Genomic DNA, 143,208 nt, shown 5'->3' with positions numbered 1-143,208 from the left:
TGGAGACGAAGCTCAGCAGAGCAAACAGTCAACAACTGACTGATGGATATACATCCAATATTTAAAAAAAGATATCATGATGAATACTTAAAAACAGTCAGTTTGTTTCTATTAAGCAGTGTTTGTCAGATGACATTATTGTGTATTGTAGTAAATCCTTGTAAAAATCAATTTAAGCTCTCAGGAAAGAAAACAGGTGCAGCTTAATTAGGCCACAAAGGTTATATTGACAAAGATGTGGGACAAAAGTGTTATAAAATTAAAATCAATATTATTAAGCAAAGGAGACAATCAAAGGTGATTATTTAAAAAGGGATTAAGCCTCAGACAATAGTGAGGGCTACAGCTCAATCATTTTGCAACTAAGCACAACGTGAGAAAACAGGTGTATCAGCACTACACTATATGTGCATTTTCCTACAGAGGGATGTCTACACAATAATGAAATCACTCTTTCTTCATGTTTGTTCTATTTAATTCTACAGTCGATGTAAAAAAATAAAGCTAACTGGGCATGACCAACCCAAAGCAGGGGTCAATCTGGCCTGTGTTCTCTGACACTGAAGCAGCCATGTTGTTGTTCAATGTTGAACATACAGTTGGTTAAATCAAAATATGGCTATAGCTTAAACAAGCCAACGCAGTGTTTCCAGAAGAGTCTGGGAGCTGGCGTGGAATAGACCACTCTTTGTTCCCTCTGAGCCTCACACAGGCCCATCGCTGCTCTTTGTGCTGTGCCTCTTTCACTGACAGACACACATCAATAAGAGGGGAATTAGGCCAGAGAGTTCTGTCAGTGACATTTGTGTTTGAGTGCATGCACAAATATGTGTGCGTTTATATCAGACAGACAGGAAAGGAAAGGAAAATGACCAGAAATTATATCTTGTGGAAATGTGCATTTGCGTACATATGTATGTGTGTGTTTGTGTGCGTTGTCGTGCATGAATGGAAACTGGACCGTATCTCATTCAGCAGCTGCATAATGACAGCATGGCCAGGAAACAGGAACAATCGTTATTGTATTTATGTGTGTATGTGTGTGTATGTGTGACTGGGAGGCAGAGAACAGCACAGTCGTGTCAGCTGTGACAGTGAAGGAGATGACTTCAGCATACTGCGCCAAGTGTGATAAGAGACACAACTCTTTGTATCAGATGGGAGAGTGACTAAGGGAGACACAGGGTCACACAGAGAGTGAAAGAGGACCAGACTGGATCAAAGGCCTCCAACGGTCCACGGCGTGGTTCGCCTGGCCGTGTCAGGTTCAACCATGGCGCTCAGCACACTGAGTTTGAATGGGAAGGTGTACAGCAGGTAGTTCCCTGAAAGAGGGAGGCACAACGCCCTATTGTGCAAGATGAAACCCACAGGGAGGCCCTGATGCCAAAGTTGCGCTCAACTTTCCAAGAACAGGACAAACCAGAAGATACACAATCATTCACTTCTACACATACAGGCATCGAAAACAATTACTGGAGTCTGATTTATACTTTGTGCCTGTATATAACTGGTATATATTTCCTTAAAAATGTTTAACCTTAAAAGTTAAATAAGGCAAACTAGTTAAATGTGGATGTAAAAGCCTGCCTTCATAAGTGTAATATTTCAGATTTTATGTCTGAGACAACAAGAGACCAGTCTGTTTGCAAGGTCAGTATTTTTAAAATGAAAAAAAAATAAACATGTTAAATAAAAACACACACAAACAGTCACACAGTCTCAAAGGGAACAAGATACACAACAGGTGGCATATTGGGTGTGAAGCAAGTCTGAGTCATCCAAGAGTACCTAAGACATTTAGTGAGGTGGGAAGCTACAACTACAAAGTAACAAAGAATAACTGTTATGTTGATCGTTTGTGGTTGTACATGGCTGTAAATATATCACATACATCTGAAGTATAGGTTGTACAGAGGTGTAAGCCAGTGAATAAATCTAGGCAGCAAAGCAGTGGTGTGACACATGACTGACAACTGGCTGTGACCCATCATCAGGTTGCATGTTAAACATTAGGGTGGACAAGACTGTACGTTAACTAGGGAAGCTTTGTTTAAAGGAAATCTCCGCATCTGTTCTCAACACCACAGCAAGAACCCCAATGAATAATTCACAACATGCAAGGCACTGATACTGATCCATGTTGACTACAACTACAACAACGCTCAGTGTACACTGAACATGTACAACCAGTGAAGGTTCTGAGGACGTCATTTCCTTGTTGTTTCCCAGTAGGACTGATGTTCTCATCAGGGAGTTTGCACTGGACAGGAAGACAAATGAGCAGAATATGTAAAAATATTTCAAGGCTTTGAAAGTGTCCTTCACTTACTAACCTGATGGGTGTTTAACAGTAGTCAGGCCTCCAACTTGGCCAACATGGCTCATATTCCACCAGCTCTGGCAGAGCATCATCAACTGTCAACAGGCTGGAAACCACCTACTCACCAGCTGTAATCTCAGACCAGAGGCTGTGTTAAAGATGCACAGCCATGAGCAATGAGGAGGGGAATGCGTGTCAGGGTCATTGCAAACTTTGTCCAACTGAAGAGAGCAACCTGCCAGGTCACCAGGCCATAGGGCATCTGACTCATTTTGGTGCCAGCAGGTGAGAACAACTTTACGCAGTCAGATATAAATCATGCACATCGTCACTTATTTAAATAACTCAGGTAACCAGACACCCCTCTAGCTCACTAGTGGGGTTAGTGGAGGATCAGCACATCCAAGCTCTGCTCTTGGAGCTTTTACTCTGAGCATGATACTCGCCTGAGCATGCCTGTTGTGGGTCAGTAATATCAGACTACACTCAGGTAGTAGATTTAATTTAAAAGCTAATATTTCTCCTGACCTCCAAGCTTCAACATGTACTCTTCTAGTGTGTGCCATCCAACACAAGTGGATGCAAACAAAAATTTGGCAGTTGCCTGCAGAAAGCAATGTCTATAAAGCATAATGCTGGTCCGAATCATGCAGCAATGAATTCAAAAGTTTATCTAAAGCTAAAATGAGAAGTACGTAATCCAGTTCAGACAAATCAAATGGGTACCATCTAAAGCAATAACATTTTTTGGATGAAATTTCTCTCATTTTGCTACTGTTACTGCACTGCTGCTTAACAGGGAAACAGTGTGTAAGGCACTCTGAGAAAAATTAATACTAAAAAGCCTAACTTTGCAACATGTACACTTGATTTGTCAACTCAGAGTGCACAAGCCTCATCCCCATGGGCACTGTGGATTTTGTTCTCCATCAGTTACACCGAAAGCACATTAGGAAAGGATCTCTGAATAGCCAGTATGAACAGGAGAAACAATTACAGCAAGCCAACCTTTTGTCAATGTTTATATGGACACTTCACTAATGTTTTAAGACAGATTTAAAATATAAGAACCTATCCTTGAACGCTAAAACAAGAACCTCAGCCCTGTTTTAAAGTGCAAACTCTTGTGACGCTGTGTGACCTCTGCCTCTTTTCTCGCTCTGTCTTCAAACAGGAAGGGACCAGAGGGAAGCAGGCAGCTCGTTGCCACTAGAAACCACAGCCTTTATAAAGGAATTTCACCTTCACTCTGGAAGTGTGGGAGTTAGTCCTACTGGAGAGAATAAACCCAGTCTGTCCATAGTTAAAGCATTAATGGTGCACTATGACACCTCTGCTACCCGGTGGGTTTTCAAAGAGAAAGTCTGTGATGGTGGAGGAGAAAGAGGGTGAAAGTGGAGGAGTGTGTTTGTGTGTGAAAGAGAGAAAGAGGAAAAAACAATGTTTCCTCTCTGAGATGCAACACTCAACACAGGCTGGACCTGTGGTTGAGAGAATAGAGCCAAATCACTACCCAAATGATGCTGAGATTGTTTAGACTCCACAGGCCTGAAAAAGGGGATTATCTGAATCCTTTTGAATCCCTTACTAATCATTTTTGCTGCATCTGTTTAGGAAAAAGGACAAAGAAACTTAGAGCCGCAAAACACAACTTTACAAAATGGACATGAGAGGATGGGGCATCTATTGTCATGAAGTTTCATCACACCGATACTGACCGCGGTTACATAAAGCCAATAAACATTATTCAGTAGAGTATTAGTGTTCCAACAGACAAATGCAGTGAAGAAGCAATGATGACTTGATCAGTTTTATGAGTCGGCATAAAATAAATCACCAAGTTCAACAGTTAATCATTTTTGCTCTTTAGGAAAAATAATCTCCTCATTGTTGTTGATTTACGTCACTGTAAGCAAAATATCCGGGTGTTGTAGACAGTTTCTTCAACAAAACAAGACATATGAAGACTTCATTTTGGGCTCCCAATAATTTTAATAACCAGCTTCCTATTTTTGAGGATTTTATAATGAAAACAATTGACTGCCTAATCAAGAAACTAATCAGCAGTTTAAAGGATGACAATAATGACTTAGTTGCAGCGCTGCTATACTGCCTCTTGTAATACACTCACCAACCAGAATGATGCTTCAACAAAGACATTATCACTCACCACCTTTCTGCTGGCACATATTGCTGGAGGTGTTGTATCGCTGCCAGTAATTGAACCTTTGGAGCATGTCTCTGTCTCTACCAAACATATCCTGTTTTCATCTGCAGCAGAGGGCGGAAACCAACCATTAGGCACTGAAGCAGGGGTTCCCAAAATTTTCAGCTCTCGACCCCCAAAATAACCAGAGACTCCCATTATCCCTGGAGGTGGCTGAGGCATACAAACATTGTGCACAGCCACGCACACGCACCAGCAGGCCTATCCAAACACATGCATAACTACACCACAACAGAAAACAGCAGTCTAAGAACCATAATGTTATTTTATGATCATTTGAATATAGGCTAGTAGCATACTATATCTGTCAAACTCCCTTTGTAAACTGTAGCACTAAACATAAAGTACAGTATGTAGGAGAAATCTCTCTTATAGCAATTCTAACTACAATATACTCTTTTTTAATTAAATCTAAATGTTATTTAATTTCTGGAAATCATCTCGTCACTCCACATTCAGTCTTGCAACCAAGCACTGACTTTTAAAAAAATCTCACAATTAGTTTCATGAATTTTAAATGCAGCCAAAATATTCTGCAACACCATGTAAATCATCCATCAATCTAAACTATCACCCTTATCCTTGAAGCCTTTGCATGGCTCATTGTTGCCGCACATACAGGGTGAGATGTTGGAATTAACCTGAACACAGAGCCAGTTTATCACAGGGATAACACATCCCTACAGACTGTTCAATTCATGGACAATTTAGAGTCCGATTTAAGGCCTAATATGCTTGATGTTGGATTACGGAAAAAATTAAAACAACCAGAAGGACTGAAACTTATTTAAACAAGCTCACCATAAAAATTGTTTCAGGGTGAGTTTCACACTGATTGTAGACAGAAATGGCACTGATGTAACCAACAGCAATGGTTTGGATGCGTTAACTGCATGCAGAAAAATCACTTTTTGCTCGACAGGAAGTTATTTCACTAAAGCACATCACTGTGTTAGTGATAAGACCGAATTTGAAATTGCAGATATCCAAAAAGAAACATACCCTGTTCCATTTACAGGGGAAGAAAAAATAACGCAATCGAAGTCTGTATACAAGAGACATGATGTCATTCACAAGTAACCAACAATATTTCTGGCAGTTTCAAGAAAAGCTTTTTGATACACAGCCCTTTGCCTCCTTTTCCTATCAAAACATCTCAAGTCTTTTCAACAGCCGTCTCTACTAAAATGGTGAGTAAATAAAAACTATCATATGCATAACTTTATGACAGTCAAGTTCATGTCATGCCAATGTCTGCAGCTTTGCTGTAAGAAATTCAAGCTTTCTGTACACAACTAATCAAACCCACCATCAGTCAGACAACTCCACAGCATGCTATGACAGTATTGAGATCTGATCTAGCATAAGCACATCTTCGCCACATCCTATGCTTAAGTGTTACGTGAAGCTGAGCGCAAACCAGAGGAGGAGGCAACTCCATCTTTAGAAGCCATAGTGTTCTATTGTGTGGGTATCATGCGCACGAATACATACACAAAAACACGTTACACTCGTACAGTGAGTCTCAGTTCTAAGCTCAGCTCCCAACAGGGAAGACACAACGTGAGTGCAGCAGGAACAGGAGGAGGAGGAGGAGGAGGAGGAGGAGGAGGAGGAGGAGGGCAGCGTCATCATGGTGGTCTGACCATCAGAGTGAGACATGAATGGCTGTGTTAGCAGTGCCCTGAAGGGGCAGCCAAGCTCTCAGCCACTTAGCAGAGTATGCTGAACAGATAGTGGGATACAGCATGTCATAGCGGACCCTTCTCTCCGCAGAGATGGAAACAGTTATCAGAATGGATGAGTAGAGTAAGTGGATGAAAACAAACCTTCAGTCCATTGTAGTGAAGCTGGAGTGGACTTGCTTCGTCGCAGAGGAGGTGACAACCTGCTACATCAGGCCCTCAGGTCTTTGAAAAAAAAAAAACAACTGAAAAAGTGAGATGGAAACTGTAATCGACTAAATGCATCCTTGGCACATTGTAGCCTCTGCCTGCCTGTCTGACTAGCCTGTTTGGGGTGTGTGTGTGTGTGTGTGTGTGTGTGTGTGTGTGTGTGTGTGTGTGTGTGTGTGTGTGTGTGTGTGCGTGTGCGTGTGCGTGTGCGTGTGTGTGTCTCAGTCAGTCAGTCTCCTAGACACTGATAATAATAGGCTGCAGAAAAAATGCCCCACTGTGAAGAATTCTAGGCTTCAGATGTAATGAGGCTTCCAATATCCATCCTTATCAGGCCCTGAAATATCTTTAGCTTGTCAGTCTGCATTAGCCAGCTGAGGGTAAAATAAACCCTGCTGTGGGTTTATTAAAACTTATGCAACTGACAGCTAATGATGAGGCACATGAACATCAGTGTTACAGTAGATAAAAAGTTTCACGAATAAACCTGAAATAGAATGCTACTCACCACTTCTACTTGGTTCCAAAACCCACAAGCAAATTTCCAGCATTTAAAAAGCTTTTGTTGTTCATTCCTTACTTAACAAGCAATATAATAAACTTGCTGTACATAACCACAAAATACAACATTTTAATTACGTTCTTATTAAAGTGCCTCATCAAAACGCCCGCAAATCAACACTGACAGGACACCACAGGACATGAAATAGAACGACCGTTACGAAAGATGAGTCCAAAAATTCCCATTTGAGTAACACAAAACGTACTTTACGCCCTGTAGAAATAAAGTATTATCACACTTGCTAGTGTATATGTGGTGAAATGACACGAAACAAAATGAAAATAGCTTAAAAATATCGTAAAAATGTTAGTTCGGTGGCTGTCAGTGTCAGTGAGCAGCAGCAGTGTGTTAACGGACTCATGTTGACAGTCCCGTTAGTGTGTCATTGTACAGAGCTGCTAATACGATGAAATATCCACACCGACACTCCGACAGAGACTCAAAACACACCGCACACACGCACAAACTGACGGGAAAACAACCGCAAAAAACTAAACTACAAATATATTTCACACTTACACGGGTGATAGCAAACTGTTGGAGCTGACACAGACGTTCAGCGAGCAACACCCCTCCTCCGAGTGCCGTCCACCCCGCGGTGCGCCCTCCCTCCCCGCTCTGACGTCAAGACGCACAACGTAAGCTAGCGGGAAGCAAAGTAAAGATTGTGTTGCGGTAAGATGATTCACTCCGCTGCTTAAAAACCACAGACATTAAAAATGGACGTAGTGCCTGGCTGAAAAATGAAACCTACACGGAGATGTCAAAAACTTGCAATATCACACCGTCCTCAAGGGGCTGGCTCCAAAAAGCTCTGGCTCCATAGACTCCAGTTCTACACAAGAAAAACTAAAATTCGATACACTGATTTTCTATGGCTCAGGATTTTTTTTTCGTTAGTTTTCATGGTGAAAATGAGAGATCAGGTGGCTGTTCTTAAAAATAAATTAATACTGAATTTTATATAGAGCGCTAAGGTTTTGCGAAGTCATGGGGCATGGTTACTTGACTGACAGCCTGGTCTGGAGTGATTGACAGGTCAGGCAGCCTAGATGCTCATTCACCTTAAACTGTGTTCTCCTCGTTTGGATTAATTTTGATATAACTGTTGATTTAATTATCGGGGAAGTAGAAGAACGTTTTCCACAGACAGTTTCTCTGCCTTTTAACCAGTTTTCTACCTTTGGCTGATTCTACCAGCAGACACTGAAAGGACTCTGATAGTTCAGTAAGTTAATGTTTATTTTCTTATTGTTGCCAGTTTTAATGCACTTTATATGCAACTTTAGTGTCAGATATCATGTGTGCCATGCACTCCAGATGTTGATGGAGTTTATTTCTGTGTGTATTGACCAGAGAACAGAGTTAGCATCCAGTAAATATTAGCTTTAATGTCAAATAGCGATGCTAACCGAGCTAGCTGCTCAGTTGGAGCCTGATTAAAGCTAACATAGCATTAAGCTAATGATGTTTGTGTTGTTTCATGTAAACAGCTGAAGTGTGTTGTGTTACTGTAATGTGGTACATTTAGTTAATAAAACTGTCAGTGGAGATGCTGATTCACATTAATGTGATGTTTAGAAAACCTAAATGTGATTAAAACAGTAAAGTTAAGGTTCTGTGTTGTTCCGAGTCGCTGAAGTTAAACTGGAGAAAACAGTAAATCTACTCTCTAATCGTCAACGTGCTGCTGTACAGCCAGATGTTTAATGACTAATTCACAAGTTGAAGTACTTCTTACTGCAGTGTAGATTGGAAAAGTAAACTCCCAGAACATGACAAAAGTAATGATTAACACTGTGGTTATTACATTTAAATTACAGCACAGATAAGCTGAAAAAATAAAATCCTCTCCCCTAAAGCTAAAGTGACTACAGGCCTTTTTGTCCTTCAGTGCTTGGAAAACTATATGACAGAAATCTTACCAGGGTCACTTTAAAATGAACCTCTGCTCCTTGTCTTGACTTCCACTCTGCCTCTCAGAGTTCCGCTCTTCTTCTTCTTCTTCTTCTCCTTGTCCCGGTTTCCGAGTTAATTTTTGAAAAATATTTATCTGCATACAGCATTGTAGGATTAAAGAATTAGATCAGTTATTCACATTTTAAAGTAAATGCTATATGTGTTAAACCTTTCCTTTAGGATAGTATTGAAGTTTAAATTTCTACTTCCACACCAGTAATTAACAAAAAACTCAGCTAGTCAAAACTATCAACGGTTTTGATCACTGTTCCCTCTAAGCTGCGCGCGTGCGCAATTGCGCACTGCTGACACAGTCTCCGCACACAGAAAATCTGCCCTGCGCACAAAAAAAAAATCCAAACTAAATTGTAAATAAAATAAACACGTAACAATTCATTCTGTGCTATTTTTCAATGTGAGTCAGTGAGTGACCAGTGACTGGCTGCTGCAGCCAATGATGCGATTCACATAAGTATTTATCATAGACTGTATATAATGGTATTTAAGCAAATCAGACTCATCAGATTCTGAATTTTAAAAGCTGCTGAATTTCTTACTTTGAATTTTTTTTGCATCAAAATTACGTATGTGGGCTGCACAGTGTCGTAGTGGTTAGCACTATCGCCTTGCAGCAAGAAGGTCCCTGGTTCGCGTCCCGGCTTTCCCGGGATCTTTCTGCATGGAGTTTGCATGTTCTCCCTGTGCATGCGTGGGTTTTCTCCGGGTACTCCGGCTTCCTCCCACAGTCCAAAAATATGCTGAGGTTCATTGATTATTCTAAATTGCCCGTAGGTGTGAATGTGTGAGTGCTTGTTTGTCTTTGTATGTGGCCCTGCGACAGACTGGCGACCTGTCTAGGGTGTCCCCTGCCTACGCCCGAGTCAGCTGGGATAGGCTCCAGCCCCCCCCCGCGACCCTAGTGAGGATTAAGCGGTGTATAGATAATGGATGGAATTACGTATGTGAATTTTTTATGCCTGAATTTAGCTCATCAAAATTCTAAAAACCAGTTAAAAATTCAATGTCTTCAAAATTCACCATCAAAAAACTCAATGTTCAAAATTCGCCATCAAAAAATTCAATGTTCAAAATTCGCCGTCAAAAAATTCAATGTTAAAAAATTCGCTGTCAAAAAATTCGCTGTTCACATCCGGGGGACTCAGGCTAAACAATCGATCCTGGCCAAAATCGAACCAACGCCCACCCATTCACGTGGCGCTCCTCCGGTCATGTGACGCAGACGGTTCACCTCACAAGACCGGGGTCAACCACGGCTACCAGCATGAGCCACGGTGCTTCAGTGAGTGTATTAATCCTTTTTGTCCTGTATGTGGTTTGTTTTTGTGAGAGTCAGTAAGCTGTAATGCATGCCGTTAGCTGCGCTAGCACAGCGTTGGCCGCGCTTACAACGCTAGCACAGCGATAGCCGCGCTTACAACGCTAGCACAGCGCTAGCACAGCGTTAGCCGCGCTAATACAGCGCTAGCCGCGCTAGCACAGTAATAAGGTCACACTGACAGCACGTTTTGCAGCTGGGTAGTTGAGTAACAATTTTATAAACGCACAAATGGGTGGAAGTGTGATTTATGCGCCCGAAAATGCAGTTAAGTCACAGAACAGTGTCAAGAAACTGGTCACCTAGCAAACTGAATTAGTCTAGGTAACACTTTGTTTATTATGTGTGTTTTCTGCTCAAGTTAATGTCCTGGTTTGTTTAATTTTAAATTACTCCTGATCTTGAAAGGTTTTAAACTGTGCAGTCAAAGTAGTTACAACTGTGAGCGAATAGCTTGAAATGAACTGCCCTAGACTGCTCTGTTCATAGCCGACCATTCTTTCACAGCATGCTATATCAAGAGTTTTTGTGCAATGATAGTGATAAATGCAGCCCATTTTTTCAACTGTTTCCTGTTTAGTATGTGTACCCTCCTTTAATTTGTTCGAAAAGAAATGTCTAATGAGGCAGTCTAGTCTTTCAGTCAGGTTAAGTCATTTATCCCGTTGGTGGTTTGCATTATATAACTTTGTTTATCTCTGTTCTAGGAACTATTGTTAAATCATCTTTATGTGAGACTTCGTTCTCGTTTGGAGCATATTCTCGGACGCATGCCTCTGGATCTGGACTTCTTAGAGTTCACTTGCACACAAGAACTTCTGTTTTTAAATGATTTATCTAACCAAGTAGAAGTTTGCCCAGCTATTTTAAATGCACTGACACAGCTACACCATCTTATCAGCTCAGAAAAAGAAAAGAATCAGTACATTGCAACTGTGCACTCAGAGAGGAGCAGCTGGGCGGCAAAGAATGGTCACATCCCCAGAGCACCTGTACAACTTACTGGAACTTAATATGTCTGTCCCATGTATAGATAATGGTGTCTGTGAAATGTTAGCTGAGTATGTCAAATACTTTTAGATTTTTTTAAGTGGACCATAGACCTAGCTTCAGTATTTTTTTTCTCACATTGAAATTTGAGGATATATATATATATAATATCAAGAATAATTCAAGATAAAAGCCTGAAATTTTCATTTATTTGTCTTGCTAACATAAGCATATCAGACTGCTATTAAATACAGCGGTGGAAAAAAAGTTTTTAGACACCTCATACATTTGTGAAATATTGCATTAAGAATCCCTCTGAGGTCTTCAAATGCAATTTCTCTTAGTTCAGTCACAGCCATAATACGAAACAAATCCTAAAAAAGCCAATAAAAACTTTAAATTGATTGGTTCCTTAAAAATAGGAAATTTTAAGTATTGGGTCATTTTGGTAGAATTTAGTTTTATTCATGTAAAAAAATTTGTGTCTGTCTAATGCAGTCACACCCTTTGAAACCCAAAGATTTTCCAACAAATATTTCACGATAATATTTGAGATTGTGGAAAATTTTAAAGGTGCCTGAAAACTTTTTTCCACCACTGTATCTGTCAAAGCATGAAAATTTGCCATTGGAAAAATGCCACTATCTCCAGAGCGATATATGTAGTCAAGGTTCCATTCTGCCAATGTCATGGTAATGACTGGATGCAGGGCTAATTTACAAAGAAATTACACAAAACAACATGTCAGGTTTCAAAGACTGGACTTTTCATAGACCACTTCATTTTTTTCATATTTCAACTCGCCCATAATCTGAGATTACTTGATCTACTTGTTCAGTATTATAGATTCTTCATCATTGTTCTGAGATAGTGTCATTCAAACAACCTCAAATTTCAATGTGCAAAAAAATGCCTGTTGAAGTAGGTTGACAGTGACGGGCAATTTAAAAAAACTTTTTGCTCTGACAGTATTTGGCATACAGTATAAAGTGTGTGTGTATTTATTTATTTATTGATTTATTGATTGATTGATTGGCTGCTGTTTTGTAATATTGCAACAGATTTTCATTCCATTCACCAGTGAGAAAATGAAGTCAGTACAGTCCAGTTCATTTTTAACTCCTGCTTTAATGCCGTGATTGCATGTATTGTTCACCAGAAATATTCTTAACTTCAGATACTTTAAATGTATGGCAGAAACACGCATACTTGAGCCAGATAACCTGTCAGGTGAGTTGGAAGAACAGGTCGGGGAGGGAATCCAAAAGTGCACTTAGTTTTGTCAGTCAAGTAAAACTAACTAGAGAACAACACATAACATATCTTGACTGGCAAGTGCAAATACAGGCCAGGATGTCAGTCTTAAATCATGTGTAGTCCTTGTAACGTCCTGGGAATGTAAGGTCTCATATCAGGTGGTGGCTGTGGGGTATCTGCCATTCACTACTTCAGCGGAGAGAGTTCTTGGTAGAGTCTCCCATCCAGTCCAGAATTTCACCAGACTGGTCAGTTCAGACAGTGTTGCTATGGAGTGGATTAAAATTGATTAAATAAATGGCTACAACAAATTATCGAAACAATCTAGGGTACGCATACTAAACAGGAAACAGTTGAGAAAATGGGCCGCATTTATCACTATCATTGCACAATAACTCGATATAGCATGCTGTGAAAGAATGGTCGGCTATGAACAGAGCAGTCTAGGGCAGTTCATTTCAAGCTATTCGCTCACATTTGTAACTACTTTGACTGCACAGTTTAAAACCTTTCAAGATCAGGAGTAATTTAAAATTAAACAAACCAGGACATTAACTTGAGCAGAAAATACACATAATAAACAGTGTTACCTCGACTAATTCAGTTTGCTAGGTAACCAGTTTCTTGACACTGCTCTGTGACTTAACTGCATTTTCGGGGGCATAAATCACACTTCCACCCATTTGTGCGTTTATAAAATTGTTACTCAACTACCCAGCTGCAAAACGTGCTGTCAGTGTGACCTTACTACTGTGCTAGCGCGGCTAGCGCTGTATTAGCGCGGTTAGCGCGGCTAGCGCTGTATTAGCGCGGCTAACGCTGTGCTAGTGCTGTGCTAGCGTTGTAAGCGCGGCCAACGCTGTGCTAGCGCAGCTAACGGCATGCATTACAGCTTACTGACTCTCACAAAAACAATCCACATACAGGACAAAAAGGATTAATACACTCACTGAAGCACCGTGGTTCATGCTGGTAGCCGTGGTTGACGAATTTTTTGACAGCAAATTTTTTAACATTGAATTTTTTGATGGCGAATTTTGAACATTGAATTTTTTGATGGTGAATTTTGAACACATCGAATTTTTTTGATGGCGAATTTTGAAGACATTGAATTTTTTTGATGGCGAATTTTGAAGACATTGAATTTTTAACTGGTTTTTAGAATTTTGATGAGCTAAATTCAGGCATAAAAAAATTCACATACGTAATTTTGATGCAAAAAAATTCAAAGTAAGAAATTCAGCAGCTTTTGAAATTCAGAATCTGATGAGTGATTTGCTTCCATATTTACGCAGCTAATCAAGGTCAGACGTCCTTATGTGCAGCCACTGTTGTTCTCATAGATATGAATCAGTGGATAGGACACGCCCCTTTGAGCTGCGTGCTACGGCGAGGCTAAGCTAGTGGGGGCAGAGTTTCAGTGCATTCCGTTGATGTAGACAGCGTGAAAACGGGAACAAGTATGCTGGCTCACTGTGCTGCATACAATTGCACACTGCATCGTACGATTGAGACAAGGAAACTTGGAATGACTTTTCATAGGTAAGAATAGTTTTTGGCTCTTTTTTCATTATGAAATCTTATTGAGAGCTTCCAGTCTATGAGAGCTAACTAGTTAGCCACTAGCAAAACGCTAAGGCGAGCTAGCAGCTTGACAACCAAATACCAGACGATTAATAGTAGCTGTAGTATAGTTGTACAAGCAGTAATAGTAATACTAAAAGTACAAGCAACAGTAGTAGTATAAACAGCTGTTAGAGTCGTAGAAGTAGTATCAGCATTTGTAATAGTATTACAAGTTGTAGTAGCAGTGCCAGTATCAGCAGCAGTAATGTACTACCACTACTACTAGTAGTAGTCACATTGCTATTACTACCACCAATACTACCAATAGTAGTTATAAAGCTTAACTCATGTATATCCAGATTACCATCTATGTTCTTCCTCCAAACCCATTTTATGATTGGGATTACAGGCAGTTCTTTAGGACTGCTCTCAAATAATTGAAATGTTACTAAACACGGTTATACTTATCAAATTAAATAGCTCTGGTCTCCAGTATATTGGCGAATTCGGTTCTTTGTACTTAATTTATTAGCATGATTTCTTTTTAATATGTTGTGTACAGACTTAATTACTTCTCTGTCTACTTTTCTTACTCCATGTAGGTTTCCCAGAGACTATGGGTTGAGGAGGAATTGGAAGTTTGTCGGCTTAGACCTGTGTCATTCCATCAGTGTTAAACTTCCCGGCTCATCTTGGCAGAGTACGTGCCAGAAAGACCACGACCAAGCAGCCTTGAGATCTTAGGCAGCGTCTCCCTCAGGTGGGTGTCGACAGTGTTCACGGTCAGGTCTGTGGTAATCCTGTCAAAAAACAAAACAGAAAAAAATCTAGATTATAAATCAACATGTAACCAAAGCACTCTGTGTATAACGCCAAAGTATAGGATGTAGTTCAGAAAATGTCAAAGTATAGTATGCTTTACTCAAGAATAACATAGTATGGCCTGTAGTTCATAGTACAGCATGTTGGCAAGAAAAAAAACAAAACATAGATTATTATGTGGTTCAAAAAGCGCAAAATGATAGGATGTTGCCTAAAATTGTCATGTATATGTGGTTCAAAAAATGTCATAGTGCAGTATATTTTCAAAATAGTATGTAATTCAAGAAAACATCAGAGTATAATATGTCATCTAAAAAATGCCATAGAATAATAATTTCATTGCACAAGTAAAAGTATAGTAACTTTTAAAACTGTTCAAATTCTTATGTTGCTAAAAAAACAAACTAAAACAAAAAAAAAGTCACAGTAATATGTCAATTAAAAAAGCCTATAGTATAGCATGTCGCCCAACAAACGTCATAGTATAGCATGTCGCTCTAAAAACGTCAGAGTATAGCCTTTAGTCCACAGCTGTCAGTAGGTGAGGAGCAACACAAAAACAGTCCAAACGCTGGTTTCCAGAGGGTTAGACGAGAATTTATTTGAAAGAGTAAGTTTACAACAACACAACATGTGAGGGGGTTAAAAACAAATGGGTGTTAGTAAAATAAAAATAAATAAACAGAACTAAAAGTGAACTTCATGTTGACATTGATGGGCATTCCAACCAGGAACAAAGTAAAAGATAATCAATACAAAAAAAAAAACTCTTCCTGTTCACCTCTTAAAACCCAAAAACACACCGCAGTAGCACCCTAAACTAAAACTACCAATGGGTTCCCTGTTTTCCTTTCTGAACAAGTCAAAGGTCCCTCTCTATCTCCCCACACATCCACCAACCACTGGAACACATCTCCAAAGTTCTGCCGGGCCAGCTTAGCTTCCCCTCAGAAGAAGTGCTGCCACCTGCCAGATGAAGGAGCCTTTTGAGAGGCAGCTGGCATCGTGATTGGACTGTACTTTGGTCTGTTCCAGTCCAGCTTCAGCTCCAGAGACGGCAGGCGGGACGAGTCAACGGAGGCCGGGTGGACGAAGGCATGCAGCTGAGTACAATCCAGAAAACAACAGAGGAGGGGTGCAGGGGCCCAGGGCCAGAACAACCAGAGTAGCATCGTATGTCTCTTAGAAAACATCATAGTATAGCCTTTGATATGAAAAAACGCCATCATATACATCGTATATTGTACATATAACAAGTCAAAGGAAAGAGACATACATTGTAGAATTGCAGTAATTGTGGGCTGACTGATTTACTGATTATCAGTATTTTATTTTTTACTGATTTACGGTAATAAATACATTTAAAAATGGCGCTACTTTGGCTCTGAACCTTTATCTACCTGTGGTCGCTCTGTCTTCTGGAGTGATTTGATTGGTTATACATCACGAATAAAACTCTTTTAACTTAACATCTGTAAACAAAACAAAAACTTATCAACGTTTTCTGTTAAAGTTTGTGTTCTTGTAAGTTTAACTCCAAGATTTTAAATACTTTCATTTACTGCAAATGAATATCTACTCCAAATGTCTCACTAATAATCATTATCAGCCTTAAAAACCCATAAAACACCCCTCTATACTCCACCACACTTAGTACAGTCCGGTTCCCCCTTCTATAAATCTGCTTGGAATCTTCCACTTCCTGTTTGTCAAAGTGGCCTTCTACCTGGACAGGTTTTGTTGGAGTTCATGCAACAAACATTTTGGGTAACTGCACTTTAATATGGATGGATGACACTGAATTAGAGTCTGTTTTAATGAGACTGAGTTAAGATGTGCAGCTCTGTCATTAAATAGTAAATTATTTCTGAATTCACAGAGAAAAGTCTGAAATGTTTGCTAGGTTAGCGTCCCACATGTTCTTTGGCTAAGCTAAAGCTAACTCTCTCCAACTTCTGGATCTCTTGAGTTGCTTGTTAAAATATCTTGCTAGAGGTGCTGAAGCTCAGAAAGTCTGAGATGTTTGTTAGAAAATAAGCTCATTCTCACGTCTTATCTGAACTGTCCTCATTTGTTTGAACTTTCCCTAAACTTAGGAGTTAATGACAGAGCAGCACATCCAGACTCAGTCTCATTTATGTAGAGATTAAACTTCAGTGTCATTCATTGATGGTAAAGTGCAGTTTTTCAAATGTTTGTTGCACATGCTCCCGACCAAACCAGTCCAGGTGGAAGACGATGTGAAGAGAAAGCTCCAGAGGATGAATATCACACATTTACATTGGAAATAAATGTCCTTTAATTTGACATTATCGTGCAAATGATGTTCAAATCTTTGAGTACTTTGCTGATGTTTGTTTCTAAGGATTTTTTGACACTTGGCCCCAAAGATTAAAACTTTCTACAGCTCACAAGCTGCAACAATTCACACATTATCAACTATCTTTCTGACTAAACTAAGATAAAAAGTGAAAAACTGCCTGATTCCTGCATCATGAATGTAAATCTTTTTGGTTTTTATGACAGTAAACTGAATATATTTGGGTTTGACATTTTATAAACCAAAACAAGAAATGAATTAGTGGAGAAAACAATCAGCAGATTAATGGACAAAGAAAATGTGTTTTCCAACATACATGGCTGAATTACTACACCATTACAAGATACATACAGTTTGAATTCAATTTTATTTATATAACGCCAATTACAGGTCAAATTGTCTCAAGACGCTTTATTTTTATATTTTTTTGTCATATTTAAAATATGACAAAGAAATTTAAAGCTCTTGACTAATCCAATTTATTATTTAGTTTTTAAGAGACTAATGGACAATTAAAATAAGTTTCTCCACTAAAACTAATAAACATGAGGTCAAATAGAAGGAAGAGTTTTAAATACTGCAGTCCCACGACGACAAGAATAAAGTTTGTCAACAAAAACTAAATTTGCTGGTGGATTCCATTAAAGTCCTAATAAATGATAATAAAGTGTGATACTAAAGGTTTGTGGTGCTAAAAATGTCAAAGTAAAGATATCAAGTTGAACATCTGGATGGAGGTTGATAAAAGTTGACCTCCCTTCATTTCTCTGGAGCGACTCCATGGATTTTATGGATGGTGGTTAAAGACCTGCTCTTCTAGTCGTCTTCCTTCTAGTCGCTGTAAAAAGTCAGTCCATCCTGGCCGACTTCAACATCTCTTCATGACAACTTGTTCTGCCTCTGACCTGGTGGAAACTCCAGAAACTCGGGAAAACCCATGGAGCCTCGAAGAACTCGTGGAGACTCGAAGAACTCGTCGGGCGGGGGAAGGTGTGGTGGGTGGTGGGGGGGAGGTGGGGGAGTAGAGGGGGGAGGCCGCCACCCACCTCCCTGCCTACTCTCCGCCCTGACTCCACCCAGACTCCGCCTTGGCTCCACCCATGTGGTCACTTCGCCAACTACGATGTCAAAGGGACGACGAATTTATTTCTTTTTATCTGATCTGTAGCTCAGTGAGTTAAGGATTTGCCTGTGGAGCTGCAGGTCGCTGGTTCAAGACCAGACACTGCTTAAATTTTATCAAAATCCTGACAAAGACAAAGAAAGAAAACTGCCGGTGGCGGGTCTTGAACCTGCGACCCTCCACTTGGTAGTCTGTCTACTTTTCCCCTGAGCTATTCGCTCAGATACTAATTCTTCTTTTTTTTGCGCATTTATCATCTATTTTTTGTCGTTTTCGAGTTTTTTTTTAACTTGAGTCTCGACTCGACCGTTTTTTTCAGGAGGTTGGACTTCGGCCTTTGTGCTGGAGGGTTGAACCCTCAGTTCCAAGACTTTCCAAGCCTCCAGACCTCCCAAGTCCTCAGGACCTGAGCTTTCACACAGTCTGAGGGCTGAAATTTTCTAAGTCCCACAGTAGTTCTCTGTTTGATTGAACTTCCAGACAGTCCAAGGACTGATATCTTCTAAGTTCCTGAGTAGTTCTCTGTTAGTTTGAACCTTTCCACAGTCTGAGGACTGAAATCTTAAAAGTTCTTGAGTAGTTCCCTGTTAGTTTGAACCTTCAGACAGCCTGAGGACTGAAATTTTAAAAGTTTCTCAGTATTTCTCTGTTAGTTTGAACTTTCTGGTTAACAGAAGCCTTAAAACTTGTGACCATGAGTCTTGATTTCACATTTAGACCATCCATCTGAGTTCTACTCAGAACTTCACCTGTGGGTTTTTTAGAAATCCTGAACAAACTTTGATTCTCTTCACTGAACAGTAAAGTTTGTGGAGATCAGAAGGTAACATTAGTTTGATAAATGCCTTCAACTACTAGTAGACTTTATCCGGAAAGCAGTTTTCTGAAATGAGTTCTTAGTAAATCTGTCCACAATCAAACCAAGAACATAGAAAGAGGAAATGTTTGAAGAAACAACTTGATGTTTTCATTTCAGACTAGAAAACGCTTTAAGACCTTTTTCTTTTTTTGCTCTTTTTCATCGTTTTATTGTCTCTTCTGTTTAATTTGATCTTCTAAAGTGTCTTTTCAAATGTTTTGTCTTTAGTTTGATTCTTCTTAAATGTTTAGTTTTGCTCTTTTCTCACCTTTTATTCTTTTCTAATGTCTGATTTGATTTTCAAATGTTTTGTCTTTTTAATGTTTGTTTTTTCAAATGTTTTATCTTATCTATTTTTTTTTTCTTTCCCAATATTTAATTTTTCGATCAAATCTTTAAGGTTTTTATTTTTAAATGTTTTACCACCTTTTAATGTTTAATTTTCTTTTTAAAGGCTTCATTGTATTTTCTGTTTAATTCCTATTTGAAGTTTTATTGTCTTTAAGATGTAATTTTCTAATTACAATGTTTTGTCTGTTTAATATAATTTAATTGTATTTAATGTTTAACTCTATTAAACAGAAAACATTGAATGAGATAATTCAACAAGATACAATACATGTCATTATGAAATTAAACAAAATTTTTAAAATACAAATATTAAAAATTACAGATAAAATATTTTCCATAATTAAACACTTAAAAAATACAATTAAATAAGAATATTAAACATTTTTAAAAATGCAAAACATTTAATTAGATTATTAAACCTTTAAAAAGACAAAACATTTAATTAAAACATTAAACGTTTAATTAGAAAATTACATCTTAAATTTCTTAAATCTTTTTAATAAAACTTTTGAAAAGTTTTATTCTATTATTTTTTTTTCCTTTGATTTAATTGCTTTTTGTTATTTAGTTTATTTCTTTAATCTTCTTTTTCTGTCAAGATTTTAACCCCAACCTTAAAAATGAAATAAACCCTTAAATCACAATGAAAATACTTCTGTTGTCACAATCATGAGTTAGTCAATTATTCAGTTTATCAATTCAACTTTATTTGTTTAGCACCTTTTACACAGATGACAAAACTAAACAAGCAAAGAGAAAAAAAACTATGCTAAAACTATGATTAAAACTCAAAAACATTTAAAAAAAAAAAAAAAAGATTTAACATGGTAATAAAATATGCCCAGGGGATGGAGGGAGTTTATTGTAGTCTTCTTGGGCTCACATGGTAAATCATTTAAAATATAAACTTGATATTTAGTCTAAGGAAACTGCAGAGCGACAGAAGAATCAACAATATCTTCTGTTTTCTCCTTTAATGAGTCGACTCTTCTTGTGCTTTCAGACCAAAGAACTACAGACTCTTCACAACCTGCTCAAACTCTTGGTACAGGACCTCACCACACGGGTCAAGAAGGTTTCCGTCTCATTTCTATTCTGAAGCTCACCTTCTCCTGCTCAAACTGCTGACAAACGTTTCTGCTGCTCTAAAGTCTGGTCTCCAGAACTTCCTAAAAACTCTCAAAGGCTCTTCTGCTGCAGGTTGCTTTGTAGAACTGTTGCAGAAAACCTCACTAAACCACATGGAGGGGCCTCAAGATAGTCGTCCAAATGAAACCATACAAAAACCAAACTAGTACAACCCAAACGCTAAAGTCTCCTGCAGCCTACCAGAGAACCTCTGAGAACAGAGAATCAGGACAGGAATTCTTACCTTCTGGACAACCAACCTTGGTTCACAAACAAGAATACAGAATGTGTCTGACCAAAAACCTCTAAAGACTCACTACAGCCAAGATAAAGACACAACTCAGCTGCACCAAATCCACTAATCACTGCACACATTAGCACCATGTGCTAACTGTGGCTAAAGAACCACATTTACCAAGACAACTATCCAGTACAAAGCCCTAAAACACACCAAGAAACACATTAAAGACAATTTTACTGCTGGAAGCTGCAAGCCAACGCCTAAAGAACAAGCTAAAGCAATGGAGCCAAACCCGGTTCACTGGTGAAGCAGAGGAAATGTTTGGCTGCAGCCAAATAAAGCAGGAAGACACTGAGCTGCTCAGGTGTTCCTGATAACACCAAGCAGCCACCTGGACAGCCAATAGGAACACAGCTTACTGGAAGTCCAGAGGGCTGGGTTAGTCAAGGAAATTTAGTTTAAAGTTGAGGCAGAAAGTTAACAAAGAAAGTTGAAAACCACCTTCTGATACCTGAAATCTCTGAGTTTTCACACAAAGAACGCCTGAACATGTCAAACTGGTTCCATAGTAGAACCATCATTGTAAAAACGTCATAGTATGGTGTGTTGCTCAAAAAACATTAGGACCCGGCTGTCAGGGGACAAACATGTAAGAAACATGAGAACAGAGAGAACCCAACCAGTAGGTCACAGTTTATCATCCCCCAGTCATCTCCTGAAGTCCATATGGTGAGAGACATCAGTATCTGGTTGTTAATTTACCAGAGGATGCTTATAATCATGCTGATGTGGTCTGTACTCTACAGTATTTTAGTGACTCAATAAATGCCTAAGTTGTTTTTTTTTTTTTTTTTTTTAAATGTTTTTTAGTTTTTAATAAACATTTAACAGCCTATATGTAATCAATAAATGGCCTTTGCCTATCTTAAGAAAAATTCACTCAGAACTCTGATATGTTAACAGTACTAAATAAATCAATAAATACATGCATACTCACAAAAATAAGTTAATACATTAACTGTGTTAAGATAAGATTTAGATTTTTAAAAAGTTGTTTATGTTTTTACAGAATCCAGTATTGCTCACTGGTTGGTCATTACATTTTGTTAGTTTGATTTCACTGTTTAAAATGATGCCACCTCTTTTCAGACAGAACCTGTGATAATAAAACAATACAAAATTTTTAGTTCCGTGTTAATAAAGCACTTAAAGCTTTAAGTATGGCTAAATGCTTTTTTCAAAATTAAATATATCACTCCTTAGGTGGTAGTGACCCCAAGTTCAGTAAAGTTGGAAAGATATTCACAGATTCAGACTTCCAGCATCAATAACTTGTTAGATATAGGTTGTCAAAACATAAACGGTGCCTCTTTCCCATTGTTGCAAGGCAGGCAATGTGCTACAAGCCCAGTTTTATCAAAAGTAGCTGTCTTTCAAGCTACAGGAATAACATTGGTGTCTATGGAGTGAACAGGGTCCATCTGCAATTTGCAAAACCGCTGCAACAGTAAAGAGAGACAAATATTCAATAACTTCACTCTTATACATTGTAGTGTCACTAAAATCACTGCAACCTTCAACTGGCTCCTGCTGACAAAGTGTTTTAACAGAAATGTAAATGCTGTAATTTGATTCTTTTAATGAACCATGTAACTTGAATGGATGTGATGCTGGTGTGACCACAGTGCACACGTCTGATGTTGCTCACAGTGGTCCAAGGGACGCTCAGGGAGTTTGTGTGTTTGCTCACACTCATGAAAAATTAGAGGGAACATTGGTTTTGATCAGCTTGTCTATTTATCAAACAAAACTGCTAAATAGACTAACATCTTAACTCTGACCATTTGTTGTTTTTTGCTATTTGTTTAGGATAAACAAAGGTGTAGCCATTAGATGTTTTTTAATTATTTGTGATTTTAATTTTATTTTTTAATATTTTTCTATATGTTTTATCCCAAAACAACAAAAGAGTCAAAAATGGCAGATTATTGTATATATTTTTAGCTCTGTTTTCTATCATTTTAAAATATGCCTGTCACAAATAGCTGTAATTTAAAGAAGTAACCATGCTGCTACAACGATGCTGTGGTTCAGTCATTTTGCCATGTAAAGTCAATTATAAATTCAAAAGTAGCGCGCCTGAAATAAGAGACAGTCATTATGACTTGCAAAATGTGTGTGAAAACATTGTCAGGACATTTGTAAAAGCAAAATGTTCTCAGAGATTCTGTATTTAAGTAAATTAGGAAAAGAATACTTTTCTAGTTTGTTATCCATTTTTGGTTGTGGGGATTAAAGAGAGGGCCACAAAGGATGATTTCATGTGTATTGTGTTGTATTCATTTTTACTGGCTACTGTACTGACAACAAAAAATGCAACCAAAAAAACCTGAGAGAGAATAAACTTTTTGAGCCTTTCTTTGCTTTTGGTCCAGCATTACATGACACAGCAGCCCTATTTTATACCATTTTTCAAAGTTAGACTTTACGTGCCTTTAAAATAACCCATTTTGACTGTAAGCCAGGGACAAACTCAAATGTAGTGGCTTTATTGCCAAAATTAAATCATACTGTGCCATGCATCCATCCATCCATCCATTATCTATACACCGCTTAATCCTCACTAGGGTCACGGGGTGGGGGGGGGGGGCTGGAGCCTATCCCAGCTGACTCAGGTGAAGGCAGGGGACACCCTAGACAGGTCGCCAGTCTGTCGCAGGGCCACATACAAAGACAAACAATCACTCTCACATTCACACCTACGGGCAATTTAGAATAATCAATTAACCTCAGCATATTTTTGGACTGTGGGAGGAAGCCGGAGTACCCGGAGAGAACCCACGCATGCACAGGGAGAACATGCAAACTCCATGCAGAAAGATCCCGGGAAAGCCGGGACGCGAACCAGGGATCTTCTCGCTGCAAGGCGAAAGTGCTAACCACTACGCCACTGTGCAGCCCCCTGTGCCATGCATGATTAAAATAAAGAATTTTTCTTCGCTCTTGTAAACAAACCTTTAAATATTGTCTCTCTCACCAGCAACATGTTTTTGTTAATATCTGCTGAGGAGCAACGACAAACTAAACTGGCAGATTGTTTTACCAAATCAGCTGCTGCCTACCCAGCAAGACTTTTAGCAATGCAAACATATAAATCAATATAGTTTATCTCACACCAAAACTGAATGCTAAGTTAAATTTTTCCAATAAAGTTCCTATGGGATACTCAGTTTTAAGATCTGTTAGCTCAAGTGCTTATGCAACTTCATGAGTAAAATCTCTAGTAAAAAGAGACAGTATATAGATTGAATATATTTGACAGCGTAATGATCTTGTGAGAGGATATCAGTAAAGTGGCTTTAATAAAGACTGATCCTGCCAAGATCAAGGACATCTTACCTTGATCTGGACTCCTCTTTACTGATCCAGCGATCAGCAGTGATGGTGGCAGGATGGATCTCTGGGAAAAAATGCGTTCAGGTGACACAAAGCATGTTAAGGATGACTGATATCTGTCAAATACCGCTCTAACTATACGCTCATCTTCACCTCTCAGTGGTTAACATCAGTGGTGATGTGCTGGTAGGAGCATTTCATTTCTGGGAAATAAGTGTGAGGTCTCTTTTTCGTAGCCCTGGTAGCTATGGAAACATGAAATGCATCTTCAGCATCGAGACTGTGAAGTGTTCTTTTCAAGGCTGAATTTGTTTTTCAGGCGGAATAGGTGTTCGTGGTTTAAATGTTTAGTAAATAGAAAAGGTCTTTCTTGAGTTTTGCTGCATACAAGCTTACCGTATCAGTGGTGAAGAGCAGAATCTAAAGACATGTACCATATATACACTGTCAGCATGTTTGAAGTCTAGTGCTATCATTCATTCAAGTAATCTATGAATGAATCATACATTTGTACTATATACGTAAACCAAACTACTGCCAGTGCAGGTGGGTGACAAATTCATGGAATAGCCAACATAAAGTGTCCTAATAAGGCGTTGGGCTACAATGTGCTGCGAGAACAGCTTTAATGTGCCTTAGCATTGATTTTAAGAGTCTCTGGAGCTCTACTGGAAGGATGAACATTATTCTCCCAGAAGACATTCCCTTAATCTGTGTTTTAATGAAGATAGTAGAATGCACTGCCTAACACATCTGTCTAATATCTCTCAGAGGAGAGATGGCTTGAGATCTGGTAACTGTGAACAGCACATCCTATGAATCACATTCGGTGATGCCTCATGTCCTATGGATGGGGACACTGTCCTCCTGAGAGAGACAATAAAGATGAAGGTGATCATTGAGAACAACTCTGGACTGATTTGCAGTGACCTTGCCCTTTAAGTGGAGAAGTGCAGCCAAACCAATGCAGGAAAAATGTCATAAACATTACAATAGAGCCACCGGGTACCCTCACTGCTGGGGGCAAGGGTTCTGGCTTGTCTTTAATGTGTCACTCATCTCTATATCTATATTTTCTTATTTGTCTAAATCAGGGGTGTCAAACTCATTCTAGTTCAGGGGCCACATTCAGCTCAATTTGATCTGAAGTGGGCCGGACCAGTAAAATCAGAGCATAATGAGCAATAAATAACCACGACTCCAAATGTTTCCTTTGTTTAGTGCAAAAAAGTACATTCTGAATGTGTTCACATTTAAGGAATTACCTTTTTACAAAAATGTCTTAAGAGAAATAAATTCAATTTCAGCAACATTATGCCTCAGTTTTTCATTTACACATTATAACTTCCAGATCACAGAGTGTCTACAAAGGAACAAAACATTTAGTCACAGGTATTTGGAACTGAATAATGTAGTATTTTATTTTATGATCAACAGACAAAAAAACAACAAAAACAGGACAAAATATTTTAAAAATGAGACCCACAAAATGACAAAAATGAGAAACAAAATGACAAAAAAATTAGACACAAAACAAAATGACGAGACAAAAAATTAGACAAAAAAGTTACAAAATGACAAAAAAATGGACAACACAAGTGAGATTTAAAAAAAAACGACAAAAACGACACAAAAAAAGTGAATAAAGCAAAACACAAAATGACAAAAATAAGACAAAAAACACAAGCGAGACAAAAAGGAAACACAGAACAAAGACAAGAAATAAAATGACAAATATGAGACAAACAAAAGTCAGACAAAAATAAAAAAAAACAAGACAAAATATAACAACAATATGACACAAAAAAAGAATGAACAATCAAATTTTTTACTTTATGATCAAAACAACTTACCATGGTTTGGAAATTATTTTAAATTTATAGTTTTACAAAGTTACAATCTGCAGTTAAAGTCTTCTCCGTAATTTTTACACTTTTACAAAGTCATCCCATGGGCCGGATTGGACCCTCTGGAGGGTTGGTTTTGGCCCGTGGGCCGCATGTTTGACACCCCTGGTCTAAATGAATATAATGCAAGAGATCTTTCATGCAGCTGGGGACATAACGTTCATTTCTCACGGACAACATCTATTAAACGCGTCTGTGGCATGATGGTATTTGTTGTAGTGCTCGTGTTCTAATTTTGCTCCACTAGATGGCAACATTGATGCAGACATCCTGGTTAGATCAGCTACTTCTGTCCACATCGAGTTGTTGCTTGTACAGTAATTTCTTGTCAGTTTTTTTTTTAAACTTTAGTCTTGACTTTTGCTTAATGTAGTTTATAATATAAACTGTCTCTGTGTGGCTTGTAGATGGAGAGTCATTGGGCTCCTTGTGGTGTTGAGCAGAGGCAACTGAGGAGGGAGGAAAAAAAAAAACACCTCGTGTTTAAACTTGCTGTTACATTACAAGCACCCTGCTGCTTATTAGAGGCTAATTGGCTCAAATTCAGGAAGAGAATAAAGAAGCAGAATGTTTTCACTTCTGTTCATTTCTTAGAGAAGAGGAGGCATGCAATTTATTTGAAGAGAGCAGCCGTATTATGTTGTGTCTTGTGTTTTTTCTGATTGATTCACATCTTTAAGGTCATCCTTGAGTTTGTACAGATTAAAAAAAAAAAAACAACAAGTAGAGGTCAGAGTGTGAGTCATTGAAGGTTATGGCACTCAAGTTGACAAGGAGAAATAAATAAATAGAGAAAATTCAATTAGGGGAAGGACACAGTTGATTTAATTAAATGTAACAAATAAGGAAAGAGAAAGTACTAAAAGAAAAAAGCTATTTTTAATTCTATGTGTAAACAATCTCAAATGACTGTATTTATGTCCAACAATATTAACCATGACTGAAAATTACTTTGATTTCTCTTTCATCTATAGAACTGCAAAACTGATCTGTTCAACAATGTTTTACAAACACAAAAAATAGCTCTATCTATACAGTGACTCTCCAGTCTTCAGTGTAGGAAATGTATTCCACCATCCGGTAAATCAGTATCATGAGTTGCACTTCCACTTCGAATTAGACTGTGCCGGAGGCCATAATTCATTCACTGAAAAATTTCACACACTTGAGCTTCAGGGGATCTGTGAAGTTCTTTGGTCATTGTGGGAGAAAAGTCATCATCATCTTAGCTGCAAAGTGACCTTTTTAAATGACAGATTGTATTGTTTGACTTTATAAAGAATTATGACAATGCTTGAAGGACAGGTTAGTAGTGTATAATCTGTCTGTTCTTCCACCATTTTGGTTCAATTAAACCTTGTGACATTTGTAGTTCAGACTTTCTTTTAAAGAACTATCAATGACTGGGTTGATTGACATGAAATTTCTCACAGACATCAAAGTTTCCATCAAGATGATGATTGATAATTAGATAATCTAGTGCCAACATCTGGTCAAAATGTAATTCTGTTCATAGCACTCCTGTCAGCCCCAACTGTTCTTTGCATTTAGTGCTAAATGTCCTGCTAGCACTGCCACTGTAAGCATGTTAGCTCAGAAATTACTGTAGCGAGGAGCAGTTACGCAAACCTGCTAACTTGGCTAAGAAGACCTGTCGGAGAATCCAATGTGTTTGCACATCTAAACACCTACTAAAAAAAGGGAAGCATCTGTCTTAGTTTTAAGAAACTGAACTATGCTGCTACAAGTGGTCACTTTTTCTACATGTCTGATAACTCTCTGCTCACTTGCGTGTCTCTGATTTGATTGAAATAGCTTCTTTTTTTTCAGGAAAGACAAACATTTTGATGAAGATGAAGATTAAATACATATATACGAGTATCAGAAAGAGTCCTAACACCACCACTGGATGAAGAGGTGTCTCAGTGGGCCAGAAAAGGCTGTAAGTGACCCTGCAAATTATCATTGCCATGCTGTTAATTGCTTTAATTCCTAAAATGAAATGTTCAATCATAACAATTAAGGACTGAAATTAGACCTGAGGGGTATGAATCACCACAGGACCAGTGAATGAAACTTAATCTAATGAGCTAAGCCCAAACTTATTCATACTCCTGCAACTTTTTATCTATAGTGAATTTTTATTTCACTAAGATTTCCCCTGTCATGTCCAAAATTATTCATACCCCTTGAAACTGTTACAAATGTTTGGAAAAAATGCATGTTTCAATACAAATTCAAATAGTCCTGGTCATTTCTACCATGTTCTAGAGCGTTCTAACACACTTGAAATGGTTAACAGCTGATGCTGCAGTTGTCTCGTCCATTACTAGTTAATCAGAAGTGATGGCTAAAACTAAAATGCTTAGTGAGGACCTCCACATGTGCACTGTGGCTGCTCACAAGACAGAGGAAAACATTATTACTGTCACTGGCCACAGCACAAAGCATAATTACAAAGCACAAGGAGCGGCACACTGTCAAAATCCCAAAGGGCAATGTCAAGAATGGTATTGTTTAAGAAGAATCCAAAGACCATCACAAAGGCCGTCCTGATGAATCTGAGCAATTCTGGTGCCAATATGTAAAGGATGACAGTCCAGCAGCCACTGCATAAAGCCTCTCCAAGACGCTAGGTGTGCAAGAGTTCATATAGATATAGCATTTGCAAAACCTCACCTTGACAAAGAAGAAAGCTTTGGTCATCAGTTCTGTGGTTGGATGACATAAAAATTGAGTTGTTTGGACAATGGGACATCTCTTTTGTTTGATAGAGAAAGGAGAAGCATTCCACCCCAAGAACACCATCATCATAGTTAAACGTTATAATGTGATGGCCAGTGAGCAAAACAAACTTGTCAAAGTAAATGGCATCGTTAGAAAGCAGGAACTACATTCAGGAAGAAAACTTGAAGCAGTTTGCAGAAAAACCTGGCCTTGAGCAACACTGGACCTTCCAATAAGACAGCAATCTGAAACGTGTAGCCAAGGTGGTGAAGAGGTGGTGAACAGACAAGAGGAGAGGTCCCATAATCCCAGCGGAGACATGCAGAAAGCTTGTTAACTATTAGAAGAACCATTTGATTGCTGTCAGGGCAGATAAAGGCTTCTTGATTGATTCCTGGTAAAAGATTTCTATTTTTACATTCAAAAAAATCTCCATAAATCAGTATTTGGTACAAGTATGAATAATTTTAGGCTTATCTATAGCTATAGTTTTCACATGTCACAGCTACAGAAGCTCTTAATGATGACATCAGAGTTGTTGTTCACAAAACAGGAAGTGCTGTAGTGCCCAGCAAAGAAAATTCGTATAAAAAACACCACACAGAAGAGAAAAAATAGCTCAGATTTTTCTCACAACAATGTCCTCAAAGAGGACAAGCTGTCAACAAATGTCGTAGATAACGATGTTCTGTTTTTCACATGATCTAATCAGACCTGTGCTCCCATTAGCTACAGAACCCCAACAAAGCTTACAGTCATACACAAACAGAAACACGTTTAAATGTAACATCCACACGAACCGCAGGCAGGCTGCTTTTCCTGCTCCCACAGTAGAGCAGGGGGATAATGGGAAAGATTAGAGAGAGCGGCTGATGCCTGGCGACCCTTTTTCTGAGAGCGCGGCAGACGAGGATGCTGGCTCTCAGTGGCCCTTGTCAATTAGAGCATCCACTCCTGCAGGCCGGGCCTAATGAAGAGTCCGGAGCATGGGAGTGGAGTCGAGCAGACAGGGATTGATCCCTAGCCTGGTGAGTGCACAGCTGGGGAGGAGGGCACCATGGGAAAGCCTGGGGACCGAGAGAACGCATCTTGTTCTTCTAGGCCTGTATCACCCTCTGGGAGACGTGGCTCCCTCTTCGTCTGTTTGACCTCTCCACATCATTATACCTGTTCCTTATACTGTCTTTTTCATATGTTACAAAGTGTTCTCCCTCTTGATCTCCAAACTTCTTTTGCTGATTTGCGTCATCAGTGCAAAGCCTGAGTTAGACGCTGATGTGTGTTGTTATAAGTCCTTTGTGGCTAAAGCTTTGTTATGTTCAAACTAAGCTTCGGGGAAACTGAGTTCATCAAGCCTCACATTTTTAGAATAAGCTTGCCAGAGCAGTAATTGTTCATCTGCAGTAGAAGTAAGAGTGAAAATTAATGAGGTCTCTCCTATGACTGACAGGTTGTCCATAACATATAGTGCCAGTTATAAGCATATAGGCACATGAGAGACTTGAGCATCTGGGGACTTGGAGGGACTTAGGTGATAAAGCTGAAGATACCTATTAGCCACACTGGTGATATGACACGACATTAGGATGGTAATGTCTGTTGGTCCACAAGTGATCAAGACAGAGTCATCTCAACAAATACTGCACAGCATCGATTTTACAGTCAGTTATGGTCCCCAGAGAGTCAGTTATTCAAAAACTTTGACCTGGATCAGAGTGATCCAGCGGTTAAAATCCCATATCTTGCATTCCAGCATCAGAAAACCCATCTTACTTTGGTGCTTGTTTTTCAAAGCAACTGGACTGGATCTTCCGATAAAAGGAACTCTAAATAGGAATATTGATCATAATGACAGCTACGGGCCATGTAAAGGACAGGTAGAACAGTCACTAGAAGTGTTCTATAAAGAGAATGAAAACAACATAGTAACACAATACAGACATTCCTTTCTATTTTCAGTTTCTTTTAAACAATCAGACCCCTCATTTTAGATTAGAATCAACTTTATTGTCTTTACACAGAGTACAAAGACAACAAAATGCAGTTTAACATCTAATCAAAAGAGCAAAAATCACAGTGAAGTGCATTATATTCAGAAAGCAAATATACAGTGTACAGTTAAACAGTAGGAACACAGTTATATGGACACATCAAGTATATAAATAAAAAGCTGTAGATAACGATATAAAGATAGACAAATGTACATGTACAGGTAGGGATAAATTGTGATATTAACTGTGAAAACAGCATGAGATATATGCAGTATATACACATTATGATTCATATCAACAATATGAGCAGGGAATATGAGATGAGGTGGAATCTGTCCCACAAAAAAAAAATAAACAAAAATATATACATTATTCACAAATGTATTGTGGATATTTTGAACAGCATTCATTATCAGGTGTGGAGGGTCTGTGTCTGTTATTCTGTAATTGGTTCTTTATATGCAGCTCTGTATACCTACCTGTTCATTTAGTATGCATGGATACAGTATAGTATGTATAGAACAGTTAAAGAAGTCAAGTGCAGAATACAAATTAACATACACACCGATCAGCCACATTAGAACAACTGGGATTGCATCCACCCACACAACATCCAAACTACCCAGACCCAAATCTGATCAAGGATCTGTTGGATGTGCTGCAACAAGCCAAATCTAAGGAGGCCTGACCTGCAACCTACAAGTACCAATGGTAGCATTTAAGTGCCAGACACCTCCAGAAGTCCTGTGCCAATGACATGACAGGTCAAAGGGGACCTACATTTTATTGAGCTGGGGGTTTTAATATTGAGTCTGATTGGAGTATGTACCACACGATGCAAATATTGCATTATTTTAAAGTTTTATCGCATTTTGTTTCTGAAATCCACCCTTCTGTTGGGATCAGGATAATCTATACTTTTTCAAATCATTGGTGTTAGAATCCTGGATGAACAACATAATGAATGTTTGATCTGAATCAAAACCTTCAAAACTGGATCAAATGTAATTTTAGAATCTTTTTTGACTTGTTTTAAACAACCCATATTTGTGACTTGATGCAACTGCCAAAATCTGATCGGATCCTTCCTGACTAACTAGGCCCAGAGGATAAATTCTATTGACTTTGGTGATCCTCTGAGATTTCTTCTGGAACCGTCTACAAAAATTGCAGACTTTCTGAACAAACTGTTCACTTTGATGAACAATAAAGACACAATCACTCTATATTCTGAGCATGCCCACTGCTGCTCAGTCTTTGATAAGGTCAGGACCCCTCTGCCTCATCCTCTGTTCCTGCATCTCAATAGTGATCAGCATGCTAATAGGGCTAATTGCCATTTCTTGTTTTGGATTAGCATTCAGAGGGAAGGGCTAGCCAGCAGGGCTGACAGCTGTTATACCATCAGGTGTACGATGTGGACTGCAGCAGCTCATATTGGTCACTGCCAGACCTATTTCACCAGACAGCCAATGCTAGGGCTTAATTATTGCCAAAATTACCCCCAGAAACACCTGTCACTGCGGAGACTGACAAAATGGTAAATGATAGCATGGATCCCCATGAACATCTGAACAGACAGTGTTCTCCAGCAAAAGAAGGTTACGAACTGTAGTGTTTTTTCCTGTAGTGCCTCCAGCTGGTCATTGTTGTTTAGCAAATTGTACTCTAAAGCCACCATGGTATTCACACTTGTGCTTTTGAGTGAAATGTCTCAAAAAGTATTAGATAGATAATTGTGACATTTGGCAACTATAAAAGATCGTAGTGACACCTTCACCTTTCACCAAATGCAATTGTCAAGTCAAAATTTGAATTTGTCCAAACAAAATCACATTTGCATTCACATTTGTTCATTGGCAAATATAGTACACCAACATGCTAAAGATCATCAATGTGATCATGCTGGCATGTAGCTCAAAGTGCAGCTGTACTGAAAAATAGTCTAGAGAGGGAGCTGCTATAGCATACTCTCTGTAGACTTTTTGATTTTATAGTTAAAGATGAATCAAATCGATTAAATAAAGTATTGAAGACCTTTGAAAGAAACACGTGTTACTTCTTGTTAATCTGTAATGACAAGAAGCCTGTGTGATTCGCAGCTCTGCATACCTACCTGTTCATGCTGTGTGTATAGACAGTTTCTTATAAATTCACTGTACACATGATCATGAATATGTCTCTATGCAGGGAAAATTCTGCTTGTGTTAGAGCCTTGGGGGAAAAAACATCAAACCACGTAAAATTTTATTGACACCAGCAAAGACAGCTTAGATCGAAAATGAATTCCCTGCAGAGCAAGAAATGCATCTGACCCATCAAGAGCTTTTCTAAATGATCAATTTCAACTCAAGAATTTTGACCAGACACTAAATGAAGCTAAATATTCTCAAGCTAGATGTAAAGTCATTGATAGTCATGGAACAGAAGAGAAGGGGCTTGTGAATATTTTGAGAAACCCTGTGAAGATGAGGTCTAATTGCTTTTCTTTGAATCTGATTTACTGCCACCGGCTCTTCTGGGTTTCTTAACCATCGTGGGAATAGAGGTGGGTTGTGATACAAATACTTCTTGCTACAGTGTGAGTCATAGTATGAGTTATATCACATCTAAAGTTAGACAAGAGGGATGTCCATTAATGAGTCCCCTTTAGTCCCTATGAGTATTTGGCTGCAATGAGACAAGAGAGGAACCAAAACAGTCCCTTTAAACCGAGGATAATGTAGGACTGTTGAAGCTATTGAACCAGAAAAAAATGTATGAATCTGTTTTCTCTGTGCATTGCAACATATTTTCAGTTGGCTTTTAACCTTTAAGTGCAAGAAGAGAAACAGAATTTGGTTACAATGGCCACTGGTGTGCTTTATTGATCTAAGATAATGTAATAATAATAATAATAATGTAATAAGAGTGGAAGCACTCCATATGGCATCAAACCAATAGAATGAAATGAACTCGTGTCAATGCAAATGGACAATTCAAAGTGAAGTGGGATCCTAATTGTTGCCAAGTTGGAGTCACTACATTAAATTAAGTTTCTGTTTGAATGGATTATTCAATCAATGCAGTTACGTTAAGAAATGGACAGGAAAAGAAAAACAGCAGGCATAAATGGACATGTATGAGATTCCAACCATTTGTTATCTGCCTGTTTTCTTTTCAAAAAAAGTAGAAGATGGGATTAAAAAAGTAAACGAGAAACTTTACCATATTTTTGCCTCTATTAATTTGATAACAAATGCAAAGACAGTTTGAGCTCCTCATTACCTGATATCAAAACACAAATCGGACTGGGATTTTACTCAAAAGTGTATTAGGGGCAACAGAGACTTAACTATGGGGGTGCAATCTGAAAACCAGTGTCAGGGATTAAGTGGTTGAATAGTGAAACTAAATATGTAAATTGGCATAAATTTGCAAAAATGTTTACATTTTCTTTAATGAAGAAGGTGACTTTTTTTAATCCTAAGTGTTTGTTAGTTAATAACAAATGTAGTTTAATTTAATAAAGTCAGTATTTTTGCAGAATGATGTGTTTTCATAAGACAGTATTTACAGATTTTGGGAAATATGCAATTGTTTGTTTTTTTTTTGCCAAGACAGCAACACCGCAAAGTAAGGAAGCTTATAATCCAAATAGAACAAACTATTCCTTTTAAAATATCTGCTATTATTTTATTATTATTCCTCAAAAACAGCAGGTGAACACTTTGAGGAAGTGAAGTCAAGCTAGAATTTTGTTGATTTAAATGATCTCCTGATACAATTAAATGTAAATGTATCACTCAACCACTGAGAAAACGAGTAGAAAGGAGGATAATACCTGCTCTACGTCCCCCTTACAGTTTTCAATGACTGCCTCAGTGACAGGATGACTTACTTAATACGCTTCAGTCTGTGCCAATGACACACTGAGATTTCCCATTCTCTTTACTCTGTGCTAATAGGACATGCCACTTTGGGTTTCAGCCACATTCTGTCTTATTAAAGTTCACTGCTGAAATCTCGCAAGTCCTTTCAGGACATAATGGTGAGAGCAATTAAAAGCAACATTCACAGTTAGTTAGAGGAAAAGTCTTTCCTGAGGACATACTTAGAGTATCTTACAGCTTTATTCTAATATTTATCAATTCTGATGACCAAAACAAACTGCTCGTACTTAGCCCTGCTACGCTATTTCAAGCAGAGTATCTGAACTGACAATACGATGCAAATTGGTCTGCAAATACATCACAAAAAATGCAGAATTCATGTTCACATATGAATAGATGTTATTATAATATTATGTTCACAGTCTGTCTCTGAACAAAGGCTCCAAACGAGGTGAAAATTTTTAAATTAGAGCCTCAGAGTATTTCTTGCATATACATAAGCACACCCCAGCAGTTCATTTACTGTATATGTGTCTGTATGTACAGAAACAAACGATTGCCAACACACACAAGACAGCACTGACCTTCCAATTGACAGCATCGCAGCACCGGCCTTATTAGTTGGTCAGTTAGAGGGAGAGAGAGAGTGGGTGGTTCCATCGGTATACAGCTGTGTGTTTGCATGTGTGTGCTTTGTGTGTTTCAGTGTGTGTACGTTTAATGACATGCAGATCGATCGCAGTCTTTTTACAGTCTTGGTTTTGGTTCTCACGGCACATAAAATGCACTGACAGAACTTTCAATGCCAGTCCTGATTGATGCAGATGGTTATCAATTTACTCTCGGCATTCTGGGATTCACATTAAAGAGCAGAGGTTTGCATCAAGAAGAAAGCTAACTTTTACAACCATGAAGCAGCACATTTAGCAAAGATTAAAAATATGTATACACTACCATTCTAAGAATGAAAAAGACAGAACTAAAGTCAGAGTCACAACTGCTACTGTGCCATGTGAGATGACTGCAGGAGCAAAGGAACAGCAGCCTGGATCATACAGTGAGGAGTTTGCAAAACTGCTTATAGGGTCTCATCTCTCAGCCTTTCTCTCTTCGATTGGCTGCTCGTTGAAATAAGCTGTCCTCCCTTACTGAGCCATCTTCTAGCTGCTCCGAGTACAACTAAACCTTATTAGAGCGCATTTAGCATGCTGATGGCAGCACTAAGCTTGTTTATCTGCCATTTTAGAACACTGTGGCATTGCGGCCAAAATAGGGGTAAAGCAGAGTTGGTCAGTTCACATCATTGGTCCAGATTAAAACATTTCAGCAGCTACTGGATCTATTACTACAAAATGCTTCCCAGAGGATGAATTCTATTGACTTTGGTTATCTTCTGACTTTTCATCTGTCATCTCCCCAACACCATACACTCATGAAGCCCCATATCATCAAGCTCTCAAGACAGTCCTGACAGACTGTGCATTGACTGTGGTGATTTTAAGCAGATTCAGTCTCATTTGAGTAAAAACCTGCTGCCATTATTCATCAGGCTTCCTTTTGTGTGCTTTTGCAAAGTTTCATCTTGTGGTTTTGTTGGGAAGCAGTGGTATTTTTCTTGGTTAGCATCCATAGAGGCTGATGTCATGCACTGTTCTTCACACTGTCTGAGGAGTCACAGAAGCACAGCTAGGTTCTGCAAGTAGTGCACTGTCTGTGGCGTTCTTTTAGGACGACCACTCCAGTTTTGATAAGTGGTACTATGACTTGTTTTAGACTTCCCGATTACCACTGCAACTGTGTTTGCACTGATTTTCAGTTGGTTAAAAATCATCTCGTATCCGTGTCCACTTTGTGGAAAATTACAGTGACATTTTTACATTTCTCTGGCAATTATTTTTCCATGTGAAGCCATGATATAAACATATAGACGGACACAGCACACAGGTCCAAAGTTAATAAAATTCTGGCATTCACAGGTCATTTTTTTAATCATGTTTACACAGCAAGGTTGGCTGGAAATCACAGGTGTACTCAAGGTTGTTTCAGTGATCAAAGGTTTTCTAACTTGTGTCAGTGATCACAAATATGTTCACTTTTGTCACCTTGAGTTTCTACTTGGGGGCTAATATTTTTAATGCTGTCTTTGGAAAATATTTGCTTTCATATGAGGAAATATTTTACTTGCCAACTTAAAGTTATGTAATTACAGAGGAGTGATGCAAATTTGAATCATTTAACATTTAAATGATATTGCAGAGGGATATGACAAACTATACTAATACTAAACAGCAAATGGTAGTTGCAGTAAACTGAGATGGTAAATATGATAAGCATACCTGCTCTATGGGATGTTAGTCTTAACACTGTTACCTTATCAGTATTATTATGTTAAAACTGAGCTTTAAGTTTGTCCTTTGTTTAGAGTTTTTTTTTCTTGTTCTTTATTCCATGAGAGAGCTATCATTAAGTCTTTCACCCCTAGCTGCATGTATCTCTCATTTCATTTTCTGTAAGTCACTATACTATAAGTAGTCCTGTGAACATGGTGTAAAAGGTTAATCATTTTAAATAATCTGGGGAAACCTGATAGCCAAGTGGTTTGGCACCATCTGACCTGCACTGCATGTAATTCACCTGCTCACTTTCTCTACATCTCCTGTCTATGCCTAGTGAGACTATTTAATAAAGGTAGCAAACGCACAAAAACAATCTTACATTAAAAGAAATCCACCTGGCTGGTCTATGGAGAGCAAAGTAGCTGCAGGTACGTGGAAATGGTGAGGTTAAGTATGCAACGGGGACACACATAAGTGGCATTATTTGCATAAATTGGACATTGAGATTGGAAAGAAAATCCTCATAAAAAACAACTGAGAAAACATACATCCCATTGTATTTGTAAATCATCAGTTAGCTCACTTAGTTCAGACTTAAGAAGTTCCTTTGACAGAAAATTGCAAAACCATATTTTGGAGGTAGTTCTAGTGAGTACAGCTGAGGTAATTGGGGTCTCTTTTTGCCATTGACACACACAGACACGGGAACGCACACATGCACAGTGACGTGCAATGAAATGAGCAATCTTGTTATAATTTGCCAGTTCTATTCATTTATTCATGAATTGGCTACTTAAGGGGGCTGGGGAATGACCATCGGCACGAAGATGAATTCTCTAATACAGAAAACTCTACTGAGACCAGTGGACGGATGGAGAGATGGGAGGAGACGAGGAGGGCTGGAAGCAGGTGATATTACTAAGGGCCATTTTTGGTTATATAAGACTCCGCAACGGGGAAGAATTAGATGAGAAGAAGAGGTGGGATGGGAAGAGTGGAGAGGAGTTTAGACTCATCAGGCTTGTTGCTAATTGTAAAGAACGGCGTTTGAGTCACTTTCGAACGATGCCACAGCAGACAGATGTGTGCATCTGAAGAGGCACGAGTCATTCCTATTTGCAACAAGCTTAAAGGACTTTAATTCTATGATGAACTGTCACTTCTTTTTATAGCTACTTAAACTGGCTTTACAATGAAGAATTTCCTCGTACATTCGTTTGCACCTGTTATTTGTCACTGTAATGTATCTACTTTAATGCTAAGCACACTGTAATAAACTGCTACTTAAATAAAAGTATTTTGCCTTCAACTGTACATGTACAGTCATGGAAAAAATTATTAGACCACCCTTGTTTTCTTCATTTTCTTGTTCATTTTAATGCCTGGTACAACTAAAGGTACACTTGTTTGGACAAATATAATGATAACAACAAAAATAGCTCATAAGAGTTTAAGAGCTGATATCTAGACATTTTCCTTCGTTTTCTAAATAATAACCAAAATCACTTAAGTTCTAACATCAATAGCTATTGCATTGTACTGCCAAAAACAGTGCTTTTAGACATTCCATGTTTTCTTTTCTGTCTGTTTTAGTCACATGATACACACAGGAGTTAGTACTTGATTGTATAACCATTGTTTTTGATGACTGCAGCCATGTGTCTTGGCTGCTCTCCACCAGCTTCTGACATTGTTCTGCTGTCACAGCAGCCCATTCCTGTTGCACAAATTCTAACTAATTTGCTTTGCGGATTTTCCACAGGTTTTCAACTGGATTTAGATCTGGTGATTGAGCAGGCCAAAGCATGGTTCCAATGTTCTGGTTCTCCATCCAGGCTTTAACTGACTTTGCCGTGTGGTAAGGGGCATTGTCTTGTTGGAAAATCTAGTTATTGGAGGCAGGAAAGAGTTTTCCAGCTGATGGAAGAAGACTGTTTTCAAGAGTAGCCCTGTACATGACCTGATTCATTCACACAATTGCATTTGCTCTGTTCTACCCATACTGAAACAAGCCCAGATCATCACTGATCCACCCTCATGTTTTAATGTAGGGACAAGACAGTCTGGTTTGTAGCTTCTCCAGGCTTCTTCTGAACCAGTAAGTTGGCTGGAGTGGGCATCAACTGAAAATTGGATTAATCACTGAGGAAAACCTTAGCCCAATCCTTGTGATCCCTAACAAAGAGTAACCCGGCTTTCCTCTGCCTTTCCTTGATGAAGGGCTTCTTCCTGCCCTGTGTGACTTCAGACCAGCTTCAAGAAGTCGGTTTCGAACTGTCCTTGCCGAATAAGTCACATTTCTCCACAGTGTTCACTCATTTTTAAGGTCCCTGGAGGTCTGATGACGATTCCTGACACAGGAACGGATGAGTGATGGTCATCTGGTGGGTAGAAAGACATTTCCTGCCGCGACCAGCTAGCAATTTGGTAGTACCATGTTGGGCTTGTTTTTTCTTGGTGTAATGAACAGCTGTCTTGGAGATCTTCAGTTTTTTCACTACCTGTCTCTCACTCCACATGTCACTTTCCAGCAGTGCCAAGATGGCTGCCTTTGCGGCTTCACATAATTCTTTTGTTTCATTTTGTGAGAGCTGACAACTTCCGAGTTGTGCTATGGCTGGAATGTAAGCAGGAAACCACTCCAGGCCTTTGCATGTGCAGTGCTGCTTATGGCATGAAATGGCCTCTTACATACCCTGGGAATACAATTAAGCTTAAGCATGTCAAATAGGACATAAAATATTATGGAATCAGCTGCATTTTTTGTCGTGTTCATTGTATTCTTCAGGTAATATATCTTTAGTGGTATCAGGCATTAAAATGAACAAGGAATTCAAGAAAACAAGGGTGGTCCAATAATTTTTTTCCATGACTGTATGTTGGAGTTTTCAACAACAACATGACAGAAGGCGACCAAATACCTGTCTCACGAAGCAGCAAATGAATATGGATTCATGCAAGACGATGTCGGTGAAACTAGGCACCGGGAAAAGGGAAAGAAAGAGAGTGATAAAAGAGGAGACGGGCAGGAGAGAAACAGGGATTGTTTGTGTGGAGGAAGAAGAAGGTGTGACTCCCCTCTCACTCCACTGATTACAGATAGAGAGGACTCTGTGGAGTTCTGCTGCAAGTTCCTGCTGCCTCAGAGTTGAGTGTGCCTAATGCTCTCTCCTCTCTATTACAGCCCACAGCACTGCAGCCATCACACACACACACGCACACACACACGCACACGCACACGCACACGCACACGCACACGCACACGCACACGCACGCACAGAAAACAACAACCTTTTGCTATCTTTATCCCTTTAATTCTGTCCTTCGATGTCATACTCTCGCCTCAAAACAATATGAGCTCCTGACTGGCCTTTCTCTTCTCTGTCGTTAATGTAAAGTTATATGTGGGCAGCTATTGCTGTCAGGAAACCCTGTTAATTATTAGTTAAGTGTAATCCTGCACTTACACTAACATTAAAAAGGTGAAGACCTTCAATTACTGCTCGTGTATTATAAAGGGAAACCTTCTTCAAACACAGTAGAAGAAGCTGAAGATCACTGAACGACACTGAGGTACATTTAAACCCAAGCTGCAGCAACACAGACGAGATTTCATTATCATATATTTATTTAATCTGATGCAACAGTGATATTCGTCTAATGCTCACCTGCAGGATTGTGATTCAAGAATGTTTTTTGCGTGTTTTCTGCAACACTACTTTCAAATATCTATTGAGGGAATTCATCTGAAATATTTCAGCAGTTAGCAGTGACGCACACAATCAAGACCTCTTTTATTCCCCTCTGTGCTTTACACAGTGAGTATCCAGAGCTGTGAGCTGAGGCCAGCTGTTCACATGTGCTCATATAAAAGCACTCGGTTACACATGGACCTGCTGTGAGATCTGTGAACAACCTGCCTGTATATTTTTATCACCTCACACGTCCAACACAATTACCTGCAGTTAGAGCACAATAAACTTTTTCAGACACTGCTGTTTCACATTCTGTTTTAAGTGAAGATGTCATGAATGGTGCAGTAAACTGAAAACACCAAAATCAAATTAGTATTTAGTTTGACCAGTTTTCATGCTTGTTTTTCCCCACTTCCTCTATGCATTTGGGCTTTCTAAGCTGCTTCTGTAATTCCAAGTTGAGTCCATGATGTTGAGATCAGGGGGCCTTTCCATGTTCTGCAGAACATCTTGTTCTTCTTCTTGTTGAAGACAGTTTTTATGAGTCTAGCTGTATGTCAGGGATTGTTTTCATGCTGTAGAATGACTGACTAGATGCCTTCTTGAAGGTATTGCATAATGTATTAAAATCTTGACATCCAAATCTTTTCAACATTTGCATAGTACTGTATATGTATTAAAAAACAAACAAAAAACATTTAATTTGGATTTATTTGGACAAAAAAGTATGCTATCCAGGAATAGATAATGTAAAGCACTGAGATTGTGAAAAGAGACAAAAATATCTCCTAATTCTGCAGCTTCCCTCAGCTCTATGATGCATTTCAGCCTCTTTCAGTTATTTTTTTCTCTCATCAGCAGATGCAGTAGGAAACCGTTTTCAGCAAAAAAAAAAAAAAAAAAAAAGTTGAAAAATTGACTGTAAAGCATCCCATAGCAGACACACAGAGGGTGCTGGTGAACACCTACAGACATTTTCATCAGGGATTGGCTCCTTTCAATGAAAAAGAGCTACTACAAGTTCTCAGTTGATGTCTGCGCTCCTCACCTTATCTCTAAGGCTGAGTTCAGCCACCCTACAGAGCAAACTAACAGCTGCTTGGATTCACAACCTAATTGTTTCGGTCACCACACAGAGCTCATGACCAGAAGTGCAGCTTGGAATGTAGATAAAGTCGTAAATCGAGAGCTTTTCCTTCCAGATCAGCTACCTCTTCACCACGATAGTCTGGTACAAGACCTCCATTACTGCTGATACCGGGCCAGTTCATCTGTCCATCTCAGGCTCCATTTTTCCATCATTTGTGAAGAAGACTGCAAAATACTCAAACTTCTTTGCTTGAGGTAACAACTCAGCCTAGAGGGAGAAGTCCACCGGTTTCCAGCAGAGAAACGTGGTCTTAGAGGTGCTGAGCCTCGTTCTGGCTGCTTCACACTCAGCTGCAGACCTCCCCAGTTCACTCTGAGGGTAACGGCCTGATGAATCCAACAGAACCATCTGCAAAAAGAAAAGATGTGCCCTGAGGTCCCCAAACTGGACACCCTCCTCATTTCGGCTGCGTCTCGAGATCCACATAGAACAGAATCCACAAGACTTGTTGTCCCCTGACCCAGCTGTTTTTTTTTTTCAGATATTTTGCTTTTTGTTCTGTATATATTCAGCTTTTCCTATTTTTGGAGGCATTGGGGTCTTTACAGAAGCCATTTGGGGCCAGTGAGTCACTCTGACAGCCAGCCTTGCTGTTTCTCAGCTCCATCAGTTTGGCAGCAGGCAGGCGTCTGCTGACCGGATGGCAGGGCAGCAGGACAGTGACAGGGGTGTCTGACAGAGAGCAGAGGCAGGAAGCCAGGGGCAAGAGACAGGCTGCACTACAACATAAAATCTAGACCTTTCCTCTCTGTTAGAACAACAAACAACACTGTGTATCTCATGTCAGGGGCATGACGGTCTTAGACACATAATGTTACATCACACTTTTTCTGTACAGATCATGTAATTAAGTCAGCCCAAAGTGACTAAAATGAGCCTGCGTCAAACCAGCCTGATTCAATTTCACCTTTAGTGATTTCTTCATTTTCAGAAACTAATAACACTGAAACAAACCGAGGGACTTTTTGAGAACTATCATCTCAACTCATTCGAATAGCTCTTATGGTCCAGTGATCCAGTGGTCCATCAGAGTTTTGACAGCCAACCAAGAATCAATTTCAGTGAGAGTGCGGCCTTGTTGAAAGACTGGAAGCCTCTATTTTTTAAGCAATGAACCTGATCACAAAGCTATTATCTGGGAAAGCTACGTCATATGAGCCTCAGAGAATCAACTGTCCCACCCTGTGTCCATATACAGCCAAACTGACACAGTTTGGAAGCAGCAGAAAAAACAATGAAGGCGCTAACACAACATGGCAAGAATACTAAAGATGGTCCTTTTGACAGAATCAGGATTTATTTTTACCATGACATTTGAACTTTTTTCCACATGGGAATAACTGCATCACACATAGACAGGGGAATAGAGCAGCCACAAGTAAACAAGACTGCAGATATAATTCATTTTGAGCATCAGTTTCAGCCAAAAACAAATTGATTTCTGTGTGAAAAAAGGTCCACCTCATTCATAGCATTAATCTCATGAAACCGTGTGTGTGTGTCGCTGCACTATTCAACAGCACCAATGCATGATATGGAGAACAAAGAAGCCACTCCATACACCACAATCACCACACCATTATTGGTTCCTTTAGAGAAATCAGCTTACTTTCTGTGCAGCTCAGTGGTCTTCCAGCAGCGACAAAAGGCCTAAGTAAAGTGATTTTGTTATTCAGTTGACTCACAAATGATGAGATCCCATCTGTCCTACCTTTGTCAGTCTTTCGCTTTGTAATTTCCCATCCTTAACAAAAATATACGCATCTCATTCATTCATACAAATGCTCTGAATCAAGCCTTGTTTGTGACAAGTCATTTACTATTTTGATGTTCCACTGCCATTTAAAGTACTGAATATGCTGGCGACTGATTTACTGTTGTTCTGTTGTTAAAATTCAAAGAGCAGAACACCAGCTGGCCGAACTCTGTTACATGTGCTGCAGTCAGCGCAGCAGAAACAACAGAGCTGGAGCTTGTCTGCTGAACAAACGGTGTGATGACACTATTCCTAAGTTACCCCACGCATCTTCTTTTATTCTATGAAAACAAAAAACATATACAGATACATCTGTGAACGGCAGAAAAAATCAGCCAACCGATATATCGGACAGACTCCAGTTTAAATATCATAAATTAGCCGGCTATGCTTTAGGCTAATATTTGAAACTATAGTTGGCTTGGTGTTTAACATGATGCTTTTGTGTGGTAGTACACGAACACTTTCTAATCCACACTAAACACAAAGCAGAGTATAATGGAAATATCATTAAACTTGCAGGTATTCGCTGATAAATCAAAATTTTCAAATAATGCTAGTGCTACATTAAAAGTCACAGATTTAACAGCACAAATAAAACAATAAAAATGAAACAACTGTCTTGTAATAAAATTCCTCTCAATAAAACCATCAGATTTAATTATATTTCTCTGAATATATGAAAAGTAAGAAGATCCCGGTTCACGTCCCAGTCTGAGCTTGGGATCTTTCTGCATGGAGTTTACATGTTCTCCCTGTGCATGCATGGGTTTTCTCCAGGTTCTCCGGCTTCCTCCCACAGTCTAAAAACATGCTCAGGATAATTTCTGATTCTAAATTGTACGTAGGTGTGAATGTGATTGATGGATGGATAGATGGATGGAAGTTCAGGTGGATCACCAAATATGTAAGAAGTCATTCAAGTAATGTGGCACATACATCTGAGCCTTGTTCACACAGCTTCAGTGGGCTCTCTTCTCATTTCAGTACACTCATTATGATGCTTGTACAAATAATCACATCAAGTAAACACATGCATCTGTTGTGCAGTCAGAAATAGACAAAAATCTGTTCAGTCTGAAATATTCACCTAATCTAAACTGCATTTTCTCAGTTTTCACTATGTTTTACAACACGGTACAAAATTATAGAACAGCATTTCAGTCCTGTCTGAGAATGTGGGCATCAGGACTCATATTTACTTTTGCTGCTACACTGAGAAAGGACATTTTGCTTCAGAGCAACAAAGCACTATTTTCAGCGAAAAGAGGATCAAGCAGCAGATCAAGAATCAAGAATCTTTATTGTCATTGTGTTTCCACACAGCGAAATGCCACTTGTACCACAGATGGTACAAGTGTACCTCTGAGAGGAGAAGTAGGCCTCTTAGAAGTTCTAACATTTTATTAGATAAAAGCAAAACAGCCTCGGTTTACTTGCAATGCTGATTATGTAAAACTGCAGTAATTTCTAATCCAGGGCCTTTTTAGGGCCCTTCTCATGATGAGGCCTTGTTTACTTGGATTAAGTGTTCCTACTTATACAACTCCAGGCAATCTGGAAGTTTCAGCTGTATCACCATCCATCTATATGTGTGAGTCGTTCTTAAAGAGATACGGTAGTGAAAATGGAAGGTATGCAATGGTTTTGGTCTTTTCATGGGATGTGCTAACACTGGAAAAAAAATCTGAATAATGCCAGGCTAGTACTTTAACCATATAGAGAGTGATACCTCTTACTGATAACAGCTGCCATGTGATCCGCCAAGTCCATTTTTGTGTGTTTTGTGGTTGTTTTAAACTTGGAAGTGTAAAAGAAAAGCTGTTGAGATATAAAGATATTTCTGTCAGCCCTCAAGCCCCACGGCAACTAGGCAGCTTCCCATTTTTATAGGCAAGTAAGAATTTAACTAAGCTGCTACGTTCCAACTGAGGAACCAGTTGCTTAAAGTGTATAATCCTGCCTCCTCACTTTCTGCTGCTGTAGAGTTTAACTACTGCTGCCTCACCATCTGCCAGTAAAGACATTTTTCCTCCAGAATGGCTACCTGAGATGCCACCGGGCCGGAAAAACAAAACGTTGTCTTTAAATTTAAGGTGCAGTGCTTCACTCTGAGGAGAAAGGTTTCTGTTGAAGCGGCTGCCTCTTCTGATAAATCCGTGTCTGTCCTCTGTCTGACTTCCAAGGCTGCACAACTCTGTCGGCATCTCGGGGCACCGTGACGAGAGTTCAATCATAGCAAAACACGATTGTCTGATCAACTGTTTGCAGTCTGACCTTTACGACTTCTCCAAAGCTGGCAGACAGACAGAGCATCTTCATCCATACCTGCAGACTATTAGGCTGGTGGAACAGACGAACCTGTCAGAGCTGCTCTTTACTGTAAACAATGGCTGTGCCGTCGTCCCGGGAGACCGGTCTGATGCCGGAGTGATACAATACGGCCCAAATTCAGATGGAATGACAATAGCAGCGAGCTTCAACCGAACACAACCTCATTAGCAAAGACAAAGCTGAGGAGCAACAGTTGCGACCTCATGGGTTCTACTTTCATTTGACGCTAACGTAATGAAAACAATGTTATTAGTACTGACACAGGTGCATCTCTCTCAGCAGTGACAGCAAATGAAGATGTGGAGCATTGTTTCCTGGCTGCAGCCTCACCACAACTGACAGAGCAGACAGGGACCTTCCCCTCTGCTGTCTCCAGGGGATCGGTCAATAGGGAGAATCACCACCTGCTGCTGCAGTCACATATCTGAGGTGGGCACATCTGCCATTCAACTCACCACCCAGGTGGTCTTTTCAAGCAGGACACGTCCTGAGAAAAACAGCAAGTAAGCAAGTCTCTCCTAACAGTGCCTCATTAGGCCTTAAAGCAAGGGAAGAGCTGTGGATACGTGAGACAAAAAATAACTGTTTTATTATAGCTGACAATCTCTTTTGCTACTTGCTTTATTTTTATAGGAGCCTTTTCACAGCGGCCTTTGGGGCAATTCTCTGGTTGTTTCGGCTCACCCTGCCTGTTTGCCCTCTATGCGAGATGTAAATCTGGGATCCTTCTGGGTTTTTTTCTTACCTATTCCTGTCGACTAGAGTGGGCGGAACAGATCGTTGCTAATCTGACATCAAATCCATCAAACACACCACCTCTCCCATTGATCACCGTGGCAGACATAAATAGCTGCAGGTACTCTGCTCTATAAAGACACAATCAAGCAGTCCTTAGCTCCCTGAAGCCCACATTCTGATTAAGAGCTCAAAAAAAGACACGAAAACAGGTCAGAGGAGGAGATGACAGAGTGGAGGGAAGCAGGACGAATCAAAAATAGATCAACTTCTTGCTGAATACCTGCTGTGATATGTTATATATGAACAACACGGTATTGTGAGACGGCAGCAGAAATGTGACAAAAAGAAACATTGCAGAGGAGGTTGGTTTGCTTTTTATATCCTATGCTTGCTTTGTGGTTTCCCTCCTTCAAGGCAAAATAATCTGACAGTAAAGATTTTGTTTACCGTTAGCTGCAAAGAAAGCACAAATTAAAAATAATTTGCAACTTTTTCAGCTTGCTGTGCTTAGCAGGTTTGATCAGGTCAAACTTCCAGTCTTTGGTCAGTTGAAATCTTTACACAGACAAAACCTATCACAGTCAATCAATGTCATGTTTCAAGTCAAAAATTTTGGCAAAAATGCACTGTAACAAAATTTCCAATAAAATTACAGTAAAACACTAGCAGCTGCGGTCACCAGTATTTTATTGTAATTTTGCAAAGTTACAGTTATAATTTACTTAAGCAGTTAAACAGTACTCCACAATAAAATGTGAGTTTTACTGTTGAATACTGTGATTAGACTTTCTGATTATATACTGTATGTATAGTGTATAGTCTGTAAATTCTCTTTTATTAAAATGCACAAACTCTACTGTCAACTGCATACATAAAGGCCACAAATAACAGTGTGTGCTCTCTCGCTCTCTCTTTCTTTTAGAACATTTCAAAAACAGTGCCAAAAGATACGGACATATCTGTGCACCAACCATAGGGAGAACTGAGTCTAAACCACAGTTTATCCCCATCTTGTAGCCATTCACATTTCAATATTTGAATTATATGTTTGTGTTCTATAGCCAATCGCATTGCACTATACTGTATAAAATGTTGTGTTCACGTATGACTATATCTTTTTCTGGGAGGCTGTTCCAAACAGAAAGGGTCCTTGTGCAAGATTTGTTTTGAGACACTGATATTAGAGAATAAACAGCCTCATTCCAGAGAAGTAGTTTGGCTTCTATCTCAGACAACTAGCACGCATTTTCACACACTCCACAATTGCATTTACTAAAACTTGGACACTAGAGTTAGGGCTTTTTATTTCTTATTTTATTATTTAACTGTCAATACTCATTTTACAGCTCACATATAAATTTACATAGAGCATCAGTAGTCATGACAGAAGTATATTTTTCAAAAATGCATCAGTAAAACAAAGTCTTCGTTTTTCTTGTAGGTTTTTGAGTTTCTTCAGCTCGGGCTCTTACACCTCTGCAAGTAAGTAGAAGGTAATATTTCTTATATTACAGTGAAACACCTCTAAAGAAGATTGATACGACTGAATTTCTGCGCATTTTTGTGTTCAGATACTTTTGGAAAAAGAGGTCTTGGACTCTTGAAGAGTGAGCTAAGCCCAAATCTCTCAATTTATATCATTTTGAATATAATGCTGCACAATAAACAAACACCCAGAGCATTCACGTGGGAATCTGTCTTGATTTTAGCATCCATCCCATATGATATAAATGAGGCATTAGTCTATTAGCACATTCACTGAACCCAGAAAAGCACTAAAAAATTAATAGTCATAGCAGTAACAACAGCTAGTGGGAGTAACAGCATTAGAAGTAATGCTTTTTTACCAACCAAAGGGATTTTACTTCGCTTTCCATTTTGTTGGCTCATTTCCCCTGAACATCAAGCTCATTTTACTAAAGTACCGAAAACAGAATGAAAGAAGTTCATGTCTAAGCTTTTTTTTTTTTTTTTTTTTTAAACATTTCTGCAATCAGAAATATTTCAAAAGCTCACTAATCTTCTAAGGAACCGTTTCTGAACATGCAGTGGGAAGTATTTTTCTATGCATGCGTGCAATAAATACAAGTGCTCCATCCTGTGCAGAGAAATACGACAGTGAGGAAGATAACAGCATTTGCATGTTGTGGCATTTAAACTTGATGATAAATATACTTTTAACATGCTTTGCAGCTGCCTGCTGTTTTCTCCAACTGCACACAGTGGAGGATGTTCAGGGTGTGGTACTGGAGCTAGACTGTGTCGTGTGTCTGCAGTTCCCCCAACAGAAGATGGATGGATTTCATGTGGCAACTAAACACCTGCAGCTACAGCTCACTACATGAGCTGATAATGATACACCAGTAGCACATCACTATTCTGCTGCATCCTCACACATTCCCACACAGCCACCGAGGACCACGAAGGGCTGAAATCACTACAGAGTGACTTCAACTCAAACACCAGATCTCTCTCTGATATGCATGTTAACTATCCTGAAGGCAGAAAGTCCTGTGAAGAATTAAATGCTGCAGCTCTTTGAGGTCTAAACCTTTTAATATCTGGAAGCTCAACTTCAGCTTTGTTATTTGTCCCTTGAAGGGCGATTTGTTATGCAGCAGTTACACAAGCACTCACACTAAAAAAAAAAAACAATAAAGCATCACACAAAACATAAAATAGACAGTGGCATTACTCAGAAATCTGAAGAATGATGTGAAAGAAAAACTACATGTATGAGATATAAAAGCCTTGTTAAATGATCACATCTCAAATCAGAGGACAATGGCAATTTTTCTTAATCTTTTCATCAATCAAATGAATTCAAATTGATACGAATTCGTATTTGCTAATTTACGGAGTCTTAGAAATATATCTGTCTATATTGCCGTTAAACTTGCATTAACTGGTTTTTGGTTACTTGGAGGCAGCACAAACAACCACATCTCAAAAATAATGAGCAATATGCATTTGAACTCTGATCATCTGATGAATGCAAGTCCAATCATGGCTCTGCTTTTTGTGCATTTTGGTCGTCTCTAAGTTTGCCGGGAAAAACTAGCAACTACACTAGTTTGTATCTGTCTGCAGAACATTGAGGTGGAATGGAAACAGTAAGATTGCAGGCCAGAAAAAGTAAAGGTGTGAAAAAGCTCAGTAGAGGTGATTGGAACTGCAAAGTCAGGTGCCAATTCTGTCACATACAAGTTGCAACATGAAAATGCAGAGTACATATGTGGACCAAGTGCACAGCATAAATGCCCCTTGTTCATCACTATTTTTTCTGAATAACTTTTCTAATCACAGAAACAAAATAAACATCTCAACAAGCCATTTTGTGTGTCATTGAATCCTTAAAAAAATCCATAATTTCACAGTAAAAACTGCAGGATTGTAAGACTGCTTCAGCAGGATGTTTATAATGCAAACTGACTGGTTTCAACAATTGTCCAGGAAAGAGATGTCAGATGATGCTGACCCCTGCACCCACCCTTGATTCTCAAACATTCTTGAAACAATTCGACCTGATGGCTAGATTTCAGAGCTCTGAAACCCACGACCACCTGATGCTTCATGCAATTTAATCAAACTGATAATCGAGTGAAATGAAATAGACAATTTGTTCTGATTATCAGGTCGACAGGGTAAAATAATTGAACCAAACTGGAATTTTGTCATTAGAAATTAGAGGTTTAAGAACTCCATTATAGACAAAATAGCTTGATAAGATGAAGAGTTTTTCTGTAGTGCTCTGATTAGGGCTTCTTCAGGAGACTTTTTTTTTTTCCGGAAATATTTTTTCCTTTCATCACTCCTGAAGAATGAAATATTTAAAACCTCACATCTGCCATTTCAACCAGGCATGAGACTGAAAGATCAGCTCAATCTAGCACGATTACAGACGGTCTCAGACACTACCTGACTGTGATGGAGGGGTGTGAAGACGAGGAAGGACGGGCACACAGGAAAAGAGAGGGAGCGCAATGATAAGTGAGCTGAAGCATGTGGTAGTAGTGCACTAATCATGGTCTCCGGCTGGAGAAACACACAGGCGCCTCACAGGTTATTGAGAGATAATGGGATTCTCAGGGCAACAGACATCCAGCTAAAGACAGAGATGGAATTTAAAAATAAATAATGCAAAATCTTGCTACTTTCTCTCCGTCTGGGTGTGTGGCTGTGTGCATATATCTGTTCATGTGTGTGTATATTGCGACTCCAGATAACCGCTCTGTGATGAAAAATGAGGGAATTATGCATTAGTCATTGCAGGAACAGAAAAAAAAACTGGCAAAATAAAAGTCGCTAACAGAAGAAATACTGTGAAATAAAGGAATTTCGTGAGATCAAATGACACTCATGACTGCTACTTTTGGCACTTGAAAAAAGAATGCAGCTCTTGTAAAAATGCATGTGGAGGTTAAAGAGTAAATAATATTAAACAAAAACGTTGTTAAATGCAACCTTAATTAAAGGGAGTTTTAATCCAGTTTGTGACATTATACCATAATAATATAAATTTAATTCATAAGAGCCCCTTTCAAGGCACTAACAGCATAGATATAGGATAAAACATGGTAGATAAAAACATAAAAGAAAGTAAAAAATAAAATCAAAGGGACAAGAAGCATGGATAGAGAGTAAAGCCAAATGCCAGTCTGAACAAGGTGGGTTCTGAGTACCGTCTCGAATTGTCCCTCATTTTCAACATGTCAGATGCTGAGAGGGAGAGAGTTCCAGAGTGTTGAAGCCTGGACAGTGAGTCTGCAACCTGGAGGCGAGAGACGTTAAAAATTGAGGGAGGGGGTGTAGAGATGATGGAAGCCTGAGCGTCATTGAGGGGCAGAAGTGTGAAAGGACTTAAAGGTGAGGGGGAGAATCTAGTCCTTAATATGGAGCTTTACTGGGAACCAGTGTAGATGGCCTAAAGTGGGTGAGAACCTTCGCAGAAGAGTTTTAGACATGTTGCAACCTATGAAAAGTTTGCTGGAATCTCTGGACAGGAATCCATTGCAGTACTTCAGGCAGGAAGCGGTAAATGTGTGGATAAGTGTTTCAGAAACAGTACAAGGGAGGGAAGCCTGGACACAAAAGATGTTGTAGAAGTAGAATTTAATTTATTTCAAATAGGATAAAATGAGGTCCATAATAATGCAGAGGATCCATCCATCCATTCATTATCTATTCACCACTTAATCCTCATTAGGGTCGCGGGGGGCTGGAGTCTATCCCAGCTGATTTAGGGTGAAGGCAGGGGACACCCTGGACAGGTCACCAGTCTATCACAGGGCTACATATAGAGACAAACAAGCACATTCACATTCACACCTATGGACTATTTAGAATCACCAGTTTACCTCAGCATGTTTTTGGACTGTTGGAGGAAGCTGGAGAAAACCCACACATGCACAGGGAGAACATGTAAACTCCATGCAGAAAGATCCCTGGCCCAGTCCGTGAACCTAGGATCTTCTAGCTGCAAGGCAGCAATGCTAACCTCTAAGCCATTGTGCAGTCCATAATGCCCAGGATGCAGAATGTTACTGATACTAATGATGGAGGCCACCAACACACCTATGACTACTGTGAAGGAGTTACTGGATATACGACAACTGTTGCCTATTCTTCAACAGTAAAAGGTTTATGGTAAAGTGCAAACACAAAATCACTGTTGAAAAAAGCTCATATTAAATCTTGACCAAAGGCCACCTGAAGGTATGTGAGAGACTCTGAAGTCAACTGGAAGAATCTTTGTTAGTCTGATGAGACTTTTAACCATCAGACTAGGTGCTATTTTTGGCGAACACTAAACAATGCACATCATCGCAAACACACCACTATGAAGCATGGCAGTGGCAGCATCATGATGTGGGGATGTTTCTTGGCAGCAGACCCTGAAAGGCATGTACAGGTAGCAGGTGAATTAACGGCAAGCTGATGCAGTATGGAAGAGAACTGTGACTGGGTAAAAGATTTGTTTTCTAGGAAGACAATGACTTTAGTGATACATCCAAAGCTAAGCAGAAATGCTTTAAAGGCAACAAGGAGAATGTTGTGGAGTGGCCGAGTCAGAACCCAGACAGAACCCAACTGAGAATTTGTGGCTAAATTTAAAGCCGTTTACCCACGATCCCTGCGCAACCTGACAGTTTTGCAAAGATGGTTTAAAATTGCAGTGTTCAGATGTGTGCGACTGAAGACAATAAGCTCAGGATGGCTTTAGGATATCAGTAAAAATAAATCATTCAAATAAAACAACTCATGCATAATCATGAAGTAGTAGCCTTGAATAAACACGACTAAAGTTTCCAACTAGAGAGAATCACTAGTGAAAAGCTTTCATCTGAATCTCTGCGTGATATTAACATGCAAGACAGAGACAACAAGCTGGTCAGTAAAGCTGAGTCTGTCATCCTGACTTGTGACACACTCTTCATCCACACACTCACTTCCAGCCGGCCATTTCCACCAGCACGCCCTGTAAGCTGTCACTCGTTCCCTGCCACAGTGACCTCTGTCAGGCCAGCGTCAGTTTGGGGGACAGGGTTATCATGCCGTCCACACACACTCGCTATTCCATTTGTTTATTTATTCGTTTGTGTCGCTCTGATTTCTGGTGTCGGCCCTCAACCCATCAGTCTTTGACTCTATGCTCCTAACACCCCTGCTGTCACAGTCAGATGTCTTGTCTTTTCATTTGCTTCCCACCTCTGGCTGCTTTGCTCTGAAGTGTCTACGAACACCAAAGTGTTGTATTTTAACTGTCTATAGATGCACTCTACTGAGTTTCACTGAACTTTGTGGAAACTTCTTTATTGGTTCTCCTTTTCTGAATTCATCTGTTTGTGCGCAGACAAAACATCCTTCATCTTAAACACAGAAGGAACTACGACAAAATTGTTAAGAATGAGTCAATTCATGAGCTGCTGTAGCTTAGTGTGATTTTAGAAGAACTACAAGGCATCATTCACCAATATGGCTTATTGCTTACTGCATTATGTCTCTGGAACAGTAAAAACTTCTTGGGTGCTAAGCATATACATGTTAAATATGGTTAACATTTAGGATAAGAAAGCTTTATTAAAATGCTCATTATAGCGAAACATACACAAGTCAGAAGCTGTAGCCACAACCCTTCTAAAACGTTCACTGAATCATCTCAACCTAATGAAGCAGTTACTCAAAACACTTTATAAATGATTAAAAACACCAAACAGGGGATGACCTATCACTTTAAACAGAAATATGCTCTGAGCGCTCCTCCTGGTCCTTTACTCCGACATTGTCTGCAACAAGTCAAACCAATTATAAACCCAGCCTTTTAAATCAGCTTGTTAATCGTGTTTCCTGTCATTCATAGAGGTTGTCTTACACCAGCATAAAGCAAAGCACTGGCCACAAACCTCTGACAGAAAGCACTTAGAAACGTTTAACTGACCTCAAAGGATTGATTTCCTGACAAAAACTACCTCTGCTCTGCCGATATAGGCCCCCAGATAGTTGCAGAGGAAAGTATTTAAACCTTCTGATAACTAACGACCACTAGAGATGCTTCCTCTTTACTTGTTGTGGCATTCATGACAAATTCCTCTGTTTTGTTGATATTAAGACCTAGGTAATTATCGTTGCATCAGCTCACCTTGCTGCTAAGTTGATTTGGCTGTAAGATAATCAAAAAGTCAAGGGTAACAACATATTCTTAACTAGACATCCACTGCAAGTTCCTCCGCATACAGACTGTCACTTTATAATAAAATGAGAAGTGTTGGTCATGTTTGCCCAAGACTCAGATTTTGCTTGCTGAATTGTTGGACATCTTAATGCTGACTTTGATAGAAAGGTGTCAGAACGCACAATCCATTGCAATTTGCAGTGTATATGGCTGCATAGTCCGAGCACCCATGCTGACCCCTGTCCATCATTACAAGAGCCTACAAACTGGCATTTGATCGCCAGTAATGGAGCATGAAACAATGGAAGAAGGTGGCCTTGACTGATGAATTACATTTATTTACACTACCAGTCAAAAGTTTGGACACATTTTCTCATTTTTCTTTATTTTCATGACTATTTGTATTGTAGATTCTCGCTGAAGGCACCAAACTATAAATGAACACATATGGACTTATTTAGTGAACAAAAAAGTGTGAAATGAGTCAAAACGTGTTTTAGATTTTAGATCAGGGGTGTCAAACATGTGGCCCGTGGGCCAAAACCAGCCCGCCAGAGGGTCCAATCTGGGCCGTGGAACAACTTTGTACAGAGTAAAAATTACAGAGAAGATATTAACTGCAATTTGTAAATGTGTAAAAGTAGAAATTTTAAATAATTTCTCAAACATGACAAGTTGTTTTGACCATAAAATAAAATGCTAGATTGCATTTTTCTTTTGTCATTTTGTTTCTCATTGTTGTAATATTTTGTCTTATTTTTGTTGTTTTTTAATCTTTTTTTGTCTGATTTTTGTCATTGGTCTATTTTTTGTCGTTTTGTTTCTTTTTTTGTGTATGGAAAGAATGCCAAGAGTGTGCAAAGCAGTAATCAAAGCAAGGGGCTATTTTGAAGAAGCTTAAATATAAAACATGTTTATTAACATGCTTATTTCACACTTTTCTGTTTGCTACATAATTCCATATGTGTTCATGCATAGTTTTGATGCCTTCAGTGAGAATCTACAATGTGAACAGTCATGAAAATAAAGAAAAACCATTAAATAAGTAGGTGTGTCCAAGCTTTTGACTGGAAATGTACATCATGTAAACGGTCAGGTGAATCATTTACCTGGGGAAGAGACCACCTATACCACTTCAAGTCAGCAGTATTTCCTGCCAGCAGGACAATGCACACTGCAACCCTGCAAAAACTGTTTAGGAAGGATTTGAGGAACATAACAGAGTTCAGTGTTGACTTGGCCTCTGAACTCCCCAAATCTCCATCTGATCTAACATCTGTGGGATGTGCTGGAAAAACAAGTTCAATCCATGGAGGCACCGCCTCGTAGCTTGCAGGACTTAAAGGATCTGGTGCCTGATACCACAGGACACCCTCAGACATCTGGCAGAGTCCATGCCTCAAAGAATTGTAGATGTTTTTAACGGCACAGTGAAGAGCTACACAATATTAGTCAGGTGATTTTACTATTGTGGCTGCTTGGAGTATGTTTCGGTTCATCTGGAGCAGATTTTTCACTCCCAACTTTCGTTAGTAATGCAGAAAATTCATGAACTAAAAATCAAACACCCAGCTGAATGAAATCTGTGCTCATCCAGACTAAAAGACAGTCCATTATTAAAAATTATCGCAAGTTTTTCAGGACATAGCAGCAATTTAAGCTTAATTTAACAAAGTATACTTAAATTAAACGGGGCTAATCTTGTTAAGCGGTTCTATTTGTGATGCTAATGGTAGTATCATGCTGCATATATGTGTTGTGTTTGTGTTTTTTCTTTGAGACCGCAGCTGTCTATGACTTCCAGGCACTAAAACAGTCAGGATTACACTAAAGTCTACAGGGATCTTCAAGCACTAAATTACTAAGGAAGATTTCCAGTCTCCTGAGCTGCATATTGGAGAAACAAACCACAGCATCTGGAGCCTGTTTCACAAAGTAAGTCCAACTTTGTCTTGCTCTCTTTGTGGTATCTGGCTTTACTGATCCCAGTGATTCTAGATAATTAGTATCACAACTGGTTGCCATCAGTTGGTTCTGTTAGGTCTCGGTTGCACAATTCTGCCGTTAGTGGGTTCAACAACACCACTAGTATATAAATAAAATGCTTAATAAGACATAAGAGAAGGTCACTGTAGAAGACAAAAGTGAAACTGATTGAGGTAAAAAAAAAAATACTCTGCATAACATGATTACATATAGAATAGAACAAGAAGCTACAGTGTGATATAAGATGTACGACTTCCTACTGCTGGGATTTGGTGTTGCCCTCTTATAACACTGCTGCAAAAATCACAACAAAAAAACTGAGCTACTAGAGAGATCGCCTTTTATATCCTAAGGATTATTCTTGTTTACTAAAACGTGATGACTACATTAACCAAAATGCACCTCAACACTGATAACTTGGACATTTGGGTCCGTTAGTAGCTGCTGATGGAGCTTCACAGAGTGATCTGATAACTTCACCTCTTCAGTTTTTCAGATTTGTGCTGCTCTTTCTGAAGCCGCAAAGGGTTTTATACACTTTTAGAGTATATATAGTAATATTTTCTGAGACTTGAGAATAGCTTGTAATGTAAAACGGAGGGAGTTCCCGTATCTCAGTTACTTTAAAGAGATTAATCACCCAGAGCTGTACTCCATCCATCCATCCATTATCTATACACTGCTTAATCCTCATTAGGGTCATGGGGGAGGGGGAATTCAATATATAGAATTTCATATTATTGATTTCATGTAACATTTTATATGTTTAGGGGTTTTTTGGCTTTATTGTAGAATCTCATTACTCTCTAATGTCCTTTTAAAACATCATTTTTTAGAAATTATGTTTAAAGAAATATGCTCTACAAATAAACTCATAATTATTGAGACAAAGATAACAGAAAGCGAAGTTTTGTACTAATCAATCAATATATCAATCAGTCACACACATTTGTAACTGTATGAGAAACTCGCTCTTAGGATTCTATTGAACTGAATGTACATTTTTCACAAAAACAGAGTCACTTATTTCAGGGCTAAAAAGTTTGGCTACTCGACTACCAGGCTAACTTAAAACTTAGAGACACGTTTCCATGGTAGCAGTAACCATGTGGCAACAAGTGCTGACCTGTTGCTTCCATGGTAAATGCCGGCAACAGCCGCTGAACAATGTATCCATGGCAACAGTCAGTTACAGCTGCTAACCTGTGTTTCCATGGCAACATTAAGTGACAGTAACCACTGGTAACAAATAACGAAAGAAAGATGAGTCTGTCATGTTTTTTAGTTAGAAAACAAAGTTATGCTGTACCCAGGATTCATTATTAATAAGTCCTGCATCAACTTGCACAGCTTTGTGAATTTATTCTGATGTCTGACTGTTAATTAAAGTTACCATGGTGATGCATCCTGACCAGCTCTTATCAGAAATCTGGAGCTAAAGCCAAAGACTGCTACATCACAAATCTCACTTCATAATAAAAGCTTCTGATCTGGACATACTATAGTGTAGTCACACTTCGCAGAAACTTTCTTCACACACTGAACAAGTTCACATGACAACACGAAGTATATATCACTGCAGCAGCTAGAGTAAACAGGGGGTAGAGGCTAATGAGTCTTATTATTTTCTGTTACCGCACAGGGTGTACACTTAACCTCTCCTCTTCCTCAGTACATGAGGTACATAATGCTGCCCAGAATACTAATTGTGTTGATTTCCCAGCTCTGAAAGACTCTGATAGCAAGCTTTTTTTTTTTAGGGAGGATGAGTGAGAGTGAATGAAAAGAAAGGAGGCTGTATTTTAATCACAGCCTTACAGTGATAAAAGAATAAAAAGCCTAAATGCGGCTACACCAGCAACAATCACTCCATCTGCTCTAACTGCTCTACATCTTCACTATGAGGACGTCAGATTTACGAAACAAATTCCGCCCAGTCAGGAGGCTTTCTCTCATTGCAGCACATACTGGCCTTTAGAACTGCTTAAAATCCAACTACACATTCTCTTGGGCAATTAATTGGTTCCTTTGGGCATGTCGTTACACCCCGAGTCTAATAGGAGGGAGGGGACCTACATGACAGGTGGAAGGAGGTGGATGCCCATACAGATCAGACATGTCTTAATTGTACCGTTCTGTGTTCGTTGGAGGCGACGCAGCGCAGAGAGAACTCACTATCAGACAGAGACAGGTCTTTCAGTTCACTGAAACTAATTCCTCCTCTTCATGTTGCTAGCAAGGCTATAGAGGGATTTAACAACATGTTCCTTTAACTCTAACCCTAATCTACCCATGAACCTTGTTTTGTTACTTAACTATTGCTATTTCCATTTCAACCTCATAAAAACATTACAGGGACTGTTCTGTTTTCTTCACAACGGAAAATGAGAGACAAAAAAAGAGCCACAGATCAATGGGATTTTTCAAAAAAAAAAAATCATTCGCAAGGCTTACTGAATGATTTTAACCATGATATTGATGTGCTTAACTGAGCGAGTCTAAACCCACCTGAAGTATTGGACGTGACAGCACACTGAAAGCAAGTAATTACAGCATTACATGGCCAATTCAATTCACTCAGCGCTGACTGAGTGTGAGTATGCAGGAATTCATCCAGTCCTGCATAACAGACAAGGGCAGATGGTTTCATACAGGGAGCTTTAGTCAGAGAGTGAAAAGTCTCTTATTCAATAGCAGAAGGTTTATGAGAGCCAAATCTCTTCGAAATGCTTATCTTCTTACAGGGACTCCACACAGTCGCACACACAAAAAAAAATCTACCATCACTGTAAATGAAAACCTCTTTGTAAGGACCGACTGTCTGCAGAAAGAAATTTCCAAGACCGGCTCAGCTGTAAGAAAACTCAAGTGCGCTCTCACCGGCTTGACACTCGGCTAAGACGAATGCTGTATGTTTATATCCATTTCCATGTGATTGTGTGTTATCACAAGCTGCTACTGGAACACTCCTTCCTGCACAGCAACAGATGCTTGAAAGCAAATCTTTTGTGTTTTCAAACCTCTACAAATCCCATCAGCGCATTCTGGATGGAGTAACAACACTGTGGAATGCCGTGGAATGTTTATACTTGGCTTTCCTTGATTGCAGCCGTTTTCTTCACCTGAAGAAATACTGCAGCTGAATCAGACTTCAACCCAGTACAGATAAATTTGACTAATCGACCTCTTAAACTGCATTCAAACAGCTCTGGGCCAGTGATTACAAAACAGAGACATGTGAATACATATAAACACAACATATGCGAGATATATTCAGTTGTTTTGGATTTTTCAGTCATTAAACATCTGGGTTTGAATTTTTCACTGGTTCTAAACATCATGACACACAGTATGCAGTTCATGAATGTAGAATAAGCTCATTCTGACAACCTTAAAGCTACCGGTGGAGAACTAAAAGGGGAAAACTTGCCTAGAAGGTAATAAACATTAACACTGCTTCACTAGGCATCACATTTAACCAGTTCTGGTTGCTTAGCAAGTCCCCTGCTCCCACTCACCCATGTAAAACTTGTTAGAGCCGCCTCTGATATTCAGCAGTGTTGCTTCGTGACCAGAAAAACTGCACTACATGTGCTCAGAGGAACCAGATGGGTTCAGCTCTGCCTCCTGAGTCCTGTGACCTTAGGATATTCAGGAAAAATATGGATAGCCTCCATCTTACTGGCGCCCTTCAGATTCTTTGTTAAGATACTGGACGGTTCATGTTGTCAATCTGAGTGCGATAAATACAGAAAAAGGCTGCATCCAAAGAGGCAGACTCAATAAAAAATATCATGAAACAAAACCAATCTAGTCAAAATCAAATATGATTCAACCTAAATGAGAATATATACCTTGTGCCGTATAGACTTCACTATTTTTTATTATTAATACATTTATCTCATATAGAGCTCGTCATCTCTCTCAGTCTCAATCATTTATTTGTTTTCCAAATGACGAATTGGGCAGCGGCCCCTATAGGGCGATCATTCACCACATCCAGTTGCGCACGACTCGGTGACATCAATGGGGACGAGGGATCCTGAAAAATTACTCCAGCGTTGGTGTGACGACAGTAACCGCAAAGTATAAATGCTGAGACGCAAAAGTTATCAGCTCATACCTCCAGACTTGGCCTTTAGGGTCACCAACCCGCTGCGAGAGAACTGAGAGCAACTAGAGTCAGTGCCGGCGGTGCCAGAGGCTGGGAGCGAGGAGAACTTGGATACTTCCCAGGTGAAGTTGGCGCATTTCACAGTGAACTCTTCTCCGATTTAAATCTGCCTGTTCTTTTAGAGATTCTGCTTTATTCGATCTGGAAGGGTCAAACTTATTATGCATTATTCTAATTATTTAAGATGTTCTTAGACAGCGTGGCTTTTTTTCCCCTGAAACCACTTTTAAATGCTGCTGCTGCGGTTTTTGTGGCACTGATTTGTTTTAGGATTTTAGCATCTAAAGGACAGCAACCAGTTTTACTACAATTGTTCTTAACAAGTTTAAACTAATTGCACTTATTTCAACATTTCAAATCTCAGATACACTAACTGCAGCGTAGATCTACAAACTAGTTCACCTGCTGCCACATTCATCCTATTTCTGCAACATATTTTCCATTTACCAGAATCTATTCTCTTCAACAGACAAACAAATTAAGTTACCATGAAGTCGACATGTCTGCTCATCCTGGCTTCTCTCACGGTCTGCAACTTGGCGGTGTCTGGAGGACAGGGCATCCCTGCTGAGGATGAGACGGACCGAAGGACCATAGACGACATCATACTACAGAGAGCAGAAAATCTGCTGTTACGGTCCATTCTTAAAAAGCTGCAGGAGGAAGACGGCAGAAACGGTGCGTAAAACCGATGCTTTGAATCAATTTTCAGGCACCATTTTTTTACTTTAAGGCAAAACAGCGCCATTAAACATTTAAATTGGTTGTTTTTTGTTTGTTTTAAATGGTAATCAAATATTATTTCCTACTTAAAATAACATATGTAGGCAATTTCTTTGGGGTATATAAGTGGCAACATGTTCTCAGAAGTCCTGAGCCTTAATACGTAGGCCTACTTCTGAATATTTTCCAGTTAGATAATTATATTCAAAATACTGTTTGTAAATGTGTTTTGAAATGGAAATTAGAAAGAAATAATCACCCAGTACAGTAATATAACGTAAGGAATGTGGATAATCAGTTACGCTCCATCGCGCGCAATTTACGCATGAGGTACAGACAAACCGGGGCGAAAGCAAGACTTCTGAAGCAATCTAAAAAGTGTTTCCCTATTTTCCAGAGGGGTTTCATTCGCTGCCGGAATGGGTGACAAAGAGACAGCATCCCGGTAAGAGGTACAGCGAGGATTTGGAGAAGCGGCAGCATCCAGGGAGGAGGGAAGAGGACGAGGACGAACAGTACTTGGATGTGCAAAAGAGACAGCACCCGGGCAAACGCGAAGATGAAATGCACTCGTTCATGGAGCTCCAGAAAAGGCAGCACCCGGGAAAGCGCTCCGCTGCCGTACACGATTCTGACAACCCCGTGGTGCTGCTCAGTGAACTTTCTAAACGACAGCACCCAGGCAAGCGTTACCTGGTGCTGCACAGCAAGCGCCAGCACCCAGGTAAGCGCCATCCCGAGGACGAGGACGACGACGGGGACTGGGATGCCGACGAGGATGGAGAAGAAGACCTGTCCGAGTTGGAAAAGCGTCAGCATCCCGGAAAACGCTTTTGGGATAACTCGAGTCCGGATTTAGGCACAAACAGTCCGTGTGACGTTTTGGACGCTGCCAGTTGCAGCAAGACCAGTCTGCTGCTCGACTTTTTAGACAACATTAACAAGAACCACTCCGAGGAGAAGAGACAACACCCGGGTAAAAGGTTCGCAACGGAGGAGGATTTAGAGGAAGGAGAGTAGGTTAAACTCAAGTCTGGTGTGCGTAAACTGCTGTATTGTAAGCGAATAAACGTATAAACTAAGTGACCATGATGAATTGTGAAAAAATGAAAAAAGAAATTTACTTCATTTAACCCTTTGTGCCACTGTTTTTTTCCTTTGGCAGAAAGTCACTGTTTGACCGCAGATGACGTTTTCGTTGGAGAGCCTATGCGTAAAAACTTTGGACTGACTATATCTCTGTACATATGGTTTTCAGAAGAGTTACTGCCACACATTGATCTACTATTGAGTAATATTTATTATACTATTAAGGATTATTCAGTTTAAATACCTGTGCTTATCGCGAGTCCAAGGATTAAAGCATTAGTCAACTGGCTTCAGCGATGTTGCCTCTGTGAGGGAACACACGCTCGTCAGTCGCCTGCAGTTCATGCTTGACTTAAAATGAACGTTTACAGTAACAGGATCTCCCTTCATTGATTGATTTGTGTTTCGTTATTTTCTACCAATGTAAAATATATCGAATACCACAGCAAATAAATTGTGTCACTGATTATTTTTCTACATTCCTGCATGGAAATAAGTTCATGTTGTTGAAAATTAAAAGCTGCTTTGCCTTAAAGTCAACCACCCAATGTTTTTGTTGGACAATACCAGCAATGTAATATTTAGTTGCAGTATATGTATGGCTCACTATTAAACTGTTTATTCAACCCAACCAGGTCTAATTGGTGTCCAACAAAGTATTCACCCACCCTGAGCCTCTTGATTAATGTAGTTCAATAGCAGACAGACAGAGTCATGTATCCACTTCATTATTTAATTGGATTCATTCCATCAGAGCCTCGGGAGCAGCTGTCCATAGGCCTGATCAATATGCAGATTATTCATCAAGCACAGGTACATTCTCAAACAACTTTCAACTCCAGCAGAAAGATCCAGACTTCAGTGGATCGTGAGACTGTTAAGCTGGGAAAATTGACATTTTCTAATGGTCAAAATAAGCAGGGATGTCTAACACACAAACTCTTTTAGACTATATGGAAATGCATCAAGGAAAGAAAGCAATGAGCAAAATTTGGATAAATCTAATGTGGCTTCAGAGTTTTACTTGTTTTGATTTGATTTGTAAAAGTTCAGTTCAATTCAATTCAATTTTATTTATATAGCGCCAATCACAGGTCAAATTGTCTCAAGACTCTTTACAGAACCCAGAAAAGTATGAAAGTGAACTGCACACACGCCATCACAGGAGCAAACAGACATTTTGGTGACGCTGTGTAGTGTTGTTTGGTGGTTTCCACATTTTTCGACTCACAAAGTCACCCTAATCACAGGCTGTGGTCTAATGTAGACAATAATTATGAGCAGTTAAACAAACAACTAATTTGTCCTCTTTAGGCTATTTCACTTTGAACTTCAGAGGCCTGGAAAATAAAAGTATACTATAAATTTCCAGAGGAAAAAATATCCTACAGAATATTTTTACACAAAACATACTATGCATAATTTTTTTTCCTTTCTTATTAGCTCGTGGAGCCTCACAGTTGAGATGAAGTCCATGCTCAGACTGAGGACAGATGAAATAGCAATTATGCTCATAATTGGAATAACCATAAGGAGCCCTCTGGCTCAAATAAGCTTTGGACTCTTGTTTTTCCACTGACTCTCTATGAACTGTGCATGCACTGTACCCTGTAATGCCATTTAAGCTGGGTGCACACTACACATGGCATCTAAATTCAGCTTTTTCCAAGAGCATGCTGTAGGCCAAAACTGCATCCAGTTTCTAAAAAGTTAAACCGACAAAACTGGAAGTCTTAATAGCAGAATTCGACACAGGAACACTGAGCCCAGAGTTAGAATAAAAATAACACAGGATCCACCTTAAGGCTGTTTTTGCAGTTCATTAAATTCTCCCAAAACTAGCTGACACAGTGCAGTCACACACCTTGTTACCCAACCTACTGCAAATAGCAAGCCCACTCTGCCAGCCATGCCAAACTTTTGTCCAACATATCAGGCTCAATTTTAAGTGTCAACGAGTCTAAAAACCTGCGCTTTAACACCAGCAGGGTAAGACGGACACAGAACGCAAAAGCAGACTAAAACAAAATAGCAGTATAGGAAAAACACGGTACCAACACGTGTACTTACCTTGTGATCCAGGTGTGTGATGGAGCTGCCAGTGGAGTCCAGCTTATGTGAGTTTTCTGCCGTTTGTCCCTCTACTCTTCCCGTACCGATGGAATGCTAATCACATGACCAGGCAGGGCTGCTGCTGCTGGTGTTGTCTAGCTGTCAAAGAAAATCTAAACTGTCAACAGCACAGTTATTATCGGATAAAATTGTAAGTATAAATAATCTATAGTGTTAATTATTCCACGATCTATTGCTATAGTGCATTTGGAAATTATTTAATATCGCGTTTTGAGCAAGGACACTGGAGAAAATATGGCTAAAGTAAGCTAGACCTGCTGTTAGCATTGTCTTGCTAACGTTTCCTTCTCCGTTAAGTCTAACGGCGGCCAGAGTTAGCAGAAATATGAAACAGCAACGTTGAGTCCTTACTAAACTCTGCCAGTATCCAGATAACACACTTATAATAACGTGTGTGCAGCCAGTAAATAAAGATTTATAACCTCGATAGGTGTGTCTATCGCTAACTGCGTGGACTGGAAATACAAACTGTGAGACATGGGTGTAAAAAGAGTTAGCTAACGTTAACTTTAGCTGTTAAAAATGCAGTGATAAAATGCAAATTAAGTTAGCTTTACTATGTATGAGGACGGAAAACACATGCGATCTTAAATCACTGTAATTACTGTCAGATGTGTGTAACTCATTTACTACAACTTTAGCCCGTTAGAGTAATATTACACGATAAATAGCTAAATCTGCGACAGTAAGAATCAATGTAATTTGGTTCAGTTTCACATTCTTCTTCAACTCATTGTGTTCTGCACTTTAAAGTTCTTTATTGCAGTCACACTCCTGCAGCTCATGTTTCAGTCACATAAAAGTCACACTGTCATTGCAGTGAATTATTATGCAGGTAAGTGACCAAACATAGTTCAAAACTCACATCTCAACTAGAACACATCTTGGCCACAAATTTTGGTTTTCAGTTAAATTATCTGAGAATTCACGTGTGGATTTTGTATTCTGTATGTAGCCTCAATCTGCCCTGTCCTGCTTTTCAGTGTCCTGGGTTTTTCCTCAAGCGTCATGGACCTATTGTGGGGTTGGCTGCACACCCCATGACATGTGGACCAAAGCAGGATCGTGCTGCCTTGCACCTCTTCTGCAACAATACAGCCATCTACTGTCATGGCCTCCAGCTACCCGCCTCCCTTTGAGGGCACAGGTGAAGTGAAGGAGGGCTTTCTTTGCCCACTGTGCCTGAAGGACCTGCAGTCGTTCTACCAGCTCCAAGACCACTACGAAGAGGAGCACTCTGGGGAGGACCGCCATGTTAGGGGGCAACTAAAAAGTAATTACCATGTATTTTACTTGTGAACTCCATTCAGCCGCTAAGGCATTCAGTTCATAGCATGTTCTATTGCAGTCTAAAAACACAGACGTTACCTTGAACTGTCTAATCTAACAAAAGACAGTTTAATTAGTGCGGAATTTGAGCATAGATAAAAAGATACTGCAGTGTTGGACCAGAGGAAATTGTTGGCAGGAAGAATTGGCAACATATGCTGTTGCAGGTTTTTATGTGATAGGAAGATGATTAAATGTGAAGTGGAAGGCTCTTTGCTGGAAATGGAGGTGTGCAATGTTAGTCAGATTGGTGACAAATTTGAAAATGAGTGAATTTTCCTGCAGACTAGACACAAATAGGATCGGATGCACCAACTCCTCTGTGCCGACTCTTTTTGGCATTTTCCACACATTCGTTTTTTAAATTATATTGTTTGTGTTCAGGCTTGGTTCAGAAGGCAAAGAAAGCCAAAGATAAACTGCTGAAGAGGGATGGAGATGACAGACCAGATACTGGCAGTTATGAGTCCTTCTACTATGGTGGAGTGGACCCATACATGTGGGAGCCTCAGGAACTGGGTGAGACTGGAAAACTGGACTAAAACTGTTATTTGCCATTTAGTGAGCGTTTTTATATCACTGGCATCAACCTTTAAATCACTGCTGGAAAATATGGGAAGAATATGCAACAAGTTTTTATGTGTGACTCTAACAGAAGTCTTTCTTGTTTCTTTTGAAGGAGCAACGCGAAGTCACCAAGACTTCTTTAAAAAACACAGAGCAGCCCGGATTGATCACTATGTCATAGAGGTCAACAAGCTCATCATCAGACTGGAAAAGGTGTGCATACAATAGAAAATCATTTTATTTTGTTTTGTGCTTTTGCTCAAATTTAAATTTTAAATGAGCTTAACAGTGGCGTCTGTTTACATTGAAAATTTATGTTTCAGTTGACATCATTTGACAGAACCAGCTCAGATGCTGCTAAAATCAGAGGTTTGTGTTTTTATTATAATTCTGACTAGTCTTGGTGTATCTAAATATGATTTATTTACTTTTCTAAAAATGAGTGTTCATCCTTCCTTGTAGCCATTGAGAAGTCTGTGGTGTCATGGGTGAATGACTCGGATGTCCCGTTCTGTCCCGACTGCGGAAACAAGTTCAACATCCGTAACAGACGGCACCACTGTCGCCTCTGTGGGTCCATCATGTGTAGGAAGTGCATGGAATTTGTCCCCCTACCTTTGGCCCGTACGTATGCACAAATATACTAAAGCTTCCGATATCACAAGTCAACTTTTGCCTTGTGCTACAGCTAATGCTGTGAGGTTTTGGTTGTTTTTTTTTTTTACCCTTTTATTCATTAACAGAGAAGCTGATTAGCGGGACTCGAGAAGCCTTGTGTGTTCCCGGAAGTCCTGGTCAGTCCCAGTCTCCCCCAGCAGGAGGTGGCAGCAGTGGGATGGGCTCTAGGAGAGGTAGTATCAGCAGCTTGAGCAGTGTAACCTCCATGCTGGAGGAAAAGGATGACGAGAAGATCCGCTGTTGTCACCACTGCATGGACACGCTGCTGAAGAGACAGCAGAAGTTAGAAGAGAAGGACCATGTGCCAGATATAGTGAAACTTTATGAGGTTGGTTTAGCAGTGTTTAAAATGAAGAGCAGTGCACCAGCAGTGCAGTGGATTCTGTGCTTTCTTTTCAAGCTCTTGAGTTTACTCTATTGCGTCCTTCCCGTCATTCATTGTTTTTCTTTTGGGGTTTCCTGTTTATCACTTGCCGAAAATTTGTCTTCCTGACAGAGGCTGAGGATGTGCATGGAGAAGGTGGATGAAAAGGCTCCAGAGTACATCCGAATGGCAGAGTCTCTCAAGTATGCTGTATTAAGGATTACATCGCTGATAATATCTGATGTGACAAATGTTTTTTTTCTGTTTTAAAGACAGTTTAATTGCTGACTTTTGGGTGTATCATTTCATAGTGCCGGAGAAACTACATACAATCTTGACACTGCTGGTGGACTGAGACTGGAAGTCCAGAAATACTACGAACTAATCGATGCTCTAAGGTACACGTTGGTCCCGACTGATAGTTTTACAGTTAAACACAAGTCATTTTTTTCATGTTTGTAAATATGAAATATTTAAAGAATAAATTAAGCTGTTTTCTTCTCAGTAAGAGGATTTTAACACTGGGAGTTAAAGATGATCCACAGCCACATCCAAAGGCGCTCCAGCTACAAAGGATGATCCGCTATACAGCCACACTATTTGTCCAGGTGAGACCGAGTTCAGATAGCACTTAGCATGAAAAAACAAACCAGTTTCATACAAAATACATATTACATGGGTAGGTGGGAATGGAAGTATTTCCCCTCCTCCGTCACAGTAAGTCATCATTCTGGATGGCATTTTAGCCAATGGCACATTACAATAGAAAGTATTGTAACAGAAAACCATGTGACTTTCATTGCCAGCAGGCTTAATAATATTATTAGTTAATGTGCTATTTAGCAATAATTATTTAATTGTATTTGAATAATTGCCATAGTCACTTCTAAACTACACTAAGGTTTCTCCGTGAATATAGGTGAATAAAAAATGTATTTGCATCTGGAACAGTGCACACAAAATGACCTGTCTTACAGTGCAGTACTGTGATTTTATTGTTGGTCTCGTAAAATATTTTTTCTCACTTCTTACTGTACCAGCTGACTGATATTAATGATTTGCTAGGTTTGTAAAATCCTTTTCTTCGTCTTCAGTTGTCACACTGTGCACTGAGCTGATGAAACTCTGTGTAGGGTTTACTGTTGTAACTCCGCTTTCATTTCCTTTGAGGAAAAAAGCAAAAACTGAATTGATCATTTCTACTTTTTCTTTTTTTATTTCATGGTGGAACCTTCTAGTTCTGTATTAATTTGGCAGAATTGAATTTTGGTGTCCATTTATATAGACAGAGGCTTTATTTCAATACAGCCAATCAAAAGAGAGCAGTCTGCTACATGAAAATCCCATACATTGAACAACTGCCACATAAGCTTTTCAGCAAGTCTTTTTATCTAACCTGCAAACATGAATACATAATAACTCAACATGCTCTTAAACAACCACAGCATTGACTGAGATGAAAAAAACTGATATTTCCCCGTATATTTTTCTCTTCCTTAGTAGAAAACAACACAATAATACATTAACATTAAACAATAATACATTAACATTAAAAAACATGTTTGCATTGTTTTTTGCTACAAAAAAGGTGACTAAATGGGATTTCAATTGGACTTTAAATTATGGATTGACCAGCAGATTCACTGAAAAACAGTAAGTAATGAGGGCTGTAATTATTACAGGGTGAGAGTCTGGATTTTTTTGTACAATCATGTGCATTCAAGACATGCTGAAAATTAGTGATCAGCTCTAGTAATACTGAAATCAACACCCCTTCCTAACAGAACTAAATCACATAAAAATGCAGTCTTTCTGATCACCACTCCATTATATTTACTCAGAGTTTCTGTCACATATGTCGTTATCCTCTGGTCTTTAATTTTTCTAAACTCACCTATTCTGTGTGTCCTCTGTGTTTCAGGAGAAGCTGTTAGGTCTGATGTCTTTACCCACTAAGGAGAAATATGAAGAGCTGAAAGAAAAGAGGAAACAGGAACAAGAGAAGAGACTCCAACAAGAGAGACTGGTGAGGTTTTGTGCATATACTTGTGTTGATTTTTAGTTGGCCAAAAAGTTTCTGAATGTGTATTGTTGGTGTGTTTTCTACTCAACAGGCCGTCCAGGAGACTCTGAAGAGGAGGCAGGAGTCTGAGAGAAACCGTCCACCTGCCAATGGAGAGCTGCCCCAGGCCCCGAGAGCTCCACGTATGACCAAAGCTGGTGGATGGTTGCCGTCTGCAGACTCTGTCCATGCACGCAGTGAGCTAGAAGACCCTCTCCTGCAGCAGATTGAGAACATTCAGTCATTCCTTCGTCAGGCGCGGGAGGCCAAGAGAGCAGATGAGGTAGCCATGTTAGAGGAGAACTTGCGTCAGCTGCAGGATGAATACGACCAGCAGCAGACCACCCTCGCTATCGCGCTCTCCCAGAAGTTGGCTGAGGAGGAAGACCTGCAGCAGGGGGAGCTCCATCGCCTAGAGGCTCGGGAAAGGGAGGAAAGAGAGCAGTGGGGCTCCACTGTGGGCCCCAACCAGCCTTCCTTCACATGGGAACCATCTCTGGATATCAGCCCAGCAGGAGGCTACCAGGGAGAGGAAGACACAGCAGAAGAGAACCTGACTGCTAAAGCTGAGAGGAGTCCATCATCTGTGAGGGCGTTTGCTGCTCTCACAAGCCAGGAGTCGTCCCCTCCAAGACTAAGGAGTTTAGGAGGGCATGTAACTCCCCCTAGTGGTGATGGCCAAAACAGCACCTCCCTGAATCCTTTTGAAGAGGAGGACTCAACTCCCATTGAGGAGGATCCATCCAATCCCTTCTTCGAGGACATCAAGAGGGAACACAAAGAGGAAAGTAATGGGAAGAAAGAATACAACCCCTTTGACGAAGATGACGATGCAGAGGAGGACAAACAGGCCGAGACGGTACCTGGCAACCCCTTTGAGGAAGACGACACTGACACCGGTAACCCTTTCATGGAGGCCTCTGGGAATTCTCCTGAAGTCTCGACCAACCCTTTTGATGGGGACGATGATGATGAGGTTTTGCCTGATGTGGACATGATAGAGGAGGAACTGCTGCTGCAGCAGATCGACAACATCAGGGCCTACATTTTTGATGCAAAGCTCAGCGGCCGTCTGGACGAGGTGGAACTCCTGTCAGAGAACCTAAGAGAGCTTCAGCTCACTCTACAGGAACAGAAGAAAAAGAAGCACTGACACATTTTCCTCGAAATCTCCCCTGATCACCTGCTACTTACCAAGTCCTGCAAGGCTAGCTCACTTTACATGACTAATGAGCCCAAGAAGCTCAGTTTGGGTGAGGTCTGCTGTACCATAGATTAGGTTCATCCTAAAATTAAATATGTTTTAGAGCTCAGTAGTCTGGAGCACTTTCCAAACATCTTTCTGAACCACATGTCCCGTTTCGGGTTGAAGAGGGCTGGCGTCTATCCCAGCATGCACAATTTTTAAGCACTGAACATAGAAATTCATTTGTACAGGCATGTTGATGGACATATTATTAATCCAGTTGTAACAGTGCAAACATGAACAATGGAAGACAGAAGAATGTCACTTTAATGGCTGTTTTATGAGTCAGTCAGGTGGTTCTTTGAGTCAAGTCCTGCTGGGGTCTTGTGGAAGTCAGGTGGTATGATGAAGTGTTTCCATGACGAAGGTTGAACAAGCGTTTTCCAAATTAATTTTATAGAGCACTCTGTCGCACTTCGCTAATGTTGTTGGACTCACAATGGACAGTTTTTTAAAAATGATCAAAACTGATGTTGGAGAGCCAGAGAATGTTTCTTTATTCCGAGCATTCTTCCTCCGCAAAACCTGACGCCTACATTACCCACAATGCAACTTGACTGAGAGTTTGGTGCGTAGCAGTGAATGCAGCCTCAGATGAGATGGAGAAGAGGCTACAGAGATCTGGCTTCTGTTTAGCTCCACACTCGTAGTCTTCAGACCAAACCAACGCTGACTACAGTGGCATCAGTTGAGGCAATTTCCCAGATTTCACACAGCTTCCTCTGAAGCCATTAAAGGCTATAAAAATCTGTTCACATAGAATTGGAAGCAGCCTTTGACATGTTAAATCTGTTCCATTGATATCCCAGCAATAGTGTTAGCACACTTCCAACTTCATTTTATTTGTGGTAATTGAAATTCCTACTGTTCATTCAAGTATTAGTAAAGAACTAAACCATGCTTTACTTATTATTTCTAACTGGACCATTAACATTTGTCAGTCTGAGCATTAAGTGTTCAAAGGAAACTGATTCTTAGATACTAATAATTGGATTCTCCTTTTCAGTCACTACACATGCACTGATTGTTGTTGCAGCGCCAATGACCCTGTAGAGGAAATTAAAGGCACATTACAAAGAGTTAATCCTTTCTTGTTCATCACTCATACCAGTACTTGGGTATCTTTTAAGGTATCAGGACCACAAAAAAAGTTCTCAGTCACTAACCATACTGCTAATAACCACATTTGTGATACAGTATTCGTGGCAGAGGTTGAGTATTTGTTCAAACAGCTGTTAATTTCTCCTACAATGAAATGCTTTTTTTTTTTCCTGTAAAAGTGAATTCAAATGTTCCTCTTAGCTGACATGATCCGTCTGTAAGGTTTAGATAAAAGTCTTTATCAAGCAGATTTATTTCACTAATCATTCTTATTGCATCTTGTCTGTGTTATGGGTTAAAAACTGCATCTTAAATGCCAGAGAGAGCCAAATCAACAGTCTTTTCTTTGATGTCCTACTGTGTGACCTTGCGGGTTGTGATGGAATTGTTTACAGTGGCTCTTGGGCTGCATGTGTCTGTGTTTCTCTGAGGTGCTGTGTGATGCTGAGCTAGCGGCAGGGCATGCTTGTCTTTCTGCTCTCAGCTTTTCTTAGAGATCATAGACATATAGTTGTCACTCCGTGCTGTTCCGTGCTGTCAGACAAGATCTGTATGTGAAGCATGTTATCTGTTAAATAGTTTCATTTATGAAGCCCATTCAGAGGCCATACAACCAGTTCACCCAGCGTGTAGGTACTAAGCACTATTTGCCAAGGGACGCTGTAGATAACGAAGTAAAAAAATAAGGCATCAAAGCTCGTGTACAGAAACCATTCTGTTGTGAAGATTACATAAACTCTTAGGTCAAAGCAACTTTTCTCAGACATACTAACACTACATGAATGCCAGCAAGTATTATCAGTCAGTCCTAACATGAATTTGTCTTAGCGCTTTATGTCAGAATGTTCATAATTCTCTTCATAGATGGCAACAAGAGACGGGGTTCTGCAGTTGTTGATCGTCTTACACAGAAAACATGCAACACTCTAAATGTATTTTGACAGTGTGAATAACTCAAGGAGCTTCTTTGTGTCTTAGCAGTTGCTTTCAGCTTTGAGAGTAATTTGAGCAACATCTCTGCATTTAAAACAGACTGCAGAATGAAAAACATTTGAAACACAGACACCGATTTATAAAACTTTAGAGAGCTCCATCTCAGCACCAATAAAAAAAACTTGTCTAAAGCAAACTATGGCTGTGTTTTTTGTTTCTTCTGTAATTGCGGAGATCCTGATGTCTAATTTGAACTCCCATGCAAGAAAATATGTAGTTCATAATATTCCCTTTCATTTTGATGGAGCCACCTTACAATGGTTTAATTTTTCCCAAATCAGCCTATACAATAGACTAAAAGGAAAAACTGAAATATCACATTGACATAAATATTCAGACCCTTTACTCAGCTGATGCGCCTTTTTCAGCCATGGCCGCCTTGAATCTTCTTGGGTATGATGCAACAAGCTTTGCACACCAAGATTTGGGAATTTTCTGCATTCTTTCACGCTGTCAGGTTGAATAGGAACTTAGAGCCATTTTGAGGTCTCTCTGGAGATGTTTAAGTTCAAAACTGGCTCTTCCTGGGACTTTCATCAGAATTGTCCCTTAAGCGTTGTCTTGGCTGTTGGTTTGGGGTCATTGTCCTGATGGAAGGAGAACTCTTTACCCTGTCTCAAGTCAGGGTTTTACTATGATATCTCTACTTTGATCTGTTCAGCTCTCATTATTTCTCCACTGCTGTTGGTAACACCGATACAAGATAATGCTGCCACCACCGTGCTTCACCCTTGGGATGATATTAGGCTGGGGGTGAGTAGTGCCTCGTTTCTTCTAGACATAACACCTGAGGCCAAACACTTTTTGGTTTCATCAGACCAGAGAATCTAATTTCTCAAAGTATGAGAGTTCTTCAGGAGTTGTTTTTTTAAACTCCAAGCAGGTTTTCATGTCTCCTCAGCTGAAGAAAAGCTTTGGCTTGGCCACTCTCTTTTTTTCCCCAATTTTAGCACAAGGCCGCGTCATAGGATAATGTTAAAAAGTAAAGGAGTTTGAATGCACTGAGGCAAATCTGAGTTTTATTTGAATGTTTACAGTATTCAGCTCAGGATATCAGATGTAAATCTCACATGGATGATTTGGTTCCTCAACCAGGTCTCGTCATATATAAAGACAAGTTGTGATGTCCACTTATCCAAACTTAGTCCAAAGCACTGACTGTTAAACATCGACGATGTGTTGGTGGGTTCCTGCTGCTTCACAATGAACTGGAGCGCCACTCCTCTCATGTAGTCATATAAAACCAAATCAAACCTCACAATGCCAAAATATTGTCCAGTATATCTACAAAAGTCTGCTGTCCTCCTCAGCCTCTCACTCCTGTGACGCTGCCATCTGGGCACGGTATTTGCCTGTCATCTCTTTGGGCAGCGGCGTGGTGCCAGGACACGGCACCTGGCCCTCCACCTCACAGATACACTCCCTCAGACAGTACTTCTTTGGCCCAAAGTTGGCCGGGTTGGAGGCCTGCATCTTGGCCTGAGCCTCAGCTTTTAACACTTCTCTGTGGAGAGAGAGAGGAGGAAAATAAATACATGAACGGATCGTCTGTCCTCGGCAGGACCAGACCTTTTTCACACAGAACATTTTGACATCACAGCCAGAAAAAGCACAGTTGAATTCAAGAATTACTTAGAGCAATTTTGGAATCAGAGGCCTCAATACTATTTTCATTTCAGTTTTTTGATTTGCAATAAATCTGCAAAAATTGTAGAAGCCTGTTTTGCTTTATTATTATGGAATATTCATTGCAGATTGATGCCAATTTTGTCAATAAAAATGTAAATTTTACCCTTTAAAAATTAAATCTAAACACTACAATGTGTGCAAAAAGTAGAAGAGTTGGAATGTCTTCTGAAGCGACTGTAAACAGACATGCAGGTGTCATGAAACATGGTCCACACTTAGAAATCATTCTGAACATCTTACTCTGATTTGCCCAAAATCTTCTTAACATGTTGTGATATTTGTTTATAGTCCTTCCCTTCCACATCTACAAGCACTTGTTCTCCATCATCTGGACAAAGAAACAGGAGATGAGTGAAAAGCCATAAACAATATTATGCAGTAAGAACATTACACTGTAAGCAGCAGATAGAGTTACACACCCAGGTAGAACTTCAAGAACGGTGACGGTGTCATGTTTTTGAACATCATTATTTGGACCCATGGGTTTTTGTACTGAATTTGAGGAATATTGAAAAACACAAATTTCCTGCAAAACACAAGGAGAGAGAAAATGCAATTTAGCAAAAGTTTTCCATGAACGTTTCAGATCTAAACTTTCGTAGCACAGTAAACCTTTGAAAAGCAGACTTTAACAGAAATGGTTCACTTCATTGCAAGTCCTCAGTGTTTCCTGGGTCCATCACATTTTTTATAATCTGCCAAATAAGAAGACTGAAATTTACACTTCTGTTGACTTGGAGGGATAGTTTCTCAAGTTATTTGACCCAGTCAAACTGGCAAAACTGACAAAAAAATCAAGGAAAACCTCGACACATGTTTTCAATTACTTTTAGCCACACTCAATACTTTATATTTATTCATATCTTAGAAATCGTTCTTACACGTTGCATTCCTTTTTTTGGCTGTTTTACTATTTTATGCTATTTTATTTTACAAGTTTGATCTTGCCTCATTCTTGCACTTCTGTTTTTTTTTTTATTGCTGCTTCTCTGTAAACATGTACGGCAATTTGGTCAACTCAAGTTGTGTATTAACATGATTTGAAAAAATCACGTCCATAAAGTCTATCTTTTGCAGTAATTATGGACATAAATTCTGAGTTGTCCTAGTGGAAAATACTAACTAGCTATGAAGCCCCTCAATGAAATATATATGAACACATCCTACCTGTTTAAAGAACATTTAGTTCCGTGTGCTTCATTTTAAACTTTGAAACTATTACGTGTTATTTTGGAGAGAAACAGGCACTGGTATGAAACAATTTAGAAACGTTTGCAATATTTTGCTTTTATTTATGTATGGAAGCAGTTGTGAAAATAAGCCTGTGAGATGATTAAATAACTAACTAATCAACTATTTTGAACATAGATTCATTACATAAGCATTTGTAAACATCAGTACAGTAAGTATGTCTACATTTTGTAGTATTTTACAGAAAAAACGATCAATTTGAGGGTTTCAAAAGGGGGAATACATCTTATACGGATTTTCTGACAAAACTGTTCAATATTCTAAGCAATATTATTATTGGAATTATTTGTTAGTTGCCCTCTGGTGGTGTTGAGTAGTTACAGCCCAGCAGAAATTATGTGAAACTGAGACTGGCATGTTTATGCATGTGCAGCAATGCTAATGTGCTTGAAATGACAGCCTGGTCACTGGGATAAAACTGGTGCTAGTAGTTCTCAGCTTACTATTCTATTTCGATCTGTCAACTCTTCTTTAGCATTATACGAATCTAAATTATTTCAATCTGGCTGTAAAACCTGTCGGGACATCTGTCTGGGTGCTGGTTCCTGCTACACCGTTAGCCGTTAGCTCTGACCTTGCTCCGTCGCTGAGCTCTCCGTGTGTGTTGTAGTTCACCGTCATGATCTTCACTCTGTTTTTAAAGATGATGTCGCCCTTCTGGAGATACTCCAGAGTCCTCCTGATCGGAAACCTTCCTTTCATAGGCATTTTGAACCTTTTTTATTGACCAAAACACCATCTGATACCCGTCTTGAGTGCCCGAAGTCACACAAGCACACAGAGGCGCGTCTTGATGACGTTACAGGTCGTTGTCGCCAGGCGACCAAGAATAGACGGCAGGGTTGTAGGGTTTTTTTTTTGTTTGTTTGTTTTTTTTTTAAATCACCGAAACTTCTGTTTGCATTCCCCATTGTTGCCAGATCAAGACCTAACAGAGAAGCCATATACCACTATAAATTATAAAGAAAAAATAAATAAATAAACGTAATTCTTACTTCAAATACAGTATGAAATATGATTTTAACTGTTACAACTTGGCTCCAAAAGCCGCAACAAAACCAGGAGACAACAATGTTGTGGTGACTAAAAACAGTTTATTGCCACGCAAAACAACCAATTGGGCATTAAAAATCCCAAACCAAAACCAGAATCATGCTGCTGGAGCCCCGCACAGCAGCAGCTCCTGTCAGAGAGCTTGAATGGAAGTGGGAGAGGTTAAGTGCAGCTGAGCCACTAGATCACAGGTGTGGCTCAATCAGGTGACGACTGGAACCGGCACACCTGGTGTCCAGGTGGAGGGTCGTCACACACCTCCCCTTAAAGATGAGGTTCCCCCTGGGAAACTCAGACAGAAAACGTCAGCAGCACACAACACAACAACTAGGCATGATAGTTGGCCACCAATTTCCAAAATACTCACATACTGAGTTCTTATATACAGACATTTATACTTAGGAGTTACAGTCTACTTCAAACAGAAATGTCCAGGCCATCATACACCAACTCTATGCAGACCCCCCCAGGCAACCCACCATCTCCATCCAGCACCCAGCAACTCCCGGTGACGGGAGAAGCACTTTAAGAGTGTTAGGGGAGAAACAGACAGGGACCAGGAGAACTACACATTGGGTTCACCAAGACATTTCACAAACCAGGTCTCTGCCAAACAGTAGGACTGTAAAACAAAGACATAACTGTAGCCAGCATTCACTTACCAGTTCGTGCAGTCTGCAGCACTTCCCCCCCTTCATGGGACTGATGCTGATGGGCCTAGGCTTAAGCAGATTGACGAACTGGTCAACCTCAGCTGTACGATCAGAACACTCTTTACCACAAGTAGAGGAGGGCTGGCTCTTCCTTTCCCTAATGTACTGAGACACATCTATCTTCATACGAGGCCAAAAGAAGCACTTCCAGATGTAACCGTACATCTTACCAACCCCCAGATGTCCAAAGCGACCATATGACGTCCTCAGTACCTCCCCTCGGAACGCTGAAGGCACAATAACCTGAAAAACAGGATCACCAATAAAACCTTTCCGATTTGGCACCCATTTCCGAACTAACGGGTTGTTGTTTACCAGATAACCCTGTGCAGAGCTCTCCCCATCTAAGAGCACAGAATCAACCAAAGCACCGAGGGAAGGATCAGCTCGTTGTTCTGCTACCAGGTCACCGTGAGAAACCGACAAAAGAGATTCAGGTATCACCACAGTGAAGGACCTACTACCCTCTGAACCACTCTGTCTAGGACCCGACTCTGCCTCCTGACCACACACCGTCCGGGTAGCTGTACAGCCACCAGAAAAACTGTCATAGTTTACTGCAGATTCAACCTTACATCTGCGAGAACCGACAACAGGAGCAGTGAGTGCAAAAGGCTCCACCTGCCCACCTTCAGCATTATTTTTTACAGGACACTCAGCTTTCCAGTGGCCTCTGCCTCTACAGAAGTGAGAGATGTTCTTCTGATCCCTCTGTGCCCGACTGCACACAGACCTGTTCATCCTATTCTTACCTACTGACTGATATTTACCATAGTCCTGAGCCCTGTAGTCACCCTGATGTGTTAGCACAGTCATCAGCCAGAGTCGCTGCTTCCTCTGCTGTCTTCACCTTATGTTCACCTATATAAACTGCAATGTGAGAAGGAACTGAGTCCTTGAACTGCTCCAGGACTATTAAATCACACAAAGCATCGTATGTATGAACATTTAGTGAAGAACACTATCGATGGAAATGAGTACTCAGCTCCCTGGCGAACTCCATGTGCGTCTGGCGACCAGACTTCTCCCAGGACCTAAATCTCTGCCTATACACCTCAGGCACTAACTCATGTTTTAAGAACAGCAGCTTTGACCAAAGCATAGATTTTACTGTCTGCCACACTGAGGGCACAATATGCCTCCTGAGTCTTACCTGTGAGAACACACTGCAGGAGTAACATCCTCTCAGCATCTGACCAGCCTCTGGTCTCAGCCACTCTCTCAGAGAAAAAAACGTATCAGGATCACGTTCATAAAACTGAGGGACCAAATGCAGATTCGTGAACACGTCAAATGAATGTGGACCAGACGAACCCCCAGGAGTCTGACCGACGACCCCAGCAGAACTCAGGCTCAGTCTGCGTTCCTCCAGCTCCAGTCTTTTTAGCTCGACTCGTAACAACATCAACCTCTCCAGCTGCTCAAATGTTAAAGTCGAGCTGCTCAGAGCAGCTTCACTGTCAGCAGCAGCAGCCTCACCAGAGTCTAAACTAGCTTCAACAGCAGTCATGACTCAAACAGACTGACCAAACAAACTTGTTAGGTTTTATGCTCTCATTTGAAATGTTTGTTTGTTTGTTTATGATACAGTTGTTATGTGAAGTTGGTGTGTTACCACGTATTATCAAATTATTATGTATTTGCTCATGTTTGTTAATGCTGTGGATTGTGTGCCCTGTCAAGCATGACGTATGTACGTATAACGCCCGGCCGGCTGTCGTAGATGTCGTGATTTATTGACACTGAAGCACTTTACGTTACTTCCCTCACCCCCCCCCCCCCCCCCCCCTTTTTTTTTTTTTTTTTCTTCAGCGCGAAGCTGAAGTTGCGACCGATGTACTTTCTGGTGCCAAAAATAATAAATGAAGTGAACGTAAACAGTAATGTGTGATTCCCTTCCTCAATATGGATGCTGAAGCTGGAAACGCAACAGGTTATGGGCCCAGGCACAGCACAGGAGGAAGATGGCAAAGATTAGTTTTCGACGGAGATGAAAACAACTACGAACTTTGGGAGGTAAAGTTCCTCGGCCATTTAAGAATAATAGGCCTAAAAGACAATACTTTCCGACGACCCAGATCAAGAAAAGAATGCAGAATGCTACGCGGAGCTAATCCAATTCCTCGACGACAAAATGAAAACGGTAACTATGAACAATGTATTGATACTTCAGTCAATGACATAATGTGTACTGACAAAGTAAACTTAACTTGTGATGTCAAAACATGGCATGAGATGTTGGAACATTGTAATGTAAATGATGTACGAAATTACCAGATGTGGTAGAAGGTATGAAGATCACAGGTAACACCAAATTAGACTGCAGTGTCTGCACAGAGGGAAAATTCACCAACTGCAGAAATAGGGAAACGCATGCAAAAGCAGTTAGGTAAAGTTGGCAAGATATTCACAGATTCGGACTTCCGGCCTCAATAACTCATGGGATATACGTTGTAAAAACATAAACAATGCCTCTTTCAAATCGTTGTAAGCTAGACAATGTGCTACAAGGCCAGTTTTATCAAAAGTCGCTGTCTTTCAAGCTGCAGAAATAACATTGATGTCTATGAGCAGCCGGCTGTGCGACGAGTGAACAGGGACCGTCTGCAAATAGCAAAACCGCTGCAACAGCGAAGAGAGACACTACACAAATATTCAATAACTTAACTTTTATACACTGTAGCGTCACCAAATTTACTGGAGCTATCAATTGTGTCTTGCTGGTCATACTACAAGTCTTGGTTTGATACTAAATACAAAATCTGAATGTTAAGGAATTTTCATTATTTAATTATTATTTTATTAGTCATAAAATTCAATAACTTCACTCATATACTGTAGTGTCACCAAATTTACTGCAGCCATCAATTGTCTCCTGCTGATCATACTACAACTCTTGGTTTGATGCTAAATACAAAATCTGAATTTTAAGGTATTTTTATTATTTTATTATTATTTTATTAGTCATAAAATTCAATAACTTCACTCTTATGAATTGTAGTATCACCAAAATCACTGGAGCCTTCAATTGTCTCCTGCTGGTCATACTACAACTCTTGGTTTGACACTAAATACAAAAATCTTAATTTTGAGCAATTTTTATTATTTAATTATTATTTAATTAGTCATAAAATTCAATAACTTCACTCTTATATACTGTAGTGTCACCAAATTTGCTGGAGCCATCAATTATCTCCTGCTGGTCATACTACAACTCTTGGTTTGATGCTAAACACAAAATCTGAATTTTAAGGAATTTTTTATTAGTAATGAAATTGTTGTTATATATCTCAAATATTTTTTGTTGTAACAGATAAAAGTGATCATCCATTGTTTGGGTAGATTGTGTAACATTAATCACCAAAAGTAACTGAATTTTAATGATTTGGGTTGTTTATTGCCATGTGAAGATGTGCACACTATTTAGTGTGCATGCTTGTGTGTGAAGTTTAAGGATTATGAGTAAATTAGCTTTGATGGCTCTTTTCTTGATGTATGTGATGCTATATTTTTAGATCCACAATGCACCTGTTTGTCCAAATACATGATACTGAATAGTAATGGAACCTGGAATCCTCATCAAAGAGAGGATCAGATAACACCAATATACCAAACTAAACTGTTTAGACTGTCTCCTCAAGTACTGATGATTGGGAAGAAAGACAATAAGATGCCTTCTTACAAGGCTGCAGCATTAACTGATTCATTTAAACCATAATGTTAAACCGCTAATAATAATTTCCAAGTTAAGGACTGTATGAACAATACTTGGAAGAAAAAACCTGAAGATATGATCAGTCGGACCTTTTGATGGTTGGATGGAGTTTATTTTTTCTGCAGTGTTTAAGAGTGAAGTGATTGAATTTTATTTACTATAAAAAATTCCTTAAAATTCAGATTTTTGATTTACTACCAAACCAAGACTTGTAGTATGACAATCAGGAGCCAACTGATGGCTCCAGTGAATTTGATGACACTACAGTACATAAGAGTGAAGTTATTGAATTTTATGACTAATAAAATAATAATAAAATTCATTAAAATTATGAAAGAATGTTTTTATATCAAACCAAGAGTTGTAGTATGACCAGTAGGAGTCAATTGATGGCTCCACTGATTTTGGTGACAATACAATGTATAAGAGTGAAGTTACTGAATTTTATTACCAATAAAAATTCCTTAAAATTCAGATTTTGTATTTAATATCAAACCAAGGGTTGTACTATGACAGTCAGGAGACAACTAATGGCATCAACGAGTTTGGTGACACTACAGTACATAAGAGTGAAGTTAATGAATTTTATTACGAATAAAAATTATTTAACATTCAACTTTTGTACTTAATATCACACACAAGAGTTGTAGTATGACCAGCAGGAGATAATTGAAGGCTCCAGTGATTTTGGTGGTACTACAGTGCATAAGAGTGAAGTTATTGAATTTTATGACTAATAAAATAATAATAAAATAATTAAAATTCCTTAAAATTCAGATTTTTTACTTAATGTCAAACCAAGAGTTGTAGTATGACCAGCAGGAGATAATTGAAGGCTCCAGTGATATAGGTGACGCTAAAGTAAACAAGAGTGAAGGTATTGAATTTTGTTACTAATAAAATAATAATAAAATAATAAAAATTCCTTAAAATTCAGATTTTGTATTTAGCATCAAACCAAGAGTTGTAGTATGACCAGCAGGAGATAATTGATGGCTCCAGCAAATTTGGTGACACTACAGTATATAAGAGTGAAGTTATTGAATTTTATGACTAATAAAATAATAATTAAATAATGAAAATTCCTTAACATTCAGATTTTGTATTTAGTATCAAACCAAGACTTGTAGTATGACCAGCAAGACACAATTGATGGCTCCAGTAAATTTGGTGACGCTACAGTGTATAAAAGTTAAGTTACTGAATATTTGTGTAGTGTCTCTCTTCGCTGTTGCAGCGGTTTTGCTATTTGCAGACGGTCCCTGTTCACTCGTCGCACAGCCAGCTGCTCATAGACAATGTTATTTCTGCAGCTTGAAAGACAGCGACTTTTGATAAAACTGGCCTTGTAGCACATTGTCTAACTTACAACGATTTGAAAGAGGCATTGTTTATGTTTTTACAACGTATATCCCATGAGTTATTGAGGCCGGAAGTCCGAATCTGTGAATATCTTGCCAACTTTACCTAACTTGCAAAAGCTAGCAAGCCTTTAGAGTTGGTACATACTGACTTAGCAGACCCCATTGAACCCACCAGTCAAGAGAGGCATAAATATGCCATTTTATTCACAGATGATTTTTCAGGGCCAGTATCTGTTTACTTCCTCAAAAACAAGAGTGACGCAATATTAGCATCAGAAAAATTCCTTGCAGACTGCACCATATGGCACTGTCAAATGTATCAGATAATGGGACAGAGTACATGGAAAATGCTTTTCAGTCATTTTTAAGGGCTAAAGGAATAAGACATGAAACATCATCCCCATATTCTCCCCATCAAAAAGGTACAGCTGAAAGACAGTGGAGGACCCTTTTTGAAATGGGAAGATGTCTGTTATTAGAAAAGGGATTACCAAAAGCGTTGTGGCCTTATGCCATTCAAAATGCTGCTCATATTCGTAACAGGTGTTACAACCACAGGACTAAAAACACTCCATACTTCATGTTAACAGGGAGAAAACCGGATCTCTCAAAAAAATGTGGGTGTTTGGTTCTGACTGTTATGCTTACCAAAATGAGCATAAGAAAGTAGACCCTAGATGTGAGAGAGGGATATTTGTGGGATATAACAGGAACAGCCCTGCATACCTGATTTACAGCCCACAAAGAAGGTCTTGTGGGAATATATACTCATTAATGTTTGATAATGTTGGATGCTTACTGCTAAATTGCTTATAATAGTTAATCAGAAAGATGTATTTCCTAAACAGATATACAATGCTTATTATACTGAGTAATATTGATTCATTCTAACACAGAGTGCCCTTGACATTTTTTTCAAACAGCAGTAGAAAAGTAGCTTTTGTTGCTGTGCAGAGTATCCTTGTTTTACAGGAAAACAGAAGAAGAAGAACCAAGGCCAGGGGAGCAAGTCAGCAGCACATCAGAGAAGGGAGGAAGCGGAACTTGCCCAGCTGCCTGTGCATCAACACTCAGTCACACAACTCTGTTAGATTATAAAAACACTGGGTCAGGGAGAAATAGCCAGTCTGATTCTGCTTGAACTGACTGAACATTTGTTGTCTGTTAGGGAAAGGCATTCGGACCCAGAGCTCTGTATTGCACATTCAATCTTGGTGTAATAAAGACTCTTTTTAACCTGAATTGAATTCTCCTGACTACTCCATCAAAAGAACCAGAGGAAACAGCCTAACACATTGTTTTATTCTTTTATGATTAATTTCAGAATAGGCTGATTTCCAACAGTCTCAAAACATAGACTGGTGAAATTCATCACAAAGAACAATGTTGATCAAGAAACACAAACTGATGATTGCGATTCAGAAACCTTCAGATATGAAGGCAGGAAGCCTGAAAAGGAGGGCAGTGCAGAAAACCAAGTCTCATTCGATAATGAGGAGAATACTAACACTGATACAGATGTGTTACAAGATGAAAATGCAGAAAATGTAGTTCAGGATAAAAAAGAAAGTCAAACAAGTGCAGAAAATGTACATAGCCAAAACCACCACTACCCAAAAAGAGAAAGGCAAGCTCCCAAACACTTGAAAGACTATCTACCTGACATTAAAGGTAACGATGTAAACAACGTAAGTGTTGATCATTGTTACAGGGCAGTGTGTGGAGTTCCCCAAATTTATAGCGAGGCCCGGATGTCACCCGAGGCACCCAGATGGGAACAAGCTATGAGGGAGAGATCAAATCAGTCAAGGAAAACGACACATTTGAACTGACTCCTCTACCTGAAGGTAGAAAAACAGTAGGAGGAAAGTGGGTATATGCTTTAAAAGAAAATGCTGAAAAGGAAAAGATCTTTAAAGCAAGATGCGTTGCAAAAGGATACAGCCAGACAGAAGGCATTGATTATGACAAGACTTTTGCCCCAACAGCTAACATCACATCAGTACGGGCACTGATGCAAATAGCATTTCAAAACGACCTCATTGTTCATCAGATGGATGTTAAAACAGCCTATTTACACGCTCCAATAGATGAGGAAATTTTCTTGGAGCAACCAGAAGGATTTGAAAAGACATCAGAGACTGGAGAGAAGTTAGTGTACAAGTTAAAGAAATCCCTTTATGGCCTAAAACAGTCTGGGAGGAACTGGTACAAACTTCTTAATGACCACCTGGAACAAGATGGTTTTGTGAAAAATCAATCTGATCACTGTGTGTACAAGAAGCACATAGAAAATGATGTCATCATAGTGATTATCTGGGTAGATGACCTCATTATTGCAGCCAGCAATAGCGATCTTCTCAAAAGATTTAAACAAACTATGAGGTCAAAATTTAACATGAAAGATTTGGGGAAAATATCTTACTTTTTGGGCATTCAGTTTGAACATAGGGGAGAAGAAATCAAAATGAATCAGACAAGGTACATTATAAAAATGCTTGAAAGGTTTGGAATGTCAGAATGCAAAACCCAGATCCACCCCATGTGAACAAAAGTTGGAGGGAGACAAAAATGAAGAGGGCATCAAAAATGATGTTAATCCTAAAGAGTATCGAGAGATTGTAGGCAGTCTAATATATGCCATGACATGTACCAGACCAGACATCAGTTGGGTGGTAAGCAAACTATCCCAAACTCTAGCAAACCCAAAAACAGAAAACTTAGTAGCTGCTAAACACGTCTTGAGATACCTAAAAGGTACAAGTGACTATGGACTAACTTTCAAGAAAAGTAAAGAGGATTTGAGCCTGATAGCCTATAGTGATTCTGATTGGGCATCTTCTGTAGAAGATAGAAACAGCACCACAGGGTACTGCTTCAGCCTGACAAAACAAGGCCCTGCAATTTCCTGGAAGTCAAAGAAACAACCTACAGTGGCTTTATCGACTTGTGAAGCTGAGTACATTGATCTAGCAACCACTACCCAGGAAAGCATGTACTTAACTCAGCTGTTAAGTGACATGGATAACAGAGTACACACTTGTACTACAATTCATGGAGACAATCAAGGAGCCATAGCACTGAGTAAGAATCCAGTGAACACACAGATCAACACATTGATGTAAAGTATCATTTCATATGTGATGCACAGAGTGAGGGGAAAATAGACATTGTTTATTGCCCATCAGAAGAAATGATTGCAGACATTAACAAAGATTAAGATTACAAAGTTCAAGAAATGGTTCTTTGGAGACTAAAACCATGGTTTGGGATGATGAAGCAAGAGGGGGTGTTAGGTTTTATGCTCTCATTTGAAATGTTTGTTTATGATACAGTTGTTATGTGAAGTTGGTGTGTTACCACGTATTATCAAATTATTATGTATTTGCTCATGTTTGTTAATGCTGTGGATTGTGTGCCCTGTCAAGCATGACGTATGTACGTATAACGCCCGGCCGCCTGTCGTAGATGTCGTGATTTATTGACACTGAAGCACTTTACGTTACTTCCCTCACTTTTTTTTTTTTAGCGCGAAGCTGAAGTTGTGACCGATGTATTTTTTGGTGCCATAAATAATAAATGAAGTGAACGTAAACAGTAATGTGTGATTCCCTTCCTCAATATGGATGCTGAAGCTGGAAACGCAACATTCACAAAACTGTGGGACCAAATGCAGATTCGTGGACACGTCAAATGAATGTGGACCAGACGAACCCCCAGGAGTCCAACTCACGACCCCAGAAGAACTCAGGCTCAGTCTGCGTTCCTCCAGCTCCAGTCTTTTTAGCTCGACTCGTAACAACATCAACCTCTCCAGCTGCTCAAATGTTAAAAAGTCGAGCTGCTCAGAGCAGCTTCACTGTCAGCAGCAGCAGCCTCACCAGAGTCTAAACTAGCTTCAACAGCAGTCATGACTCAAACAGACTGACTAAACAAACTAATACAAACCTGCTTAACACAGCTGATCTCTAACAGCAAAACCTCTGTAGCTAAAACAGCTGACCTGTCACCGTGATTCCGTCCCTCTGACTGCCTCAACCAGAATCTAACTGAACTCTCCCCCCCTAGTCTTCAGGTAGTACTTGTTGCGGGTGTTTATGCACCAACTCCCACAGGCCCGGTGAAGCAACCGAGAAACGGCGACTCCACCTGCAGCCTCGGACGTGCTCCCGAGACAACTACTCCAACCACGTTCTCACCACACTACCGACCCCCCAACGGACTCTAAGGGAGTTCGCTCTGAAGCCTAACAGGGACAAAACCACAGCAACTTACCAACGCTGTACAGCTACAGAACTCAGAAAAACCACCACCAGCATCACAACCTGGCGACAAACTTTCCCTGAGCAACTAAACAGAATATTCCAAGAGCTGAGCGCTCACTCCAGAAAATACTCACCACACACATTGTCTCAGAACAGCCGCAACGCTTCGTTCCCCGTTAACTGGTGAATGAACAGGCCACACACAGCGTCACACCTGACACTACAAAGCACCTGTCTTCATACACAAAAACACAGTCTGCACCCACAACAGTACTCACCCAGAAAAGCTACCGTTGTTTACACTGGTTAGGACTGTTTGGACGAGCCTCCATTTGTTACAACTTGGCTCCAAAAGCCGCAACAAAACCAGGAGACAACAATGGTGTGGTGACTAAAAACAGTTTATTGCCACGCAAAACAACCAATTGGGCATTAAAAATCCCAAACCAAAACCAGAATCATGCTGCTGGAGCAGTAGCTCCTGTCAGAGAGCTTGAATGGAAGCGGGAGAGATTAAGTGCAGCTGAGCCACTAGATCGCAGGTGTGGCTCAATCAGGTGACGACTGGAACAGGCACACCTGGTGTCCAGGTGGAGGGTCGTCACACTAACCGATATGAATCCCAACAAGAAAGGCCACATTCAGATAAATATTGAATACATTTACAGTTTTTTTTTTGTTTGTTTTTGGTTTTTTTTGCTTTCTGTATTTCTGTATCTTTAACAAGATAAATGTTCAAATTTGTGAAAGACAAAGTTTTTAAATTGGGTTTTGTTTCCCCTTGGGACACCTCATCTTCCAAAGAAAGTCTTTGTCAAGAATAACATAAAATTTCTCAATTTATTTAAACTGGGTGTTGTTCATGGTGGAGTAGAACAAAATATTTATTTTCTTCTTCCCAGATGCTTCATTCAGACTTTGGAGATGACTTCATTAAAGGGCATCCGTATTTAATAGTGAAAGAAACCTCTTTTACCTACTTAAAAAGCAGTGTGGCATCGTCCATATTGTTACTAATAATACAGGGAATTCAAACCAAAAAAAAAAAAAATCATCACATCTTAAGAAAAATCTAACAAAAAAATGGAATACCACAAGCCTTATTCTTTAATATTGTCAAACGGCCATGTAGAGACAGTCTTACTTCGTCCCACATTTGGTGACTTAATCAATTCATATATTCCTTGAAAATGAAAAGAATCAATATCTTAACATCAAATATAGCAGAAATAAGGCCTTAGACAGTCCTACTAACAGAAACACTTATTATCCATCTTCAGTAAGAACGACTTCAGTCATGTCATATTTCATGAGTAACTGTTTATTTTGTTTAAAATGTGTGGCTTCAGAGAAGCCAGCCTTAGAGACTGGAATGCTGATACAGGAGCTCAGTCATTAATACATTTGTTTTATATCTTCATCGGTGTGAGGTAGAAATGTAAGGTTGTGACCAACGTCAGCAAAACATGAATGTTTGAATTTCTCAATCTCAACGTTTGAAGAAATACATTTTACATGAGCAGAAAAAGAAAATACATTTACACCTTATAAAATTTTAACCATAAGATACTTAATCCACATAACCAAAATAACAAAAAAAGCTCTAATATCCTCTAATGTATGAGCTGCTCATGGTAAATATGTTAAAGCCACAACATTTAAATGAATTTTTTTCATACAGCATTTAATAAAATGCGCTTAAGCAACTTCTTCATGCATTGCAATGCACTATAAAAATTATAACAATGCTCCATATTAGGGCAGACAGCGACAAGATTATAAAACCCTGCTTAAAAACAACATGCACTCATTTTAATGAAATTACATGTACAAAGGTCGTTTCACACCAGTGCCTTTACAAACAGTCTGTTCAGGTTTTCAACCCAAATACTAGAACTGACATTTATTTCACAAGACATGATCATTATTGACTTATTTACATCCCCATTATCATTCATGTTGCTGCAGATGCTTTTTTGAACCATTATACAGGAGGGTAAGCCCATGCATATCTCCATATTGTCTTCAAGACATTAATGCACTCACAACTGGCTTCCCAGAAAATTCCATTCTTTTTTAAATAAGGGAAACCTGCCCAAAAGTACTTTAAGTACACTTAGTATCCAACAAGCAAATTTGTTCACAGCAAATAAAAGTTGTCAGAAAACATACAAAACACAAAGTTTTAGTCAGCATGGATGCAGTGGAATGCCACAAAAGCTGATTGATGTGCACCAGAATACAAATGCAAACAGTACAAGTGCAAAAACAGTAGCATAGCTACATATAAGTTACATTTTGGAACCCAAATCTTTAAGATAATTGAATTCCTTAAAGGAAATAATTGCCACTGATAAATAGACACAGAAAAAGCAAATTGAGAAGCACAGTCATGACACCGATGGGACAGAAGGAAACAACACAGAATCGATTGTCATAAAGGGAAAGTGATGAGGTGATTGCACAGATTATGTTAGCAACATGTTCATAATAACCCAGGAATAAATGTACCACATAGACACACATGTACATAAAAAATCTCTGAGATGTTGTTTAGAAAGGACACATGTTCAATCAAACCGGTTATTTTGGCTTATGCAATTTTCGCGATTGTAAATTAAAAAGTAAAACCGAAAGAATGAAATTAGACGTTGGTTTTGTTGTAGCTGAGCTAAGAATGCACTGTATGCTACCTCAATGATATGACAGCCACACAGATAAAGTAATATAGTTGAGGTTTGGTGCTTACACCTGATTGAAGTTGTCTTTCCAACTGGTAATCTGACTTAATTAATGATCTGTACATTAAAGTCAATTGTGTTGAAATTTATAAAACGAGAAACATACAAAGCATGTTTCATTTTTGTAGAACATTCAGAAAATTCCTACTTAAAGCCAAATTTATCAGCACAGTCATTGAACATTCCAGTTTCTACTGTGCTGATGTTTGCAAATGCAAACTAATTCTTTACAGGTTCAGAGTAATCTGACACATTTTAGTACACAGTGAGCTCCTTCTTCCACATGGAATATTTATATATATATGACTGTATCTTATCTGATATCGGCATCAAACACGACTGTTAATAATGGTCAGCATGAGAGTGCATGGTAAGGCTTAGATAAATTTACAACATTTTAAAAGGCTTCGGTCGAAGGTAATGTAATTAGGCTGAAATGCTATAATGACATTAAAGGACATGAGCACAGTTGCAGCTGCAGAGGAATCTTTTTTCATTTAGTTCATAGTGCCTGACTGCATCAGCTCCAGAAAACATTCATCCCAGTCATCCTGGCTTTCCAATGCTGTGTTATCTTAATCTACTATGTATTCCTGAATGACTTTGCTCCACATATCTTTAAAAAACAAGAGGCTGTTGCAGGATTTTGGACTGCAGTTCAACACTGCACCCATCGAGAGACAAAGAGTGTACCTGAAGAGGAGACTCACTACTCTTTAAATTGACAGTTCTGGGTGCTGGGAGTGATGGTGTGTCATTCTGCAGAGTCGGAGTCCTGGCTGTTGTACTCAGCCGTCTCCATCTTGAGGATGTAGGGAATGATGCTGTCAATAGAGACGTTACCTATTAAGCCGGTGAAGAAGAGCTCCTCTGTGATGCTTGAGTTCATCAGGCGCAGGGCGGGTAGGCGAGTCAGGATACGCGTCAGCCTGAGGACACAAGCACAACAGTTCCTGCAAAGTTTACTTCATTTCTTGTACTCACTTATCTGCAAATGTGATGTTCCTGTAAGTGTTTCTTCACTTTTTCAAGAGCCAGTTTCCTGTAAATTTACCAGATACGTGCAGTATGCCACCGTTCATTATGATACACTGGAGGTAATCCTCATGTTAGGACAATGTCTAGTGACATGTCGCTGCTGTTTAACCACCCATGCATGAGTCCTCTGATAGCAGGGATGTGCAGTGAGCCCAGCAGTTGAATTTATATTTGTATTTGTTGAAGGACCAAAATATTTGGCCACTAAAATAAAAGGTGAATAATATCAATCACTTCTCCATCTTAGCTCTCCGTACACTGTCAAAATATGGAGTATAATTTTCACATTGCCAATTACATATTAATTCATACATGACCAGAAAGTATTGCCATGAAAGTGAAATGCTTTGAATGTGAAATAGTTTGCATTGCTGGTGTGAAAGTACCTGTAGGTGTCTTCTGGATAAGTTTTCTGCACGTAGTCCTGCAACTCCATCAGAGCTTTTTCCTGGAACTTCTCTATCTGCCCGCTGCTGTCCACACCTGGATGATCTGATGAGTCAAAAACACAACAGCTGGAGCTCAAAATACTGGTCATAATACCTAAATTTAGTTCATTCTCGTGTGGGATTTGTTTTATTTGACTAGTAAGAGCCTGAACATCCATTATTATTTTGATGAAGAAAACCAGAATCTCCTCTTTGCAGACTCACCGGGGCTAAACAACACTATAGCCTTCAGGTAGGCATATTCGTAGCTGTCAGTCTCCAGCCTCGTCATGCTGTTGCAGAACTCTTGGAACTTCCAGATATGCTCCATCACCTGCTTCACCCTCTCTCCTGACAGCTTGTCTGAGATGGAAGAAAATGTCCAGTTTGATGCATCAACAACCATGGTTTTACTTATTTTTGTAGTTGTTTAAACTTTATCTAAGAAAGAAAGTAATTTAGAGACACAACAAAAAACATGTCATCACCATTGAAGGACACGACTTCCCATGAGCGTTAGTGAGTGGCAGACTGTGTCTTTTCTCCAATTTAGTTGGCTTTGTTAAGCACACAAGATCATAGTTAATATGCAGTGTCTGAGCTGTCAATTATGACACATGGACAAAATCAAGAACAACAACAACAACAAATCAAGTTTAATCATGCTCTCATCAATACACTGCATGATGGTTTAGCAAATGAATGGAGCAATGCCTTCTTCAGATTTTACCAAGTGAGAAATCAAGTCACTCTTATGTCCTTAAAAGAGGTTTCCACTGTATTTCAACCTGGCACATGTCCTGTTATGGTGGCACTACGATTATATTGCCAACTTTGCACTCTGCACCTCCTTTATAAAAGATTCAGGGAACCAAGGAGTTGCTTAAAACAGCAGGTTTACCCAAATCTTTACAGTAGAGGTGCAGAGTATGTCCCACAGAACCACAATAGTTGAAATGAACTAGACCGTCAACACTTTTGAAAAAAAAAATCACATTTCTTTACTCCTGTTTATATGCGTGTGTCCTACTGTGAAATGATGACGAGGTCTGTGGTCCATACCATCCTGGATGCTGCTTTGAAGGTGGTTGATGATGGCAGCGAGGATGGTTGACAGGTTCATCACATGAGCGCACTGAGCAAGACCCAGAGTGAACAGCTCGTTCCAGCAGGCTCGCACCAAACTGGTGTTCGCCTCCTGACTGACAGACAAATACAAGCAGCTGACTGTGACTGTATGGACTGACTGCACTGCACTGCATTCCTGTAATGTTTGCAAAGCTTAATATTGTAAATAAACAGGAGCTCACAGTGTTGTTTCCTAAGAATAAAACTGAAATGTTCTTTAGTCAAATGGTGTCTCACCCAAGAGCTGAGAAGGCAGGGATGGAGCGTGCCCAGTGCATCGAGAGGAAGAGAAGTCTGGATGCCGACTCACAGATGTAGTGTACATTCAGATACTCTGGCATTGGACTGGGCATGGTCAGCTAAACAAAATAAGCAAACAAGGACATTTGAAAAAGATTTTAAGTGTTAAAATAAACTTAGTACCAACAGATGAATGTCGAAGCCACACAAACAGACCTATTTGAGGAAACCCAGTATCGAATGGATAAGACACATTCAACATAACCACGTTGTCTAGAAACTGACTCAATGCTGGGGAGCTCCTTGTTTCAGGTCATAACTCTCTTTACCTCTGCCAACATTTCCTGTCCATATCTGTACAAGTGCATCAAATAAAATGTAATAATGCCAAAAATAGTCCTAAAAACGCTCATGCTATACATGTACAAACAACAACTTTTGCTATGTTTGAACAAAGGAGTGTTATTTAAAAGTGTGCACCTGCATATGCTTACATATTAGTCTTATCTATAACAGGTGAATAAAAGTCTTTTCTTCACTCTGATGTCCTTCTGTGGACAGTTACAATCCCTCAATTATCAATCACGCTCAGAGAGGACTTACTTTGAAGCCGACGTGGCTGTCTGTCAGCAGTGGTCCTTCCACCTCGATGATGGGGGTCTCCTGGTCTCGGCCAATCAGCTGGATTGTTGTTCCACTGACACACTGTGACTTATCAGCCAGATTTTGTGCGACCTCAGGTGGGTTGAAGACCTTGGCAAGGGTGTCAAAGGCACTGTGAGCAAAACAGACAGACACAAACACAAACCTTTAACTTCACTAATTTCACAGGAAGCCTTCTGCAAGCTAAACACAAATATGTGACCTTCTTGTAAACATAAAATTTTACACATACCTGAACAATGACAAAAAGATTAAGAGGTTATTCTCTAAGCTTTTAGTTACTCTTTTTTTCATAAACTCAGCCTTTTCTTGGTTTATTGTAGTCTACAGTATGCTTGGGAAAGGATTCTACATATTACATATCATATATAACTACAAAAATTTTTGCATGTAAATTCAAATGAAAAAACAAAAGTGATTAAATAAAAAACACTACATAACCCAGAATATATTATCCTAAAACTAACAAGGAATACAGTAATGTTAGTGGTAAAATCATCAGAGTTACTACAACCCAAAGCACAGGCTGACTGTGGGTTATTAACTTATTTTTGTTACAAAATTACACAGCAAATATTACACTTGAAAACAAAGAAAGACGACAACCTTTGAGGATGTCCTTATTTTATCTATCATTTTGACATTTTTGCATTCACAGAGACAAACCTGGTCCATTCTAAAAGGCCACTAACTTGACATATGAGAACAAATCTGACAAAACAAGTCTTCACGGGGGGAGGGCTGTAAAAGTGAGTGATGAAATATCTGCCACAAACACCCTCTCTTCCTCTCTGTGCATTACTGACTGACCGTGTTATCTCGCTGGCAGACTGCTCCTCGTGTTGGCTGTCTGAGGTATCACCATTGTTCAGGTTTTCTTTTAGTGAGTCACTCAGGTTGGCCAGTGATGTCACCACATTGGCTAGCGTCCCTAAATCTCCCTGCCCAGAATCCATCTGAAGATAAATGAGACAATGCAGATTATTTTCATCATTATCATGCAGGTCAGTTAAAGCAAGATCAACTATAGACACAAAACAGAGTGTCTCATTTATACTACTCAAAACTCATCATAGGAAGCTCTATTAAAAGGAGCGGAGGGAGACAGCAGCAGAAATGGAAGATGATGTATTTAGTGTTGCATTGGCTCTATTATCCAATGTACCTTTGAGTCAGTTGCCAGCAGCAAAGTTCCATCACTCTGGATGACCGGCTGCTGGATGTTAACCAGCATCCCCTGGTCGAGCAGGCTGGATCTACACATGGCAAAGAGCTTCATCATAACAAGCTGAGATACAACAACATTAGCAGCTTGAAGATGGAACAACTCAGAGAGTTCAGGCCTGTCATTTATAGGTCTGATTTCCACTGACCTGGAGCCATCTGTCTCTGTGTCGGATATGAAGGTTGGCGTGGCGATGAGAGGACTGTTTAGGTCCTTGCGAATGTAGATCTTTTGTGTGGAGGCAGCACAGTTGGCATGCTTCTCTCTGGGCACTATATCGATGGGCTTTCTCTCACTCTGGACAGCTGAGGAACAACATAAACAGACTGTGTTTACATTTGTCTAATGCTTTTAAGTGAAAGGTCACAATCTCATGCTCTTCTGTGTGTTTCTGCAGGCATGCCAGTAGGAAGACACAAGGTTCTTTTGGTTTAAATAGTTGGAATTTTTCAAATTGTTAACTGAGGACTAGAACCATAGACATGATGGACACATCCACAGTGACATCATAGAGTGGTATGTGGACCTAAGTTTTGAAGCCATGAGTTTGCCATCTTGGTTTTCTTTTTATGAGTGAGTGATGAGTAAAGGGTGGATCTAACAGAGAACCCAAGGACAGTATGCACACTAATACAGTAGTAACTTGTTAATCACAAGGTAGCCACACCTCAATCACACTATACTTTGCCATCTATTTTATCCTAAATGTGACCAAAACTTACAAAATGAACCTCATGTCATACTAACTAAGACCTGAAACTAGCAATTTAACATAAAGTCATCAGAAAAATGTGTACTGAGATAATCAATCATGTGATAAATAGGGTCATTTTCTCAAAGACTTTAATACAATTAGACTTCTTTTTGCAACCAGAGGAGTAGCCCCCGACTGGCCAATAGTAAAAATGCAGTTTGAGGGCACTTGAGCACTAGCTTTACTTTTCGGATCTCAACGATAGATAACTGTCTGTTCCAAGTAAAAACAGAAGGTTGTCTTTTGTCACTGCTGTAAGACAAAATTTAAAAACCACACTCAAACATTGAAAGTACCCTCACACATTAAAAACACAGAACAATACATAAAAACAAGTAAAACACATAAAATATCTAAAAACACAGTGCAGTCTATTTTGTGTTATTAAGAGCAGCTATTGCAGAGGTGATGAAAGATTTTTTTGTAGATGTTTGTCCTAGCCAGTGGGGTTCTGTAGCGTCTGCCTGATGGCAGCAGCATGAAGGAGTGGTGGAGGGAATGTAAGAGGTCCTCAGTGATGAGGGTGGCTTTCCTCATCACTGAGTGTCCATACAGTTCACACAGGAGGGATTGGGCTGTTTGAGTGATGAGCTAAATTCATCTTTTTTACGCAGTCAATGGCTTGAATATTCAGTTTTTAAGGTTAGAGGACAGCCTCCCCTCTTTCCAATCTACAGATAAATAAGAAGTATTTCTGCACCAAGTCTTTGAATATTATACAGAATGCAATTTAATGCTTTAACAGGTGGACAAAACATCAAATGATGGAAAACAGAAGAACAATGATGTCTATAATTATATATGTGGAGCTTGATTTTTTTCTACATTCATGTCACATTTTTTTCAGCTGCATAGAATTCTTACTAATATAATTTATCACTAATTCAGCTTTTCAGCGACGGATGACTGACTTAATAAATAAACTCCTATCAAAATAATACATTTATTTGAATTCATTTAAGTTCTTACTAAAAGTGACACTGATACCATTATGAGAAGATTACATTTTTGTAGCTACTGTAGTTACGTAGCTAGCGTTAGCTAATTGTAGGGACAGTGTTTGCTAAACAGCCTGCAGTGCAATGAACCGTTTTATTAACTTTGTAGAGGGAACTAAACCCATTGTCTTCATGGATATTGATAATACCGGACTTGTTTTTGAGTGAAACTGTATTTTTGGAATGTGTCATGGCGGGTGTGGATGCAAACTCACACTCAGTCTTCATCCCCATCTTAAGGCATTTCCTCAATCGACAGAACTGGCAGCGATTGCGGTGGTGCTTGTTGATGACGCAGTCCTGCTTACTGCGGCAGCTGTAGGTCAGATTCTTCCTCACACTCCGCTTGAAGAAACCTTTACATCCCTCACAACTGACTGCTCCGTAGTGACGCCCTGAACACGGACGAAACCAGCCACAGCATGTCAGAGTCACCATGTACATGTGGGTGAGATTGCTGACACTGTAAAGCTAAACAACTGTTGGGCTGGATATCAGGAAGGATTCGTCAAAGCACATTCAAACCATCACATGTCTAGGTCACACAACTGCAAACTGGAGTACCTGAAGCCTTGTCCCCGCACACCACACAGTACTCCACCGGCTGTGGTCGGCTCAAATCCCCTGACTGTCCTAACAACCGTTCCATTGACACTGGATCTGTGACAATCTGAAAAGCAAAGTCAAAAACATGCCAGTAATCTTGTGTTTCACCTTAACATGTTGTCAATATCATGGCTGCAACTCCAGTTTAAAACCAGTAGAAACCAAGATATTGCCAGTAGCATTATCAAGGTATGTTCTATTGTGGGGAATTATACCTGTATCCTTCCTGGCATCAGGCTGTCTGCAGCAGTGAAGATGAGCTGCTTAGTGTTGTGAGTGTCTGGTGAGGCCAGGATAACCTTGCCTGCCCCTGAGCTGTCAGCCGTAGTCAGAATGAACTGCTGCTTGGGAGCACTGGACGGGTTCATCGCTGTCACTATCTGGATCTTCTGACCTGTCTGCTGGTCGGTTACAATCTGAGGGTGTTAGAGATGAAGGAGGACGACAGAAAGAGAGGGAGGTGGAAATGAACATACACCAATAGGGTTGAAGCAAAGAAGAGAAGCGAATGACACTGAGGGTGGAAGAGCCAAGTCACATATTGTATCATCAACTTGTTCACTGCCGCTGCTAAAAGGGGACAACATCAACAGGTAGTGGCAGTGTCACATTCTCTGAAGTGTGAGAAGTTACCTGTATTCGCTGTGGTGTTGTGGCAGGCTCAGTGGAGATGACCTGAAAGCGTTGTGGAGACTCAGTCATCACAGAGTCTGACGGAGAGGATGGCACCTAACGAGGGTAAACACATACAAATGATCAATCAATTAAAACACAAACATATTCAAACAAATACATTTCAGCATACGTATAATACAAAAATGTTGCTATACAACATTTTACACACTTAAGTAAATGCAAGTTGTCTCTAACTTAAGCACAAAGCTAAAGAAAGCAGCAGCATGGTATTTTTGTTATAAACTGTCATATGGGTTACATGGAACAACTGCTAGCAAATAGTAGATCATGAAACTCTCCCTCTGTACACTCACCTCTGCCTCATGCTCAGAGTCCACTTTCTGCTGAGAGAGCAGATTCAGGTTGGTCGTCATGATGATGTAAGGTCATTAGTGAGGTCTGTGTGGAAGGATGCCAAAGACATTAATCAACGGCAAAGGTGTCAACTGTCGCAAAAGAGCGGGCCAACGCTGGGACATTTTTAAATACAGCAGTGCTGGTGGATCACAGAAAATGCATGATAGTATAAACTGACAGCATAAGTTGATTTCTCCTTGTTGATTTTGTCTGATTTGTCTTGTTTTTATTACATTGCTTTGATGTATTATGAGAAACATATGACTAGTTTTGAGAGGAGGTGACATAAACACCAAAGTTGTGTTTTCATTTAGGGAACGCTACATATATGCTCGAAAAACCACTGTCTTCACACATCATGCGATCATCACAATCTCATCCCGCCGTATTTAAAGAAAATGCACAAAAACCTCACATCATATTGTCACGGAAGCAATTATTCATAAATGGGAGACAAACTGAAAATCTAATGGACAAAATACTTTCAGTTGTCTGCTCACTGCTCTTTATCTGTCCTGTCATTTAAATGATGCTACACCTTGTGATACACATCACACCTATTGTAAAATTATGGATTTGTTTCACAAAATTTTTTTTTTAAACAAATCCAGCCTTGGCATGATGTCAGCGCTGCCACCATAAGCCGAGTCTCATGTCCAGATTGCTCCATTCTAAGAGAAAGTCACACTGTCCAATATGAAACAATTACAAAGGCAGATTCTAAATAAATTTACTTCATTTTATATGCACATCACTGCAACACAACTGTTTTTGCTACTCCCTCTATATGCGACCTTACAACGATTTCATAATATGGGGGAGTGAAAATTCTGTTACTGTATTTAAATGGAACTGGTCAATTCTGAAGCAAATTATACTTGTTTAAAAGTACAAAGCCTCATGATTGAAACTGTGTAAACCACACTGAGATACCTTTACCACCTAAAGAACAGCAGCAGCAGTAGTTCCTTATGTTGTAATACGAGCATGTACACAGCACAACGGCCGTTTCTTTTCTGTCATCTATTGGGGCACATACTTGTTGCATCACTATGAGAGCAATGAACAAAATGCTTCCAAGTCGTTTTGAGCAAAGACAGCAGTGACAGTTAAGGTACTGAGGACATTGTGAGCACAAAACTTGAACTCGGGGTGTTTGCACTGTTTGTTAATACTATGTTTTGCAAATCACACTTTCTAATATAATGTGATGTAACTACTAGCTGTGTGAAATGTCAAAAGAACTGCAAGAAAGGAAGTGAATCTGAAGCTGTGATGACACTCTGACACCCTAGAAAGGAGTGCTTAGAGGAAAAACTGTCATCAAGTAGGTGGACGACAGTGTAATACAACATGACATCATCTATTTTGTCAAAATCAGGGCCAAAGACATCTCTCCTATATATTTAACTGCAATTTGAAAGTCTGTGTATCTATTCAGAGTGCAATGTAAGTCTTCCATGGTAGGATAAAGTGATAGAATCTACTCTTTCCAGCATCCCTGCATGCATTTGACACTTTTGTCATTGTTGATTTGGTGTTATGCTGTAATAAAGAATACAACTTGACAGCCTCAGTGAACTCTGACTGCAGCACTCCACCGACTAAAGGAAGGAGTACACAGCTTCATTGTTTACAGATTGGTCTAACAGTATGTCCATCACTGCCTCAGTTCCCAAACGTATCACAACACAGAACAAAATGGAGAATCTGGCAGTCAGCCAAAAACACCGGAGACGAATCCTTATGATAAATATATTAGATCAATTTTCTTTCCAGACAGCACAGTGGGTGACTGTAGATATTGTAATGGCAAATGTAAAAAAAATGGAGTTGTGATGAATAAAGACACAGTAATCACAATCCACTCCTGTCCCCGGGATGGCAAAGGTAAAAGGGTCGAGTTCATCTGCAGCAACTGTAGCTTTGCGGTGTTAGCTGCTCCCCGCTAGCTTAATACAAGTAAACGCTGCAGTAAGAGCCGACAGTGGACGTGTCTCCTGCTGGATCTGACACTTCAGCATTCGGGGATTAGTTCGGGCTAAGTCGACAGCGGTGTCACGTATTAACAGTTAGTTTAGCTGTCTGACGGACTGCGCCCAGCGTTTCACGGTCCATGCCCGGATCCGAGCTGCCGGAGACGGGCAGGAAGGCAGCTCCGCAGCGGCTAGCTAGCAGGCTAGCCGGGCGATTAGCTGCGCTCTTTTATGATCCGGTATCTCAGACAGCTTTCTTCTGTTTTCAGTCCGGGACCGGGACTTACCTCCGGGAAGCGGCGGTCACAGGTTTAGGGCGCTCTGCTATTTTATAAAATATTTGTTTTGGTTTTCTTCTGTTAAAGGTCATAGTTCGTGACCCCGCACCGCAGCGCTCTGATGATGGTTTAGTTTTTTTTTTTTTTTCCTCCTTCCTCTCTCACGTCCCCGCGCGCCTCCAGCACCCCCCACCCTCGGCGCGAGCCAGACAGGGCTGACGTCATTATGTCTGTGTCGACAGACTTTGTTGTCAAGTTGTGTTTTAGAAAAATAACACGGGGGGAAAACAGTCTAATAACAAGCGTTAAAAAACAACTCAACAGCTCCGTTTCTGTGAGTTTGTTCTTTCTGCTGTCTTCAGTGAACAAAAGCTCTGTGAGCAAAGTTAAGCAAAATAACAGATTCTACATGTTAGATCCCAAATAATTAAAAAATATAAATATCCTAAATGTAACTGTGATTTTTGTGCACTATCCTCCGCGTACAGTCATTTGTTTGTTTGTGTTTTGACAGAGATTCTTGGCACAGTTGCTTTTGTTTATTTTGGAAAACCATTAGTGTTTAAATTTTGTTTGTTTTTAGATGAATATCATTGTTTATTTTATTTATTGGTTGCACTTATGTAATTAATTGACATCTAACAGCGCCATTGTATCCAAAGTCAATGAGATATGAAAGATTTTACTCAATTTTAAGTTACAAATAATATAAATACTGTAAATATGTGATTTTTTGTGCATTATCCTCCTGCTACACTTGGATTTACGTGTTTTTGACAGAAACACGTGGCCCAGTTGCTTTATTCACAGAGCAAAATGGTCAATATCCAGCTTTCATTTTCATTCATTCATTCAGTTTTTAAATTAATTTATTTATTTGGTTGTTTGTTGTATTTATATATTAATATTGTAATTAATTTACAACTAACTTTCAGAAAATAATGGACTATTTTATTTAGACTTAACGAAATCACATTCCTCTATGCACTCACTGTTATAACTTAGGTTATTAGAAAGATGGGGGAAATATTGTCTTTTATTCTGAGAAAAACACAAGCATGATGTATTTTTTCAATTGATTCACTTCATGTGATTGAAAAAAAAAAACCAACCTGCCAGGCCTACAAAATTCCTACTTTGTATCATCAAAACCAATTCGAAATGTGGTTCAGTAGTTTCTCTTCCTGTGATTTTACTGTAAATATTTGCCCCCCTTTTTTTGGATGCTTGTTAATGTTTCACAATTGATATTGTATATTATTAAGCCCATGATTATTGGCCTCAATGTTATTGTTTATTAGATACACATACAGAGGCTCACATGCATATTCATATAACCACGAGAATACTTCACTGCTCTTACAGGGCTTTTTAGCATCACCGCAGATAACACAGATGTTACAAAACATGGACTTAGATTTAACCAAATATAAAGAGAATGATCAAAGATCACAAAACACATCATTGTGCATCAAAAGCCTTCTAAAATAAGACGTGTAGCACACAAATATTCTTTGTTAGCCGTTAGCTGAAGAATGTCTGACATCACGTCATTCCATTTAATTGTGTCACAGTTACACTATAATAGCTTCAACGTGATAATCAGCTGTCAAATTCTCAGAGTTTCTTCTTCTTCTAAGAACTTTTACCTGAACACTAAATAGGTTTTCTGTCTATATGTATGTTGCACAAACAATTTTGAGACTTTGTGCAGTGAATCAGGAGGTCAGCCCCTCTGTCTCTATCATGACATTGCATTGAGCTTGAGCTGCCTATAATAACAACGGACCAATGAATCCCAGATAACCTTAATTTGAACTGTGTAGCTGCCAGTATAAAATTCCAATAAAGCTGTGGTCTTTGGTGGGGACTCAGAGGGAAATGCAAGTTTGCCAAAAGGCTACCTAACAGGAAAATGATGAGATTTCAGTTGTTTATGTCACCCACGTTTTAATAAGCATCTAATATATTAACAACACATTGGCAGCTTGGAGAGTTATTCAGATCTTTTCTGGAATAAACCATGGTGTAAATACTAGTTTTAAATTGCAATATACACTGTCTGAGCAAAAAGACAGACAGACAGACAGACAGACAGACAGACAGACAGACAGACAGACAGATAGACAGATAGACAGATAGACAGATAGACAGATAGATAGATAGATAGATAGATAGATAGATAGATAATTAATTAATCCATAGGGAAACTCAAGTCTTCAGTAGTTTACATATAACATAAATAACAAAAAAACAGGACAGGCAGGTTAGTAACATTGACATTAAAGGTTAGTATATACTCTGAAAAATGTGCTGTACAATAACGTGTTGGACAGTTGTTAACCTGATTTTAGTACTTTCAAAAATCTCCTTAGATGTCTTTTTTGCTTGATGCAGGCCAATAATTTGACCCGTCTGAGACAGATTAATGTCCTTTCTACAATCACAGGATTTGTCTTCCAACATAGTTGTTTAAGAAATGAGAAATTCCTCACTGTATCAGCTAGGGTTAAATAAGTTGTTGCAGCTGATGTATTCATCACTGCAGTAATTATCCAATGGAAGGCTCTTACCCATTTGCTTGGTTAAATCTAGGTGGTGACTTTTGTTTTGGTCAGGCAGTGCATTTTACATTATCTGTGAGTTTTACATTCTTGGTTCTCTTATGTGCCATTGTCTCATTTCTACTAAACTGCCTTGTGGATTTTTGTTTGTACATTATTTGTATTTATTAACATAGATGATCACAAATAAATCGCTAGAAATAATACAATATTCATAATTTAGGTTTGTTATTAAGATATGAATATGTGGACATATTTTTTGTATGTGTATGTTGATACATATATACTGCATGCATGGGTATTTGTAATATATGTAATTTAGTTTTGGTTTTTAGTTTCACTATTTTGTTTAACTTTACTATCTATTGTAATGTTTTATTCAATTCTAATTCACAATATTTGAAGAAATTGTCTGTGTGTAGTATGGAAGGCATTTCAGCTGCATTTAATTCTGCAATTCTGTGTTGAATACTTACAATAAAGATTAACTTTGAAGTTTGTGATTGAGGCAACCCTGAATAAAAAAACACACAATCATTAATCTCTTTAGATCATCTATAACTATTGGGGTTTTCTAAAGGTCTTGGCAGGAACATAGTTGTCAGCAGTTTCTCTTTACTGCAAATATCACATATTAAAGTATAAAAGGCACCTGATTTTCAGATGTACTCAGTGTTCATGACGGAAAAAAGGACACATTTTGCAAAATATGGTCACAACACTTTTGAGCTTCTTTGCGAATTCAGAAGTTTTCACAAATGCGATCAGAGCTTTTTATTCTTTAATTTTCTTATTAGTCTGTATTGATTGGAATGGCTGATGCTGACTTACACTGCTGCATTGCATTTGCAAATTGCAATAAATCCTTATCCAAAAAAAATAATAATTTGTATATTGCTATGAAATATTGATATTTTTATGTATTTTTCAAGTTTGTTATAAAAATGGCATTTTAATGGATAAAACACACATAATGCCCTGTTCTTTACATGTTAGAGCAGAGTTCATTTACAATAGTTGTATCCATTCATGAAAAAACATAATTTTTTAAATATAGATCTTGAACAATAAAATATATTAAAACATAAGTAATAAACTACTGACGGCATAAATGTTATTCACCTACACAAACCTGTCGAAACATCATATAGTTTACTTGTGAATTTAAAGCTCCCCATCACTACTTCTCTAGGATGTTTAAGCTTCACTGTGCAGAATGATATAAAAGATGGCTCTTATTTGTGGAAGGGGATGACGTTTCTCTGACTTCCAGACAGAAGCACTGTTTGATTCTGTCATTTCGTTTGCAGTTTTTGCACAGGCTGCGTAAAAACTGCATACTTACTGGTACATTTTTACATGGAGGCTGTGTAACTGCACTGACACCAACAAATTACTCAGATCTCTGCAGCAAGGGAGCAGAATCACTTCATATCTGCTTGAGCCACTTTTTGGCAACCTCAGTTCCACACGTGTGGTAACCATTACCAGTGAGTGACCAGCAGGTGTCGCCCTGCGCCACCGGGTGTGATGGACTGATTGCAGGGAACAATAGGCGCACAGCAGGTCTCCATTAAAACGAAGCACTATTTAAAAAACAATCCCTCGGATTGATTTGTTGTTTTTTATTATTATTATTATTTAGCTTCTCTGAGTTGCTATTTTCACATCGGTCGTCGATCTTTTAACCTGATATCCTTAATGTGCTCCGATGCAATCGCTGCACACCTTTTTTTTTTTTTTTTTTGGAAGAGCTTCATCACTGTGATGCTTCGCCATTACCAGCACTTACTATAGCTATCGCACGGTGAGCAGCTTGCAAGAGCTTTAATCTTACATTACATCTGTGATTTCTTTATCTATCTGTCTCAGTACAGTAAGGTTTATTGCGATATGGCATTTTAATAAGGAATGCATATTTTTTGCTCAAAAAATGACACAAATAAAAAAACGTGGCATTAGTTCAGCATCTATGAAGGTAAATAGGAATCGGGACTTCCTATCAGAGCTGAGTACTGAGCAGCTCCACGTCGGGGCAAAAAATAGCTTTGGGCTGCTGTAGAATCGACCGTTTCTTTTGCGCAGCTGCATATCCCACTTTTTTTTTTTTTTTTTTTTTTTTGTATTCGAGTGGGCAGCAACATCAACTGAAGTCCATCAGCCGTTTTACCGCATCTTCAATGTCACCGGGGCTCTCCACCGTCCGCTGCTGCGTCTGACTCCGGACGGATCGAGAGGTGAGGATAGGCGCAAAAATGCGATGACAGCGGAGCTCTTTTAGCCGCAGAGACAAGGGAAGAAAGACTTGGGGGCGAAACGGGGAGCGTCGCAGCAGCTACAGTGGTCTTCAGAGCTGCGCAGAGGAAGCGGGGGTTGGTCATGGTGGGACGGGGATTGTGGGTATGCAAGCCCCGGTTTGGGAAGCGGGGAAACAGGCTCGGGGTCCTGCCGTTCCTGTGCGCAGCGGCAACGTGCGCGGCGCTGCTGGCTCTGCTCTTTGTGGACTTCATCGAGTCGTGGGTCACCTCCATGCGCCTGAACACGGTGGTGGAGCCGCACGCCGGCGTCATCCCCCCGCAGAGCGTCCCTCCAACCAGACCCGAGGAATTCCTGCTCATGCCCAGCCCGCTGGTGTGCCAGCGTGCCAAGCCTTACCTCATCACCATGGTTACCTCGGCTCCTGCCAATCAGAGGGCCCGTCAAGCCATCAGGGATACCTGGGGAGGTGAGGTGGAGGTGAGGGGCCTGCGGGTCATGACTCTCTTCATGGTGGGTGTGGCGTCTGACCCCGGACTGGCCAAGCTGCTGATAGAAGAAGCCCGGGAGAGAGGAGACCTGATTCAGGGGCGTTTTCTGGACAGTTACTCCAACCTCACTCTGAAGACCCTGTCCATGCTGGGCTGGGGCCGCCGCTTCTGCCCCCAAGCTCACTTCATGGCCAAAGTGGACGATGATGTCCTGTTCAACCCCAGCGCCCTGCTCCACTTCCTGAACAAGAGCCGGAACCCCTATGAGCAGGGAGACTTGTACCTCGGCAGGGTGCATCTCCATGTGGCTCCGGACCGTGATCCGGACAGTAAGCACTACCTCCCCTCAGGGGCCTACCCTGCCTCAGTCTTTCCAGATTATTGCAGTGGTACTGCCTACGTCCTGTCCCGCTCTGCATTGCTCAAAATTTCCCTGGCAGCCTCTGCATCACCTTTATCTACACCTCTGCCTCCCGAGGATGTGTTCGTAGGTCTGTGTGCCCGGACAGCTGGAGTGCTGCCCTCACACTGCCCTCTCTTCTCTGGTGGTCCAGCTGTGCCATACGGGCGCTGCTGCTATCAGGCCATGGTGTCCATCCACCGCATCTCACCCAGGGAGATGCTGCACTACTGGGCCGAGGTCCATTCGTCAGCCCCTTGCTCCTGGCTCAGTCTCCGGGCTTCTCTCGGGGTGTGCAAAGTCAGGGCGATGCTGGGCTCAGCTCTGGGGCTGGAGCAAGGATTGTGAGGGTTAACAGGAGGCCAAACTGGACTTATCGGGGCTGTGCCTTGCTTCAGTACTGTGAACAGCACAAGTGCTCTTAAGGCTGTGCAACTTCACTATGTGCACTGAAATAATGTCACTTTATTTTTTATAGTTTTATTTTTTTAAACACTTCGATGTATTCAACTGGCTTTTTTTTTTGCAAAAAAAAGGGACGATCAGCTGGTAGCATGGAGAGCTGTCAGAGTAATCTTTCACCTGTCTTTAGACTGTTACAGCATCCTGCAATATTACACTGACACAAACTGTAGATTTAGAGCAAGCATTAGCATGCTGATATACAGTAAGGAAATACAGCTGCTTATGTGATGAATGCACATTCAAAAAATGATTCTGACACAATGTCTGATATCTATAGGCTGCTGCCTTCATTTATTTAACACCTGTGTAGTCTAGTACCAGGGACTTCAATTGTAGTAGTCTATTTGCCTAAATGCATGTCTCCAAAATATAGTGCAATAAATATGAAATCACAGGCTTCATGTACCCCAGTAGAAATAGAGTAACAAATCACCAAAAGCTGTTATGTGCTAAACTAATTATGATTGAGTAAATGAACAGAATTAATGTCGTAATTCAATAATGGGGACTGGAATGGCAAGCCATTAACTGGACCACTGAAATTGGATACAGTGACATCTATGCGGCCACTTCAGAAAACAGACAGCAAGAGGAATTTTTCTCCGCAGCTGACACCGCTACCAGTGACTGTGAAACTGACGTTATACATAGCCGGACAGTATTATTTATAACTTTTCTCTGTAATCATGAGTTTAAACTGAAAAGTGTGACATCAGCTCTGTGCTGACGGACCTGGACTTGGTTTTGTGTCTGCCATGCCAGGTTGAGATGACATTTTAAGAGAGAAAGTCAGTGTGTTTACACTCAGGAAATACATGTACGAATCAAATATAGTCACCAATAAACCACTCTGTGAACCAAAACAGGTCTGCTTTGTTTCAACACTTAACAGGTATTTTTTCTTGCACTACATCGTTTCTTCCTCAGTGACAAAGGAAGAAGCAAACGTTGGGAAATATGAACCGTTGGCTATTTCTTAACATCTATGGTCAAGTTATTGCTTAAAGTTCACATTTCAAGACACTTAAATTCCACTAGTGTTCTTTTCAAACCATTATTAACTAATCATTGCTGCTACTGAAAGTGCTAAACCTGTAATCTGCTAAATATAACAAAGACAAGTTTTAGTTTTTCAGCGAGTCTCACTGAAATCAGGATCCCCTATACATGACATGAAAACAACCTACAGAGTATGTAATCCCAAGAAAGTAATTACACACAAACACATCTAAAACTTATAACGGCTACAAATATTACTTAAAATATGCTTCATTAGAACTTTTTCACCCTGTTAAATAGTGACAGGATACAGAGCAAGGGAACGCAGTCAAGTTCCAGTCCTGCTGAGAACTGAACTAGGAATTCACTGCTTTAAAAGCCTTTGCACTCCCACAATTAACACTCTAACTAAAGAATGTAGTCGAACCACTCAACCATTCAGTCACTCCATTTATTAAATCCACTTAACCTTTTGATGCGCAATATAGGTCAGGAGACTCCCATTTTCCATTGGATTTGGGTCACTTTTGACCCATGCTGCGCATCAAAGGGTTAAGTGAATCCATCTGAAATTGTCTCCAGAAGACATTTTCAGGGAGATGCAGTTGTAACACTGTCTCACAAATTATTCAATATTTGTTTCCCACTCAGTTTTTCTTTTGCCCGTTGCTACTGAACCATACAACCTGTGAGTGATGCAAGGTGAGGTTTATAGATGAGTGTTTTATTTATGAAATTACCCACAGCAATGAAAACAGTGAACGTATTCCAACATGTTTTGATATTAAGTTGCGACTTCAAGTAGTAGTTTGAATTCAGAAAGTTTGGCTTGTGGTGTTTCTTTTTATAACTTATTTATATAATAACAAATATAAATAGGCACCAAAGAACTGAATTCGACAAAGTGAAAAATCTTACAAAAAATTTATTTATAGGCAGAGAAAAAATACCATCTGAAAGAGTAGTGTGTAAGATTTAGGGGACTCCAATAGCAGAAATTGAATATAATATTTATGCTTGTTTCCGTTACATGCACTGACCTGTAAATAAGAATCATTGTGTGCCAACTACCTTAGAATGAGCCTTTTACATCTACAGCAAGAGCAGGTTGTCTTCCATGGAGTCACTGGCTCCAGAGAGGGTCTTTTATGTTGTTTGTTGTTTACTGGGAAGGTGATGCAAGCGGTGTTGTTTGCAGTCTGCGATGTCTTCTAAATCCTACACACTACACTTCTAACACAAACTCTGGATGACACCCATGTCAGCTATAGAACATCACATTATCTCCGCATGCAAGAAGTGCTTCAGGCTGCAGACATTCAATAGTGCTGCCCTACTAATGCACTCAGCATTGATTCAGCGAACTGCTGCCCATCTGAATGCAAGACTTTATATGCCAACTGCATCCCAAATGTCTGCAGTGGCATGTTTGGTTCCCACAGAGGCGTAATGTGCCCAAAACTGTCTCTTTTATGTGAAGTTCAAAGGTCCCTCCTACAGAATGTCACTGGGGTTTGAGCTGCACAAAGAATCCTCCTTTTCTATTTTTTGAATCTGTCCAGGGCAGATTTCTGATTAGATAGAGCTGCCTTCTTCTGCGCTCTCTCCTTTATTTCTTTTTCCATTTTCATTTTGTCTTCCACAGTTTTCCTGATTTCGTCCTGAGGGGTAAACAAGTCAAGAGAGACCAGGCATTTAGTGCAGACACAGCAGAAAAATCAATGTGGGCTTCAACAAACGTCATCACATATTCTGCCTACTTACCCTCTGGTCCTCGTGAGCCACTTGCTTTTTGCGCCTTTCAACGGCACCAGCAGAACTACGACCTTTTTTCTTATACTTGGGAACAAATTTTTCTTTAGCAAGTGGATCATAACCCTGAAAATGAAATAAAACATGAATTTTAAGAGGTGGTTGTGATTTTAAAATGTGTAGATCTGTAAATATTTAATGTGAAGATGCTTTCAAACACTGACCAGAGCTTGGACCCTGTCTCGATGCCTTTGCTCAAACGTTGCACGGTCAACGTATCCCAGCTCAGTAGGGTCAAGGCTGATGAGTTCTGGCTGGATCTTCTCCAGAAGGGCTTTAACCTCCCATTCCTGCCTCTGCTTCGCACTGCGGTATGGATTTGCATCCAGACCGTCAAAGTTAGGTTCACCCGCTCCTGTGAATGTCAATGGGAAACACAACAGCAGTTTTAATGTACATTAAAAATGTATGCCTGGATTAAATAAACCATACAGAGTTTAGTGATGGCAGCTCTTGCAGTTTGTTTTACCCATCAAGAGACACATGACAGGAAATGTGTGGTTCAAGCGAAACCACACGCTTCCTGTCAAACGGTTTCTTTCAACCATGACCTATTTAGTGTGTGTTGGTTGTTCAAGCTACTTGAAAATTTTCCAGTGTAATGTAAAACTGAGTCTGACCAGGTACGAGCATGCTGGTGAAACCGTCTCCATGCCCAACTCCAAGGACATCCTCAAAAGGACAGAAGTGCAGCCCCCATACTGATCCCCGAACTCTGTGAGCCATGTAGGGTTTAGTCACCGGAGCGCTCCATACATCTCTGTACACCTGCAGGGAGACACAAATTGACAGGGAGGCAAAAGGTTAACAGTGTGTACAACAAGTGTTTTCTGTTTTGCCAGTTTAAAAAAATGACTTCTAACGCAAATTTACAGAGCCCCAGATGGGTCATTGAACTATTTTCTTGTCTCTCAGCAATAACTTTTTTAAATTACCACTGATTTATACCAAAAGGCCGAGCTGTAACATGATATGGTGTTGAGTTATGAGTAGATGGCTGGTGCAATCTCAGCAGTATTTGGCTCAGTCTGTGTCTGTGTTGTTGCAGCCAGATAAATGACTAATGAAGCCTGCTGAGGCTGACAGAGACAGACTGTAGTTGCAATTATGACTGCAGTATTAACTATGTAGTTGATAAATTGCCTCATAACATGTGTAACCCTAAGTGTTGCACACACAGGGGTTGTGTGGTTGCATTGAATTGAACCGGTTGTGCTGGTTGAGCAATTTATTGAAGCTGTCTAAGCTGTCAGTGGTAGACAGCTATTAAAAGGAAAGGCAAAGAGCAGTGACAGTACAGCTACAACTGAGGTAACGACGGCATTATAGCTGAAACCACACATGCAGCTAACGCCTAATCACAAACCATTTTCACTTCTTAAAAAGAGAACATAATTTCAACCACCACACCCAGAGTGCAGTGTGATGAAAATAATGTGTATGATTTACAGCATCAAATTATCTTTCTTTTCTGTGGCATTTGCAGAGTTTTTCCCAAAATTGGCAGTGTAATATAGTAGATAAAGGACAATGAAAAATATATTGTTCAGGAACAAACAACTTAATGTAAGGGAACATGAAAGTAGCTCAGAAATAAAATTCCAACCCTGGTCATTTGAGGATTTTGTGCATGTCTTCCTGCTGATGTCACAGGTTTAAAGCAACATTAAGATTTTTTTCCACTAAAGAATAACTGCTTTGGGGACTTCCGGTTTGCTGAGCATGTGAGTACAGCGTAGTCTCCGTCTCCCATAACTCTAACTTCATTTACTCTTAAAAACCCTACTTTTTTGCCACCCGCACATGCGGAATTGAGGAATAAATATCAATATTCTCTAAATGCAAGATGTTGAAATCTTCAAAGCCGCTAAGAAAAGCCGAAGGAGAAGCCTCCACCTCATGCAGTGGCTGTCTGACTAGCATAGCTAGCCTGTTAGAGGACCACAAAGCTAGCATCTCGGCCGACATAAAGAACACGTTTGCGGCCGTGGAATCTAGATTGGACAAAATACAAACCACGGTAACAGAACAGGGACAACGTCTTGATTCTCTGGAAAATTATACTGAACTGAATACCCAGCGCATTCGGGCATTGGAGGAGATGTGTGCAGCCCTGGCAGATACCAACGCAAGGCTAGCGGGGAAGGCGGCGGACTTAGAAAGCCGGAGCCACAGAAATAACATTCGAATCATCGGCCTCCCGGAATCCATTGAGGGACCCAAGCCCACAAGATTCTTCTCCGACCTCACAGTGGAATTGCTGATCATTCGGATCTGAACAGTCTGATCATTCTACTGTGACTCTGGACCTTCGCTTTGACCTCAGACCAAAGGAATTCAGAGTCTGGCGCCTAGATCCATTATTGCTGGCTGATGTAAACTTCTGCAAATACGTTGCGTTACGTCAATCAGCTTTTTTTGTGAAAATAATAAGAATGACGAAACCTCCCCCTCATTATTATGGGAAACCCTAAAGGCTTTCATTAGAGGTTGAATTATCTCGTACACATCTCATGCGAACAAACTGCGCAGGGCCCGCCAAAAGGAATTAGAAAAAGCTATAGCTAATCTTTATACTTTATTGTCGACTTCCCAAACACCGGACTTGTCCAAAAAAAAAAAAAGACTAGGACTCCAAACCGAACTTGACCTTCTTCTTACTACAGAAGCTGAACGTCTCCTCCTCCGCTCTCGTGGGTCTATGCATGAACATGGTGACAAGGTGGGTCGCCTTCTGGCCCACCAAATAAAGGCCAGATTGGCTTCCAACCAGATCAGCCAGACACGAGACGAGCCAGGCTCTCTAACCTCTGACCCGGAAAAGATAAACAACATATTTAGGTCATTTTATTCTAAATTGTACACCTCCGAGTCTCCTAACGATGAAAGTCAATTGCATGATTTTTTTGATAAATTAACATTACCGAAAATCTCACCTAATGACAGTCAGACTCTAGATGCCCCTTTAACGCTTTCTGAAATCAAAGAAGCCATTTGCTCAATGAACAGTGGCAACTCACCGGGCCCAGACAGTTTTCTGACCTGCTTGTTCCACTCCTACTTGGTATGTTCAACCACTCATGCCACAAGGGCACCTTGCCACCCACGCTCATGCAAGCTTCTATATCTGTCATTTATAAGAAAGACAAGGACCCAGCGAACTGTGCGTTTTATCACCCGATTTCACTCCTCTCAGTCGATGTCAAAATTCTAGCTTAAGTCCTAGCCCGTCGTCTGGAGACTATTATGCCCATGGTAATCTCGGAAGATCAGACAGGATTCATAAAGGGAAGCACTCTTTTCTAATATCAGAAGGCTTCTCGGCATTATTCACACCCCGTCCTCTTCTACTGAACCTGAAGCCATAATATCTCTCGGAGAAGGCCTTCGACAGGGTGGAGTGGGCTTATCTCTTTTTCACCCTGCAACGGTTTGGTTTTAGTGCCAGCTTCATCTCCTGGATTAAATTACTTTACTCGTCCCCCTACGCTTCAGTTTGTACAAACACACAGTGCTCAAGTCCAGTTCCTCTTTCTCGCGGCACTAGGCAAGGCTGTCCACTCTCCCTGCTGTTGTTCGCACTCGCCATTGAGCCACTATCAGTTGCTTGAAAGTCGGTTGGAGGGTTCAAGGGAATCGAAAAGGGGAAAGTCGAACATCCCGTTTCGCTTTATGCTGACGATCTTCTTTATGTATGTGAACCCCTGACAAGTATTCCACCCATCCTTTTGCTCTTGAACACTTTTGGCATTATTTCTGGATATAAATTAAATATTTCAAAAAGTGAATGTCTTCCAATTAATCAACTGGCCACAGAAATGTCACCATCATCCACACCATTTAAAATATCTAACGGAGAAATAAGATACCAAGGTGTCATGATTACGCATACCATCTGTACACTCTGGGAACAAAATTTCACTGCCTTAACTGCTGAAGTCAAATCAGATCTACAGAGGTGGAACTGTTTGCCACTATCTCTGTGGGAAGGATACAGACTGTAAAAATGAATGTGCTACCCAGATATTTGTATTTATTTCAATGTCTCCCCATATTTCTCCCTCAGTCAGTTTTTAAATCTATTAATCACACTGTCTCTTCTTTTCTTTGGGCTGGTAAGCGTGTGAAAACGGGTAAAATTCTACTTCAGAGGGGCAGGTCAGTCGGCGGGCTTGGGCTGCCTAATTTTATGAGCTACTATTGGGTGGCCAATGTTCATAAAATCACACTTTGGTTTATCTCACCCCAGTGCAGCTGGTGCCAATTAGAGGCTGACTCCTGCACTTCTTCCCTCCCATCTCTGGTGTGTGGCACCCTTCCCCTCTCTCCCTCTAGCTTCACGTCTAACACTGTGGTAATAAATACACTTAAAATATGGTCACAAATTAGACAACACTTTGGGAGGCTTTCCTTCCCTAAAGCAACGCCCATCTGTAACAACCACCTTTTTAAACTAGCTAGGATTGACCTACGATTTACATCGCTGGAGACGAATAGCCTTCGCTGCCTGGGTGACTTATATGTTAACGTTTTTGCCGGTTTCAATCATTTACGTTCTGCATTCAATTTGAATAGCTCAGACTTTTTCGATACTTTCAGCTCCGTGATTTTGCTAGGACCCAATCGCCGGCATTCCCTCAAGTTCCAAATCCTAGTGGCATTGATCTGGCACTCAAGGCAAGTGTCTTGCCCAAAGGTCAGGTCTCCTTCCTTTATGACCTCCTGTTCACAACTAACAAGTCTGTGATAAATAAGATCAAGGCTGATTGGGGAATTGAACTGCAAACCAACCTTTCTGAGGATTTCTGGATAAAAGCTCTTGGAGCAGTTAATTCTTCTTCTAGCTGTGCTAGGCTGTCTCTCATCCAATTTAAAGTGCTCCACAGACTTAATTATAGCAAATATAAACTCTCCAGAATATTTCCAAACACAATTGATGAATGTTGTAGTAGATGTTTCCAGGCTCCTTGCAACCTTACTCACATGTTTTGGTCTTGTCCTAAATTAGCTAATTTCTGGCAAACCTTTTTTAATTCCATCTCTGACATTTTAGGTTTAAACATGAATCCATCCCCCCATATAGCCATCTTCGGTAGGCCACCTGACAATCTGGCCACTTCAACCACTCAGGACAATGTTGTTGCCTTTGTCTCTTTGATTGCCCGTAGGAGAATTCTTCTCTTATGGAAATCGTCACAGCCCCCCTCCTTTAAAGCATGGCTGCACGATATCTTATATTTCCTTAAGCTGGAAAAATCTAATTCAGTCTTAGAGGGTGCTCTGATAAGTTATATACTCACTAGAGACCTCTGCTTCAATATTTTCAGAAACTTTCACCTGATGAGGTATCATAGTAGTACACCATTGCCTGCCGATCATGATCCTCTCCCCTCGTGCCTAGCCCCACCACCCCCCACCCAAATGGGGCAAACCTGTGCATGACTAATTACCAAACTTTTGGTTCTGACTATACTCCTTAAGCACAGGTTTTTCATTCATTGAGGTGGTATTTTGGATGTGAGCAGTAGTTGTCTTCCTTTTATAGAACAAGTTGGACAGTCTGTGTGACTGATTCTGTTTCTTTTACAGGTCATATTGTCTTTCTTTTGTACTTGTGCACTATACACATAAAAACATTAATTCCTGCTGTTTTTATTATTATTTTTTATGTTTTTTAAATTCATTCATTTATTTATTTTTTGAATATTATTATTTAAACTACTCTCAAATGTATTGTTATTTATTTTTCTTGCTTTTTTATTTATTCAGTTATTGTAATTTATTTTTGAGAGTTGTCTACTTTTACACTCAATTTTTGTCTTGAAATTAAGAGGTCAGTTTGTTGGTCTGGGAGGGTTGTTTTTAGAGAGAAGTTATACTGGGGTTTTTTTTTTGGAATGTTTTTGTGGAGGAGAAAAACAAAAAACGTTCACTGTATCCAATTGCACTGTAAGTCTTGAATTTGCTTAATAAAAATATGCTAAAAAAAAGAATAGCTGCTTTGCTGCTTATCCTAAGTATCCAGCTCTATTCACAGCTCTACATGTAAAATGCACTTCCTGTGGACCCGATCAGTTTTCAATGACAAATCAATAACTGTTCACTGTGGATGTGATCGTGACCTGAACAACATCCCCCGTGGCTGCAGACAGCAGTCCCCTCTGGCTCAGCGATAAACAGGAAGCTCCAGCAGGGAGGAAGTAGGACTTGAGGGGTTTGAAGGCTCTAATGTCATACACTTTCAGCTTTTTATCCAGACCAGATGTCACCATGTACCTGCCAAAAAGAGGAGATCATAACCACAGACTGACCTCTGGTGGACATTGAGGAAAATGCAGCTTAATTGTCACCACAGAAAATGTAGTAATTATTCAATCATTCGTAGATTTCTTCAGCAAACTGGCCAACTTATCTTCAGGACATGGTTGGTAATTTTGTCAGTGATTTGAAGAACTTATTACACTTTTAAATAAGGAAGTAATATATTATAAATAACGTTTAAACTGGTACTATAGTTAAACAGCATCTATGCAACGCATGCAGACATCAGAATTTACAGCTTACTGCCTCTAAAAGAAATACAATATCCATGCTGTTAAATAAAAATGCACAGTTTTAATGTGACTTACATGCCCGTCTTGTCCACAGTGACAGAGCGCACACCACCTTGGTGACAGAGCATCTTGACGAGCGCTTCTTTCTGGTTTGGTGACCAGAGTGTGACTGTTCCGTTGGGGTGTCCCAGGTGGATGATGGCATTATGAGGGTTCTGGCACATCACGTCAAGTCGGCCCGTCTTAGTGCAGAATGCTGCCACCTCCTTTCCTACTGACACGTCCAGGTACTGCAGGAAACTTGTAGCACTCTGAAGACAAGAGTGAGAACAAGATTGTTGCTGAAGTCAGACTTAATGGATCTGATTATTTTTGTTAGAAATGTGACACACAGACTATGTGTCAAGATTTTTATTCCTTTAAATCATAACTCAGTCAGCCCCGAACACAGATACGATACACGTTTTTACATTCAGTGTGATGTAAACCTCTTAAATAGTTGTAATTCATCTAATCTGAATGCTTCTTATACTCCTTTGTAGTACATTATAAGTTGTTTTTGGTGTTTTTGTTATTTATTGTAACAATATTTAAGTACTGCCCTCTTAATCAGGTCTAGAAGCACCTGGAAAACTGAATTAAAGTTTCAAAAAAACAAAACAACAGCATTAATCTTAGTGGCAAATTCAACACAAGAAAAAGTGAGGAAATATAAATATGCATATATCATATGCTATCAGAATGGTTTTAGGGAACCCACCGCTGTGGCAAGCAAAAAGTGGTAGGGGAGGAACTGCATGCGAAGAACGTCATTGAATTTGCGGATGCAGTGAAGCTCTATTCCATTGGAGTCATAGATGTACAGCCACTTCTTCTGAGCCACTGCATACATAGCTTCACTATGGAGCCACCTAAATGAAGGCAGAAATGTATTTTAATCTGGAGAAGATGTTGAAATATGAATGAAAATTATGCCTATTGATGGTAGGTGTAGCATGACTGTAACATAATAAGTTGAAGGTGAATGACTTACTTTACATCATTAACAGACTCCATCACATTTATTTCACACATCAGATGTTTGGACTGCCAGTCTATACAAGCAACGTGGCCTCTCCTCCCACCAAGCAGCAGGTGACTGAAGTGAAGAGAACACATACACACAATTCAAACATAGAAATGTGCACTAATCATTATCTGTAGATCACCAATGACTCTTTATGGAAAATGTGTTGCTCCACAATGATTCATCACCCAACTCTGCAGTTTTGTCTAAGCTAAGTAGTGCATTTCAGTGTTTTTCCATGTTTCATTGTTTCGGTTTTATGGCCTGCAACTTTACTGTTTTGGTTCAGTCTCAACACTCTTATTAGTGCTACTTTAGCTGGCGTTTTTTTTTTTTTAATGGAGTACTATTTAAACTGAGTTAACAAAGGCTAAATATTACAATTTACAGTTGTCAGGTAGCCATAAATACAACTGTTGTAATGTGACAATTAATAGGTGGGGAAAAAAAAATCAAGTATCTGGGACCCACTCGCTACACTGTATGAGTATGGAGCATGTGATACTGACCGTCCAGTCTTACTGTAGTCAACTCGATATGGTCCAAATTGAGAGAGTTTCAGATTGAAATACTGAGGAAGAAGAAAGAAAAAATGCTGATTAGTAAAAGCCAACAAGGCTGGTCAACAACAGAAGCCCTGACCAGGAGACTCTTTAAAAATACTAATCTAAGTAAGTCATAAAAAAATACAACTTAATACGGTGTCATATCTTAAACATCTCCATGTAATAGTTTAACTCAAAGTGAAGCTAATTTGTATACATGACCTAGAAGCAACTACATATAAAGTCAATTAACCACATGTTGTTCTTTCCATGTTCTACCACTATGTTTGTATAAAGCAAACAGTAGCAAAAAACATTGATGCTTCTAATCATTAGTTAACAAGGTGAAATCAACCAGTGCTGTTGATTGATAATATGATCTCTGCTTGTGAGCTTGTGCAAATACTGCTATTATTTTTGTGGATTGAAGATCCTGCACAGCTTCAAGTAAGAAGCAGAAAACACACAGAGAATGCGTGTATACTTTGTGTAGCAATAAAATAATTTAAGCCAGAATTTTTTTTTTAAACACACAGCTGCTATATTGTGGGTTTCTGCTGATAATTATTATTTACAGTACGACCACAGTGTTAAAAAAAAACATAAAAAATAAAGATATATATTAACAAATGTCCCTGTACCTTTGCTCCAGATGTTATATCCACCGCTTCTGCAATATCCTCCTGTGAGATTGTACATGTGTCCTCATCTTCATCTCCTTCTAGAAACCTGAGAATAAAGGAAAACATGGCTTAAGTTACATTTGTTATTCCTTAATCTCTGTCACAGCATACACTGTGACACAAAGAAGTTGTAGAACATGTTTTAGAAGAAATTACCCTGCATCCTCGGGGAGCAGGAGGTCAAACCGGGCAGCTTGTTTCTGGGACATTTCTGAGGCTTCGTCTGATCTTTTCATCATGTCTCTAAGCTTGAAATGCTGGTGACGAGGCTAAAATTAAAAGAAAAAAGAACCTAGATACTCGCAAGAGGTAGCAGTAACTCCACCAACCAAAAAATTGTACATAATAGGCATTTTGGAGCTTACCTTTTTAGCTTTATCTTTCCTCTTGAATTTCTGCACCCTCTCTTTAGGAATTGGAGCAGGACCTGGGAAAGGGTCTGATTTCTGAGAGAGAATGAAGACTAATTAGCACAATGCAAAATAATGTGTTAACAATGCTACAAAACAAAATAAAGCAAGTTCATGTAGAGCTGGGAGATTTATTGACAATATTAATAATATCAACATTAGTGTATAAAAATAGACACAGGTAATTACAGAAAATTAAGAAATGGAGAACTCACAGATAGAAGACTCCCTAAAAATAGATTAATTTCATAGCACATTAAAAACAGAATTCTAAACATTTTGTCAGGCAACATAAAAGACCCAAAGACACTGAATATATTGAACTGAAATTTGGGGAAATGTCCCTAAAAACAAAGAGTCTCCACCCGAATTGCAGTTTAACTGTACTGAGTTACACAGCGATAAGTTGAATATTTTGTCAGCTTTATTCATATCTATTGGGAACCCCAGCATTAGAAACACCTCTTAGTATAACACAAGTTACGCTAACAATAAATTCACACGTTTCAGTAATAAATTACACAACAAAATCCGAACCATTATGAAGAAAGGAATTAATGGAGCAATGTGGCCATGTGGAACAAAATGATGTTTTCCAATTTTGAAATAACTTGAAGACAAGCAAAAAGGGACAAAGTAGGTGTGAAAATAAACTACTCACACTGTTGATTTCATGAATCGTTACACATTAAACATCATTTATGTTAAATATACTTATACTCTTAATCCTATCATACATTAGCGAAAGACAGGATAGATTTGTGACATCCTGGGAGTTTTAGTAAAAAGCAACTGGATTTCTCTTTTATGTTATGGTGCTTTTTACAGAGGCTCCCAGAATTACCATGACGCGGATCTACACAGAAATTAATGACATCATTTGTTACCATTTATATAAAGTTAGTTATTAAGATGGTTTCAAGTCAGAACTGATGCTGCCATTGACGTGATACACAATGAATGACAGTGGTATCCTGAACCAGTCTAACAGCGACCATACTTATTCGCTTACCCCTGACACGAAATTCTTTCCATCTCTTTGATCCTCTGGTTGCTTTCTTTTCTTAGCTTTCTGTGTCTGTTGATCCTTCTGCGGCAGAGGCTTTTCGCCACCCTTTTCATCTTTGTTTTCATCTTCCCCTTCCTCTGGTAACTCCTGCCAGTAACGAGCTGGTGGCTGTTAAAAAGGAGCAAGAGATGGCAAGTTAGCAGCAGTGACTTTAGGAAGACAACTCGGAGCTGAGTGCATTTACTTGTGGATAGAAACAGGGTCAGCTCGGCTCAACTAGGACTCCATACACCAGTGCTAAGAGAGTTAGCAGCCAGATGCTAGCAAACGATATACTACTGTTACGTTGTGTATGCTCGTGTAAAAGCTCTATTCTAGCTTCTCTTAGTTGAAGATATGAAAATGACGGAAAGAGCAGAAGTACTGTCTTCTTCTTAATAATTTATTGGTAGTTACCTTCTTATTTTTCCCCACGTGTGAATCATCAGTCGCTGCCTCGCCGGGGGACGCCATCTTTGTTGTGTACGTTTCTCAGTTCCTGTGGCGTCACTTCCGGATTAAGATTTATCGTGTCAATTAAACTTTGTAAACGTAAATTAATTTCATATATTAAGTTCATTGTGTTGCATTTGCCCAGAGATATAATGTAAACTAATCCGTTTTTTTGGCATTCGCAGCATGCGTCTTGTACTTTTCCAGTTGATTGTGTCCTTACTGAAATACACTGTTTGCTTTAACTGGACTTGTTTTGATTTGAAAGTAAATACATAAATTATTGTTGTTGTTAAGATTTTTATTTTTTTTAATTTGGCATTTCAATCAATTACTGTCATTACTATCACTGAAAATGTTGTAATGTGCTGCAGCTTTTCTTCTCATGTAACTATTGTAACCTCAAAGACACGCTATAGGAGAAACAATGGCAAACATGCAAGTAGATGAAACATGCACTCCGTGAAGACAGTGATTGTCACTGTTTATCTTACGAAAGAGCATAGGGCTTGGTTTGATTAATGCAATCTGTTTTATAATACTTGGTAAGAAGGATTCTTGTTGGTTGTAATTTGTTTTACATAAGGTATCACAAGTGAACGTCAGTTTCTGACCTCGGTACAAGATTATTTCAAATGATATTCAGGTGTTGGTCATGGGTCACAGTTATAGCCTGTTTTTACATGCCTTCCATATCTTATTTTATTTTATTGCTGATACTGATTTTTTATCTGCACATATTCGTTGACCACAACCACACATCTGCGTGTCACAGGACTACACCTCTATACACTCAGGTAAATAAATCCATTCATTCATTTGTTCGACGTTTATTTTAACACAGGATTATACACTGAGGTAGAGACCTCACCAACAAAATAACTGAGTAAAAAGACATGAAGAAAAACTAATAAAACACTAAAAATAAAAATTGAAAAATAATGAAAAGACAAATTAGTAGAAAAATAAGACATTAAGAGCAACTAAAGCAAATCTCGGTCTCTTTATATTTAAAGGCTACATTGAATCAAATTCAGTACTTGTACTCTGTGACTCTCTGTACTATTCTTAGCCATAATTCAATTTTGTCTCAACAAATTAAATACACAATTACATATTTTGTGTGCTTTGTATGTTTATAATAAAATTGGAGATAAAATTGACCAGGAAATGTGTAAGAACAGGGAGGGGCTGAACATTCATCTCACATCTAGAAGTGAATGCTCTCTGCCACAAGTGAGTTATGTAACAAGAAAAGAGGGTAAAGAAAACACTACACAGGTCAGCAAAACATTGGAGCCAGAGAAGCCGGACAGAAAACCAGCATCAATCAGAATATCCTTAGATCAAGACCAGGTATGTCTGATATCAACACCAACCGTAATTTTATTGTGTGATTTATTTTCATCATGGTAAACACGTAATGCTGAGTTAATGAGAATAGTTTGGTGAATGGACGTGTCTGAAGTGCATGAAAGAGCTGTGGAGCTTCAACTGCTTTGACAAACCTTTAAAGGTTTTATGCCCTCTTTTCCTCAGTCAGCACCAATGTTTGCTTGTTTGTTTTATGAGATTTTGCCTTTAAATGCCTGTACTTTTGGACTGTTAAATATTTGTTGTCTCCTTTCATTATTTTTAAATGAATGACTGTTAAAAGCATCTAAGACAATCTGACTTCACTATCTACAATGGACAATATGATTTTCCCTTTTTCCTCTAATCAGCAATCATATATTTATAGCTTGGGATTAATTTCCTTCTTTCTTTATTTTTAAGGATGGATGCACCCATTCGACCAGAGTTGGTCGATTTCCATGGAATCTCAATGACCAAAATTTTCACGGAAAACTGGGAGAACATTCAAAACTTTCAGGCCAGGCCAGATGATATACTTATTGCGACATATGCCAAAGCAGGTCAGTCTACAATCATGTGTAAAAGGCTTTCCAGCTCATAAAATGTGTGTATAGAGATAAGGGATTATGTCATTTTATTACCTTATTTTACCTCCTTCTCTCTCTCTCTCTCTCGCTCTCTCTCTCTCTCTCTCGCTCTCTCCCCTTAGGGACCACATGGGTCTCCCAAATCCTTGACCTGCTGTATTTTGGTCAGACGGAGCGTCACAAAACCCTCCCTATCTATGAGAGAGTGCCTTTCTTAGAGCTTCACATCCCATCTTACATGTCAGGTTAGTGTGAACCAAAACCACTGTATGTAATACCAGGACTTATTTAACCATCACTACATCTTTATTTAGATCAGGGATGAGCAACTTTAATGACAGAAAGGGCCACATTTTTCCCCCTACTGGGTGCCACATTGTATCTGTGAATTTTCATCATACTCTGCCTCATATAAACATATTTTTAAATTTATGAAAAAACAAAGTCAAACATATATTGTGGCAATTAACAGTGTTTATTGTACTTGTTTTACAATTTTAAACGTTCAAATGAACCCTTGTAATACTTCTATAAAAAAACGTATTTTTATTATATCAAAAAAGTGCAATAACCATTCACAGTAAAGTGCAGAACTCCAACACAAAATGCAACAACTAACATTTATGTTTGTAATGATTTAATTTGAACTATTTATACACAGCCCTCCTATTCCACTTAACGTTTAAAGTACGGTCCTGAAAAGACCCTCCCTCACCTACACCTGGATATGCAACATGTGTCCTAATGAGACACCCATGGTCTTGCCTGCTGCTGCTGCACATTCTGGATGTCAATGTCAATTTTTGTGCTTCCAGTTTGCATGAGCTGGAATAGTTTCATCTGTCAACCTATTTCTCTCTTTTGAATTAATGTGCTTCATAGTTGAAAAGCTGCTCTCACAGATGTAAGTGCTCCCAAACATGCTGGCCATGGAAAGCGAAAAATCCCGAAGCAACGGGAAACGGGACTCGGGTAGCAGTCTCCAGAATGAAATCTCCTTCTCATTTCTCGGAGACTGAAAGAAGGGGTCGGACTGTAATTCGGACAGTTCCAACTGCAGCTCCGCGGGTTGCTCATTGACCACGGCAGAAAGGATGCTGTGAACAGCGCAACTCGTGGCTGCATGGCGTGGAAGTCCTGGAAGCAATCACTGAACTGCTGCAGCAGAGTTTCTGTGTCGGCTCTGTACTTTGGGAATATTTTTTCACATGCAGGGACATCTGTGCACATCTCTTCACAGGAGGGAAAGTGTGCCAAATTTGGAGACACGGATGAGAAACCGTCTCGAAACAGTTCCAGTTTGCGCCGAAAGGCGTTCATGTGTGCGTACAGGTCCGGCACAGTTTGGCATCTCCCCTGCAGCTGTATGTTGAGATGATTTAAATGTGAGGTGATATCAGTAAGAAAGGCCATGTCACACAGAAAAGCTGTATCCTGGAGTTTGCAGCAGTACGCACTCGTATCACAGCGAAGGCACTCCTCCAAAAACACAGGGAGTTCATTGCGCAGCGCAAAAAACCTCTCCAAACTTTCCGCGGCTCATCCATCTGATGTCAGCGTACATCTGTAAATCTCCATAGGCGGCATTCACCTCTTCCAAAAAGGCAACAAGTTTTCTGTGATTGAGAGCCCTGTTACCCCCTCGAATAAGATCAGTAACTTTGGTCACTAAATCCACGACGTGGCTGAAGTTCATTGTCTTTGCGCAGATGGCCTCCTTGAAATTAAAAATAAATAATACTAAGACTATGAAAATAGTTTGCACACACATTATTATAAATTCCTTAAACAGAATCAAATCAATAGTCTCCCACCTGGTGTATGATGCAGTGCAGTACGGGGTAGTCAACTCCGTTCTGATGGAGGAGACCAGTGAATCCAGCGCGTCTTCCCTGCATGGACGGAGCGCCGTCGGTCACGATGGCTGAAAGTTTGCCAAAGCCCCCATGCTCGTTTACTACCGTTTTTACGGCTTTGAATATATCCGTGCCCTTTGTGGTCTCATGCAAAGACACCAGTTTCAGTAGTTCCTCGTGCACTTCAGATGAACTGTCAATGGTTCTGTTGAAAATGAGGAGCTGGCTCACATCTGTCACATCTGTACTCTCATCCAGCGCCAACGAGAAATATTTGCAGTCATTTATTACTTGTTTTAGCTTTTCCTCAACATGATTTTGAATATCGAAAATTCTTCGTGTCACTGTGCGACGAGACAGAGTTAGTTTCAAAGTTTCTAGCCATGTTGTCATCTCTGAAAGATTTAGCCATCTCTATTGCACACCGCTTCACCATCTCCCCGTCGGACAGGGGTTTCTTGGCTTTAGTGAGCTCAAGGGTAACAACATAGGCTTTGAGAGCTGACTTCTGCGCAGTGGTGGTTTTGGTGAAAAGGCTCTGCTGTCCGTGAATTTTCCCTTTGAGGTCAGCGACGACAGCGGCTCTAGCGACTCCGGTGTATTTTTCAAATTTTTCTTTGTGCGTGGTGTTGTAGTGGCGACTTGAATTGAAATCTTTCTTGGCTGACTTGGTTTCAAGACACACTAAACAAATTGGTTTGCCTTTAAATTCTGTGAAGAGGTAATCGGTTTCCCATCTTACCTGAAAGATGCTGTTTTCTTGGTCAAGTTTCCGTTTTGGCGCGGACATCTTTGCTGCTCGAAGATTAACAACCTCCGATGTTCAATGAAGAAGAGAGCAGCTACTTGCTGAGCTAAAGGCCTCTTGCGCCTCTAGCAGTTGGAGGCAAAATTACACCTGTGGTCGAGACAGTCTGCTGCTTCAAAAGCAGTGACGCCAACTATTAAAAATTTGATATTAATTAGAAATTAATTCGCGGGCTGCACCAAATGATGTTGCGGGCCGCATGCGATCCGCGGGCCGCCAGTTGCCCATTCCTGATTTAGATATTGCTGAAATCCTAATACCTTTTATCATATTTCTACAACACAATGTTAAGTATTTCATATGATCAGGGTTTCGCTTACTCCATCTTCATCTCTTCATACAGGAACAGAGCAGGCAGACAATCTCCCCACCTCCCCTCGACTGATTAAAACTCATTTGCCATACCAGTTAGTGCCAAAGTCCTTCTGGGAGCAAAACTGCCGGGTACAGTAGCCTCTTAGTTCTAATAATACTGTTGAATACTGAATAATACTGATGTTGTGCAAACAAACAGGTTCAGAAGCATATAGGAATCATATTTTTTTTGAAGAGAAAAAACAGCCAAAAGAAACATTAGAATTGAAGCATGTCTGGTTCTGGTTAAATATGAAGTGTTTTCTTCTTCTCCAGGTTGTCTACGTAGCCCGCAACGCAAAAGACAACATGGTGTCTTATTACCACTTTAATCGCATGAACCAGGGTCAGCCAGCGGCTGGAGACTGGAACAGCTTCTTCCAGAAATTCATGGAAGGAAAGAGTAAGTATGAAATACTATGGTGCATATTATTCAGTCCATCTATTCCACTTTGCTTTCAGTACTACTTTCTTGTGTTATTCTGTGGCCTCAGTGGTGTTTGGACCCTGGTACGACCATGTGAATGGCTGGTGGAAGAAGAAGCAGACTTATCCAAAAATTCATTACATGTTCTATGAAGACATGATTGAGGTTTGTTTTTTTTTATGAGTCTGTCTATTCAGGCAACTTTTCTAAAGTGCTCCTTTATCTGGCTGGAATGCAGTGATGATATTCAACCTTGTGTTTCTAGGACACTGGACGGGAAATAGACAAACTCTGCTCTTTTCTTGGTTTGTCCCCTTCAGCTGAAGAGAAGAGAATGGTAGTAGGTGGAACGCAGTTTGATAACATGAAAAAGAATGAGATGGCCAACTATTCCACAATCCCAATGATGGATTTCAAAATTTCTCCCTTCATGAGAAAAGGTATGGTGGACAATAATATGAAATTAGGAGGAAAAAAACCTAACATTCCACATTAAGCAAAAAGACCTGACTGATTGTCTGTGGTTCTGCAGGGAAGGTTGGTGACTGGAAGAACCACTTCACTGTGGCCCAGAATGAAGAGTTTGATGAAGACTACAAGCAAAAGATGAAGGATCCCACACTTCAGTTCCGTACTACAATCTGAACAGGACCAGACACACTGTGTGTATGTAAAGACGGATCCAAGACTGACCAGATGTGGTACTGCTAGAGAGTAGTAGAGGTGTTCAGGGATTTTACTTTTTTTGTGATTTTATATAAATTAAAACCAGAAACTGTATATTATGAAGCACCAAAAAATCTAAGTGAATGTATCTTCCAAAACAGAGAATTCATGTGCAGTAAACTAATTGTACAATTACACAATAAACCAAAAAAGCTGTATGACTGTAAATTGTGTTGCCACTGATACTTTGAGTTGAAAATAACTTTCGTATAAGAGCTGAATTAAAAATGATTCAATTATAACCATATTTCTTATATATAGTATTTGCAATAAAACAAGAGCTAATTTCTGTTGTTCATATTGTTTTCTTCTGTGTGTAGGACATTTTAAAAAAAGTAAAGTGATTTTTGTACTTGATTCAGTCGCTCTTGCCATCTCTGAGTGGAAGATGATCATGCATATATGAGAATTTGTGATGTACTATTTGTTTAAGGAGTCAAATAAAAGCAAGTGGAGCAAATCAAAGCTGTTAAAACAAAACTGTTTAGAGTGCTTTTTCAGAGAGCTGCTGTGCAGGAATATGCAAAGTATTTGTCTACGATTGTGCAACATCTCACAGTATGTAAATGAAATGGTTTGAAATGTGCAAAACGATAAGAATGATCCTATTTGAAAGTTGTCTGTTAATGAAATGCATTGAGTTAATATCTAAAAGAGGCACTGTCACTGTGACATCTGTTGGACTTGTACAAGCTTGCTATGACAACAAATGAGTGTCTAAAATAACACGTGTGTTGTATGCTTCAGTTAAAACAGTCGGTGAACACAATAAGGAGCAACAAATGAATGAGAAACAACGATCAGAGGAGTGACCTTCACTGCAACTACCTGTGAAATATTAACTGAACAGACAACATTTATTACATGGGGAGTGGCTCACCTGTCTGCAGCCTCCACCTGCCACACAACCCCGGATCTAGTGCTAAACAGTATTGTTCTGATACTGTTTGTGCCTGGTTCTCTGTCCAACTCCCCGTGTGGATTCTTGCCCTCCTGCTCCAGGGTCCTCCAGCCCCACATTCCCTGACCTGCATCTAGCTGTCAGCTAAGTCGTTGGATCTCATGTCATGCCTTTGTCATTGTGTATGGTTTGCTCATTTGTTAGTTGGTTGTGTTTGACTCTTGTGCTTTATTTATTCACTTGTCAAACTAATCTTTATTCCCATTGTATGCTAGTGATAGTCGTGGCATGGGGCTTGTCCAACTTTTTGCGTCATTGTATTCTGTACCTCCTGCTCCTGATAACTTTCTGAACACTGTGTAACTCAGTTTTGGTTTTGAATCCCTGTTTAGACAAACATTTTTATTCCTCAGATTAAGTCTGTACAGTTTTCCATAGTTTACGTTTCCAGTTTAGTGCCTCTTCTGGAATTCCATAGTTTGTCAGCAATGAGAAGAAGCTGCAAGCAAAGGGCGCACGTGGGGTCTGTTTACTGTCATAGTAGCACCATGTGTATTTTCAGCGATGAAGTGCTACACTGTAACAAATTGCTGTAAAAATACAGCATATTTTGTACAGTAATATACCGTTCTTTGTAAATACAGCTGAATACTGTAAATTCACGTGTTTTTCAAGAACAAAATACTAACAGCAAACTACCGTACAATCTTACAGCAGATTACAGTATTTTTCTGGTGTGGGTTTATTTGAGTGTGACTGTTGCTGCAGTCCGACCGTAACTCGTCTCGGCAAATCTTCCTGCACATCACCGCATTTAGCAAACAGTCAACACAAAGAAGTGACGAAATAGGTTTAAAATAGTATGTATCAGTGATTTTACTCATTACTGAGGGAAGATGTGGTGAAAAGAAAGAACTGAGGACGACGATTTTCGGCCCTCAGACCTGCAGGAACCACCTGTAGCTGATCCATCCTGCTCCGGTTCACTGAACAAGGTAACTGTGATTATTAAAAAGTCAGCCTTACTTTTAATTCTGTCAGTCTATTTTATGTTTTATTATTTGACAGTAACATAAACATAGCCAGTTAGTCACTGCTTGGTGTTAGCCACGAGTCGCTAGCATGAATGCTAACGTTTCCCACACTGTTAGCTAGCAGCTAGCATGAATGCTAACGTTTCCCACACTGTTAGCTAGAAGCTAGCTAGCTAGCAGCTAGCATCCTCCCCTTTGGCTGCAGAGTGGACAAAACTTTGGCTCTTTCTTTTAAACCAGACCAGGAAAATGAATTTCTAAGCAACCAGATCCAGCTAGGTTAGGTTAGCTATCTCTGTCTTTCGTGTAATTTTCCATTAAATATCCAGTGTGATGCTCCACTGATCTGTTATCACATCTCCACATGTACTTGTCTGCTTTTGAGCATTTAGGTAATTTCAAGTTTTAAAAAGGATTGTAGGATTTGTCATGTTGCTTTTCTCTCCACTTAGGAAAGATAAATTTGCTTGTTATGCAAACGGCTGCAAAAATTAGATTTAAATGTGTATTGAACTAAATAGCTGTTTTAAGTGGAAGCCTCTGTTTTGCTTAATAATTTGAGTTTCCTGTTTATTTTTGTTTGTATGTTTTTTTTTTGATTAATGTGACAGAGTTCCATATTATGTTCAAGGGATCTTTGCCTACACACCTAATATATTCTTTCTTTGTCATTTCGTTGTAGGCTCTTTCTTGGTATCAACCCTGAGAGGGGAACAAAGGCCTGCCAGGAGAAGGTGATGTTCAAGAGGTCAGGAAGCTGCTCTAGAAAAAGACATCTACTGTAAATCCCCATGTAGCCTCCTTTATAAAAAGACTGATGGACTCTGAGTGGGACTTCATGTAAACCCACAGCACCTCTCCACACAGGACCTCACTTTCACAAAGCAAAAGCCCCGTCTGCAACCAGATGTTCATGTTGTCATTTTCAGGTAACAAGTCTCAGTATTGTGTTGGGTTCAGTATAAAATACTTCAGTTCCAGGTTTGTTCCATGACTAGGTGTTTATTGAACATGATCAAGAGTTACGAAAGACTGATTCTAAAGGCAAGGTTCCTGAAATATGATATGCAATTTTTAAACAGATTGTTGACAACCTGTTAAATATCATTAATTGTTTTTATAGATTTTATTTTACAAGACTTGAATTACTTGACATTTGTTAGCTGTTGAATGTGTTCAATCAAACTCAGTGTACCTGAACTAGAACATGCACAATGGGAACCTGTTCAGCATGAGGAAATGATTGTATGTTACTGAAATTGAATGGGTTAGATAGGTCAGTTTTTGAACTATGTTTGATACAGAGTTGGCTTTAATAAAAGCTTAATGTTGAAAAGTCATCTCTTGTCTGAGCCATTTCTATGCTATGCTATTTCCTGGGGCTTTCATTTTGAAAGCCCCAGGAAATAGCTCTCTAAACAGCATAATACCGTAATATTTTTTACAGTAATAAACTGTTGTTGTAGAATACGGTAGGATTACTGTAAAATAACAGTGCGCTGCTGGCAACTTTAGCTGCCAGCTCTTTACTGTAAACTTACAGGGAAATTTCTTAGAGTGTAGTTAGGCCCCTCCCGCCCCATAGCAACAGGTCACACTTGGTAGCTAATGGCACTCGCACATCGTTTGAAAAATGGAGATACCTAACAAAAAGAGAATATGGAGCTACAGAAAAGAAAGGGAAACAAAATGTGTGTGGGTAAAAACTGTTCACGGGGATGTGGAGAGAGTTTATTTTCAACTATGCCAAAGTTCATTCTCTATCGGACACAGGGGAGAATTTGATGTAAAACGGCACAGACAATCCGAGACCCACAAAAAAACGTGTTGCACAAAAAGAGACATCGAAATCTATGGACCCATTTCTCCAACCAAAAGAAGATGGACAAACAGACAAGGAGACAATAAATAGTTTTCTGACTCGTTCTTAACCAGGAAGCCTGTGTTAAGTTGTAACTATCCCCAGTTGACATGGACGTGTTTCCTGAACGATCACCAGGTGTTAAACACCTGGCAGGATGACAGTGCTCTATGTAGATGAAGCAGAACGCTTGTTGAGCTGATCAGTAGCACATTGAGTAAAACGGTGGTCTCGTAATTTTATCGCTGGATTACGTGGTTTCGAATCCTCTCACCGTACTTGAAAAATACGTGTTTTTTATTTCGGTCCACACGTTTCTTTTTACTGTCTATAGATGATATTTACATGGATATATAGACTTTATTAAGTAGTGATGCCGGCGTTTTTCGGTGAGGTCTTCTTTATCTGGTATCTTTATTTCATGCAAATCCAGGTCTGATCGTGACGAATCTGCGGACGAAACATCTGGAGACGGAAACTATCGCCAGTTAACCTGATCACCAGTTAAACTGGAACAGCGGCGCGATCTAGCCTCCAGATCCTAGCATTTATTCTCTAATTTGGTCATGTTAGCAGATAGGGTTGCAATTTCATCTTGACTCACAACAATGTCGTCAGTACAAGTAGATAAACTCAGCTCCATCTCCTCCAACTTTCCCCAACTCCATGTGACAATGCTACGAGGGTTAGATTTACTTTTGTTATTTAACAAGTGTCTGACAACTCCACCTAGGGGAGTTTCACCCCCAGGAAATCTATTAGAGGGGACCACCCATCTAACACAGACAAAAAGGTCACGCAGGTAAGAACAACACCAGAGACTGACGTGATTCCAAAGTAAAATATACAAAAATAGAATTCATTATCAACAGTTAGTGATGGGTCCGACAACACCGATGCACCAGCGCATGTGTTGAGCTCACAGAGCGAAACCACCTGTCGGTGCGTGTATCGCTTTGAGAAAGTCACGTGACTGATACAGCTGCTGTTTCCTGTCACCGAGGCGCCAAACTGCGTTTATAAGGAAACGTCAGTCAACGGGATGTATCTCTGCCAAAAGCATCACAGATCTTTTGAAGTACAATTCTTCGCTCCAAGCCATTATGGAGCCTGAAAGAAAAAGAAAGGTTTCCACCGTGTGGGACCGTTTTGATCTTATATCGGTAAATGAGGTATTTGTTTCATCCTGTTCCTCTCAGTTTCCACCTGATCTATCAGAACTGAAATCATGAATGCCAAGACCTCAGAAAAACTTATTTTTTTGATTAAAAATGTATTTTTAAAAAAAATGCCCTCCCTGCCTCAAAGACAAGTACATAAGCATCCTCACATTCACAACACTTTTACTTTGATTTTCACATTCTGACACACATTCACATTATTGACTGTATCTAGAGATATCAAAGATATTTTAAACTTAAATTAAGATATGAAATTATACAATATAAAATACAATAACTTAAATTATAATATTGTATATGTTGGTCATTAAATCGATGTGTACCACCTGAAGCTCAACGCTCAGAAGACAGTGGAGATGAGGATCGACTTCAGGAAAGTCCCAGCCTCTTTGCCCCCCATCACCCTGACTCACACCCCCATCACCACTGTGGACTCTTTGTTCTTCCTGGGCTCCACCATCACCCAGGACCTCAGGTGGGAGCCGACCATCAGCTCCCTCATCCAGAAGGCTCAGCAGAGGATGCACTCCTGCGGCAGCTTAGGAAACTCAAGCTGCCACCCGAGGTGATGGTACAGTTCTATACCGCCATCATGGAGTCCATCCTCACCGTGTGGTACGCTGGGGCCACTGCCAGGGACAGACACAGACTTCAGAGCAGCTCTGCTGAGAAGGTGATCGGCTGCAGCCTCCCATCTCTCCAGGACCTGTACGTCTCCAAGACTTGGGGGCATGCAGGCCGGTTCACAGCCGATCCTTCTCACCCTGGACACAAACTTTTCGAGCCGCTTCCCTCAGGCAGGAGGCTACGGTCCATATGGACCAAAACCTCCCGCCACAAAAACTGTTTCTTCCCCTCTGCTGTCGGACTTATGAACCATTAAATAACCTCCAAATACCAGTCACTTTATTCTTTTTGCTTGCACTCATTCTGGTTGCACTATTCTATTCTGGGAAAAATGATGACAACCATTTTTTGACTTCCATGGAGTCTACATGAGCGAAATGGTTACAGACAACTGGGACAACGTACGTACAGGACTTCAAATTGAGACCACATCATATTCTTATAGTTACTTATCCTAAAGCAGTCATTAATCAGGAAGTACGCAAATCTAAAGCGGACCAGCAGAATATTGTCTGTGAATGACCTCACTTGGGATTATTTTTTTAACTGCACTATGTTTCAGTGCCTCTGAGTCCACAGAGACCAGGGTACCTAAAAAGGTGCCAAGGTTTTTGTCTATCCATTATCCTTGTCGTTCCCTATTTCTATTTTATATCTCACCCTAAGTTCCCTTATCGGCCGTTGGTTTCTTCACTGAGTTTGAGACGAGTCCTCCTCTATTAAGAGAACCCCCCTTTGTAGCCAGGCTTATGCCTCAGGGAACAGTGGTGAGTAACTAATCTACCCCCTTTTACTTGTCTATTGGCTTCACTATGTTGTAGTGGAACAGATGTTACCAGGAAGTCCTTTCAACTGTTTTTACTGCTGTTGGTGTGGTGACCAGTACCTGATATGGACCTTCCAACCTTTGACTTGACCAGTTCTTCTCCTTGTTGACTTCTGTCAGCACTCTTGTGATCAGGTCTTCTGTTGGTCCACCTGAAACAGAGTTAGCAGAGGAATCTTCTCTACTTGTCAACATTTTTCTCATGTAACCTGCTAAGGTTTGCTCTGTTTTCTCATCAGTTCTTTTGAAGGGCTTTAATTCAGCTATCGTATGTCTGTCATACATGAGTTCAAAAGGTGTTAGTCTTGTTGCGGATGTTATTATTCACATGTTGAGGACCACTAAGGGCAGGCAATATACACAGTTCTTTCCTGTCTCTTCCATGGTTTTCCTTCGTTTGTTTTTCAGGATGTCATTGTGTCTCTTCACTAACCCTGCAGACTGTGGGTGATAAGCACAGTGATTGGTCAGCTCTATTTTAACATTCTGGGCTATCAGTGATATTACATTATTGACAAAATGGCTTCCATTATCACTGTAGATGCTTTCAGGTATGCCAAATCTTGGGATTATTTCTTTGACCAACGCTTTGGCCACTGTTAGTGCATCAGGTGTTGCCTTTGGGAATACTTCTATCCATTTTATGAACATGACAATAATGAGTAGACAGTATTTTTTCCTTCACATCCTCTTCTCCACCTTCAATACTTTAACATTTTAATAAAGCTTTCAAGACGCCATCGGACGCTCTTTGGGAGAACTTTACTTTCTCTGTTCTCTCAAGACAAGATGTGATCATTAGCCAATATTGCTTGAGGAACTTCGAATTTTGTCATTGATTTTAAAAAAATCCCTCATCAAATTTTGCCATTGTTTTTCTTACCTCAATTTCAGAGAATCTGTGCATCGGTTTTTTATAATCCCATCACCTTTCCTCCTCCAGAGCAGTCTGGCCTCTTAATAACAGCAATTCAGCTGGAGGTCTTTGTTCAGGAGTCCCGGACTCCCACGTGTACCATTTCAGCTCCAATCCTGGATGGGGGAAAGGCTGTTGGGATCCGGTTCAAAGGACCAAGATGTCAGGAAAATTTTCTGAAAGACACACAGAGTCACTGAAGTCAAAGCAGAGTTTCTTTAATTCTTGCAGCAAGGAGACAAGCCTCACACAGAGGTACAGGGTTGTCTAAATATTAGATTCTGAAATACACTTTTATACAGGGTGGGCCATAAGTTTCCATACGTAGGAAAAATAAACATTTTATGTTGGACAACCGTTTTTATTTATATAATGTGCTCCATATGATTACTACTGTTTCGAAAACACATACACACGTGGACAAAATTGTTGATACCCGTCTGTTAATGAAAGAAAAAACACAATGGTCACAGAAATTATTTGAATCTGTTAAAAGCAATAATAAATAAAAAATCTATGAAAATTAACCAGTGAAAATCAGAGATTGCTTTTGAACCGTGGTTCAACAGAATTATTTAAAAAAATAAACTCATGAAACAGGCCTGGACAAAAATGATGGTACCCCTAGAAAAGACTGAAAATAATGTGACCATAGGGACATGTTCAATCAAGGTGTGTCCTCTAATTAGCATCCAGGTGTCTACAAACTTGTAATCAGTCAGTCGGCCTATTAATAGGGTTACAAGTAGTCACTGTGCTGTTTGGTGACATGGTGTGTACCACACTAAACATGGACCAGAGGATGCCAAGGAGAGAGTTGTCTCAGGAGATTAGAAAGAAAATTATAGACAAACATGTTAAAGGTAAAGGCTATAAGACCATCTCCAAGCAGCTTGATGTTCCTGTGACTACAGTTGCACATATTATTCAGAAATTTAAGATCCATGGGACTGTAGCCAACCCCCCTGGACGTGGCAACAGGAGGAAAATTGATGACAAATCAAAGAGATGGATAATACGAATGGTAACAAAAGAGACCAGAACAACCTCTAAAGACATTAAAGGTGAACTCCAAGGTCAAGGTACATCAGTGTCAGATCGCACCATCCGTCGTTTTTTGAGCCAAAGTGGACTTCATGGGAGACGGCCAAGGAAGACACCATTGTTGAAAACAAATCATAAAAAGGCCAGACTGGAATTTGCAAAACTGCATGTTGACAAGCCACAAAGCTTCTGGGAAAATGTCCTATGGACAGACGAGACAAAACTGGAACTTTTTAGCAAGGCACATCAGCTCTGTGTTCACAGACGCAAAAATGAAGCATATCAAGAAAAGAACACTGTCCCTACTGTGAAACATGGAGGAGTCTCTGTTATGTTCTGGAGCTGCTTTGCTGCATCTGGTACAGGGTGTCTTGAATCTGTGCAGGATACAATGAAATCTCATGACTATCAAGGTATTCTAGAGAGAAATGTGCTGCCCAGTGTCAGAAAGCTTGTTCTCAGTCGCAGGTCATGGGTCTTGCAACAGGATAATGAGCCAAAACACACAGCTAAAAACAGCCAAGAATGGCTGAGAGGAAAACATTGGACTATTCTGAACTGGCCTTCTAATCTTGTCTCCCTCAATACAGATGACTTGTGGAAGCCATTTCTGAAACTCTTTACTGCAACTGCATGTGACAAACTCAATAGAAATTGAACGCAAAACATTTGAAATCTTCCACCTCCAGGATATCAGCTTTTATTGTATGTTTTTAGAGATGGATTTACCTTTGAGACCAGAACTGACCCAGACAACTGGAATGGAGTTCAGAACTTTCAGGCCAGACCAGATAATATACTTATTGCAACAAGCATGAGCAACACGTGGTAACAAACCACATTTTTCTAACAGTCTCTCCTCATTTTGTCCACCTGGAGGCAGCGTTTGTACCCTAGTCTGCCCATGGTGGCTTTTTGACCAGCTTCTGTGACAGTGGAATGTGCATAGGAATGTATTCAGCTGTCTTTCTCTGGGGAGTCCATCGACTCCAGAAGTTTAAAAGAGTTGGTATAAACCAGTGAGCAACAAGCAAAGAAGAAACAGCTATTACAGCACATGTTGTGGCATTTCAAGATTGAACAAATGATTAAATTAGACAAACAGGATGTGTGACTGAAATTTAAGAGCAAACAATGATAAGATTGGGAGACCTAATGTGTCAACTGAAGTTATAAGTACACTAAATAATCCTGTTAAAAGCGGCAACCCAACAGAAGCCTATGGTGCCCATATAAGATATAAGACAATAAGTTCATGCCCTCTCTTCGTCTGCACTTGAGATGAAATGTAGGTCATGCTGAGCTAAGCAGAAATAATGTCAACCTAGCAGAAATTAAAAAAGAGGAGGTGGTCTAACTTTTGATACAGTTGCTTCATACGCATCCTGATTGGGTCTTAAGACGATGGGTTGTGGCTTCCAGAACGGAAGAGGAGAGTTTAGGAGAAGGTATATAAGACGATGGAATGCTTTGTGTAGTCAGTTAAACCTGAGATTTTGCTCATGTTTGTTCTTACAGCCTCTGTACTGAATAAACATTCTTCGCATCAGACTCTGAAGACTGCTTGAAGATTCTTTCTTGAAAACTTTTTGTAGACTCAAGTTTTGATCCAGAAGCTGCCTGACCATCACTGGCCCTTAGCAGACAGACTGAGTCACAACACACACACTGAAGGATCACTGATCTTCACCAGGTAGTTCTACATGTACTAAAATGTTATGCTTTCAAGTGAAGTCTTATACTTGTTTCAAGATGAAATATGGAGCTGATCAGAACAGATTTGTGAATCAACCCATCTCGTCTCCCTCAGTAAAGATGACTTATGCTTGACATTAGAAATCTTCTTCCATCTCCAGGATATTAACTTTGTTTTCTTTTCTAGATGGACTCATCTTTGAGACCAGAACTGTTCAATTTCCTCGGAGTCCCAATGATTCACTACTACACCAACAATTGGGATGGAGTTCAGAACTTTCAGGCCAGACAAGATGATATACTTCTTGCAACATACCCCAGATCAGGTCAGTTCATAAGCATAAGCAGGACATGTTTTGTTCTGAATTAATGCATGTTGGTGAAGGACTGGAATATCTGGAGTATTTTTTTCCTTTTCCTCAATCTGTTTCTTAGGGACTACATGGACCTCCTATGCCCTTGACTTGCTGTATTTTGGTCAGAAATCTCAAGAGCGTCAGGAAACCATCCCTATTTATGCAAGAGTGCCTCATCTGGAGGCTACTCTCCCTGTGAAGCAGCCAGGTTGAATCAACAGTACCATACTCACAATATTACATATGTCACAAATGTAAAAGCACTTTTTAATGTTTATCCTTCCATATACCATGTCCATGAATTTCTGCTTCTTAAGGATCTACTCAAGCACTGATAAAAGAAACTGAAACGGCAGACAAGCTGCTCACGTCTCCTCGAATCATGAAAACCCATCTTCCAGTCCAGTTTGTGCCAAAGTCCTTCTGGGAGCAAAACTGCAGAGTAACGTAGCCTTTGCATTGACCTCACTTCATTTCAAATTACATAACCTTTTGTGGGATGCTGGTCTATAGATAACTTTGGTGTTTTCTTCTTTTGTAGATCATTTATGTTGGCCGCAATGCCAAAGATACTGTGGTGTCCTATTTTCACCTGGATCGCATGACAAAGATGCACCCAGAGCCTGGAGACTGGAACACCTTCCTCCAGAGATTCATGGAGGGAAAGAGTATGTATTAAATTCCACAATAGAACTGTATGCAGGGCTTTCATGTATTACTGAAGCGCTTTAATTTATGTATGATTCTGTGACCTCAGTGGTGTTTGGATCCTGGTACGACCATGTGAATGGCTGGTGGAAGAAGATGCAGACTTATTCAAAACTCCATTACATGTTCTATGAAGATCTGATTGAGGTAATTTACTTTTAGTGGTTGTAAGTGAGGGGTTGTGTTGTTATGATTGCATCTATTAAACTTCTAAATATGCAACTTTGATATACAGAAATTATTTTTCAGGTTGGATCAAACACTGGAGAGGGACCATAAAGTTACTTTACCAAAGTGGTAACTGTGTGATTATTTGTGACCACATTTCCAGGATACAGGACAGGAAATAGACAAACTCTGCAGCTTTTTGGGTTTGTCTGCATCGACCGAAGAGAAGGAAAGTATCAGAAGCAAAGTGCAGTTCAGTGATATGAAAAACAACAGCATGGTCAACCACACAACCTTCAAAGGGCTCGATTTCAACAAGTCTTCCTTTATCAGAAAAGGTGAAGTGAATAATGATACACAATAGATGTGACGAAATCAGAGCTCCATATAAAAACCTGACTGATTCTCTGTGGTCCTGCAGGGAAGGTTGGTGACTGGAAGAACCACTTCACTGTGGCCCAGAGTGAAGCGTTTGATGAAGACTACAAGCAAAAGATGAAGGATCCCACACTTCAGTTCCGGACTAAAATCTGAACACAACCAGATACACTGTGTTTAAATGAAAGGTTCACAACTGACTAAATGTGGCGTTTCTGGAGAGTGGTAGAGGTGTTACTTCTAACTAATCACATACGAATTAAAGCTGTGTACTAGAGTGTGCATCACACACAGCAGGACTGCTGGAGCATATTGTGAATAAACTGAAGATCAACAGAGGATACCGATGTCATTTTTTGTGACCGACTGAATTTCTGGTGAAGCTTTGTCTCTCCAATTTGCAAGCATCACACAATCGGTCTTAATCTTTTAAATTTAAGATGTATTCAGAGTTTTGATTATTTCACATTCTTATTTAGTTGTATTCTATCAAGCCCATTTTGTGAAACTGTCACATCTATGCTAATGTTGGATGACCTGATTTTACCAGATTTGTCTGACTTGAACACAGTGGTTTACATGGTCCATTTGTAAGACTCACTCACTCTTTGCAGGAAATTGTGCAGCATGGTACAGTGAGTTTGACACAAACACTTTCTTAAATGTGGAAGTTCCTGTCAAGTCCATAGTGAGTAAACATACAGATTCAACATGTTGAGTGTGCTTTATACCTCTGAAAATAGGTATTTACTGAAGGAAAGAAGCTAAAATGTGCTGCACTGAAACATATTGCAGTTAAATTTGCGTACTTCCTGATTGATGATTGAACTTTGGGCCTCATCTTAAATCTGGAAGTTATTGGAAGTGAGAGGGGTATATCAGTAAAATAATGACATACCTTTACTTTAAGAATAAAGAGGAAAAGTCACAGTTTTCATTCACCTACTGCATATTTGACTTTTATTCAGTAGTGTTGATGTGGAACATAGCTAAAAAGGACATGTTGTAATTGTTGCATTTCCCTGTTTTTTTATGCTTGAATGTATGTTTTTTTGCTGGTCTGGTAGGCTGTATTGTCTTTTGTTTGTCATAAAAACAAACACAAAAATGACAAATTTTTTATCAGTTCCCTACTGGCAGTGAATTGTTTACTTTTCAAAATTTCTCTCTAATCACTTGCAAAGCAAATTTAGTGGGTGACATTTTAACTTGTACAAGCTTACTATGACAACAAATGAGTGTAAAATACCACTTGGGAGCTGATCACAACAGATATGTAAATCAACCCATCTTGTCTCCCTCAATACAGATGACTTGTGGAAGCCATTTCTGAAACTCTTTACTGCAACTGCATGTGACAAACTCAATAGAAATTGAATGCAAAACATTTGAAATCTTCCACCTCCAGGATATCAGCTTTTATTGTATTTTTTTAGAGATGGATTTACCTTTGAGACCAGAACTGACCCAGACAACTGGAATGGAGTTCAGAACTTTCAGACCAGACCAGATAATATGCTTACTGCAACAAGTATGAGCAACACGTGGTATATTTTGAATTAATGCATATTGGTCAAGGACTGGGGACGTCTAGAGTTGTTTGTTTTTTCTTTTCCTCCCTCTGTTTCTGCTTCATGAGTTTATTTTTAAAATAATTCTGTTGAACCACGGTTCAAAAGCAATGTCTGATTTTCATTGCTTAATTTTCATAGAATTTTTTATTTATTATTACTTTTGTCAGATTCAAATTATTTCTGTGACCATAGCGGGTTTTTCTTTCATTAACCGAGGGATACCAACAATTTTGTCCACGTGTGTATTAATACATGTTTTCCACTGTAGGTGACCTTGCATTAGCACAGTTGAAGTTGAATCATAAAAAATATACATTATACATTTTCCCATTGGCCCACCCTGGACAAGTTATACAACAGTTGGAAACTTTGTCACAAATGTTCCCCATTCCTGCTCAGTCCTGCTCACCTCATGACTCGCCTGATATCAGGCAGTCCGACTTGGCAGTTTTTGAGCAGCTTCAACTTCTTATCAGTAAAACAAACCAAATTTTTCTAACAGTCTCTTCTCATTTTGTCCACCTGGAGGCAGCGTTTGCACCCTAGTCTGCCCGTGGTGGCTTTTTGACTAGCTTCTGTGACAGTGGAATGTGTATAGGAATGTATTCAGCTGTCTTTCTCTGGGAAGTCCATCGACTCCAGAGGTTTAAGAGTTGGTAAAAACCAGTGAACAACAAGCAAAGAAGAAACAACTATTACAGCACATGTTGTGGCATTTCAAGATCGAACAAGTGATCAAATTAGACAAATAGGATGTGTGAATCAAATTTAAGAGCAAACAATGATAAGATTGGGAGACCTAATGTGTCAACTGAAGTTATAAGTACACTAAATAATCCTGTAAAAAGCGGCAACCCAACGGAAACCTATGGGGTCCATATAAGACATAAGACAAAAAGATCACACCCTCTCTTCATCTACACTTGTGAGCTAAAACTTAAGTCACGCTAAGCTAAGCAGAAATAATGTCAACCTAGCAGAAATTAAAAAAGAGGAGGTGGTCTAACTTTTGATGCGATTGCTTCCATATACCATGTCCATGAATTTCTGCTTCTTAAGGATCTACTCAAGCGCTTATAAAAGGAACTGAAATTGCACACATGCTGCTCACGTCTCCTCGTATCATGAAAACCCATCTTCCAGTTCAGTTTGTGCCAAAGTCCTTCTGGGAGTAAAGCTGCAAAGTAATGTAGCCTTTGCATTGACCTCATTTCACTTCAAATGACATAACCTTTCATGGGATGCTGGTCTATAGATAACTTTGGTGTTTTCTTCTTTTGTAGATCATTTATGTTGGCCGCAATGCCAAAGATACCGTGGTGTCCTATTTTCACCTGGATTGCATAACAAAGATGCACCTACAGCCTGGAGACTGGAACACCTTCCTCCAGAGATTCATGGAGGGAAAGAGTATGTATTAAATCCCACAATAGAACTGTATGCAGGGCTTTCATGTATTACTGAAGCGCTTTAATTTATGTATGATTCTGTGACCTCAGTGGTGTTTGGATCCTGGTACGACCATGTGAATGGCTGGTGGAAGAAGATGCAGACTTATTCAAAACTCCATTACATGTTCTATGAAGATCTGAGGTATTAATTTTAGTAGCTGTGAGGCGTTGTGTTGTTATGATTGCATCTATTAAACTTCTAAATATGCAACTTTGATATACAGAAATTATTTTTCAGGTTGGATCAAACACTGGAGAGGGACGTTAAAGTTACTTTACCAAAGTGGTAATTGTGTGATTATTTGTGACCACATTTCCAGGATACAGGACAGGAAATAGACAAACTCTGCAGCTTTTTGGGTTTGTCTGCATGGACCGAAGAGAAGGAAAGTATCAGAAGCAAAGTGCAGTTCAGTGATATGAAAAACAACAGCATGGTCAACCACACAACCTTCAAAGGGCTCGATTTCAACAAGTCTTCCTTTATCAGAAAAGGTGAAGTGAATAATGACGCACAATACATGTGACAAAATCAGAGCTCTATTTAAAAACCTGACTGATTCTCTGTGGTCCTGCAGGGAAGGTTGGTGACTGGAAGAACCACTTCGCTGTGGCCCAGAGTGAAGCGTTTGATGAAGACTACAAGCAAAAGATGAAGGATCCCACACTTCAGTTCTGGACTAAAACCTGAACACAACCAGATACACTGTGTTTAAATGAAAGGTTCACAACTGACTAAATGTGGCGTTTCTGGAGAGTGGTAGAGGTGTTACTTCTAACTAATCACATACGAATTAAAGCTGTGTACTAGAGTGTGCATCACACACAGCAGGACTGCTGGAGCATATTGTGAATAAACTGAAGATCAACAGAGGATACCGATGTCATTTTTTGTCACCGACTGAATTTCCGGTGAAGCTTTGTCTCTCCAATTTGTAAGCATCACACAATCGGTTTTAATCTTTTAAATTTAAGATGTATTCAGAGTTTTGATTATTTCACATTCTTATTTAGTTGTATTCTATAAAGTCCATTTTGTGAAACTGTCACATCTATGCTAATGTTGGATGACCTGATTTTACCAGATTTGTCTGACTTGAACACAGTGGTTTACAGGGTCCACTCGTAAGACTCACTCACTCTTTGCAGGAAATTGTGCAGCATGGTACAGTGAGTTTGACACAAACACTTTCTTAAATGTGGAAGTTCCTGGCAAGTCCATAGTGAGCAAGCAAAATACAGATTCAACATGGTGAGTGTGCTTTATGTCTCCGAAAATAGGTATTTACTAAAGGAAACACACTAAAATGTGCTGCACTGAAACATATTGCAGTTAAAAAAAAAAATCAGAAATAAGGTCAAACACAGACAATATTCTGCTGGTCATCTTTACATTTGTGTACTTCCTAATTGATGATTGAACTTTGGGCCTCATCTTAAATCTGGAAGTTACTGGAAGTGAGAGGAGTAAATTGGCAAAATAATGCCACGCCTTTAAGAATAAAGAAGAAAAGTCAAAGAGTTTTCATTCACCTACTGCATATTTGACTTTTAGTCAGTAGTGTTGATGGGGAACATAGCTAAAAAGGACATGTAATTGTTGCATTTCCCTATAATATTTATGCTTGAATGTTTGTTTTTACAGCTGGTCTGGTAGGTTGTATTGTCTCTTGGTCAGAAATACAATAAACACAAAAATGACAAATTTTTCATCAGTTCTCTACTGGCAGTGAATTGCTTACTTTTTCAGAACTTCTCTCTAATCATTTGCAAAGCAAATTTAATGGGTGACATTTACTCTAACTTGTTCAAGCTTACTATGACAACAAATGAGTGTAAAATACCACTTGGGAGCTGATCACAACAGATAGGTAAATCAATCCATCTTGTCTCCCTCAATACAGATGACTTGTGGAAGCCATTTCCGAAACTCTTTACTGCAACTGCATGTGACAAACTCAATAGAAATTGAAAGCATAACATTTGAATTCTTCCACCTCCAGGATATCAGCTTTTATTGTATTTTTATAGAGATAGATTAACCTTTGAGACCAGAACTGACCCAGACAACTGGAATGGAGTTCAGAACTTTCAGGCCAGACCAGATAATATACGTATTGCAACATTTTATTATTTTTTATTTCTTTTACATGTTTACTTTAGTACTTTTTATTGCTGTTTATTTATTGTCTTATTGTATATTTTACGGGCTGCACAGTGGTGTCGTGGTTAGCATTTCTCGCTTTGCAGCTAGAAGATCCCTGGTTCGTGACCCAGCCTTCCTGGGCTCTTTCTGCATGGAGTTTGCATGTTCTCCCTGCGCATGCGTGAGTGTTCTCCAGGTATGCCGGTTTCCTCCCACAGGCCAAAAATAAGCTGAGGTTAATTATTCTAAATTTGCCCGTAGGTGTGAGTGCAAGTGTGATTGTTTGTCCTGCTTTCAGTAACTGTATTGTTTTGAAGTTATTTTCTTGTTTTTTTCTGTGACGCTGT

General features: G+C 39.7%; 9 protein-coding genes and 2 long non-coding RNA genes across 22 annotated transcripts in view; 7 read left to right on the top strand and 4 right to left on the bottom strand.

The window, feature by feature from the left end:
* The window catches only part of tmcc1a (transmembrane and coiled-coil domain family 1a), a 50,820-nt gene extending 43,212 nt beyond the window's left edge, over positions 1-7,608 (bottom strand). The window contains exons 1-2 of one of the 5 annotated variants that reach the window (XM_023273135.3): positions 7,527-7,608; positions 6,380-6,460 (exon numbers count right to left, since the gene is read on the bottom strand). The gene's annotated coding sequence lies outside the window, so the exon portion shown is untranslated. Of the gene's footprint in view, positions 1-6,379; positions 6,477-7,526 lie in introns of those variants that run through there. The other 4 variants (XM_055012876.1, XM_055012877.1, XM_055012878.1 and 1 more) reach the window with 4 other exon arrangements.
* A 6,181-nt stretch (positions 7,609-13,789) lies between these two features.
* LOC129349454 (uncharacterized) lies at positions 13,790-23,010 on the top strand. Of its 2 annotated transcripts, none has more exons than XR_008602469.1 (3): positions 13,790-14,091; positions 14,718-14,875; positions 15,806-16,399. It is a non-coding gene; the product is annotated as an uncharacterized LOC129349454 (long non-coding RNA). The 2 variants fall into 2 exon arrangements; XR_008602468.1 differs by lacking the exon at positions 15,806-16,399 and adding an exon at positions 20,594-23,010 and having other exon boundaries at positions 13,792-14,091.
* Positions 23,011-60,603: 37,593 nt separating this feature from the next.
* Positions 60,604-63,136, top strand: trh (thyrotropin-releasing hormone). Its single transcript, XM_023273152.3, has 3 exons — positions 60,604-60,755; positions 61,163-61,371; positions 61,814-63,136. The coding sequence occupies exons 2-3, from the start codon at positions 61,182-61,184 to the stop codon at positions 62,434-62,436; spliced, it is 813 nt and encodes a 270-aa protein (XP_023128920.2). The 5' UTR covers positions 60,604-60,755; positions 61,163-61,181; the 3' UTR covers positions 62,437-63,136.
* Positions 63,137-64,657: 1,521 nt separating this feature from the next.
* LOC111570396 (rabenosyn-5) lies at positions 64,658-73,114 on the top strand. Its single transcript, XM_023273144.3, has 12 exons — positions 64,658-64,768; positions 65,622-65,911; positions 66,352-66,486; positions 66,647-66,747; positions 66,858-66,903; positions 66,997-67,158; positions 67,278-67,540; positions 67,709-67,779; positions 67,888-67,974; positions 68,082-68,184; positions 69,498-69,602; positions 69,691-73,114. The coding sequence occupies exons 2-12, from the start codon at positions 65,749-65,751 to the stop codon at positions 70,789-70,791; spliced, it is 2,337 nt and encodes a 778-aa protein (XP_023128912.2). The 5' UTR covers positions 64,658-64,768; positions 65,622-65,748; the 3' UTR covers positions 70,792-73,114.
* Positions 73,115-73,975: 861 nt separating this feature from the next.
* Positions 73,976-76,720, bottom strand: mrps25 (mitochondrial ribosomal protein S25). The gene is made up of 4 exons (XM_023273145.3): positions 76,493-76,720; positions 75,087-75,193; positions 74,908-74,995; positions 73,976-74,482 (listed from the first exon to the last, which is right to left on the bottom strand). Exons 1-4 carry the CDS (start codon positions 76,624-76,626, stop codon positions 74,293-74,295), a joined length of 519 nt encoding a protein of 172 aa, XP_023128913.1. The 5' UTR covers positions 76,627-76,720; the 3' UTR covers positions 73,976-74,292.
* A 2,767-nt stretch (positions 76,721-79,487) lies between these two features.
* LOC118470483 (uncharacterized) lies at positions 79,488-84,005 on the top strand. The gene is made up of 2 exons (XR_008602421.1): positions 79,488-79,827; positions 83,687-84,005. It is a non-coding gene; the product is annotated as an uncharacterized LOC118470483 (long non-coding RNA).
* Positions 84,006-88,328: 4,323 nt separating this feature from the next.
* nr2c2 (nuclear receptor subfamily 2, group C, member 2) lies at positions 88,329-100,302 on the bottom strand. 3 transcript variants are annotated; one of them, XM_023273132.3, is made up of 15 exons: positions 100,145-100,302; positions 97,839-97,923; positions 97,483-97,578; positions 97,065-97,265; positions 96,808-96,913; positions 96,459-96,638; positions 94,640-94,796; positions 94,432-94,522; positions 94,077-94,222; positions 93,207-93,378; positions 92,601-92,722; positions 92,298-92,437; positions 91,461-91,598; positions 91,194-91,299; positions 88,329-90,698 (listed from the first exon to the last, which is right to left on the bottom strand). In XM_023273132.3, exons 2-15 carry the CDS (start codon positions 97,896-97,898, stop codon positions 90,524-90,526), a joined length of 1,890 nt encoding a protein of 629 aa, XP_023128900.1. In that variant the 5' UTR covers positions 97,899-97,923; positions 100,145-100,302; the 3' UTR covers positions 88,329-90,523. The 3 variants fall into 3 exon arrangements, 2 of the variants coding, with proteins under 2 accessions (XP_023128900.1, XP_054868888.1); XM_055012913.1 differs by lacking the exon at positions 100,145-100,302 and having other exon boundaries at positions 97,839-100,119; XR_002746273.3 differs by lacking the exon at positions 88,329-90,698 and having other exon boundaries at positions 92,266-92,437.
* Positions 100,303-104,217: 3,915 nt separating this feature from the next.
* b3galt4 (UDP-Gal:betaGlcNAc beta 1,3-galactosyltransferase, polypeptide 4) lies at positions 104,218-107,174 on the top strand. Its single transcript, XM_023273149.3, has one exon. The coding sequence runs from the start codon at positions 105,079-105,081 to the stop codon at positions 106,192-106,194; it is 1,116 nt and encodes a 371-aa protein (XP_023128917.1). The 5' UTR covers positions 104,218-105,078; the 3' UTR covers positions 106,195-107,174.
* A 1,046-nt stretch (positions 107,175-108,220) lies between these two features.
* wdr46 (WD repeat domain 46) lies at positions 108,221-119,946 on the bottom strand. Its single transcript, XM_023273148.3, has 14 exons — positions 119,846-119,946; positions 119,393-119,557; positions 118,336-118,416; positions 118,127-118,239; positions 117,929-118,016; positions 117,252-117,313; positions 116,710-116,814; positions 116,437-116,587; positions 115,752-115,987; positions 115,245-115,398; positions 109,743-109,890; positions 109,287-109,477; positions 109,075-109,188; positions 108,221-108,971 (listed from the first exon to the last, which is right to left on the bottom strand). Exons 1-14 carry the CDS (start codon positions 119,900-119,902, stop codon positions 108,852-108,854), a joined length of 1,785 nt encoding a protein of 594 aa, XP_023128916.2. The 5' UTR covers positions 119,903-119,946; the 3' UTR covers positions 108,221-108,851.
* A 1,131-nt stretch (positions 119,947-121,077) lies between these two features.
* Positions 121,078-126,475, top strand: LOC111570386 (cytosolic sulfotransferase 3-like). The gene is made up of 8 exons (XM_023273125.3): positions 121,078-121,237; positions 121,658-121,797; positions 121,947-122,069; positions 124,832-124,932; positions 125,119-125,245; positions 125,337-125,434; positions 125,535-125,709; positions 125,802-126,475. The coding sequence occupies exons 2-8, from the start codon at positions 121,659-121,661 to the stop codon at positions 125,912-125,914; spliced, it is 876 nt and encodes a 291-aa protein (XP_023128893.2). The 5' UTR covers positions 121,078-121,237; position 121,658; the 3' UTR covers positions 125,915-126,475.
* A 446-nt stretch (positions 126,476-126,921) lies between these two features.
* LOC111570393 (cytosolic sulfotransferase 3-like) lies at positions 126,922-141,589 on the top strand. Of its 5 annotated transcripts, none has more exons than XM_023273134.3 (12): positions 126,922-127,078; positions 135,981-136,078; positions 136,268-136,406; positions 136,516-136,644; positions 136,754-136,878; positions 136,978-137,104; positions 137,194-137,291; positions 137,476-137,650; positions 137,734-140,674; positions 140,764-140,857; positions 141,036-141,210; positions 141,294-141,589. In XM_023273134.3, exons 3-9 carry the CDS (start codon positions 136,268-136,270, stop codon positions 137,844-137,846), a joined length of 906 nt encoding a protein of 301 aa, XP_023128902.1. In that variant the 5' UTR covers positions 126,922-127,078; positions 135,981-136,078; the 3' UTR covers positions 137,847-140,674; positions 140,764-140,857; positions 141,036-141,210; positions 141,294-141,589. The 5 variants fall into 5 exon arrangements, with proteins under 5 accessions (XP_023128902.1, XP_035805375.1, XP_035805376.1 ...); XM_035949482.2 differs by having other exon boundaries at positions 135,904-136,078; XM_035949483.2 differs by having other exon boundaries at positions 126,946-127,035.
* The last annotated feature ends 1,619 nt before the right edge of the window (positions 141,590-143,208 follow it).

This window comes from Amphiprion ocellaris, chromosome 8 (assembly GCF_022539595.1).
Source record: "Amphiprion ocellaris isolate individual 3 ecotype Okinawa chromosome 8, ASM2253959v1, whole genome shotgun sequence".
In the NCBI taxonomy this organism is placed as follows: domain Eukaryota; kingdom Metazoa; phylum Chordata; class Actinopteri; family Pomacentridae; genus Amphiprion; species Amphiprion ocellaris.
The sequence above is the reverse complement of the archived record's forward strand: the minus strand, read 5'-3'. Positions and strand labels throughout refer to the sequence as shown.

Coding starts and splice junctions, on each gene's coding strand:
- wdr46 (XM_023273148.3), bottom strand. CDS start 119,902: ATGGCGTCCCCCGGCGAGGCAGCGACTGATGATTCACACGTGGGGAAA. Junction 118,240..118,335: donor GGAAAGATAAAGCTAAAAAG/GTAAGCTCCAAA, acceptor TTTTAATTTTAG/CCTCGTCACCAGCATTTCAA. Junction 117,314..117,928: donor ATATAACATCTGGAGCAAAG/GTACAGGGACAT, acceptor CTTCTTCCTCAG/TATTTCAATCTGAAACTCTC.
- LOC111570396 (XM_023273144.3), top strand. CDS start 65,749: ATGGCCTCCAGCTACCCGCCTCCCTTTGAGGGCACAGGTGAAGTGAAG. Junction 67,780..67,887: donor CGAATGGCAGAGTCTCTCAA/GTATGCTGTATT, acceptor ATCATTTCATAG/TGCCGGAGAAACTACATACA. Junction 69,603..69,690: donor GACTCCAACAAGAGAGACTG/GTGAGGTTTTGT, acceptor TCTACTCAACAG/GCCGTCCAGGAGACTCTGAA.
- LOC111570386 (XM_023273125.3), top strand. CDS start 121,659: ATGGATGCACCCATTCGACCAGAGTTGGTCGATTTCCATGGAATCTCA. Junction 122,070..124,831: donor CATCCCATCTTACATGTCAG/GTTAGTGTGAAC, acceptor CTCTTCATACAG/GAACAGAGCAGGCAGACAAT. Junction 124,933..125,118: donor TCTGGGAGCAAAACTGCCGG/GTACAGTAGCCT, acceptor CTTCTTCTCCAG/GTTGTCTACGTAGCCCGCAA.
- trh (XM_023273152.3), top strand. CDS start 61,182: ATGAAGTCGACATGTCTGCTCATCCTGGCTTCTCTCACGGTCTGCAAC. Junction 61,372..61,813: donor GGAGGAAGACGGCAGAAACG/GTGCGTAAAACC, acceptor CCTATTTTCCAG/AGGGGTTTCATTCGCTGCCG.
- mrps25 (XM_023273145.3), bottom strand. CDS start 76,626: ATGCCTATGAAAGGAAGGTTTCCGATCAGGAGGACTCTGGAGTATCTC. Junction 75,194..76,492: donor GAGCTCAGCGACGGAGCAAG/GTCAGAGCTAAC, acceptor TGTGTTTTGCAG/GAAATTTGTGTTTTTCAATA. Junction 74,996..75,086: donor GTTCTTGAAGTTCTACCTGG/GTGTGTAACTCT, acceptor TTCTTTGTCCAG/ATGATGGAGAACAAGTGCTT.
- b3galt4 (XM_023273149.3), top strand. CDS start 105,079: ATGGTGGGACGGGGATTGTGGGTATGCAAGCCCCGGTTTGGGAAGCGG.
- nr2c2 (XM_023273132.3), bottom strand. CDS start 97,898: ATGACGACCAACCTGAATCTGCTCTCTCAGCAGAAAGTGGACTCTGAG. Junction 97,579..97,838: donor ACTCTGAGCATGAGGCAGAG/GTGAGTGTACAG, acceptor TACCCTCGTTAG/GTGCCATCCTCTCCGTCAGA. Junction 93,379..94,076: donor TCTGCCAGCGAGATAACACG/GTCAGTCAGTAA, acceptor TTTTGCTCACAG/TGCCTTTGACACCCTTGCCA.
- LOC111570393 (XM_023273134.3), top strand. CDS start 136,268: ATGGACTCATCTTTGAGACCAGAACTGTTCAATTTCCTCGGAGTCCCA. Junction 136,879..136,977: donor TCTGGGAGCAAAACTGCAGA/GTAACGTAGCCT, acceptor CTTCTTTTGTAG/ATCATTTATGTTGGCCGCAA. Junction 137,651..137,733: donor GTCTTCCTTTATCAGAAAAG/GTGAAGTGAATA, acceptor GTGGTCCTGCAG/GGAAGGTTGGTGACTGGAAG.